At 38.9% G+C, this 144,179-nt stretch overlaps 2 protein-coding genes and 1 long non-coding RNA gene across 5 annotated transcripts in view; 1 reads left to right on the top strand and 2 right to left on the bottom strand.

Moving 5' to 3' along the window:
* agpat4.S (1-acylglycerol-3-phosphate O-acyltransferase 4 S homeolog) overlaps window positions 1-2,659 on the top strand; it is a gene marked incomplete at its 5' end in the record, with an annotated part of 29,325 nt that extends 26,666 nt beyond the window's left edge. Inside the window, 2 exon segments of the mRNA NM_001091572.1 lie at window positions 349-547; window positions 2,283-2,659. Coding sequence (NP_001085041.1) covers window positions 349-547; window positions 2,283-2,374 — 291 coding nt within the window. The 3' untranslated portion in view covers window positions 2,375-2,659.
* The window catches only part of LOC121394201, an 11,609-nt gene extending 3,373 nt beyond the window's left edge, over window positions 1-8,236 (bottom strand). The window contains exons 1-3 of one of the 2 annotated variants that reach the window (XR_005961549.1): window positions 8,017-8,236; window positions 7,158-7,271; window positions 948-1,032 (exon numbers count right to left, since the gene is read on the bottom strand). This is a non-coding gene — a long non-coding RNA (uncharacterized LOC121394201). Of the gene's footprint in view, window positions 1-511; window positions 1,033-7,157; window positions 7,272-8,016 lie in introns of those variants that run through there. The other variant, XR_005961548.1, reaches the window with a different exon arrangement.
* Window positions 8,237-45,922: 37,686 nt separating this feature from the next.
* Window positions 45,923-111,733, bottom strand: scaf8.S (SR-related CTD associated factor 8 S homeolog). 2 transcript variants are annotated; one of them, XM_041564489.1, is made up of 20 exons: window positions 111,571-111,733; window positions 100,801-100,845; window positions 77,370-77,453; window positions 77,239-77,283; window positions 73,662-73,823; window positions 72,538-72,691; window positions 70,004-70,134; window positions 69,710-69,886; window positions 67,580-67,653; window positions 66,952-67,069; window positions 61,401-61,532; window positions 59,825-59,934; window positions 59,182-59,375; window positions 58,971-59,071; window positions 57,866-57,979; window positions 57,330-57,486; window positions 56,959-57,161; window positions 53,025-53,160; window positions 51,559-51,627; window positions 45,923-48,161 (listed from the first exon to the last, which is right to left on the bottom strand). In XM_041564489.1, exons 1-20 carry the CDS (start codon window positions 111,598-111,600, stop codon window positions 46,537-46,539), a joined length of 3,861 nt encoding a protein of 1,286 aa, XP_041420423.1. In that variant the 5' UTR covers window positions 111,601-111,733; the 3' UTR covers window positions 45,923-46,536. The 2 variants fall into 2 exon arrangements, with proteins under 2 accessions (XP_041420423.1, XP_041420424.1); XM_041564490.1 differs by lacking the exon at window positions 100,801-100,845 and having other exon boundaries at window positions 111,571-111,732.
* Between the last annotated feature and the right edge of the window lie 32,446 nt (window positions 111,734-144,179).

The following is a 144,179-nucleotide window of genomic DNA, read 5'->3' as shown; positions in this document are numbered from 1 at the left end:
TATGGCTTGACAGTGCTAGGAAACTATCATATTGGAGAACACAAAAAGATTGCTAAATGTGTAAATGTACACTTAAGTATGTTCAAAAATTAAAGGGAAAATAAAACTACTTTTTGAGGAGCTCATTGAGTTGGGCTTATGTAGAAAAGCTGCATAGACACACACACACACACAACTCAGTGGGCTCATGTGGAAAAAGGGGGTATTTCTTCCCTAATATTTCTAGCCCTAATATGGCTACTACACTATAATATTTACTGTATGCACTTTTTAGCTTTAATTCAGTCACCTGCTAGACAAACTGTAGAAGTTTTAAGAAAAAGTTATTTTCTTTTTTTTTAATCTTAGGATGCTTTTCAGGAGGAGTACTACAAGACCGGCATCTACCCAGGGACTGCAATTGTGTCACCAAGGAGACCATGGTCCCTTATAAACTGGATATTTTGGGCCTCTATACTTTCATACCCCTTATTTAAAGTGCTTGCAAACATGATTAACAGTGGATCTTACTTTACCATTTTAATCTTTGCGTTATTAATGGTTATCGGTAGGTGCATACATTTTATATACTTCAATTAACTTGAATGCGGTCTTATTAAAGTACCTGTGAGACTTGTGCAAAGTAGTTTAAATAAGGCAGAAATCTGTATGTTTCCCTAAATAAAATCGCAAAAATAACCCTTTCCACTTGGCAGTCTCAAGTCGCCTGCACTGGCTTTCTAGTTACTTGTCTTTGTGGGTTTGGCATGTGCTTCCCTCTCTACACTGGGCTCAGAGCCTGGCACTTAGGAAAAGCACTTTCTATTTATCATTTTTTCTTTAATGTTCACTAAGGGCTGATCAATAAAACCCTTATGGGAGAAGGAAAATCCTATTTACTTGGGGGGTGCCAAAAGTTAGGTACCCCCAAGTGATCATTTTTATTTATTGACCTGATATTTACTTACCTGACACCCCGGGCCGGTGCTCCTATCAGCAGAAATCTGGCTCGGCCCAGGATTCTTCCAGCGAGTTTACACTCTGCACTCCTGACTGATGGGTGACAAAATTGGATTAGATCAAGAAACCAGAATGGGACAAGAAAACCGTGATTTCAATAGCAATTACATTTGCAAATAAATGAATATAAATAAATTAATAGAATAAAATCTCTAATGAATCTTCATTAGAAAGTTGCTTTGCATTAGACTTCCTTTATTCATGCAAAAAAAAAAAAAAATAGGCAAAGGCCCCCTTTAAAAGGGTTGTTCACCTTTTGAGTTTATTTTTAGTCTGACGCAGAGAATGATATTCTGAGACAATTTGCAATTGTTTTTTTCATTTTTATTTGTTTGTTTTTTTGGTTTATTTTGTTTTTTTATGCAGCAGCTCTCTAGTTTGCAGTTTCATCAATCTGGTTGCTAGTGCCCAGTGAACCCTAACAACCATGCACTGATTTTAATAAGAGACTAGAAATAAATAGGAGAGGACCTGAATAGCGATACATTTGTAGCTTTGCAGAGCATAGGTTTGTTTTTTAGATGCCCAACTGAATGCTGGAAAGAGTCAAAAGAAAAAGGCAAATAATTTAAAACTGATATATATATAATAAAGACCAGTTAAAACCATTTAAAAAAGTTGGCCATTCTATAACGTACTAAAAGTTAACTTAAAGGTGAAGCACCGCTTTCAGTTACTGCTCTGAATTGCCGGTTAATATCCTGCTGTGGCGGCTCAATTGCACTCCAGACAGCAGCTTTTAGGGATATGCGGGAGGCCTGTTTATTTGCATTCTTATTATAGTATTGTATTATTATTTCTCCAAAACCATTAAAGGATCCTAATATAAAAAAAGCTTTAATGAGAAATGCTGAACAATCCACAAAATACATGAAAACATTGAAAAATGTGTTTTGTTTTTTGGACAATTACTAGTGAACAAAAGAATCCGAAAACTTCCAAATGGCTAAAAAAATGGCCAAATAGGATCAATGCAGCTCACGTTGACTTCTACAGAGCCTTGACTGCTTTTACTTGCCAAAGTTTTTTTTGTGGTTACACTTTATAAACCTTTGATTTTTTGGGTTTTGGAGAAATAAAAAAATAAAAAAAAAAACCTCATTTTTTAGAGGAAATTAGATTCAGGAAATACCTGTAGGTTTCAGTAATAGAAATGTACAGAAATAAGCAGGAGACCCTTGTCCTGTCCTTCATAGATACACAACATCTGAAGCTCACACTGTAGCCGTATGAAATCCAGTCGTCCTCTTTGCTAATAGTCCTTTCTATGAATTACTTGCCAGTGTCTGTAGGTGTTCGGAGAATGATCGGAGTCACTGAAATCGACCGAGGCTCGGCTTATGGCAACCGTGAAAACAAACAGAAGCAGAAATAGCGGCACAGAGACTTGTTACACCACAAAGGGAAAATCTTCTCAACACTGGCTTAACTCCTCCAGATTGGAAGTGCGTTGTAGGTGCATATCACAGTGACTCACAGTTTTATATTCTTTCTTCTTGTGGAACCGGAGCAAGAATTTTAGCCAATTTATTTTTTTTGTTTTTTTAAAAACTATGACTGTTCCCGTTTAGTGAATGTTGAAGTCACCGGAAAACATTTCCACTGCCTATATCTGTGTTACTTGCCTTGGTACAAAATAAACCATTCCTCAACCTCCTAACCTGTTTCCTGGGCTCTTCTGTATTCATAAGCTCCATGTTCATTTCCATTACAAACATCCAGTTGAAAGGCTGTTGATGGTCAAAGTAACAAAAACAATTGCTAACACTTCACATTACATGTATGGGATCCCTTATCCGCAAACCCGCTATCAAGAAAACTCTTGATAGCAGGGCCGGAACTAGGGGTAGGCAGAGTAGGCGGCTGCCTAGGGCGCCATCATTGAGGGGCGCACTTTAAAGAGGATTTTTTTTTTGTTTTTCTGTTCGTTTTTTTTCAAGCGCTTATTTAATTATATAATCATGGCACTCGAGTCGGTCCGCCGGGCGGAACAGAATTCACCCAGTGGAGGAACTACCGAGGCCCTCACTCCCTCGGGCCCACCGCAAGTTCAGGCGTGCGCAAATCCGCACGAGGGCCCTGCAATGTCTCCGCCTAGTGCCTGTAGATACAGCAGAGGAGCCGGGGATGGACGCTGTCAGTACCGCAGCGAGCGGTGCAGAAGGTAAGTGTTGGCAGCTTTTCCCTGCTGGGGAACACCCTGATGCCTTCGCTACTCATCTGACAGCTTCACCCTGGGGCCTTGGCTTCCACCCCGCTCTGCTCCTAGATCTGCCCTCAGGACAGGAGCGCAGGAAGGAGGGCAGCAGCCTGGGATAATAATGATTTGCCCTTCTGCTCTTTCTGTGCCAGCACAAACTTTCTTTTCCTCCTCCAGGGCAGCATCGTGCCAGCTCCTAGAGAGATTCCAGGCCTTGGTACAGCCAACTCAGGCAGAATTCTCCAGTACTCAGAGGCCACCTCTCAATTCCAGGGGGTGCTCATTTACAGTAAGATGCCGGCTCTCAGTACTGCTAGGGTGCCACCTCTCAATGCCAGGGGGTGTTCACGTTCAGTCAGATGGCAGCTGTCAGTACAGCTCGGAGTCAACTGTTAGTGTTAGCTTGGGTACCAACCTCTCAGTGCCAGGCAGGTTCTAGGTTTTAGAGAAGTGAAAACTCAGCAAACAATGGAGGTGCCCGCTCTGGGCACAGGGGAGTGCCATTTCTCACTACATCCACCATTGCTTTTGCGATTGCCAACACCCAGTACTAACAGTTGCCCTTGGGGTGCCAAGTCCACCATGCCAAATCTCAGTGGGGTATGCAGTCGTGCAGGTGTTTGTGCCAGGTAAGGTGGGTAGGGCAGTATGATTTGATTTATTTTTGGCTGCTGCTGCTGGCACAGGTAAAGATTGAGGCAAGGGGCAATGTGATGGCTGCTGGGCTTGTGTGCCAGGTACAGGGGGCAGTATGATGGATGGCTGCTGGCACAGGTACAGGGGAGCAGTTTGATTGGCTGCATATACATATTTCGGTGGGAAATGGTAATGCTCTACGGGGGGGGCGCTAATTGAAGCCCTTGCCTAGGGTGCAAAACTACCTTGGCCCGGCCCTGCTTGATAGTATGAGAAGGCTGTCTCCCGTAGAGTACATGGATCCATATTGGTGGCAAAACAATCCTATTCGGATTATTCAATGTTAGAACAATTTGTCAGAGGGCATTGTATCAGTTGTATCATTCCGCCTTAGAGCATCCAATATATTGGCAGAATCCTTTTTAAACAACACATTTTAATAAACCTGCCTGGGAAGGAAGTTCTTTGCCAATACTGAAGCTTCATATGAAAGTAAATGAAAATGCTCGTCACAAGTGGTACATTTTAACATTAAAGCTCACTGTAACATTCCAAGATATATACAGGCCCATCATCCAGGGTATTACGGGGGGTAGTGCTGGAAGAGAAGCTGCACTAGATAAGTACAACACAATCGTTCCTTTTTAATAACAGTAGTGGCCAATAGTGATGGGCGAATCTGACCTGTTTTGCTTCACCAAAAATTTGCCGAAATGCAGTGAAATCTATGGACATCAAAATAATTTTGACACTTGACTAATTGCTTGGCTATTGCGAAACTATGGGCGTCATTTTTGCAGCAAAATTTGTTGGAAAATGTCTTTCATCGCCAGTGGCCGAGCACAGAGCAGCTGCCTGGTAATTATGTTTTTGCCTTACCTATTCTTTACTTTTTCCAAATTTGCTACACTATTTGCGGACTGTGAAGTTAGGGATTCTGTTAAGGATTCTGCTTCTAATTGGACCAGTGTTGTTAGTGGAGTACCGCAGGGCTCTGTACTAGGTCCCTTGCTTTTCAACTTGTTTATTAATGACCTGGAGGTGGGCATTGAAAGTACTGTTTTTATTTTTGCAGATGATACTAAATTGTGCAGAACTATAGGTTCCATGCAGGATGCTGCCACTTTGCAGAGTGATTTGTCTAAATTAGAAAACTGGGCAGCAAATAAGAAAATGAGGTTCAATGTTGATAAATGCAAGGTTATGCACTTTGGCAAAAATAATATAAATGCAAGTTATACACTAATGGCAGTGTGTTGGGAGTTTCCTTAAATGAGAAGGATCTTGGGTTTTTTTGTGGCTAACAAGTTGTCTAATTCTGGGCAGTGTCATTCTGTGGCTACTAAAGCAAATAAAGTTCTGTCTTGCATAAAAAAGGGCATTAACTCAAGGGATGAAAACATAATTATGCCTCTTTATAGGTCCCTGGTGAGGCCTCATCTGGAGTATGCAGTTCAGTTTTGGACTCCGGTCCTTAAGAGGGATATAAATGAGCTGGAGAGAGTGCAGAGACGTGCAACTAAATTGGTTAGAGGGATGGAAGACTTAAATTATCAGGGTAGACTGTTAAGGTTGGGGTTGTTTTCTCTGGAAAAAAGGCACTTGCGAGGGGACATGATTACACTTTACAAGTACATTAGAGGACATTATAGACAAATAGCAGGGGACTTTTTTACCCATAAAGTGGATCACCGTACCAGAGACCATCCCTTGAGACTAGAAGAAAATAACTTTTATTTGAAGCAACGTAGGGGGTTCTTTACAGTGCGGACAGCAAGGTTGTGGAATCCACTTCCCCTCACTTTTTACACACTCCATGTAGTGCCCCCTGCTTCTGCCAATCGGAATTCGGAGCTTTCTGGATAACGTGTTTCAGTATAACAGATCCCATACATGTATTTATAAAGCACCAACACATTCTGCAGCAGTGGTAAAATGTGTATACAATCAATATACAGATTACATACAAAAGGAAAAACCAACTGACAACCGATACAAGCAGAAAAGAGGGCCTTGTCTAAAAGAGCTTACACATATACTCTTGTACAATCTCATCTGAGAAAAACATTTAGAGGATAAACTGATTAATTAAAGGAACAGTAACACCAAAAGATGAAAGTCTTGAAAGTAGTGAAAATATATTCATTTGTACTACATTGGTAAAACTGACATGTTTGCTAGAGAAACTCTACAATAGTAGCTGTGTTGTGTATCTATGGGGACGGCCATTCAAAGCTGAAAAAGGAGAAAAGGCACAGGATTCACAGCAGATAACAGAAAAGTTCTGAAGCATCACATTGTATATTGTGCTTGAATGGCTGCCCCCATGTCTACACAGCAGCTTGTTTATATACACTATAGTTCTATTTCTGCAGCAAACCTATCAGTTTTACCGATGCAGGGCAACACTACATTATATTGTCATTCCTTTAAAACACTCATTTTTGATACTGTTCCTATTAGAATTCTTTTCATTACATCAAAAGCTATCATCATAATAACAGCTATAGAAAATACTGTGACATAATCACTGCAGACATGTAAATTAAATACTTTGACTTTTTAATGTTACTGGCCTATTAAAACCTTGTAATGTAACTTCTAGGGGCATATTTATCAAGGGTCGAATTTCGAATTGAAAAAACTTCAAAATTCGAATTCAAAAAGACCAACTGAAATTAAGTTGAAGTTTTTATTTTGGTCGAATAGGTCCATATTAGGCCAAATTCGAATCGTACGAATCAAAGAAATAGCGCATTTGATCAATTTGATTCAAAGTTTTTCCCAAAAAAAACATTTGATTTTTCAAAGTCCACCAATTGACTCCAAATAAGTTCTAGGAGTTCCCCCATAGGCTAAAACAGCAATTCGGCAGGTTTTAGATAGTGAATGGTCTAAGTCAAATTTTTAAAGAGACAGTACATGATAAATTTCGATATTTGAATTTTTAAATTTGAATTGAATTTGGATTTTCCATAGTTGAAGTACACAAAAAATAGCTTGAAATTCGAATTTTTTTCATTCGTAAATTGACCTCGACCTTTGATAAATCTGCCCCCTAAGGTATCTACTATAGATGGAATGACAGAGGATCATAGATGATATGAGGTGTCTTAGAGGCTACAATTTAGGTAAACCTATTGGGCATCAAACTGGTCAGTGGACTCCTGGCCTTCATATTTAGGGTGTTCAAACTTGGTACCTAATGCTATGTGGGAGATAAGATGCTTCAAAGTGGAAGCTTTAAGGTGATTTTCTGAAATGTCATCAAAATCGTCAACATTTTGCGGTTTGATACTTTGGAGTAGAAAGACGTATTTACCAATTTTGGATTCAGGGGAGATGTGTACTGTGATGACTTTAGCCCAACCTGGAATTTTTTCTGTTGGCAGACATGTCCATGACATCCAATCAACGATTAGCTTCATTCAGCCTGCTGCAAGAAAATGTGTCAGTTAATAATGCTGAATTCTGCACTGAAATCAGTTTTAAAAAAAGCAAATTTTTTTTTATATTTGATTTAGAAATTTGGCACGTGCTTAGATATTATATCTATTTCCCAGGTGCCCTCAATCATGTGACTTATGCTCTGGTAAACTTCAGTCTTTACTCTTTACTGCTACACTGCAAATTAGAGTGATATCAACCTCTTCCTCCCCCCCCAGCAGCCCATCAGCAGCCTAACAACAGAACAATGGGGACATAGGTTACTCATGATGCACTGTGTAATTATGTTGCCATAAATATGTACATGTAGTGATGCAAAGCACCACTAAAAATTATGCTCCACATAATTATGCAGTAACCTATTCTAGTGAGAATTGCCGGTGCTATATTGAAAATGCAGCATATTTTAGCCATGTGTTGTAGCTACCATTGAATTTGCACTGCATTTAATACTCAGTGGAGTATTAATGGCAGTTTTCAACCAATGGCAAAAAATGCACTGCCCTGCGTGGTTTGTTTTAACATAATGCATGTGTTTGCCATTTGGCTAATCCAATGAATTTTAATCTAAATGCATCTTCAAGGGAGATTTTAAAACCATGGCGTTAAAATCCAAAACGCGACAGGCATAATATGTATGAATTCTAACAAAGAGAAACAATAAAAACAAATTTGTTGTGGGTTTACTTTTTCCAGGCAGGTAAATATTACAGCTGAAAAATATAGCATCATACCTTTACCACAATGAAACTGGACACAAATTACTAAAGTTCACAAATCAGTACAATTGGTTTCAGCCAGTCATCAGGGAATGTATGTTCAGCAGCACATATCCCAGCAGCCTCACTTCTTCTCTTTCAACTTCCAAACATTTCAGGATGCTCAATAGCAGCTGCAATAGAACAATGAATCCAATTATAAATACTACAAAAATCATATACTGCCTTGTTTCGCTATACAGACAAATACAGTCATATCATATGAAAAAGTTTGGGAACTCCTCTTAATTCTTAGTTCAGCCAATGATAAACAAAACTCAAAAGTGGCAACCTTTTAATACATAACATGCCTTACGGATTTCAGCAGTGACATAAAGTTTATTGGATTAACAGAAAATATGCATCATAACAAAATTAGACAGGTGCATATATTTGGGCACCTCAACAGAGCAATTACATCAATACTTAGTTGAGTCTCCTTTTGCAAATGTAACAGCCTCTAGACGCCTCCTATAGCCTTTGATGAGTGTCTGGATTCTGGATGGAAGTATTTTTGACCATTTGTCCATAAAAAATCTCTCCAGTTCAGTTAAATTTTATGGCTGCCGAGCATGGACAACCTGCTTCAAATCATCCCATAGATTTTTGACGATATTCAAATCGGGGGACTGTGACGGCCATTCCAGAATATTGTACTTTTCCCTCTGTATAAATGCCTTTGTAGATTTCCAAGTGTGTTTAGGGTCATTGTCTTGTTGGAACATCCAACCCCTACTTCAACTTTGTGACTGATGCTTGAACATTATCCTGAAGAATTTGTTGATATTGGGTTGAATTCATCCGACCCTCAACTTTAACAAGGGCTCCAGTTCCTGAACTAGCCCCACAGCCCCACAGCATGATGGAACCTCCACCAAATCTGACAGTAGGTAGCAGGTGTTTTTCTTGGAATGCGATGTTCTTCTTCCACCATTTACGCGCTTTTTGTTATGACCAAATAACTAAATTTTCATCAAAAGTCTCATCAGTCCAAAGCACTTTGTTCCAAAATGACTATGGCTTCTCTGAATGATCTTTTGCGTACAAAAAGCGCCTCTGTTTGTGGTGCAGAAGTGCAGAAAGGGCTTCTTTCTCATCAACCTGCCATACAGATGTTCTTTGTGCAAACTAAACTGAATTGTAGAACGATGTACAGATACACCATCTGCAGCAAGATGTTCTTGCAGTGCTTTGGAGGTGATCTTTGGGTTGACTGTAACCATTCTCACAATCATCCGCATATGCCGCTCCTGTATTTTTCTTGGCCTGCCAGACCTGGGTTTTACAGCAACTGTGCCTGTGGCCTTCCATTTCCTGATTACATTCCTTACAGTTGAAACTGACAGTTTAAACCTCTGAGATAGCTTTTTGTAGCCTTCCCCTAAACCATGATACTGAACAATCTTTGTTTTCAAATCTTTTGAGAGTTGCTTTGTGGATCCGATTTGCACAGCCAGCTCTTCACATTTGATTTAATTTCATACAACTGAATACTGCTTCACTAAAAATCTTTGCTCAGAAAACACCCCAGTACTCAGATGTTCCTGGGAAATGAAAGACATATCACTGTTATCTTTTTTGTTGAAAGTGGAGTAAATTATTATGCAGGCTGAGAGGGGTTCCCAAACTTTTTCATATGACTGTATAACCATTAAAATGTTCAAAATGACACTGGGTTTATCCCTGCACAAACTCATCCTGTTCAAAATATTTGATGTGATTTTCACATTAAACAATAGAAATCAATACGACAGCAAAAACTCATCATCTCCATAATGCCCTAAAAGAAACACTTGGCTGCCGGTAAACTCAGATAAAGAGAAACAAACTCTTCTGTGGAATACAATGGAACATTTACAATGCTGTATACTTTCTCACACCTACCAATTTTTAAATTGGTTGTCTCTGTAGCTTTACATATACTTTTAGCACAATGTAGATTTTTTTTGGCTACTTTTTGAATCATTTAGCATTTTGTTCAGCAATTCTCCAGTTTGCAATTTGTCAGCTTTACCCTAGCAACTACGTAGTGGTTTCAATGGAAGATAAAACAGGAGAGGGGCTGAATAAGTAATAAAAATGATCATTTTTTGGCTGCTGGGGTCAGTGATCCCAGAGTCAATGACACTGCCCCCTCCCCAATTTGAAAGCTGGAAAAATGCAGAATTAAAAGGCAAATATTTAAATTACTATAAAAAAGGATTCCCATTGGAAGAGGAGCTGAGTAGTACATTCTATAATACACTAAAACTAGCCCTTCAACTGCACGTTTTCAAAAGAAACCAATATATAAGATATCAACTATTTATGGAGTATATGTGACAGAAGGGAGCTATAGGCGAAAGCAACACTTAAAGGAGAAAGAAAGCTACCAAAGCAGTTTATTGCCCATAGATCAGCCCCAATAGTGCAAGCTATAACACTGTATTTATTCTGCAGAATGCTTTTCCATACCTAAGTAAAATGCTCTAGAATCTCTCTGTTTGTTTAGGATAGCAGCTGCCATATTTAGCTTGCTGTGACATCATTTCCTGCCTGAGTCTGTCCTGCTCACTCATAGCTTTGAGCTCAGATTTGAGCAGGGAGGGAGAAAGGAACAAACTGAGCATGCTCAAGCCCTAGCCCTGTAGGTTTAAGCTGAAAACAGGAAGTCTGATACAGAAGCCCATGTGTAGACAATAGAAGGAAAGAAATGTAGTATTTCTTTTGACGGAGGACTCAGAGCAGCATTACTTTGAGGGTTCAGTGTCGGACTGGGACACCAGGGGCCCACCCAAAAACCTTAGACCAGGACCCACCATAAAACCATAGACCAGGGGCCACTCTCAGTACTTCTTCATCTCCTCAATCAACCTCTATTCGCCTAGTCTGTTTTCTTTACATACTATAATCAATTATTCCATCTATTTAGCCTCTTTGTTCTCATATAAATAGGGAATGGCCATGAAATAGTCCAAAAGTTTAGTAGCATGAGGGCCCACTGGGAGTTTTCCTGGTATCCCAGTGGGCCAGTCCGACATTGTGAGGGTTTACTGGTGTATTTATATAGACCTTTCTGATAAAGCCTCTATGAGGGTGCTACCATATTTGTGCAGCAATAGTCCGTTAGCATTAGAAACTCTAACTGACAGGTTAAGAAGGGACAGTCAGGTTAGCAAAACAGTCAGGTTTAAGAATTCAAGTGACAATTACTTACAAAACAGAACTATCAGTGAAAAACGATCAACATGACCCATAGGTAACTTTTCATGTAGATTAATATTTTGAAAAGAAAATTCTAAGTGTCAGTATCACTTTAAATAAAACTTGAGACAAATAATATTATCATTGAAATTCAAATTCACTCAAAATGTACTTCCCAACCTTAATGGCCAGAAAGATACTTAAACACCCCCCCCATATAAGGGGGGGGGCAACTTTCTACATCAATTGAGTTTATTTCTACCCAGTCAGATGAAAGGTACAGTAAAAGAGGGAACAAAACAGACAGCCAAGGGGGTAAACCTTCGCACTGTGTATCTGACAAATCACTTGGGGCCCCCAGCAACAGCCAATCCACCACCAGCAACCCTAATTACTACCCTAATTACTACTACCTGCACTTGGACATTAAGTCCTCAAACCTCTAGCTGTCTCATGTGGCCACATAACCAATTATGCCCAGCTGTAGACATGCCATTCAGTACCAGCACGTGATACCTCGCCTCAGGCAGCAGCAGTTTACAAGTTACCAGGAGTGCCAAAAAGTCACTCCTGTTGATTTTAAGAGCCAAATTTCTGGTTAGTAAATAGGAAATTCTGCTCTTCTAGTGCTGAAAGTGCAATGGCACTCTGTGCACTAGCTAAGTGGGCCCCCCAGGACCTGGTCTGGTGCAGGAAAGGTACGTTTTGGGAAGCGAGGAGGGACAGCATTGCAGAAGCGGTCTCAGGCAACTCAGGAGATAGAATCACCCATAACGTGATACATACCTGTAGTTCCAACTATCCCCAAACACCACATAATAAATTTCCAATTCCAGTTATATATACATGGCTAGCAAAAAGCGTCACATGTTATTACAGTTAGGGCACTTATTGTCTAATACAAAGCAGAAAGTTACAGAATTTGTTTCGGTAAAATACAACACACGACAAACAGAATGCTGGACTCATCCGAATAGCCGCCTTTCACAGTGATCACAGCAGAGCAAATGCTAGGCATTCTAATGAGCCAATACTCAAAGTATTTGTATTAAAGTTCTCGCCAATGTTGCTACTGACAAATGATCTTCATGTAGGGTTGCCACTTTTGGCCTGTCTAACTCCAGGCAGGAGGCGGATAGTGACGTAACGGGGGTAGGCCAGTGATGTGACGAGGGCGGGGTCATGACATCAGGGGCATGGGCTGTGACGTAGTGATCAACAATTGGCCAGTCGTCATGTGAATCCTAGTAAATCCTGTCCGGTTTTCCTAACTTGGAAAACCGGGCAGGCAGTTTTGCCCAGACAGCCTGATTTTTGAAGGGCTGTACGGGTCAAAACACCTGTCCGGTTTTCCAAAACCGGACAGGTGGCAACCCTATGTGCACGCGTGTTGGCTGTTTAGCCCTGACCTTTCTATCCTATTCCTCCCAAATCAGCTCAGTGGAATTAAGGTCAGGTGATTGTGCAGCTCTTGTCATGGCTTTCACCTTTCTATCTTCTTCAGATAGTTCTGGCAGAGTCTGGAAATATGCTTAGGATCATTATCCCTTCGACCCAATAAGTCTCACACCAGAGGGTATGGCATAGCCTGAGCAATACTGTGGAAGCTCCTTTGATTCAACATTCCAGTCACACTATGCAGATCTCTAACAGCCAGATACACAGCCCTAAACAATAACACTTCCTCCTCCATGCTTTACGTTTAAATTAACTTTTAATAACTTATAGAATGGCCTTTTGTAACAAACTTTTCCAACTGGTCTTCCTTTTTTATAGTTTTTAATTATTTGCCAACTTTTTCTGTTTCTTTTCAGCTTTCAAATAGGGGGTCAGCGTGCAACTGCTTATAAAAGTTACAAAAACACTACACTCTCGCTGGCAGTCTATTTTTGGCACTGGAAACAATTGTTATGAAATACCCACTACTCAAGCAGTCAATCCCATTCTGACGAACATGCAAATTTATCTTTATCTTAAATAAATGTGTTTTGTCAAAAGGTAAATTGACAAGTGTTTATTCCTCTGGAGACCTAGGATTCAATATTCTACCAGCATAATTCTTGGGACATAATCAACAGCATAAGTATCCAATAACCTACTTGATGGAACTGCAGTTGCCCTTCATCTCTATAACAGGTCTCTTGTGTCTCTAGCTAGTCCTGAACCTACTGGACCTTGACATGGAAAGCCTTCTGCTTATATTCCCCCAGTTAGCTACCATATCTGAAACCATTTTAAAGAGTCCAAGCTCAGGACCTCACCGTCTCCCATTATTTTCTAGGCCACAGGATGAATCCTTGTCAGTCCCATCCTATGGGTTGCTGCCAATATGGCTTTACTTAGCTATAATGTAAATGAAAAAAAAATTCAACCCTCTTTTACCCTCACTAATCTGCTTGGTAACAACATCCTCTGTGTCATTATCACTAGCCGACATACCCAGAAATGTAAACTTCCATCATCCATCATTAAGTACATATATATGTGTGTGTGTGTGTGTGTATATATATATATATATATATATATATATATGTGTATATATATATATATATATATATATATATATATATATATATATATATATATATATATATATATATATATATATATATATATATATATAGTCCAATGATGAGGGTGCACACCAGGATTTGGTAAATTAAAACTTCATGTTTATTAAATAACTTTAAAACAGGAACCGGCCAACGTTTCGGTCTCTCTCTAAGACCTTTATCAAGACCCTGTTCACATAAAACATCAGAGTTTAAATACCTAAAAACATGACCCACCCATTAGTGCACGCCCATACAGTCATGTGACAAAGGAAACACCTGCACCAAAAGAGCAGAAAGATAAAAGCATTGTATCAAGTCTGTACAAAAACATTGTGTCAAATAACAAATTAGGCATACGCAGAAAACTGATACATATTGGGATGTATGGTTTGTAACATTGTAGCTAAACTGTTTAACGTTGCTCAAGAAAACATAAGTAAGAGCAATACTCATTCAAGCCCATAGGGGCTATGGTGTTAAGTTTACGTATCCAAAAGGCCTCCCGTTGCAACAATATCTTGGACCTGTCCCCCCCCACGTTTCAAGGGCGGGATATGATCAATAGCTATATATTTGAAGGTGGGAAGTCTATGGTTCATTTCTAAGAAGTGCTTGGCCACAGGTTTATTAGTTGCACCATCCCTAAATGCTGTGCTGATGGCGGATCGGTGTCCGTCCATCCGCAGTCTTAGTGTCTGATCTGTTTTTCCCACATATGCAAGGCCACAGGGGCAGGTAATCAGATATACCACATGTGTCGTGGTGCAAGTGATTTGATGTCTGATCAATAGACGTTTGCCGGTTTGTGGGTGTAGAAACGAAGTGCCCGGGGACATAAACCTACATGAGGTACAGCATGGACAGCGAAAACAACCTAATTTCAGTTCACTTAGCCAACCACTAGGTTTCTTTGAGTAACATTCAATTGGATCGCTCTTGACAAGCAGATCTCTAAGGTTAGTGCCCCTTTTATAGCACATCATTGGCGGACCAGAAATCACCTTGTGCAGATCAGAATCTGCCTCTATGATTTTCCAATGGTCCCTCACTAACCTGTTAGTTGTACTGGTGTTTGCATTAAAGGTAGTAGTAAAGACAAGTTTTGGTTTTGTTTTTCTGGCCTCGCCAGTATCGCTTATTTTGTTCTGAGCTATCGATAAAGCCTCATTCAATACCTTTTCCGGATAGCCGCGGTCCTTGAACCGGGCCCACATCTCTCCCAACTGTTTTTGAGTTTGTTGATCAGAAGAATTATTGCGAAACACCCGGCAAAACTGTGAAATCGGAAGGGATCGCTTCATATTAGGTGGATGACAGCTCCCAAAGTGGAGCAGTACATTTTTGTCGGTTGGTTTTCTATATAGAGTGTAAGTAAGGGCTTGGTCATTCATAGATAATTCAATGTCCAGGAAATGTATTTTCTGAGAACTGATCTCATAAGTAAATCTGACTGGACTATCCAATGAGTTTAAGACATTTACCATACCCGTAAACTCCTCTGGGGTACCCCTCCAAAGAATGATCATATCATCGATATAGCGATGAAAAAACAACATTTTGTCATCAAACCGAGGAACAATCACTTTCTGTTCATATAAATGCATGTACAGATTGGCGTATGAGGGTGCCATGGCTGCCCCCATTGCCGTACCTGCCACCTGTAAGTAGAAGCTACTCTCAAAGCGAAAATAGTTCAACGTTAAAGCCAACTCCAGTAGTTCTAAAACAAAGGCATATATATATATATATATATATATATATATATATATATATATATATATATATATATATATATACACTATACTTTTTAAGTACATAATGTGTAAGTGTTTTTAGACAGTACAAATACATACAAATAAAGGCAGTGGATTCTATGGAAACATCTATAAATATATTATATCATTATATTTATACACAAGACCCATGAATATCCTGTAAATTACAAATGGTGCTTAGTGATGTCATCAGTTATTATTAGTGGTTAGTGATGTCATTTCTGTCATGTGATTCACTGAAATTTAACGTATAATGATGAATAATATACCCCCTGTAGAAAAATAAGAGGAAATTAGAAGTCACCTTGGAGTTCTATGACTTGTATAAAAACATTCAGCCATCAGTCTCATGCTTTTATATGGTCAAGGAACTCTTAGGTGGCTTATATCTTCTAGCAGGGCCACCAGATTCTGTCAGACTGGATAGGTTGGAGCGGGTTACACACAAATGGGGCTAGATGAGAAGCAGAAGTCATGCTAATGAAGAAACTATTTTTATTAAAGATAAATAGGAAGACACCAAGATCAAGATCAAAAGTAAAAAATGCTCAAGTCCTTATACCAGGCTAGAGGTCAGGGGCAGGCAGCAACAACGACAAGTCTGTATAACAGGCCGAGGTCGGGGTAGGCTGATTTAGGCTTGGCGAACTGGAGCGGAGGAACAAAGAACAGAATGTAGGAATAAGGCAAGGACACGAGCAGGAACCAGGCAGGGAAATCACAGGACGGCAGTATAAAGGCTAGATCCCGCTTTAAGGCTTCAATGGTCAAGCAACATGGGTTGTACAAAGAGGGCTTATATAGGAGACTAATTGTAGATGGCCTACACATGTGCTTAATGATGGAGCCGGAGGAGGTAGAATAGCAGAGATATAACCTTGGATATATGTTCCTTGGGAAGACAGACCAAAACCAACCCCCACTTGTGTGGCCCCCCACTTGTGTGCCTGCTGTGTCTGCTTACCATGTGTAAACTTTAAAGGTATCACTACAGAGATTAACAGACATTGTTTACACCTCAAATTCAGACTGTAATCCACCCTGCATTGTTCACACCCCTAAAGCCCTTTAGTGTTCACACCTGAGAACCAGACTGAAACTGCCCACATTGTTCACCTGTTTACACTCATACAAACTGCTGAAGGTGCACCAGCACTCTGTCACTGTATGTAGCACAGTATGAACTGTCCATTTTATAGTCCTGATAGGTGTCCCTGTCTCCTGCTCTGTTCTGCCTTCCCTATGCTCCCTGTGTGTGTCATACTCTGCTTGCCCAGTGCTGCTTGTGTGTGTAATTCTCTGCTTGCCCAGTGCTGCTTGTGTGTGCCATTCTCTGTTGCCCTACGCTACCTGTGGGATGTAAGCCTGGTAGGAGTTTGTTCTGGGGGTTTGTTAGTATTTGGAAATTATTAGGGGCCCATAAAGTGTTTAAGCACGTGTTGGGGGTTGTTGTATTATCTACAGGGGAGGAGACATATGGATTTAAAGGAGAAGGAAAGGCTAAATAAGCTTGAACTGTGAACTGAAGAGCTACTGAATAAAAAGCCAAATAACTCAAAAACCACAAATAATAAATTAAAACCAACTGCAAATTGTCTCAGAAGATCACTCTCTGCATCATACTAAAGGTTAATCAAAAAGTTAACAACCCCTTTAACGGATGCATTTTGAAATAAACACATTTTCCCATGACAGTATCCGTTTAATTTCTTACACTGCGTTTAGCTGCAATTCATGGGCTGAATCCAGCCAAAGAAAGTATCTGCAAGGGGGTTGTCTGTTAATGGGCTTAAACAGATTTCCTTGTCTGGTTTCCTTCTACACTCTCAAAAGACAGGTTAAAAGGCTACTAATTAGTGTGTGTGTGCCAATAGACACAGACATTGTTCTACTGGGTCAGTAAATAATGGATAAGTACTACACAATATGTTGGTGGTAAAAGAATATTATGGAGGGCAAGAGCATCATGTTTGCATTAAAGGAACAGTAAGACCAAAAAAGTAAATGAAATATAATGTACCGATGCCCCGCATTTGCTTTAGACAGGCATCCCCGACTTTTTTTAACCTGTGAGGTCACATTCAAATGTAAAAAAAAGTTGTAGAGCAACAAAAACATGCAAAAAGTTTGTTTGGATGCCAATTATGGGCTGTGATTGGCCATTTGGTAGCCCCTATGTGGACTGGTAGCCTATAGGAGGCTCTGTTTGGCAACACACCAGTTGTTTTATGCAACCAAACTTGCCCCGAAACTAAACACAAACATAAACACCTGCTTTAAGGCCACTGGGAGCAGATAGATAAATTATAACAGTGTTTCTTAAGCAAACACATCAGTGCAGGGCAACAGTACATTACATTTTAATTACTATAAACCACTATAATTTTTTTGTTGGTGTTAGGCTATGGGCACACAGGCTGTTGTCATTGGCTGATTAATTGGCTGATTGTCTGTCAAGTATCACTGCCCCTGCTCCATTGATTTGATACACACACAGGCTGAGATCAGCCAAGTTATGCAGGCTGAAAACAGCCACTGACAACAGCAAAAGCAGTGTGTGCGTCACCTTCAATTTGTTAATCTCTAAAACAAAACCAATTACTGGTGAATGACAATTCAGAAAACAATGGCTTCATTTCATATAGCCAATGTAACACTACACGAATAGGAGACAGGAGAAATAGAATTGATGTTTTATTCAAACAGAATTAAGTTCACCAGTGCAATATATTCTTCTTTGTGGCTTCATCGAGAACAGTAACCGGAGAGACTGTGCAGGTATTTACGCTGTAGTGAGATTGGCGGCATGACCGAAGGATTGGTTTCATTGTAACTTTAGTTGTATTTAACATATAATCCCGTTATAATTGTATGCTTTATTGGCCTGATTGCCTAGTATAGACAGCACTACGTACTCCAGAGGCATTAGAGTTTGCATGTGACCGATGCCTGTGACAAACATAGGATTCTTTCACCTTTGGCCTTGAATAAATATTAGCATTAGCTCAGAGTTTGTCTACAGTATATATTGATGGGGGTTGTAGGAAAAATATACATATTGTACAATGACAATCTAGGGGTCCTAGGTTTGATTCCAGTCAGAGCACTACCTGCAAGGCTTTTGTATGTTCTCTCTGTGGTCTGTTTGGATTTGCTCGGGTTACTCTGCTTGACTTCCACAATCCAAACACATTTAGGCAGTTGAAATGGCTCCTGATAAAACTGTCTATAATGTGTGTGAATATAATAGGGACCTCAGATTGTATGCTCCAATTATCTCTGAAAGGGTTTAAGCACACGGGCAGATTCGGGGAGATTTAGTGGCCTGGCGACTAATCACCTCTTCTGCGGGTCGACAATCTTCCCGAACTGCCTTCCCCCTGCCTGCCGCCTGCTATAATGACAAAATGCCAGCGCCAATGCACTTGCAGCGCTTCGATTTCCGAAGTCGCCAGAAGTTTCCTTGTGAGGCAACTACGGGGGTCTTCGGAAATCGAAGCGTTGCGAGTGCATTGGCGCTGGTGTTTTGTCATTATAGTAGGTGGCAGGCAGTTCTGGGAGATTGTCGCCCCGCACAAGAGGCGATTAGTCGTCAGGCGACAATCTCCCCAAATCTGCCCGTGTGCTTTAGCCCTAAAGCATGCTCAGTATGTCAGTGCTATAAAGAACAGTAACAAAATAGGCCTCTTTATCAGAAGTGTCTCCCCGCATCTCTATGAAAGGTAATTCTTTACATGGACCTGAAGCCTTTAATGATGGTATCTTTGAGTCTTTAAAGGGGCTGTTCACCTTTAAGTTAACTAGTTGTATGATTTAGAGAGTAATATGAGACAATCTGCAATAGTCTTTGATCTTTTATTATTTATGTTCTTTGATGTATTGAGCTTTTTATTCAACAGCTCCCCTGTTTACAATTTTAGCGATCTGGTCCAAATTAATTTAGCAACCATGCATTCATTTATATAAGAAATTGGGATATAAATAGGAGAGGGCCTGAGAATAAAGACGAGTAAAAAGTAACAATAACAATACATTTGTAGCCTTACAGAGCATTTGTTTTTTAGATGGGGTCAATGACCCCCATTTGAAAGCTGGAAAGAATCGTAAGACAGCGGCAAATATTTTAAAAACTATAAGAAATAAATAATGAAGACCAATCAAAAAGTTTCTTAGAATTGGCCATTCTTTAACATACTAGAAGGTACAGTAATTTATTGGTGAACCACCCTTTTAATGGTATCACTCAAATGAGAAGCAGGATGAAAGGCCCCTGACATGAATGTGCTTTCATTATTAGAATATTGTAATTAAATATGCTTTTTTTTGGATAAACTCCGAAGCCCAAATGGTCAATACTCCTTTAGTTTGTAGCAGTGAGATGTGGATACTTTTATTTTGTGGCAAACTTGTTTTTCTGTTCCTTGTGTATAGGAACTACAAGCATAAGAGAGAACCCTTCATGAAGAACATCTTGTAAATATTAGTTAGACTTACATTTTGCCAGAGCCTGCCAGCTCCCACAGTTTCTTCTTTATGACAAGTTATCAGCTACCTTAGTGCTATTCCAATTAACCTAGCTTCCCAACAGAGAAGCATGTGAACTTAAACACTAATAGAATAAATACAAATAGTATAAATACTATTTGAAGGCATGTTAAGGGGTCAAATTCAAAATTTTGTCCAAGTGAATGGCATTATGAGCAGCAATCAGCATGGCTTTATGAAGGATAGGTCATGATTGCTTTTTATGACGAGGTAAGTAAGATGCTGGACAGTGGGTGGGGGCAGTAGATGTGATCTATTTGGTTTTTGCCAAAGCATTTGATACCGTGCCCCACAAACGACTGCTTTCTAAACTAAAGTCTGTTGGGCTTAATGAAGTAGTTTGCACATAGATAGGAAACTGGCTACAGGATCGGGTACAGAGGGTGGTTGTTAATGGGACATTCTCTACTTGGAGTAAGGTTCTTAGTGTGGTCCCTCAGGGCTCAGTGCCGGGTCCACTTTTATTTAACTTGTTCATTAATGACTTAGGGGAGGGTATTGTAAGTAATATATCAGTTTTTGCAGATGACACAAAACTATCCAGCCCAATTAATTCCATCCAGGATGTGGCATCCTTGCAACATGATCTTGACAAACTGGCAATCTGGGCAGCTAAGTGGCAAATGAGATTCAATGTTGATAAATGTAAAGTCATGCACCTGGGATGTAAAAATATCCAAGCCACTTATACCCTTAATGGGACTGCACTAGGCAAATCCATTATGGAAAAGGACCTTTGAGTCCTTGTAGATGATAAACTTGGCTGTAGCAAGCAATGCCAGTCAGCAACATCAAGGGCAAATAAGGTCTTGAGCTGTATTAAAAGGGGCATAGATTCAAGGGAGGAGGGGGTCATTCTTCCACTTTATAGAGCACTGGTAAGGCCCCATCTAGAATATGTTGTACAGTTTTGGTCTCCATTGCTCAAACAGGACATTATTGAATTAGAGCGGGTACAGAGAAGGGCAACTAAGCTGGTAAAAGGTATGGAAAATCTTAGCTATGAGGAAAGACTGGCCAAATTGGGGATGTTCACGCTGGAGAAGAGGCGCTTAAGGGGTGATATGATAACTATGTATAATTATATAAGGGGATCATATAATAATCTCTCTAATGTTTTATTTACCAGTAGGTCTTTCCAGCTGACCCATTCCAATTAGAAGAAAGGAGGTTCCTCCTAAATATTGGGAAGGGTTTTTTTACCGTGAGAGCTGTGAAGATTTGGAATTCTCTCCCTGAATCAGTTGTACAGGCTGATACATTAGATAGCTTTAAGAAGGGTTTGGATGGCTTTTTGGCAAGAATACAGGGTTATGGAAGATAGCTCATAATAAAAGTTGATCCAGGGACTAGTCCGATTTTTAGAGTCAGGAAGGAATTTTCCCCCTCTGAGGCAAATTGGAGAGGCTTCAGATGGGTTTTTTGCCTTCCTCTGGATCAACCAGCAATTAGGCTGGTTAAAATAGTTGAAAGGTTGAATTTGATGGACGTGTGTCTTTTTTCAACCTAACTTACTATTGCAAAGAGGGACAACTCTTTCTGGTGAATCCATATTGAATTTTCTGTCCTGCATGTCTAAATAAGATAACTTGCTCCTTTGCTCCTCCATTGTAAGTCCCTTGTAACTTGTAAATTGTGATTTAGGCCTGGTATTTTTAGTTTACCATCTCTCACCTAAAGGCCAGCTCACAGCAAATATTTAATCCTTGAAAAAGGAGAACAAAACTGCTAAAGACAGAATGCGAGGATAGCTGGAATCAGAATCAAAGGCATGAGAGAATGGAAGAGCAGGGAAATGGAGAAGGTGAGTTGAGTTGTCTAATGTACAAGTACTTCAAATGGTTACAAGCCTATCAGTACTTAGCAATGAAACTTTGTGTACAAGGTTTGTTGTTATCATATAGTATTTCAGAGTAGATCCAAGATTTATAGTGCTCCACAGTTGCCACATTTATATCATACTGATGCTTTGCTTTCCATGCCAGCTACATGGCAACCTGTCACCAAGACCCCCGAAATGAATGGCATATTTCTACAGGTTTTCTTGTGACATCTAAAAGCAGGCCACAATATTTTGTAAGTTGAAAAATTGTCTGCCTCTTGCCCAGTTCTGTGTATGCTGGCATGTCTGCATAAAAATGTAAATTGCAATAAAAAGTACATGCACCTTACCATAGACAGAATGGTTTGGCTGCCATACTCCAGGAACTTGGTTGCTTTCAGTTGAGACCGATATGCAACACACTTACCGGAGCACCGAGGATTGTATGGGGCAGCTAATTCTGATTAATTATATTGCATACCTCTACCCATTCCAAATTAACCTTTTTGTTGACAATGCCTTGGGATCTTGCTGGCTCAAAAGGCAACCAGGAACTACAGAATCGATAACACTGGTAAAGATTAAAAGAGGGTACCTATAAAAATGTAGTACTACTTTCCTTTAGAGTTTTACTTTCCCTTTAATGAGAAAACTAATAAAGTACAGCTAAGAACAGGTTCTAATTTCAGCACAGTGTACAGTAGCTTATGCATTATCCAATACTGTCCATTGGGTGCAACAACACAGACAACAAAACCAATGGCTGCTAATCCCTTTAGTAAGCACTTTTACAAGGGGCAGCAAGTTGTAGTTATGGCACTGTTAGTCTCTCTATTTAAATGAGAATGTTGGGAGCTTTGATATTGCGTTTAGATTTCAGGTTCCTTGTAGTGACTTTTATACCTAAAGTCATGTACCTTTTGGGGAGAAAGTAGGTACACCCTTGCTTCTAATACCTGGTATTGATCCTTTGGCAGAAACAACCTAAAAAGGTGTTTGATTTACAGTAAGTGTCTACCAGTCTCTAGCATCGACTAGGAGGTATTGTTCCCACTCCTCCATGCAGAATGTTTTCATTTGTATAATGTTTTAAAGGTTTCTTGCATGCACAGTCCTTTTCCAATCCCCCCAAAACAGGGTTTCAATTGGCCTGTAGAAGACTTTATTTTTCAGCCATTCCTTATTGAATTTATTGGAATGTTCAGGTTCATATTCCAAGGTCTACTTTTGGTTGTCAGTCTTCTGACAGATGGTCTCACATTATCCTTATAAACCCTCTAATTGAAAAATCCAATGCGGATTCTATAATGGTAAGATGCTCTGCTCCGACGTAGACATCATGTACAGCCTCTTTGTAATGGCAGGCTCATGCACTTATAGTACTGGTGAGGCTACCTGTAGGTCTCATGATGAAAATTCTTGGGTTCTTAGAGAATTACCAGTGGTGCCTGAAAGTTTGTGAACCCTCTAAAATGTTCTATATTTGTATATGAATGTGACCTAAAATATCATTTGATTTTCAAACAAGTCCTAAAAGTAGAGGAAGAAAACCTACAGTTAGGTCCATAAATATTTGGACAGAGACAACTTTTTTTCTAATTTTGGTTCTGTAAATTGCCACAATGAACTTTAATTGAAACAACTCAGATGCAGTTGAACTGCAGACTTTCAGCTTTAATTCAGTGGGTTGAACAAAAAGATTGCATAAAAATGTGAGGAACTAAAGCCTTTTTTTAACACAATCACTTCATTTCAGGGGCTCAAAAGTAATTGGACAAAATAAAAAACTGAAAATAAAATGTTCATTTTTAATTCTTGAAAACCCTTTGCTGGAAATGACAGCCTGAAGTCTTGGAACTCATGGACATCACCAGATTCTGGGTTTCCTCCTTTTTAATGCTCTGCCAGGCGTTTACTGCAGTGGCTTTCAGTTGCTGTTTGCTTGTAGGCCTTTCTGTCCGAAGTTTAGTCTTGAACAAGTGAAATGCTGCTCAATTGGGTTAAGATCAGATGATTGACTTGGCTATTCATGAATATTCCACTTCTTTGCTTTAATAAACTTCTGGGTTGGTTTGGCTGTATGTTTTCGTTTATTGTCCCTCTATATTATGAAATGCCTCCCAATCAATTTGACTGCATTTAGCTGGATTTCTGGATCTATGAACACCTCTGAATTCATTCGGCTGCTTCTGTCCTGTGTCACATCATCGATAAACACTGGTGTCCCAGTGTCACTGGCAGCCATGCACGCCCCAAGCCATCACAGTGCCTCCACCATGTTTTACATATGATGTGGTATGCTTTGGATGATGAGCTGTTCCACGCCTTCACCATACTTTTTTCTTGCCATCATTCTGGTAGAGGTTGATCTTGGTTTCATCTGTCCAAAGAATGTTTTTCCAGAACTGTGCTGGCTTTTTTAGATGTTTTTTTAGCAAAGTCCAATCTAGCCTTTCTATTCTTGACGTTTATGAGTGGCTTGCACCTTGCAGTGCACACTCTGTATTTACTTTCATGCAGTCTTCTCTTTATGGTAGACTTGGATACCGATACCCCTAACTCCTGGAGAGTCTTGTTCACTTGTCTGGCTGTTGTGAAGGGGGTTCTCTTCACTATGGAAATGATTGTGCGATCATCCACCACTGTTGTCTTCCGGGACGTCCAGTTCTTTTTGCATTGCTGAGTTCAGCAGTGCTTTCTTTTTCTTTCTTTCTTTCTTTCTTTCTCTTTCTTTCTTTCTTTCTTTCTCAGGATGTACCAAACTCCTAATATTGTAGCAATTCCTCGAATGGGTTTTTTCTGTTTTTGCAGCTTAAGGATGGCTTGTTTCATCTGCATGGAGAGCTCCTTTGACCACATGTTTTCTGTTCACAGCAAAATCTTCCACAAACAAGCACCCCCCTCAAATCAACTCCAGGGCTTTTATCTGCTTCATTGATAATGACATAACAAAGAAACTGCCCACATCTGCCCATGAAATAGCATTTGAGTCAATTTTCCAATTGCTTTTGAGCCCCTGAAATGAAGTGATTGTGTTAAAAAAAGGCTTTAGTTCCTCACCATTTTGATGCAATCTTTTGGTTCAACCCACTGAATTAAAGCTGAAAGTCTGCAGTTCAACTGCATCTGAGTTGTTTCATTCAAAATTCATTGTGGTAATGTACAGAACCAAAATTAGAAAAAGTTGTCTCTGTCCAAATATTTATGGACCTAACTATAGTTAAACAAATGCAACACAAAGTGTATCTGTATTAACAATCACTGCAACTAAAAGTGGTAACTGTTGATAAGTTCTGCACATTTTATCCCATTCCTCCATACAGAACAGCTTCAGCTCTTGGATGTTGGTGACTATCATCACATGAACCGCCCTCTTTAGGTCTTTTCACAACATTTCAGTTGGATTATAGTCAGGACTTTGACTTGGCAATTCCAGAACATTCACTTTATTCTCCCTTAACCATTTTCTGTGTGCTTAGAATCATTATCTTGCTGCATGACCACTGTCTCTTCAAATTTAGTTCACGGAAAGATGTCTTGATATTCTTTAGAATTCCCACCACCATGTTTCACAGAAGGAATACAGTGTTTTTCTTTCTCCAAATGTAATGCTCCTCGTTTAAGCCAAAAAGTCTTATTTTGGCTTCATCCATTCCCAAAGTATTCTTCCAGTATCCTTCTGGTTTGTCCACATGATTTTGTCAGGTTTGTCCAGTGTGAGACGTGCCTTTGGTTGCTTAGAAGTTACCCTGGGTTCCTTTGTAACCTCTCTGACTATTAGACGCCTTGCAGTTGGAGTTACAGGTATGTCTGATAGTCGACCATGTCTGGGTAGGGTAACATTTTTCTCCATTTGTATACAGTCTATCTGTTGGTGCAGTCCAAACTTTTAGAAATAGTCTAAATAATTGTAACCTTTTCCAGTTTAATGGACACCAACAACTCTTTTTCTGAGGTCCTCAGACACCTCCTTTGTTCTACTGTATGTGTGATCAGGCTTTGTTGGATCCCCATACTTTAAATTAAACAGGGTATCTTACCCACACCTGATTGTCATACCATTGACTGAAAACATCAGACTCTGACTTCATCTACAAATTATATGATAATCCAAAGAATTCACTTACTTTTGGCACATGCAGAAATGATATTGGATTATTATTTTTCAATAAATACGCCCAAATATATAAAAAAAAATTCAAGGTTTTCTTCATCTACTTTTAGGATGTCTTTAAAAATCAGATGATGTTTTAGGTCATGTTCATAAAAAATAGAAAATTTCACAAACTCTTGAGCACCACTGTATTTCAGCATTTTTTATTTTATGCTTTTTTTTTTATCTTGGGCTAAACTTGCTGAGACAGTCTAGTATGAGCAAGCTAGATTTGATTGAATGTTCTCCATTTGTTGATGATTCTTCAGACAATGGAATGATGTCCATTTGTTTTGTTCTAATCTCTTCCCAGTTTCCTAGGCATCTATAACCTTTTTCTAAAGGCCTCTCTTTCAACCTAAGCATGATCATCCCACACGCTTTAACTGAGAACTTCCTATCAATGTCTGAGGTTCTACCAAGTTCCACTTTAGTAAAGCTCTAATTGTTTGAACATAGCTCTTATTTTAGATATTTGAGCCAGTGATGAAACTACTTACTTTTTCCACATATACAATTTGCATTTATGTTTATGTAGTCCAAAATGAACTACAAATTCTAAATGGTGCATGATATTTTATATATCAATTTTATCTATCAGTTTTATTGAAATGATGATTACATTTCTGTATGGCGAAAGTCAAAAATCAGCATGAGGGTACTTTCTTTTTCATTAGAATTGTAGCCTTCTTATAATTAGGTTGTCTACACAGGTTTCATATTATCTAAGTATAAAATATATACTACTGTGGATATTTGCATACTGTTTTTTTTCCTACTTGGACGAGTCTGAATATATGTGTATTTTGACTCATCAAGCATATTCTTCCTATGAATTTAAAAACTCCAAACTCCAACCCAAATTAGAGAAGAACTCATTTTGTATCTGAATGTACCTGGCTCAACCATAACAATTTAAAAATCAGTGAGAAGGGCAAAAATTTGCAACAAAGAAGTGAGAGTAAGGGGCCCTACCTGTCCTAATATAAGTGTTTACACTTTTATATTAGGCAAACAACAATTATTCTAGGCAAAGATTTGCCACTGATGCGTTTGTTGGGTTTTATAGAGCATAAGCTGGAAAATATATATTTTCACTAATGTGATTTATAGGAAGGGAGGGATTATTGCAGCTCAATGAGCAGATAAAACATGCTCATGTTCCCTTACTGCTGATTGGTGAGCAATTTGACAGAATTTATTAGGCACAATCATGTTCTGAATCAAGAAGCAGGGGCCCAGGTAAATAACAGTCTTTTCAAATAATCATTAATAATATGAAAGGCAATGAAGAAAGAAGGAGACCATAAGAAACCATAAACAATTTATTAGTGATATGACATAAATTAATACATATTAAGGTTTCTTGGACCAAAGAGAGGAAAAAACGAATAGATAAAAGGATTGTCTATTCAGATAAACCTGTTAAAGATGGAAGGAATGTCTTCTACTTCACAACTAAACAATAAACTAAATATATTATTATATTAAAAAGACTAAACAATACTGTTAATATAACAATTTAACAAGTATGATAAAATAACAGGTGAATGCTCCTTGAACCCATGGCATTTCTATCTTGGACCAAATGTGACTCTTTGCACTCTCCATATTGGAGTGTGATTTGAAAAAATGTTCTGCATTCAGTGCCAGCAGCACTTGCCATCATTGTATATACATAGGTGGAGATAGGGAGGCATAGGCAACCGTTGCTCCTTGTCTTGACCATCACTCAGATGGACAAGCTAGGTGGCACTGTTAGGCCCAAGGTGTTAGGAAAGCATGCATATACCACTGTCATAAGTACAGGCCTTCCATGTGTCTTTGCAAAGTGCAGAGTCCCAGATACAAATACAAAAACCTGGAAGAGGATCGCTCTGTGATGCTCACTGGAACAACCCCGGGCCGGTGCAGTTTTCTGCTGATAGGAGCACTGGCCCGGGGTTTCAGGTAAGTAACCTGCCTAACATTTGGCATCCCCAAGTGTGAAATGACTTTCCTTCTCCTTATACTGGCCTCTTCAAATGATTTAGTACCTGTAATATCTCCAATTCAACTTTTATTTCCTATGCTAAGCTCAAAAACAAAAAACAATGGCTCCCTTTGTTTATGTACTTCCAACTCCATCATCTGTACACTCTCACCCATCCTGTCTATCCTGAATATAGATGATACCCTTGCTTTGGATTACTCCCAAAAACTGGTATCCAGTATTGAAACTTGTTGGTGCCACTCCTGCTTCAATTTGCATGGCACAAAACCATTGGCAAGCAGATATTCTGCCTTACCCAGAATGATTAGGATAAGGCAACAAATAACATGTAGGGCTGTTACTTTGCAACACAGGACATGCTAATGCACTATAACAACTTGCACCATCTGTATGTCACCCCCCTGAAACGTAAGAACCACGCCAACCAATAACTGTTCTAGGTATGGGTCCCTCGGCCAACTTTTACCACATGATATAGTCTTGTCCTTAATATCTCTGATCCCAGGTGATGGACTTACTAACCTCCACACTTCAACTCCAACAGACAGTCTCCCCCACCACACCTCCTGGGTATAATTGATGACATTGTTACCACCAACTATGCAAGAGTAAGGTCTGCACACTGCTATTCTACGCTACAAAAAATAAGATCATGCATTGGATGGGTCCATCTCTGCCCACCTGGCATTCTTGGATTATGCTAGTGAATGGACACATACATTAAGTAAACTTACCCACAAAATCAGAGCAACATGAACTAATTTCCACAAAATTTGGAACCCCTGCCCACAACCCTTGATTCAACTAGGGTTGCCACCTTTTCTGGAAAAAAATACCGGAATCCCTATATATTTTGTTTTTCCCCCAATTCATAACATTGGGGTCAACTATCATTATTACCGGCCAGGCCAGTAAAATATCGGCCAGGTGGCAAACCTAGATTCAACAAATGTGAATGGTAACACTGATTCTATGGACTGTGGTGTATGAATTGCAACAAACTGCTTCACATGTATGTTAATGTGGTTTGTACATTGCTTAACTAATGCTGTTTGTATGTATGTTATAAAACCAAATAAACTTTACTTTATTTAAAATAAAAAAAATAGGCTGAAAGGCATGAGAAGGGTTCCCTTAGTCTCATATGATAATCATTTTTACCATGGTATTGTAAATAGGTATTTTAGAAAGACCCATGATGGACAATATTGTGACTAGTGATTTGGAGACAAATTTTTGTCAACCCACACTCACCCAGTTCTTTTAGTTTCATATGATAATCAGTTCTACCAGAGTATCATTATTAGATGTTTTAGGAATACCTATGATGAACAATATTGTGACTAGTGACCCTAACCTGCCCATCCCAACCTAATGTGACGAGTCACCTGTTTTTATAGAACTGTGCTGACCCACAAATCTCTGGTGTAACAATGGGGGCAAGATGGAGCAGGGGCAAACCTATAGATATATGCTGCTAGGCATTGTAAAGCAGTGGGCTGGGTGGGTTGAAGGAAAAGTTAGGCCCAAACTCACTGGCAATCTGCAAATTGTGTGTGGATTTTGACCCACACATAACAAATTGTAACCCTGAAGTGCTACTGATAAACAAGTGTAATGAACAATTATATTAATTAATATAGTTAATATAAGACATTTGTAACTAACCTAATATATTGTTAACCCATGGTTCCAGAGTTGTGGCTGCCCTGGATAATGAAAGTTCTATAATTTGGTCCTTAGGGACATTCAGGCTTTGGATAAAAATCCATAGGGTTACAGCCTATACAAAGTCCCTGAAGCCATGATAAGAACTTACCACAATATATTAGTGTCCTTTAGGTTCTACAAGGTACGAGACAGGGGTGCCCCCTCTCACCACTGCCATTGCAATGAAACTACTAGTATCAATCATAAGTCAATTTCAAAAATTTACAGAAATTAAACTAAAACCCCTTACAAAAAAAAACCTCATAGTTTCTAACACACACTTCTCTACCTGAGTCCTCCTGACATGGATTTACAAGCAGTCCTGGCCGTAACAACTACATGTACCCTATTTTTTAGGTCTGAAAATCAACTGGGAGAAGTCATGCCTGTCTTCCATAGACTCCCTTCTATCCCTAGCAGAGGGTCTGTAGTGGACTGAAATGTTCAAACATTGGGTATTAACGTACACTAAGACATCACTTGAGTCATAAAATGTAATCTTTATCTGTGAATATCTATCCTTGATAAGTAAATCAAAATCTGATTCTCCATTCACATATCAGACTTAAGGTGGCCATAGGTGCACAGATCATATCGTACAAAGCAAATTTTCGTACGATATTCGGTGCGTGTATGGTGGGAAAAGAGCCGACCGATATTGGCAGAAGACTTGGATATCGGTTGGCTCGTCGATCGGGCTGGACGGAAAATTTTGATCGGGTGCCTTTGTAGGCACCCAAACATTGGCCATTGTTAGTGCTGAATCGTTAGATAAAGGTAGAATTCTATTGTTTGTATCTGACGATTTAGCTCTACACGTGTGTCTTGGAAAAGATCTTTCCAAGAAAGTTTGTTGTTTCAATAAAGATCGTAATTGTTACATCTATAACCACCTTTAGGGCATATAAAACGGTTTTCCAACAATTTCATATTAAAATACCCTCTTGAGTGTTCCTTAAACTGAGAGCCCCTCTTCCAATTATACCAGAATTCAACAACCCCTCAGTATCAGTCTAAATAACTGACTGACAGATGTGGGTGGCCTAGCTGTCCCCAACATCTTACATCTGTACTATCTTGCCAACAGACTAACCATGCCATGGTGATGGGACTCTCTGTCCCTAGACAACCCCTCCACAAACCTTTAAGCACAGGCTATAGACTCATATGAAGAATTTACTACAAAGGGGACACAAACAAAGGGTACAAAACACGTAAGAGATATGTTTAGTGTTTAGAGATCTGTGGCTATAGTAAGGCTAACACAGAACGGTATGCTTTTAGGGTTTAAAGGAGAAGGAAAGGTTAAAACTAAGTAAGCCTTATCAGAAAGGTCTCTATAAATACACCAGTAAACCCCCAAAGTAATGTTGCTCTGAGTCCCCTGTCAAAAGAAACACAGCATTTCTTTCCTTCTATTGTGTACTCATGGGCTTCTGTATCTGACTTCCTGTTTTCAGCTTAAACCTCATTGCCCTGGGCAAGAGCATGCTCAGTTTGCTCCTCTCCCCCCCCTCCCTTTTCTACTGTAATCTGAGCCCAGAGCAGGGAGAGACTCAGGCAGGAAGTGATGTCACACCACATTGATACTGCAGCTCCTATTCTAAACAAACAGAGAGTTTCTAGAGCTGTTTACTCAGTTATGGTAAAGCATTCTGCAGAATAAATATAGCATTCTAGCTTGCACTATTGCAGCTAATCTATTGGCAATAAAATGCCTCCGTAGCTTTCCTTCTCCTTTAAACTGCTATCTATAGCTTAACCTTGTATAATAAAAAAATAGAAGGTTAACTGAAAGAATATAAATTGAGCCTACAGAAGAAGCTACAATAACAAATATATCTGGGCAGCTCGGTAACTTGTTAGGTCAGGGCCAGAACTAGGGGTATGCAGATGAGGCACATGACTAAGCCGCAATGGTCATGGTTTTGGGGGGGCCCAGCAGGCACCCCCTGCTACTGTATTAGGTCTGGGATTCTTGTTGTACATTAAAGAGATTCAATGTCTGACCCAGGATGGTAGCAGTCCAATGTGTACCCTAACAGAATTTTTCAGTTGAATACTGAATTCAGATCCTTTTTTAGTGAGAAAATAAGAACCATAACAGTTCAGAATATCTGAATAAAGTCTGTGAGAATAGTAATCACTCTAAGCACATATAAGAAGTTTGTTTTTAGTAATATAAGTATGCTGTGGTCTGCAACAAAATGGATTTCCAAAAGGTTCCTATCACAAGTGTACGAGTCTTCGGTGAATAGGAACTGAATGGAAAGTAAGCAAAAATAAATTGTAATCCCACATGCAATGAACAATGTGTTCTTTATTCTGTGTAGATAAGCATGATCTGTTTGTGTTTAGTACTGCTGGGCTGGGGTAGACTTTTGGTTTGTTAGATTTTTGTGCTATAACACTTTATAAACACTGATATATTCACATGGCTTTTTAAAGGAAAGTGTCGTCCCTTTCAATTCTGCACGTAACGTAATAGGTCACAGAAGATTGGTATAAAGTATCTTTTTAATTGGCGAATCTTATATTTAACTATATAAATATAATTTATAAGCAGAATCAACAATCATTCTGACACAAAGGCAAATAACCCTTGCTTTTTTTGGAAAATTTTTGAATGCCCATCTTAAAGTCATTAAAGGGATACTGTCATGGGAAAACCTGTTTTGTTTTTTTTTAAATGCATCAGTTAATAGTGCTGCTCTAGCAGAATTCTGCACTGAAGTCCATTTTTCAAAAGAGCAAACAGATTTTGTTATATTCAATTTTGAAATCTGACATGGGGCTAGACATATTGTAAATTTCCCAGCTGCCTCCAGTCATGTGACTTGTGCTCTGATAAACTTTAATCACTCTTTATTGATGTACTGCAAGTTGGAGTGATATCACCCCCTCCCTTTCCACCCCACTCCCCCAGCAGACTAACAACAGAACAATGGGAAGGTAATGAGATAGAAGTTCCCTAACACAAGATAACGGATCCCTGGAAGATCTCTAAGAACAGCACTAAATAGTAAAAGCCCTACTGAGACTGATTCAGTTACAGTTCAGTTCAGTTCAGTTGCCGCTAAACAGAAAATTGCTCCAACTGCGCATGCTCCGATACGGCACTTCTTGAATATTACCGAAGAGAAGAAGATGGCTGCCATGAACTCAATGCCCTGAATTTGCACCAAGGGGTAAGTAAAGAGTTAGGGGCATTTAGCAAAGGTACCCCCTAGGCTGGGGGGAACAGGGAAGGGGGACTATGTAGGGTAGGGGAGTAGGGGATTTTAGTAGCAAGGGTTTACTTCTCCTTTAAGGTGGCGATACACACACACTAATATCTTATGAAACACATTTTTGTATGATATTAAGTGTGTGTATGGAGGGAGACAAGCCGACCGATATCGCCAGAAGACTTGGATATCAGTTGGCTCCTTGATCAGCACAGGCAGAAAATTTTTATCGGCTCCTTTGAAGGCACCTGAACATCGGCCACTGTTAGTGCTGAATCGTCAGATACAGGTAGAATTCTATTGTTTCTACCTGTTTATCTAAATTAACAATCTTTCTTTGAAAACTATAACTTGCACTCATATTTACATGAATTTCTAGTATTATGGAAAGATCTATTTTGCGGAAAACCCTAGTGGATAACAGGTCCCATACTTTTACCGGTTGACAGAGTATACAGCATATATTGGTATAAAGAAGACCACTGTACATAGGTATTCTAAGCTATGCTGATTTAATTATTTTACTCATCAATTGGCAGTTCCATGAACAAAGAGTGGGCAGAACTAAAACTGATGAATACATTTATTTGCATGTAAAAGCATTACAGGCATCAGACAGAACTGCACACCAATCATGCACGTTGTATTTTTTCTCAGCAGTTGCATATCTTGAATTTTGTTAGGAGTGTCTGTGACACGCACATGCTCAGTTGGCTTTAAGCAGCTGTTGAGAAGTGAAGCTTAGGGGTCATCGCAAATGAAGAAAAAGAAGACGGAGAGCTACTGGGGCATCTTTGGAGACACAGATCTTCACTACTAAAGGGCTGTGGTCCCCTTGGGCTGGTATAGAAACCCAAAAACATAACATAAAACATGTCTGCCCTACTTCTTAGGTTGCACTTTAGCCCTATTTTAACCATTTTCCCTTTATGAAAGGAAAGATAAGGAGCATCACAGAATCTTGTGCTTTTTAAATTTTAAGGTTAGCATTTTGAAGTCAATTCAATAGTCTGCAATCTCTCAAGAATACTTTATTGTCACACTTTTAGCATACCTCCCAACATTTTAGCAATAGAAAGACTGACAAAAAGATTTGCCGCGCAGATCGTGGCTACGTTTTTTTGATCATGCCCATTTTTGTGGCCACACCCCCTAATTACCATGTTAATATTAAAAAATGTGCCAAGTTATGAAAGTTTGAACACATTTCTGTGGTTATGTGTTGTTACAGTTTCGCTAATGAAGGCGATTTAACCTTTAAGCTGCAAGTCACAGTTTCCCCAAGAGACCAGCTTATCTTAAAATGTAACAATTGTCTCTTTGCTTATCTTAAATTGTTACAAAGGTTTCTTAAGTGCACTTGCCATGTATTCTGGACTCTAAAAAATCCAATTAATTTTTAGAAACTTTGTATCTATTTCTGGCTGCTCAGTGCAGGAGATCAAAAAGAAATACGGGACATTTCAGTAACAATCCAGGACTGAGGGTTGAGTTGTCAAAATCGTGACTGTTTCGCGAAAAACAGGACAGTTGGGAGGTATGCTTTCAGCAATCTGACTTTAGAGACCTTTCTTTTATTTGGCAAACCCCCCTGCTCTGCGAAAACAAGCACATGTTCCTTATCCAGCCCTGCCTATGGCACATGTAATATCTCTGTGCCAAAATACTCAAAACCACTCCATGCTGCATGTCACCACTTGTGATGTTTTTTGGCACAGAATTTGTTTGCGGTAGCAGTTCCCCTAGTAACATGATAAAAGACAAATCATGGAATTTTTCAGGGCCATTCTTGCAATGAGGCAAGGTAAGAAACTTGCCAAAGGCAGCAGTGAGCGGCTAGTCACAAGGGGTAGCAAAAAGCTGCTACTGGTGGCTTTAAGAGCCGAATTCTTGTTTTTTAAAAGAGAGCACAACCGCACTCAATACACTCGTTATGTGTCCCCCCTTGACCCTCTTGAACGCTAAAGTTTTAAGTGCAGAGTGGGGGGGCAGCTTTGGGTCTGCTGGATTCAATACAGAATCGGGGCTGGTTTAGGTACATTCCTACCCCCTGGTCTTGCATTACATAAGTGCTCATAATAAGCTATCTAAAAAAAAATGTTTTTATCTAAATTTTTAGTACCTGAAAAATTAAGTAGATGATTTTTTTCCCATAATGCTAATTTTATAAGGACTTTCTCTTTGATTTAATTAAGATCAATATTTATGGGAGGGCTCAATATTCGTCCACATTAAAAAATTATGGATTTGGTGTGTAGGAGGACAGCGGGCCAGGAGTGTCCATCCAAGAGATTTTTATATTGATGAAAGTATCAGGAATTACTGGTCATTAGCTCAGCGTATACAGGTTTACATGTTTTTTTGATATTGTTGCCAATGTGGATATTGATAGTTTCAGGTATTGATTGGCTCTGATGTTGATTGCCTCCTTCTGAATTCTAACAAAATGGTCTTTTTTTCTTTGGGTTGTCATGAATGGCAACAGATGCTTCTACCCAATATGACCAGAAACTACTACTTTAATAATATGTATTCATGTATTCAATGCATTATAATAATAATTAATGCATTATTAAAGTACCAACACATTTTGCAGTGCTGTTGTACTTCTTATTGTGTATATGGCTTTTATATTTTTACTGTATTTTGTTTCTGTACTTGTAGAATACATAATTGGTGTCTTACAGTCTATTAGTTTGATATGTCTTAGAGTTTAATATGGATAAAAGCTGCTCAGTCCCTTAATCTTTTACTTTATACAGGGTGCTAATCAAATCAATTTTATGAATTCTATCCTTTGACATCAAACTTGAAAATCACTCACCCTGTAGAAACTGTGACCTGGGTGTAAAAAACCCAGGTCCCACTTTCACATGCCTATGACTATGTATCTCCATGTTACGAAATGCGTGAGGATTCAATGTCTTTAAAGGACAAGGAAAGTCTAAAACAAAATAAGGCTAGAAATGCTTTTTTTTGTATACGAAACAAAAGCATGAACTTACTGCACCACAAAGCCTAATCAAACAAATGATTTATGCTTTCAAAGTTGGCCACAGGGGGCTGTCATCTTGTAACTTTGTTAAACATCTTTGCCTGACCCTGCACATGCTCAGTGTGGTCTGGGCTGCTTAGGGATCATCATAAACAAAGCTGCTTGAATTCTGCATGGCTAGTAAGTAAGGCGGGGGCTCCCCCTGCTCTTCATAAGTATGACTGTTTCCCTGCTCAGCAGTTAGGGACCATCTGACAATTCCTATCCACAGCAGTAAATGAAGGGAGAATTTCACTGCATACAGTCAGGTTTCTTATAAAAACGGTACACATTTTTTAATTAAAGTATATTGCAGATAGGTTTCTTTTTCATTAAAGAAAGTAAAAATGGGAAGTTGTTTTTTACTTCATGAGTGGAGTCCGGAGTTTAACACTATCTGATGCCCTGTCCTACATGTTTGGAATACAATCATGACTTGGTGACTCTCTACTGTACCGCATGTATGGGGATATTTCTGTTATACGTTATTTCTGCCTTTTCCCTGCCTGATGAAACACTCAGATGGAGTTGAAATACACTGGGATATGAAAATGTTAGTACCATTAGTATTATTAATATAAAAATATTAACATGTTAAACAGTAAAAATAGGCTGCTTCCCTTTCAAGTTAAAGCTCCTGTATCTGTTTCCTCCACACTTCTGGTTTCAGATCTGGTTTCAGGCAGGGTGGGTTGGGGGGAGCCTGTTCCCAAATTCACAAAAATACAAGGCTTCGGATTAGGGAGAATGTTGCTGGTTCAACAATATTCTGGTTTGTAGAGTGTCCCATATAATAGGATCCCAGGTTACCATTGCACACTGCCACTTCCATCATTCACTCACGTGGAAACTGCAACTATTAGGACTTGAGTGAATGTTCTGTATCTGTTACACAAAGGCCTATCTACTTCCTTCAGCTAACTACGTGTAAGTCTCAGTCAAGATGTATAAGTGATTAGAAGTGAAAGTGTAAGCCCAACGCTTCTTTGATCTTGCTACAAGGCATATTGCCAGTAGATGGTATAAATCAAAGAGTGACCCAAAAACATAAATTCTACTGAGATGGCAGTTAGGTACTTGACAAATGACACCAATGAATGTAGGATCTATGGCAGTCAAGCAGCTAAAGCAATAGACCACTGCGTATGTATAATGTTATGCTATATAGAGCACTAATATCCCATGGATAGAATTATATTTATTTCCCTTACTTGTTTGATTTTCTAAATACAAATGTAATATGAAATAAATAGCTATCCAGAATATAGCATTTTTATTTGAATGGGTGCCAGTAGCTCTGTCCTAGTTTTGCTCTAAATGGATTCACTTTTAAGTACAGGTATGGGACCTGTTATCCAGAATGCTTGTGACCTGGGGTTTTCAGGATAACGGATCTTTCCGTAATTTGGATCTTCATACCTTATGTCTGCTAGAAAATCATGTGAACATTAAATAAACCCAATAGGCTGGTTCTGCTTCCAATAAGGATTGATTATATCTTAGTTGGGATCAAGTACAAGGTACTGTTATTATTGCAAAGAAGAAAAAAAATAATTTTTAAAAATGTGGATTCAGATAAAATGGAGTCTATGGGAGATGGCCTTTCCGTTATGCGGAGCTTTCTGGATAACGGGTTTCCTGATAACGGATATACCTGTATTTCTTGGCTATGACAGATACATTTTTTTTGTTTGCGAAATGAAATCGATCTCGGAAAGTGTGGTCACTGGTGAAGTACAGGTACATTATGTACATCAGTAAGTATAAAGGCCCCTAATATATTTTTAGCATATTCAGATCTATACTTGGAAAAGGGTGACTTAATACTTAGCACTAACGTCTCTTTGAATTCATATTATTGTATCATTAACTAAAATGAACTGCAAATTCATGATGTAGCATTACTTTTTCTAATCCTCCTTTCTCTTATATTCCCCACTCCATATTTCAACTGTTACGCCCTCCATTTTCTTCTCAAAAAATGAAATTATTTATGACCTTTCCATTCTCTACAGGTGATTATTGGCTGCCTGTAAAGATATTCAGTGGTCGGTCATACCAGGAGCCATGTGGGTATCGAACAGAAACGGTTCGCAATTCTGGCAATGTCTACGGTGACTTTGCCTGCAAGTATGCCAGAGCGCTGAATATCTTCACAGGCAGAAAAGGATCAACCTTACACAGCAGATGGAGGAATTTTGAAAGAGATAAGAGAAAGGAGGCTAAAATTAAGAACACTTGAGGGCCAGACATGGCTCATCCTTTTAAAAAACAAAATAAAAGGCGCACACCCAATCAAAAAAGTATGAGGTGCTATTCCAGAGGGAACTCCCCATTAGTCCCCAAGGCTTATGATTATTCCAATAAAAAGGAGGAATGCATAGTCAATTAGCCCATTACTTTTGATGTAATAAAACCGATATATTTTATCATTTGCATGTGCAATCCTCCTTTTCATTGGATGGCTCATCCTTCAGCGTTCAACACTATCATTCCTCAGCATCTGATAGAAAAGCTGAGCCTGCTTGGACTGAACACCTCCTTCTGCAGTGGGGTTCTGGACTTCCTGACCGAGGATTGGAAACATCATCTCCAGAACCACCACACTGAGCGCCGGAGCCCCTCAAGGCTGTGTGCTTAGTCCTCTACCGTTCACTCTGCTGACGCATGACTGTGCAGCCACGCACCGCAAAAATCTCATCATAAAGTTCGCTGATGACAAAACCGTGGTGGGTCTCATCAGCAATAATGATAAGTCACCATACAGAGAGGAGGTGCAGCGGTTAACAGACTGGTGCAGAACCAACAACCTGTCTCTCAATGTAGACAAAACAAAGGAGATGGTTGTTGACTTTAGGAAGACTAAGAGTGACCACCTGCCACTGTACATCGACGGCTCTGATGTGGAGATCGTCAAAAGCACCAAATTCCTTGGTGTCCACCTGGCGGAGAATCTCACCTGGTCCCACAACACCAGCTACTAAGCCAGAAAGCTCAACAGCGCCTCTACTTCCTGTGCAAGCTGAGTAAATCCCATCTCCCAACATCCATACTCAAAAACTTCTACAGAGGGACTATCGAGTGCATCATGAGCAGCTGTATCTGGGCTGGGAATTGTACTGTCATGGAGCACAAGACCCTACAGAGGATAGTGAAGACAGCAGAGAAGATCATAGGTGTCTCTCTTCCTTCCATCACGGACATTTACACCACTCGCTGCATCCTTAAAGCCACCAGCTTTGTGGCTGATCCAACACACCCCTCACACTGACTGTTAACACTCCTGCCATCTGGAAAAAGGTACCGAAGCATTAGGGCCCTCACTACCAGACTGTGTAACAGTTTCTTCCCCCAAGCCATAAGGCTACTGAATACTCAGGGACCAGACAGATCTCTCTCACACACACACTCCATCTGACCTTACTATATACCACAATGTTACACAGCCACTGTATGCCATTGTATGGATGAATAGCCATTGGATACAGTTGTTCCCTACAAGCACATCTGCACTTTGTCATGTTCTTTATCATGTTCTTGCTACTGTCAAGTCACAATGATACACCCATCATGTCTGATGTTTAGCATTATTTACTTAACATATTACACCTGCTGAGTGTGCACTGTATTGTCCTGTCCCTGCACTGTGCTGACCTGTCTTGCAGGAGTTGCATATTTTTGCACTTCCACTTTTTGTCTGTAGTCCGGTACATCTATGTTGTGTGTAGCACCATGGTCCTAGAGCAGGGATCCCCAACCTTTTGAACCCATGAGCAACATTCAGAAGTAAAAGGAGTTGGGGAGCAACACAAGCATGAAAAATGTTCTTGGGGTGCCAAATAAGTGCTGTGATTGGCCATTTAGTAGCCCCTATGTGGATTGTGAACCTAGATTGAGGCTCTGTTTGGCAGTGCACGTGGTTTTTATGCAACCAAAACTTGGCTCCAAGCCTGGAATTCAAAAATAAGCTCCTACTTTAAGGCCACTGGGAGCAACATCCAAGGGATTGGAGAGCAACATGTTGCTCACGAGCTACTGGTTGGGGATCACTGTCCTAGAGGAACGTTGTTTCATCTCTCTGTGTACTCACTGTGGGCAGTAGATGAGATTGCAGTCACTTTTAATCATTCCTATACCAACAGTTCACTTGGGGAGAGACTGCAATAATACACAGCGCCCTCTGTTGGTTATATCAAAGAATAACAGTGCGCCCTCTGTTGGTTATATCAAAGAATAACAGTGACTGCAATATCACACAGCGCCATCTGTTGGTTATATGAAAGGATAACAGTGACTGCAATATCACACAGCACCCTCTGTTGGTTATATGAAAGAATAACAGTGCGCCCTCTGTTGGTTATATGAAAGAATAACAGTGACTGCAATATCACACAGCGCCATCTGTTGGTTATATGAAAGAATAACAGTGCGCCCTCTGTTGGTTATATGAAAGAATAACAGTGACTGCAATATCACACAGCGCCATCTGTTGGTTATATGAAAGAATAACAGTGCGCCCTCTTTTGGATATATGAAAGAATAACAGTGACTGCAATATCACACAGCGCCATCTGTTGGTTATATGAAAGAATAACAGTGCGCCCTCTGTTGGTTATATGAAAGAATAACAGTGACTGCAATATCACACAGCGCCCTCTGTTGGTTATATGAAAGAATAACAGTGACTGCAATATCACACAGTGCCCTCTGTTGGTTATATGAAAGAATAACAGTGACTGCAATATCACACAACGCCCTCTGTTGGTTATATGAAGGATTAACAGTGACGGCAATATCACACAGCGCCCTCTGTTGGTTATATGAAAGAATAACAGTGATGGCAATATCACACAGCACCCTCTGTTGGTTATACGAAAGATTAACAGTGATGGCAATATCACACAGCACCCTCTGCACATGGTAGTGAGACATTGGGACAATGCACACAGTAATCCGTTTGGCAATTCTCTGTCACCATCAACTTTGCAAAGAAGTCCGGTTGATCGCTGGGGGGGGGCGCTTTGGCGGAATATGCGCTGCTGGGAGACAGGGCTGTAGTTGTGTCAAGGCTTATACTAGAGTCAATAAGTTTTCCTAGGTAAAATTAGGTACCTTGGCTTATACTCTGGTCGGCTTATACTCGAGTATATACGGTATATTATTTACAATATTATCTATGCCTTAGTTGGTATTAAACCAATTACATATAAATAGCTCAAGCTCAATTATTTTAAAAAGGAAAACAGGTCCTCCCTTTTATAAATGAATTTCTAAATACTTCATTTGTTATAGATATTTATGATTCATGCATATGAGGAAACGGTTATAGTTTAATGAAACCTTCTACCTGCCTGCTAGGCAAATTGCTCGCCTGAGTGGGGGAACAAACTGTTTCCTAAAATATGTGACTATAGTTATAACTGAAGGGGGTGTATGCATCTTTTTAACATAATTAATTGAGTTTATAGTAAAAAGGTCATGTTAAAAATGGTTTTTCTTTAAATAAAAGTTGGCCCAAGAACAAACACTGCAATGCACCACTCATAACGCATAGTTAAATACAATAATGAGCAGGTATCACTCTCAGTACATTAAAGGGGAACTCCACAACCCATTATTTTCCATTGCACATACTGCTTCCAATATTAAATTAACAAGTAACTGTAAAACCATTACAAATATATATTAGAAATTTGCAGTTGTATAGTACTAGATAAAAGACCATTGCAAAATCTGAATCTGCTATACTATCACTTCCCAGTAAACTCAGCACGTGTAATCTGATATTAAAAAAGAAATGGAATACTAAATCTAAGTAATTTTTTAAATGGGAACTATCGCAAAAATGAAAATGTATTATAAGTTTCATTATACTGAAATAAGAAATTTGTAAATACAATCAATTAAGTATTCTGAATAATCAAGTTTATGTTCCCCTATCCCTCTATCAGCATATGTTTCTCTTCATTCTCTCTTCATGCAACAGTTGGGTGTCATATATTCATTGACAATTAGAACCAATATATCTTATGGGGGGTTCCTTTCCTAGCAGATGAATTAGAGCTCACTCAAATAACTCATTCCAGTACAAATGAAATCTAACAAAATAATTGCACAAATCCTGCATGTAGAGAGACATGATGTCTGGTGATATTATTAGAGTGAGCTCTAATACATCTTCTAGGCAAAAGGAGCCTCCCTATAAGATATTTTGGATTTAACTGTCAATGAATATCTGACACCCAGATGCTGAGAGAGGAACAGTGAACATAAACGTGATTATTTCAGAAATGCTACAGGATTTCTAATCAATTGCACTTAGAAAGTTTCTTATTTCAGTATGCTGAAGCGTATATTAAAATTTAAGTTTTGTGATACTTCCCCTTTAAATATGTTCTCAACTGCAGACGTCAACTTTACAAGAATTACTGCCATCCTTTAGTTCTTTGGCACAATATCATTTAAACAACAAACTAAGAAAATGAAAAGCTTAAAGGACCAGTAACGTCAAAAATTTTTAGAATTTTTTTTTAGAATACAACGAAAAAAAAACACCAACACAAATTAAAATTTAAAATAGCAAAGCCTTTATTAAGAAATAACTTACAGAAACTCCACTTCCTGTCCTCTTCATAAACGGCGAAAGGGCGACCATCCATCTGCAGCGCTCGATTTCTCCTCCTGGCTATACACTGACAGCGTGTCCTCTGCCCGATCGCCTTCTCCAGCTCTTCTTCATCCAACAGCAGTATGAAGGCGATGTCTCCTGCTCCTCCGCTCCAGGAATGCAGCCCTGACTGCCGACCCCGTGCCCACTCCATCACTGTCAAGGCAGCTGAAACAAAGCAGCCGCAAAAGAATGCGTCCAACACTGAGCCGGCAGGAGGAGTAAATAAAAGTAAATCATACAACCCCGGCAGGTCCGCATTGAGTGTATTAGGAGGCTGCGTCTGCACCGCTCCAGGGCGAAAGGCTGTCCCCCCCCAAATCCTGCCGGTTCACCTTCACATTCAGCCTTCAGCAGCCCAACAGCAGTTTGACAGAAGGAGCAGCAGCAGCTGCAGACGGGGAGCAGCACGGCTCACCAAAAGAAGCTCGTCCTCCTGGGGTTGCCGGCTCAGTGTTGGACGCATTCTTTTGCGGCTGCTTTGTTTCAGCTGCCTTGACAGTGACGGAGTGGGCACGGGGTCGGCAGTCAGGGCTGCATTCCTGGAGCGGAGGAGCAGGAGACATTGCCTTCATACTGCTGCTGGATGAAGAAGAGCTGGAGAAGGCGATCGGGCAGAGGACACGCTGTCAGTGTATAGCCAGGAGGAGAAATCGAGCGCTGCAGATGGATGGTCGCCCTTTCGCCGTTTATGAAGAGGACAGGAAGTGGAGTTTCTGTAAGTTATTTCTTAATAAAGGCTTTGCTATTTTAAATTTTAATTTGTGTTGGTGTTTTTTTTTTCGTTGTATTCTAACTAAACCTCAGAACAACAACAACAATAATGTTTAATTAAATAACTCATATGTAAATCCTTACTTCATCTAAATAATCCATTTAAAAAAAATATATATACTTTTTTAGTAGTATGCACCATTGGGTAATCCTAAAAAGAAAACTATCATTTTAAGTACTATGGGCTGACCCCTGGGATCATATGATTCACAGTGCACACAAATAAACCAAAGGCACATATACTGTACATGCTAGGTTACATCAACCAATTAATGGACAAAATGCTGTCTTTTACTCCTATACTACTACTTCTTATTATAGTTAGAGCCACATTATTATTGGTAAAGTGACCTCTGAGGCAGCACACAGACCATCAAGAAATTGTGGCTCAAGATAAAAGATATAAAATGTCAATATTTACGGACATATATTTTAGTTTGATAAGATTCTTTAATAGGCTACTTAATATGATATAAACTATCCGATGGTTATGCATTCCTTCTGGGGGTATAGGTTTCATTTAAAAAGGTGGTTGACCTTCAAGTTAACTTTTAGCATGTTATAGAATGGCCAATTTTAAGCAACTTTTAAATTCATTATTTTTTTTTTTTATAGTTTTTGAATTATTTGCCTTCTTTTTCTTCTGACTGTTTCCAGCTTTCAAATAAGGGTCACTGAGCACCATCTAAAAAAACATATGCTCTGTAAGGCTATAAAAAAGTATTGTTAAATATTGCTACTTTTTATTACTCCTCTTTCTATTCAGACCTCTACTATTAATATTACAGTCTCTTATACAAAAAGCAGCCTATGATTAAAAAAAAAAAAAAAAGACTATGATTAAGGGATCCACTCCCGAAACGCATTAAAAAATAAACCTTTGTCCAGAAGTGCCGCCCATTTTTTGAGTTTGTTATATGGTCACAGTGGGTACACTGAGGACTGAGCACCTGGCCAGGAGAACAGCGGTGAGCTGGAGCAATCTTCTTTTGTTTTTTTTCATTGACAGTCTCTTCAATCTGTGCATGGTTACTAGGGTAATTTGGACCCTAGCAACCAAATGGCTGAAACTGGAAACTGAAGAGCTGCTGAATAAAAAGCTAAATAAAGCAAAAACCACAAATAATAAAAACCAATTGCAAATTGTCTCATAATAGCCCACTCTACATCATACTGAAAGTTAATTTAGAGTTGAACAACCCCTTTATGGGCACACAGGCTGAAGGCTCCAACTGCTCTCTGCTTGCGTGTTTTTGCTCCCTGCTCCATTTGATTTGAATCTGATTAGCCTGCATATGCACATAGTAGCAGAGTGGAGAGGAGGTCATCCCGGAGATTCCTCCTTTTTCTTATTTGGGCTGACCTCTGCTGCGTATGTGTTTGCATGCAGGCTGGTCAGATTCAAATCAATGGAGCAGGGGCAGGGAGTAGATCCGCTTCTCTCAGCCTGCAGAAATACACAGACTGAGAGCAGCTGGAGCCTTCAGCCTTTGTGCCCATAGCCTAAGGCTCAAATCTACCTGCCATCGGTTTCAGGTTTTTCACTTGTAGGTAAATGCAACATGGGGGGGGGGAAAGAAATGTTGAGATGTATGGCACACATGGCCGATCCATTCTATGTGTGTAGCGACTGTCATTTCACACGCCAGCGCTTTCTAGCCAAAATCTGCCTCATGTTCACAGTGACATGCAGACTGTATTTGCACCCCACTCACACAATGACAGGCAGGTTATTAGCCTAAAATATTCACAAGAATATTTAAATGACGGCAAGTCCCATATTTGCTTCTACCTAAACAGGGTAACATCTACAATACCAAAAGAGCATGCTCCTATTTTGAAGTATTAAATATTGTTTTGAGAAAATGTAAATAGCACATTTGTTTTAAAGGACAAGGAAACCCGAGTTACCCGGAGCCATTCAATTCTGTGAGGGTTGTCTACCATAGTGACACCACTGAGTGAATAAGAGTTTCCTTACTCTTTAAGCAGCTTCTTAACAAAACAATATGCATGTGGTTAGACCTTTGTGTAATTTATAAAAAGACATTTTTAAATGACAAATCATGCCCCAAAAAGGAACAGCTGATGAAAGGTTCCAAAGGCATATGCTTGTTCACATCCACTTTGTCTATAAGACCCAAAAAGCTTTTCAGCCCGACTCTGGAAGTGATGCCCAGAAGACAATATTATACCAGTCTAGAGCAGTGCAGCCAACACCAGAGTATGGACTGACTATTACCAGAATGATAAGTCGCTAAAAGGAAGAATAGAAGATCACAGACTTTAACTGGCAAAGCCCTGTTGGCCTAATAAAAGTAACATATTAATAAACTACATATTTTTTAGCCTAATACTATGTGAGGCTTTAATTGCCCTTTAAATACACAAGTTCAATAAACAAATATATTGCAAGTTCAAATAATACACTACCTGGACCACTGTTATCAAACAAATGTTTTATTAGGATCTAAAAACATAATGCACCCAACATTGAAACATACTTTCCATATTACTTTTTTACTCACTGCAGTACAAGAAACAAATCACAAACACAGAAACAATTTTTATATGAATTGTAAAGTAATTTTACAAAAAAATAAAATAAAATAAATAAAATAAACATTTGTGTGTCTTGGTACTGCGATCTGCAAAGATTGCCAGAGCAATTTTTAAGCAAAGTATCAATCATAAATTTGTCTACATTTTAAAATTGAAGAGCAGCCTGAAATGCTTAGTTATAATATTCAACCCAATGGCAGAAAAAAAAAATTCTTCCATAGGAAGTCTCATTGCTTGACAGGTTATTAAAGACCTATTTACGGTTAAAAGCAAGTGGGGCAATAACTGTGATTTCTATTTTGCAAATTAAAAAACTACCTATCATTTTTCGATTATGATCAGTCTATACAAGCCAGCTAGATAAGTGAAAGGTTATAGTAACTTCCGATTAATTTAAGTATGGCTGACAAGCAAACTAATAAGGTCCAATCAGCCATTAATCTATGACAGAGCTGCAACAACTTTACAAAAGGTATCTTTACCTACTGAGTGATGATTATGTCCCTTCAGTATCTGTGCTTTCAACCACAATTTGACTTTCTGTTTCAGTTTCCTTGATGTCATTCTCTTCACCCTCTTTAACTGAAGTTTCTTTCTGTTCACAGGGTTCAAGATCATCAGATTTGCTTACAGTTTCTTTTTGATTGCTATTCTCTGTATTTTCTCCATTAACTTGAGGCTTGCTAGTGTTTTGAGTAGAAGTCGCTTCTGGGAAATACTCAAAAATGTGTGTCTGAGGCTGTGGAGGAACCCTGTTGTCTGACTGTCTCTCTCTTTCAAAAGGGTCACCATTAACTTCTCTACGGAAATCAAAATCTCGTTCATCCCTATCAACCTGTCTTTCCCATGAGTGGCGACGGTCATCAAAATCTCTATGTGTAGCTTGTTCAAACCCTCTATTCCAATTTGGAGTATTTCGATGCTCCTGCCTAAAGTTTCCATGATGATGCCTTTCATCATGAAAGCCTTTTAGTCCTTGAAAACCAGTGAAAGAATGGTGGGGTCTTTCATCAAAATCTTCCTGATGTCCCCATGGTTTTTCTAATGGGAAATGTAATTGCTTACCAGCAATATCCACAAATGTTCTTCCGTGATTCTCTCTTATATCTGGAGGCGGTCTTCGAAAATGATCTCTACCATCCATTGGTGGCCTCCCATAATGGTTTCTGCCATCTAAAATAGGCTGTCTAAAAGGATTTTCCATAGAAGGCCTGCCAAAACGATCATGTGTCTCTATATATGGCATTCCAAAGTGATCCCTACTCCCTAAAGGTGGTCGAGCAAAAATATCTCTATCACTTGGATAACTTTGAAATGGTGATAATATGTCTATTGTTGGGCCTCTAAATTGTTTGTCATTTAGTGGTTGCCTGACTTGGCCATCATGCGCATCCAGAATATTTGTTCCCTTATGGTCATATCCTTGTTGGACCGGCTGTCTTAAACCTTCAAAGGCATCTGCTTCAGACTTCCTTTCATCTTTATGTAACTCCTCACTGGATAAATGAGCTACACTAGTCTCCTCCATAGACTTTTCTTGACTTTCAGAGGAGTCTACAACGGCCATGTCCTGTGGCTCATGGTCATCATCTGCATTTCTAGCTTGAACACTTTCATCTGTAATCCTTACACTTTGCATTTCTTTGTTACCTGCACTTGGCATTGCCTCACTTCCATGTTTTTCTGTAGATGGTTTACTTGAATTTTGACGGTTTTCAACTGGAGGAAACCGATAATCTTGATCCCCCTCCTGAATACTACTGCTTGACACAGTCTGCCTCTTTTCTTTAACATTAACGGTATCAGAATCTAATCTGCTTTGGACTCCAAGAGATCTGTCAGGAAGAGAAACCATTTCCCCTAGAGGGAAAGGCAATGGATGAATGTCAATCAGTCCTGGAGGGAGCATACTTCTTGGTGGTGGTGGAAGTGGAGGTATTCCTGGATGTAACAAAGTGAATCTTGCTGATGCTGTCTGTGAAAGTAACCCTTGACAAACATCCAATAGAGGCATACCCGTCATTCTAGTAGGGATGTTTACATGAGGCAAGCTTGCTGTAATAGGTGATGGTGGTTGCAAACCTAATATCCCAATGTTGCTGGTCACTGTACTTTGAGTGGCTGAAAGTAAAACAAGAATAAATAATATTTCAACTTTATTAACGAGTTCATATTAAACACATACATAATAGGCTTTCACCAAAAAGCAAAGTTACTAATTGAGTCTCTCACTTTTTTTTTTTAACCTAGTCATCTGTTGGTCTGCACAGGGTAGACTTGATAGTATTGCCAAGGATAAAATATGCAATTGTTGTACAGATTCGCACCCCCTAAACTTCAGAAAACAAGTTACCCCCACACACCTCCACGCACAGAGACACACAGTAAAAATTTATTACAGCAATAACCCAACAAGACATGTATCAATGATCATTTGTGATGATACCAGTAAGGACATAGTATTGTAAAAAGTAAAACCATTGCAATAGGATGAGATATACAAAGGCAAAGGCTTTATTGGAGAATGTGTGGGTAGGGTGAAGTGGCAGTGGTTTTTAAAATGTCCAAGCAAGAAAAGAAAAGTTATGGAGAGCACTAGAATAGGGATAGGCTCAGAGTAGGGTTGCCAACTTTTAAAAAAAAATTACCGGCCATGGTGGGGGGCGGAAAAGAGCGGGGTGTGACGCAAAAAGGGGCGGACCCGATGAGGGGCGCCGCAAAAAGGGTGGAGCCATGGTGAGTAGGGTCACAAACGGGGCGGGGCCACCGCCCAAAGCCGACGAAAATGTACGTTTTCATCGGCGGGCAGGGGATTTTGTAAATGGTATTACAAATTACCGGCAGCTACATTGCCGGTAAATTTGTAATACCGGCCCAGCAGGTGTTTTACCGGCTAGGCTGGTAAAATACCGGCCGGGTGGCAACCCTAGCTCAGAGGGATACTGTCATGGGAAAACAGTTAATAGTGCTGCTCCACCAGAATTCTGCACTGAAATCCATTTTTCAAAAGAGCAAACACATTTTTTTATATTCAATTTTGAAATCTGACATGGAGCTAGACATTTTGTAAGTTTCCCAGCTGCCCCATGTCATGTGACTTGTGCTCTGATAAACTTCAGTCACTCTTTACTACTGTACTGCAAGTTGGAGTGATATCACCCCCCCCCCCCAGCAGCCTAACAACAGAATAATGGGAAGGTAACTAGATAGCAGCTCCCTAACACAAGATAACAGCTGCCTGGTAGATATAAGAACAACACTCAATAGTAAAAGCCAAGTCCCACTTATTGTATTCTGCGTGTGCTCAAAATATTTTTTGTGTATTATTTAATTCTAGAGCTAAACAGGGAAACTGAAGCTACTCAATGGTCCCCGCAAAGTAGGTAATTTGATAACCATCTTAAGGTCCCTGTAGACACAACGATTATTCTTTGATGAACGACCAATTTCAGTGCACTCCAACCAATCCGTCAAATTATCGCGAGGTTAGTGGGAATCAAATGGTCGTGCATCCAACAATTTTTCATCCAACATCGGTCAGAAAATTGATTGGCCAGGTTAGAAAATTTGCATCGATCACAGTGAAATCTATCTATTGTCCAATTGTTTGCGGGCCAAGCAGGCAGCTACTCTCAGTTTCCTGGCTTCAACTAGACAACATTGTTTGAAATGGTCTTTTTAGTTGATGGACAAATTGTACATTTAAACGATCGTTTCAAGATATGCTTGGTCTAACGATAAGGTAAAGATCTTTTAAAAATCTATGGCCAGCTTTAGAGTCTACATTTGTGTAGAAACTAGGGATACACTAAATGCTATATCAAAGGGCAACTTTTATTGACGATCATATACCAAGCTATTCTTTACAATCCTCTCCTTAGCATTCTTGTCTCTCTTCATGCAGCCTTTGTGTCAGTGTTATTGATTTTAGTTAGTTTAAATACACTGATGGTCATTTATTAACACTAGGCACATTTAAACATGGGTAGTAATGACAACCATTCATATCTTTTACTGTTTTAACTTCAGCTGGCTGAAAACTGTTAATCAGTGACTGGTTGCTACAGGTTACTGCCCAGGTGCAAATTTGCCCAGTGTTGATAAATGTGCTAAACGAAAGGAACGCCTAAACTAAAGCAGATCCTGAATTAGTGGTATAATTAGTAACACTGCATGTGTATTTACATATATTAAGCACTTTTGTTAGCTTTCTACTTTTTTTTCTTTTGCATGTGGCTCTTTGGCCACTTCAAAGTTTTCAGAATATGCCAGGTTTTATACCATGATATAAAGAAAAGCAAAGCTTTGTAGCTCAGTTAAATCAACTTCCAATCTTATCTTTGCGACTTAAGAATTGCTTTTTTGTCTTCAATATTCGGTGTGAGCGTTCGGTGGACCCCAAGGGGGTGCAGTCGCACCCCTGCAATTTCACCCCTGGATCCAGGCCTTCAACGTTGTCACAGGAGTTTCACACCTGTGATTTTGTCTGTTACATGAACATGCTCAGTGTGTTTTCTGCAGCTGTTAAGAAGCTTATCTTAGGGGAGATTTGTCATATAAGCTAATGCTCCAGGACTGATTATCAAATTCTGATGCAGTGCAGTGAATCAGCAGAAATGAATATGGGGGACTACTAGGGCATCATCACAGGCACAGATCTTTCCTGCTAAAGGGCTGTGGTTACCTCGGGCTGATGCAGAAACCCAAAACACAATGTTCAATATATTTGCCCTACTTCTTTAGTTAAAGGGATACTGTCATGTATTTTCAAAATGCATCAGTTAACAGCGCTGCTCCACTGAAATCCATTTTTCAAAAGAGCAAATTGATTTTTTTAAATTTAATTTTAAAATCTGACATGGGGCTAGGCATATTGTCAGTTTTCCAGGTACCCCCAGTCATGTGACTTGTGCTGTGATAAACTTCAGTCACTCTTTACTGCTGCACTGCAAGTTGGAGTGATATCACCCCCTCCTTTCCCCCACTCCTAGCAGCCCATCAGCATAACTAAGGGAAGGTAACCAGATAACAGCTCCCTGGTAGATATAAAAACAGCACTCAATAGTAAAAATCCATGAAGAAACAATAGCTGCCTGAAAGCAGCTCCATAGTGCAGCACTGGCTCTTTCTGAAAGCACATGACCAGGCAAAATTATCTGAGATGGCAGCCTACACACCAATATTACAACTAAAAAAATACAATTGTTGGTTTAGGAATGAAATTTTACATGGCAGGGTGAATTATTTGCAGTGTAATTTAGAAATAAAAAATTACACCATAAAAATCATGAGAATCCCTCTACTGTAAGAAATTTACATTCTACAAAGAAAGACTTGGGAAAAGTAGATATCTCATATACAAATTACTACAATACATTTCACATTTTACCAACACACTTTAGTAAACTGAACAGTGCAATCTCTAAATCTAAACAGTTGCAAGTAGGCCTTGGTGTAAAAACAATTTTTATCAAGCTTTCATCCATTCCTTACCAACAAAACAATGTGTATCTCATACCTGCTGGAAGTGCCGAGCTAAGAGCTGGAGGAGGAATAGCAGGGGGAGGAAGAGGTGGTGGAATAAAACCTGCAAGATGGTAAAATAAATTGTTAAATGGTGCACAGACAAAAAGTGAGTGAAACCAAGTTTTTACAGTATAAAAACACTTGTGCTCAGAATTAGATTATTTAAGTAACTTTCTTTAGGCTACTGGTAGATATTTGCAGGTTAAAAAAAAAAAATCACAAATTTTTAAAACTCACATTTTTGAGATTTATTAAGCATAAAGAATGCAAGTTGGGAATTCAAAAATTATTTAAAAGTTCACGTAGAAGTCAACAGGTGTTGTATTTCCAAATTTTAAGCTATTTTACGATTCTGGTTTTCGAGACATTAAAAATGTGGCCGATTTGTTGACAATAAAATGCAGAATGGCATTTCCCTGCATTTTGTGAAATGTTTTTATATGATAAAGATTTTTGAGTTTTATATTACAAAAAATGCAAATTTTGATAAATCTGCATTAGAAAGCATTAAAAATACGTTTTGTCCTTAACCCACTACAACTATGGTATTGTGAGAGACTTCTTGTTCCAATGTGCAGCAAATTGTATTTTCTTATACCATTCAATATTAATAGTTTAAGGACTTCAGTTTCTGTTACCTGATCAGAAAATTCTATCAATCTAAATTTAATTTATAAGCATTTTAGACAACTCACCAGATGGTCAATTTTAGTTAAGCACGGGACACTTAAGCTTAGTAAACTCAGTATGTCCTTCACTTACTACATTGATTAAAGTGAATTTAGGTGAAATCATTAAGGGTAACTATAAAGAAGACAATCTCTATACTAATGCCCAAATTGAATGTACCTGTTTGGATTTTAGAGGGATCTGCACCTTTTTTTTTCAACTTCTGCATCTACTAGCCAGAAGGTAGGATATGGTTTGTTTAACCTGACTTAGAATGCAGAAATGTATTTTTAGGCAAGCAAAGTAGAAAACAATTAAAACTGCACTATAAGAATTTCAGGGGGGTACAAACAATAAGTTTAACTTTTTTTATGGCCAAAACTGTCAAATTCGATTTGAGTTTTTTTTTTAAATTCTAATTCGATTTTTGAAATTTATCATACGCTGGCCCTTTAAGAACTCGAATTCGACACCTTAAACCTAATGAATTGCTGTCTTAGCCTATGGAAGACGTCCTGGATCAATTTGAAGTTGTTTTAAACCTTCCTGATAACTCAAATCGAGTTTTTAAAAATTCAAATCAAATTCGATTCTAATTTGCGGGTTGATCCTATTTATTTATTTTTTTTAATAATTTGCAATTGGTAGAATTCTGAGTTCATGGGAGTTTTAAATAACTCCCATGAACTCGAAATTCGACCCTTAATAAATTTGCCCCTACATGTTTAACTAAACTGGCAAACTTTTTAAAAATAACAATTAAAATATACCACTTAACACATAAATTACCTGGTGGTGGCTGCGAAGGATTAAAAGAAGCCCTCATGAAAGGAGGTGGTGGAATTGCAGAATAGCCTGGTGGAGGCACAGCCATTGAGACAGGAAATGCTGGCGGAACTAGGCTTACAGCTGGAGCAACTGGGATCTGTTTTAAAAAAAAAAAAGAAAAATTACTAAAGCAATATAAGCTACAAGAAAGTCCTGCACATACTGAATGCATATGTTTGAACATTTAAACTACATGACTGTAAAAATGGCAGCACAAACATCTGCAGCCCCGTGAATCACAATAATATCCATCACAAGTATTCCATATTTAACGTGATGGTGATGCCGCTTGCACTGCATGGTATACCTTTATTTGAAACTGAAACCATTTATTATGTGACAAAATGTTTTATGACATCACTCCTGTTTTCTGTAAGGAAGTCTTCTTGAATCTTATTTTTCATTTCTACAAACATGTATAAGAGGGTTGTAAGGCTGATGGTTGTAAGGCTGGAATGCTTTGATCTATTTACACAGGCTGGTCTTGTTTCTAACAAAATGAATTTTTTTAATTTAAATAACCAAACTAAAATCATTAGAGCCTTTGGTCCCAAAAACTGCTGGCTAACTTCTGTTTTAAAAACTATGAATTCCAGCATGTATTTGTTAATTGATGGTTGTAACAAGTTTAAAAGTAGCAATACACCAGCTGACCCAAACCACTGATAACCCCACAGGCCTAATGCATTGATACCATATGTGGGATCACCTTTGCATTGCTCCCTTTGTTTGGACCAATCACCTAAACAACCAGAGCAGCAGGAAGTGAAGAGAGAGACCATGACTCCTCCTGACTTATCTACTAAAATGGGATTTGGATGGACCTTTTCTACACTCATCATATGGCATTTTGACATAAGCTTATTTAGTTGAGCAGAGTTATGACCTCAAACCAAAATAACACCTGTTGCATAAATTTGAAAGCTGATTGCAAGGCAGGCATGATCTTCAACATTAGTTCCCAACATCACAAATGTTCTTGTGGTTGAACGGCAGCAAATCCCACCAACAATTTTCCAGAATCTAACGGCAAGACTTCTCAGCACAGTAGAGGCTGCTTGCAGTAAAGAAGGACCAAGTTCATTAATAGCCTTGGTTTGGGAAAGAGATGTTGGATAGGATGCCTTTGGCCACATATGTATGAGGGGGGGGCTAAGGTAAAATAACCAGAACATTTGCATGGACACTACTAAAAAATCCAACTAGAAAGGGTGCACTGGTTGCATCTAATGTAGATGAAATTAATTTGAAATTAAAGTAGTCTAGCTACTTGTATTTATTAGAAGTATTCCTAATTTTTCAAGTGAGCTGGTAACCTAAGACATGGAAGGTAAGGGCTGGTTTAAAAGGGAACTGCACCAGGCAGGTTTTTAAAGCAATAACATACTTCTTTAAAAACCTGGAATGTGGATCACTTTAACATGCACTAAAACAAAGGACCTGACAATCTGGATTTTTTTTAAAAAAAACTAACTTAATATACATGGCAATTTCCCATATTTGATATACTTAGAACTAGTGCCTCAAGAAGTTGTGATAAGTGGGAAGGACATATTGAATGACACTGCAAACTGTCCTGATTCAAAGCTTCATTGTCTATAGGTACAGAAGCTAATTACCTAGCTATGCACAAGATGGAGAATATGTGTTCTTATTTCTAAGGGTTTTGGTGCCTTGTATCTTTGATTTCAAAATATAGTTCTTCGTCCAAGCAAATGTGCAATTCCATTGCTATTGCTGGGACTGCAACCTAGCGCACTGCTATGGAGAGGTTTTTCTTTATCTGAAAGTAAACAGAGCAGGGAAATGTGTAGCCTTGTAATGCATTATGGATATACTGTAACGTTTACTTTTGCATGGCAGCAATCTGTAGTGTTATGTGAAGTATTATAGTCCTGGAATACACTTTTAGTTTACTGCTAGAGAATCTGAGATTTCATTTTCTGCTTCTCCTAACTACTTATATTACCTTTCGGTAAAGAACAGAAGACCTATCTTGCTTTATGGCAAGGGATCATATATACTTATTATCAAAACCACCTTTCATCTAAATAGTTAATTAATATTTACTGCAGTGCTGCTTGGAATGTCTGGGATGCATTTACTAACAATCAAACTCAGATTTTTATCACAAATCTCAAAAAAAATGTGTGGTTTTCCTATTCTTCTAAAAAGTTGTCAAGGTCAGTGGGAGCTGCGCTGATCCTACTGGACCTCTTTAAATCAATTTAAACTTTTAGAGGTTTTCTGATTTTTTTTTCTTTGGAAGAAATTGTCAGAAAAACATCATTCAGCATTTTTTTTTTTCATTTGTACTTTTTATATTAGGATCTTTTAAAAAATTCAATGACAATCGTGGTTTTAGAGTTTGTGAGTTTAGTCGTGTTTTCAAAAACCTCTAAAACCTGACCATTACTGAATAAGACTCCATGTCTCTTATTTAACAAGTAGAGTGAATCATTGTTAATCAAATGTATTGCTCTTAAATAGCTCTTAGGGGATCCTCCCACTATTGAGATTTTTTCGCAGAATCGCACATAACATGCTGGCTCATTTGCTGTATTTTCAAAGGGGGGTACACTTGATGAGTTTGATCTGGTATGGAAACGCTGGTTGGATAAGTTAAGAAGCTACTATACTGTATGTAACTTTACAGTGTCTATTTATTTTTCTCCTGTAATTCTACTAAGGACTGTATTTGTATTAAAAACATATTTACAAGTAACAGGACTCCCTCTTGATCACCCACCTATTATTTTCTTCTGTTCTGTATTTCTATTTTATTTTTTCTCTGTTTTTGTTTTTATGTTAAAAACCAATACTAAACAATGAGAGTGGGAAGAGAGAAAGAGGTTTAGCTATGGCAAATTAAACAGACATATTGTGCTTATATTCTGTGTAAAATTATGAAATGTGAACCCCTAATGTGTGAGAAAATTAAAAATTAAACACCAAAACAGAAAAAACCCAAAACCTTACATACAGAACATGTTTTTATATTAAAAGGGAGTAAGTGTGTGATGACAGTATCCTTTCAAAAAGTTCTCAAAACTGGAGCAAGTAGCTACAGATTTGTCATAGCTGGCATGTCAAATGGCTATTTTATTTAAGTATAATTTTTATCTCAGCAGGGCAGTTAAACAATGGCTATGTGTATTTTCATAAAGCGTTCCTTCAGTATTCATATAACTTCTTCTCTTCCAATCACAATATGCAGTTGAAGTCAATTTGGACCAGGCTTCAACAGTGCATGCTTGGCATTGCTGATTAAAAAAGAGGAGAATCTGAAGCAGTGGAGAATAGTGCCTGGAAGCCTACTGCACTATTCTGCTTTTTAATATCAAATAATGAGGGGGTTTAGGTCCCCAATAGTGCGGCTCAATAGGAGGGAGGGCTTTGGATGGAGACAAGATGGATTTAGCTCATCTTTAAAGGGGTTGTTCACCTTTGAGTTAACTTTTAGTATAATGCAGAGAGTGATATTCTCAAACAATTTGAAATTGGGTTCCATTTTCTTTGTGTTTTTTGAGTTGTTTAGATTTTTATTCAGCAGTTCTCTAGTATGCAGTGTCAGCACTAGGGTTCAAAATACCTGGGTAACAATGCATTCATTTGAATAAGAGACGTAATATGAATAGGAGAGGACTGAATAGCAAGATGAGTAATAAAGAGTATTAATAACAGTAAAATTGTAGCCTTACAGAGCATTTGTTTTCAGATGGAGTCAGTGACCCCCCCATTTCAAAGCTGGAAAGAGACAGAAGAACGGCAAATAAAAAAAAATAATGAAGGCAAACTGAAAAGTTGCTTAGAATTGGCCATTCTACAATAAACTAAAAGGTGAACCCCCCCTTTAGGAAAATCACATAAAAACAATAATTCCCATAAATCATACCTGAAGCACTGCAACAGGCTGAGTATATGCCTCAGGCTGTGAGATTACAGCAGAATTCTTCTGAACGACTGAAGACTGGGCTGTTGTGGTGGCAACTGGAGTGGGAGCAGAAGTGACAATGGTAGTGGGAGCTACTGTGGCAAGATCAGGTGTGGGCTCTTTAGCACCTGCTGCTGCTTCAGAACTTTTCTGTGCTTTCCACTCTAAAACGCAAAAAATAAGGAATCATTGTAAGTAACTTATTTTCAAATACAGACCAAGACATTATTACAGCAGAATATAATACAATGTGCATTTTACAGGTGTTCTATTTAAAGTGATGGAATGGCAACTGAAAAATGATGACACAGAGTTCTGTAAGTTTTCTTTACCATTATTCACACTCTCCTGATCAATCATTCCACCTTCAGCAAATCCTTCTAAGTCATCCACCTTGACTTTTTCCCATGGTATATATGTTACTCCAAGATCAACATCCCAAAATTGCTTATATTCTGTTTTCACACCTTTGTTCAAAGCCCAAGCAATCTAGAAACATTAAAATACAAAAAGAACAATAGAACTGAGAATGGAACATATTTCAGTAGAAAAAAAAACATTGTTAACGCTTTTGTTTTTAAAGATACTGATGTGTTAGAGAGAAAAGAATTAGGGAATACTGGATTCATAATTGTGAAAGAGTGCATAGTCTTCCTGACAACTGCAAAATTCAGTTTTCGAATTACTAACTGTAAGGTTTTTAAATAATAGAGGGAGGCGACCACTGCCCAGATCGTGGCCACACACATTGATATGTATATTAATGATAGTTTTCTTTGTGCCTCACCACCATACTGCATTGCGCAAAACTGGTCCCCAGATAAAAAATACCATGGCTGTACTATGGAGAAAGAAACATATAACATACCTTAATGATTTTGGATCCAATTTTACAAGAGCTAGAGCTAAGCTTCTGAAGAGCCCGGTAGGAATCTTGTCTATGAACCATGCAGACATATGCACAGCCCCTTGGTGGAATCATCTGTCAGGATAAAATGATAAGGGTTGTTTCACTTATTGAGGAAACACAGATATTGGAAGACCTACAATAATTCTTTGTAAAGGCTGTTTGCTCTTTCCATGGAAGGCCTATTTGCAGCGCTGCAACACATATGCAAGTTGGTTTGTTATTGCGAATTATCTCACATTGAGAATAGTGTTTCGAACAGCCGTTCACCTTCGAAACACTTTTTTCAACTCTGTTGTTTTTATATTGTTCCCCAGAAATAAAGACTTTTTTCAATTACTTTCCATTATTTATTTTTTACGTTTTTTTCCAAAATCTAAGTTTAAGGCCAGACGAGGAGATTCGGGGAGATTTTGTCGCCACGTCTTTTGCGCGACTATCTCCCCGAACGGCGATGCGTTTTCAATAGTCGCCCCTGCAACTTTGGGTGACTATTGAAAATGCATCGCCGCGTATGCATTAGCGCAGGCGATTTTGCGCTGTAGCCTATGGGCGACAAAATCTCCCCGAATCTCCTCGTCTGGCCTTAACCTAAAGGTGAATGTTCGTGTCTCTGGTGTTTCAGTCTGACAGCTCAGTAATTCAGGTGCAGCCTCTAAACTGTTACAATTTTGCAACATTTAGTTGAAACATTTCTTAGCAGCATCTCTGGAGTATTAGCAACTATTGTATCGATTCTAACAGCTGCCTGTAATGAAACAAAGAGATTCTGCTCAGCAGGGACACAGATAAGAAATGTATCAACTAAATGTATCCATTTAGAAGAGTTTACAGGGTCGGCGACCCCCCCTCCCAGAGCTGCTTCAGAAGGAGAGAAATGACACTTTACACTTCAATATTAGAAAAACCGTCACACATAGAAAATAGAAAGTCATTGGAAAAAGTCGTTATTTCTGGTGATCTATCTGAAACCAACTAGTTGTTTGAAGGTGAACCACCCCTTTAATGAGTTAAATGAGTTCAATCAGTTAGTAAATAATTGATACACCTGTAAGAGAGTCCTTACATTTATTGATTCAATCTGTCCAAATTCTTCAAATACATTTGTCAAATCCTGCTGTGTGGCTTTTTTGTCAACTTGACCAACCCAGAGTGTAGTGCTACAGACTGTTAAAAGAAAAAAAAAAAGTCTGCAAAGTTTGCAGCCAAACTAGAAAAATAATGTACATACACAGATATATTTAAATATGCATACAACATTAATTAAGCATACATACCACTAAGAGTTTTGGATCTGATAGGAGGGAGGCCTTTTTTCTGTCGTTCTTTCTCTCGTTCTCTTGCCCTCCTTTCACTTGAATATGAGCGGGATGTTTTGCGTTTTCTCTCCCTAGATCGCGACCGTGAGCGTTTTCTATGCTTGCGCTTCCTGGATCCAGACCTAGATCGTGATCGTCTTTTCCTTGGTGACCTTTGTAAAACAAATGTACTAATGTGAATTCACAGTTATACACGTCTTACATTTCTGTGTTACTTTGTAATTAAGGTGAAAATTATACATATATGCCATTTGGTATTAAAAAATATATGCTGTTATTCCCCTAATAGGAGTTAGTTGGCATGTTGGCTCATGTTTAAAAAAAGATTTAAATAGGAAATACAAGCTAGTTTTTATTCCAGTATGTTGATTCAACAATTGATCCAATAGCCATGCTGAAGTCAATAAGAAGTTCCCTCTGTGTGGCAAAATTAAAACTATTTATTAGAATTCCCACAATATAAAGTAATGGATTTCTTCAAACACCTATTTAAGAATGTTGTTGCATTTGATATTCATATTTTTTAGTATTAAAGCAAAAAACGAATTATTTGACTGCAACTGATACTGTATAATGAACAAAGCAATCTAGAATAGAAAACCTTGAGCGAGACTTTGAACGTGTCCTAGGTCTTTCTTGTTTCATTATCTTCTTTTCTTCTTTTTCAAATATCTCTTCATTTTCATCCAGTGTTTCCTCAATTTCCATATCCTGTGAAAAGCAAAACAGCACAAGGCATACTTATTAAAGGGGAACACCGGCTTCCAAACCAAAATTGGATAAAGAGGCCCACATAACACAGAAACCCCTAATATACCCATCACAGTTATCGGTTTCTTTAAAAAGTATGAATAAATGCCATTTCTATGATGAAATCCAGCAATTTAACAGTTCTTCTCTTTCTGCATCATTTTGTAACAACTTCTCCACAGCTTACAGACAGCATGCAGGAACTTCATAATCCACAATGCATAGCACTGTGATGTTCTGTTCATTATTGAAACCACATGTGCAGGGAATTGTGGGGTTTGAGGATGCAGGCTAAGGACAGCTGGCTGTTGATACAAAGTAACAGTAGTCAGTCAGCTCAACAAAGTAGTCAAGACAGATCAACAGGAGAGCAGGGGCTAGGCTTAAGGAACTGTTCCAAACCATTCAAAATCATGAAAAGGCTGCTTATTTTTTAATTGATGTATATTGCAAAGTTGCTTGAAATTATTTTTACTTTTCAAAAAGCTTAAGTTATATTTTTGTGGAGTTCCCCTTGCATTTAGATGCCTTGCATTTGAGTATGTGATAAAGAGTGAGGCAAAGAAAATATTACCATGTGCTTATGATATACACGTATAAACTACAAAACAAACAAAAAAAGCACAAGGTGTCCAAAGGAATTTGTATTGAATATGTTTCTTAAAATTATTTGGTACATATTGCAGTCAATTCTAATTTGTCCCTGTACAGGAAACATGTGGGGAGATTAGTAACTGCTTCTTTTAGTTGGCAACTATGTTTCCATAAGAAACAATTAAACCCATTCTACCAGCAGCTGTTACTAATTTCCCTGTGTGACCCAACCTACTTACATTACCAAACTTTAGACTGTTGAAAACCAACACTTTTTTTTTTAAAAAAAAAATTTTGACAAAAAAGAAAACTTGCAAGGTTTTAGGTGGTGAGCTTTTTGGTTTTGCCAGAAGCCCATTGTGGAAACCATGTGATCTCAGGAATAAACTAGTTTGGGGCCTACCCACAGATAGTCCAAGGTATGTAAATTTACCCATTAGTATTTTTATGAATAATCTACTCCCTGTAGAAAAATATGCAGTTCCATGGCCAGTATAAAAACAATTTGCTTAACCTAGTGAATTTTTATGTTTATATATGTATAAGTTCTTGGTGACTTCTATGGGGCATATTTATTAACATTGGAGACCGGTGATGTTGCCCATAGCAACCAATTAGCAACAAAATCTAAACAATCAGCTACAAGTAAAAAAACAAAAATCTGATGCTGCTGCTGCTATGGGCAAAATAATTTATTATGTTTGTCTCCAATGTTATTAAATGCTCCCCTAAAATCTTAATATTTTACATTTGAGGTACAATATTTCCTAAATTAAGTTTGCGTTTGACCTCTGCTAATTCTATGCAAGCAAACATAAACATTTTTCTTTTACTTCTTGTTGCATGTTCATGGAGCTATGCATTTGTGATTCAGACTCCAAAAATGGCTGTTGGCTGTCATCCTGGGAAGGTGTTGCAGAGTTTTCTGATTCAGACATAAAGTCCTGATTTTCCTGAGCTGTTACCTGAAATAGAAATACAGTGTAAATAAGGTGTCCGCACTCAGACCTTCATGAATCAGAGGTGCATGATCAATATTTGTAACATAAAGTGATGAAGGATTAGCACACTGACGAAACGTCAGATATGATGCTGTGTCAATAATAAAAACACTTAGTTCAATAGCAAAAGAGCATGCTGATCCTTCATCACTTATCACACATATATATTTTGTGATCGCAAAAAACTTAAGATACTGATAATGATTCTATTACCTGAAATGTATAAGCGCTGTGTTATTTAACCCTTTCCCTGCCAGCCGTTTTGTCCAAGATGCAAACATATACTGCCAAGCAGTTTTTATACATTTTATACTCTTTTACTTTAAGGGCCTTTCCTGGGGCAGTCTTTTAGTTTACCCAGGAAAACAATACATTGGTTTTTTTTCAGGACAACCTGAACTTTCAAAATATGCAAGAATTTTGGTGTAATTCTACTTCTGTAAAAAAAATATAGGCTTCTAAGTGTCTAATAAAATGAAAAAAAATCATGTTTCACAAAGAACAATCACATATATCAGAAACATTATTTATTTTATGTACGAGAACACAGCCGATTTGGAAAGGTCTATGTTTCCTGAACACGGCAATACCAAATATATATAGTTTTATGGAGATTTCTCACTTGTATAGATCAAAATCTCTAAGCAGTACACTACCAAATTTCCAAAGCACCGCTCCCCAAACGGCATACTTCTGATTTCAAGGTCAAACATTCCACTAACAATAGGGTTCACCCCAGAAAACTACCCATTATTAGAAAGAACAGATTCTGGTTAATCAAAAATGGGTAAATATATCTTTGTACTCAAAACTACCAAGTTGCAATTGTTTCCTAAAGTTATGTTTTATTGAAATTGGTGAATTTTTTGAAAAATTACCTTAAAGCTTCCACTCTACAGCATCATATCACCCACACATCATTAGGTATCAATGTAAAACACCCCAAACCATTCCTAAATTTGGTGATTATGGTGATATTTCCAAAAATCACCTGAAAATTTCCACCCTGCAGCATTGTATGTCCCACATACTTTTAGGTATCAAAAGAAATCACCCCAAATAGGAAAGCCTGGGGTCCACTGAACAGTTTGATGCCCAATATGTATAGATTTACCTTAACATGTGGTATATAGGGGCCCTAAAATTTAGACACCCCATTTGAGCTATCAGTTCTGGAATTCCAGATACTGCAAAATTAACACATTTACATAGATTGGGGGGGGAAGTTAGAAAAAAGTACGTTCACCCCAGAAAACCATATATTTTCAGAAAGTACACATTCCTACAAATCCAAATTGGGTATGCATATCTTTCTACTCCAAAGCACAAAGCTGCAAAACTTTCCTAAGTTTGGCAATTTTAGGGACATTTTCAAAAATCACCTCAAAACGTCCACCCTGCCGCATCGTATGTCCCACATACTATTGAGTATCAAGATAAACCACCCCAAATATGAAAGCCTGGGGTCCTCAGAACAGTTTGATGCCAAATATGTATAGCTTTACCTAAGCACGTGGCATATAGGGGCCCCAAAATGAAGACCCCCCCTACATGGTCTGTCATTTCAGGTACTGCAAAATCAACACATACATCGTTTTGGGGGGGGGGGGGCAAGGGTAGCAAAAAGTAAGTTCACCCCAAAAAACATATACTTTCAGAAAGTACGCATTCCCACGAATCCAAATTGGGTATGCATGTCTTTGTACTCCAAAGTACCAAGTCGCAAACCTTTCCTAAATTTGGTGATTTTGGTGACATTTCCAAAAACCCCCCTTAAAATTTCCAACCTGCAGCATCGTATTACCCACATACTTTTAGGTATCAAGAGAAATCACCCCAAATATGAAAGCCTGGGGTCCTTTGAACAGTTTGATGCCCAACATGTATAGGTGTACCCAAGCACTTGGCATATAGGAAGAACCCCATATGGTCTGTCATTTCAGGTACTGCAAAATCAACACATATACATAGTTGGGGGGGCGCAAAGGTAGAAAAAAAGTAAGTTCACCCCAGAAAACCATATATTTTCGGAAAGTACACATTACCGCAAAATCCAAATTGAGTATGTATGTCTTTGCAGCAAAGTATGCCCCACATACTTTTAGGTAACAAGAGAAATCACCCCAAATATGAAAGCCTAGGGTCCTCTGAACAGTTTGATGTCCAGTTTGATGTCCAATATGTATAGATGTACCAAAGCACGTGGCATATATGGGCCCCAAAAGGAAGACCCCCATATGGTCTGTCATTACAGGTACTGCAAAATCAACACATTTACATAGTTTGGGGGGGGGGGCAAAGGTAGAAAAAAGATTACCCCAGAAAACCATATATTTTTGGAAAGTACACCTCCCCACAAATCCAAATTGGGTATGCATGTCTTTGTACTCCAAAGCACCAAGCCGCAAACCATTCCTAAATTTGGTGATTTTGGTGACATTTCCAAAAATCACCTAAAATTTCCCACCCTGCAGCATCGTATTCCCACATACTTTTAGGTATCAAGAGATCACCCCAAATATGAAAGTCTAGGGTCCTCTGAACAGTTTGATGTCCAATATGTATAGGTGTACCCAAGCACGTGGCATATAGGGGCCCCAAAATGAAGACCCCCCCCTCCCTATATGGTCTGTCATTTCAGGTGCTGCAAAATCAACACATTTACATCGTTTGGGGGGGGGGACAAAGGTAGAAAAAAGTAAGTTCACCCCCCAAAACCATATATTTTTGGAAAGTACACATTCTGACGAATCCAACAAAGATAAAGACGTCTTTATACACCAAACTACCAAACTGCAAAGCTTTTCTAAACGTAGAGGTTTTTACAACATTTCTGAAAATCGCCTAAAATGTTGCAGTTTGCCGCATTTATCGCACACAATGTTTTACATACAAATAAAAATCACTCTAAATATGGACATCAGAATCTAATGAATGGTTTGATGCCCAATATGCATAGATTTACCAGAGTATGTGGTATGTACAGACTCCAAATGAAAAACGTGCATATGAATTTTCACACTAGCCAACTAAGCTGCAGAAAAGAGAGCCCCAACTGTGCGTTATGTGACATAATGCACCCAAACTGTAAAAAGATCCCCAGGAAACCATATATTTTTGAAAGCACATATTCTGGCGGATCAAACTAAGTAAAATCTATCTTTCTATACCAAAGCACCAAACAGCAAAACTATACTAAACATCCATAAGGAACAATAATGCAGGGATAAAATTGCAATAAAACCACAAAAATAGCGTAAATCAATGCAATAACAAAATAATTGTTAAAACAGCGTAATTAGAGGCCAAAATCGATTATCCAATAGTCACGCTGCCAAGATAACAAGTTTTTAGGCAAAAAAGAAAAGAAAAACAGTACAATGAATACGTAAAAAAAAAAAAAACACACCTGTTTGTGAGTTTTTGTGTATGTTTGTGCACTAATAAAAGTTGTCTGAGTGTGCAAATACATGTAAATAAGTGTAAATAACTGTACAAAAGGGACCATGTGTGCTAAAATAAAAAATTCCAATCTTTACTAAAATGTGTGTGTAAGTGTATAAATGTACTGTAAATATGTGTAAGTGCAGGTAAATGTGTAAAAAAAAACATGCACTTACCGTTTTTGGAGCAGGAGGATCGCTGTCATCGCTGGAGTCCTGGCAGCGTGTCTGCAGAGTTGTTGCGCAGCAGGAAGTGCGTGGGCGGCTCTGCAGGCAGGAAGCAGGTCAGTGTAGTAGCAGACACTCCATGTGATGCGTCTGCTACTTTGAAGTCGGATCTGCGAATCGCAGATCTGACTTGACAGCCCCCCCCCAGCCTCGTTGCCTAGGGGGCTGTCTTCCCTCCCTACTCTCTGGGGAGGCGGCAAAAGCCGCAGACGCAGAGAGAAAGTTCAGCTGCTAAAGAACGTACCATGTACATTCTTGAGTGATCACCAAAACCGATTAGGACCGCTCCGAACTCACCACCCTTTAGCTGCTCCTCTAGGTATCCCAGGTGCTCAGTCCGCAGCTTCCCCACTGCCAATGTATGCTAAACGAACAGGAGGACGGCACTCCGGGTAAAGGCAGGTTTTTATTGCAAGAATCTGCAGAGATACATGGCCTTACACGTTTCGGGAGTACACTCCCTTAATCATAGGCTTACAAAGTGAATTGTACATGTGCATTATATACAATTAATCGATGGCGACCCCTATTGGTCATAGTCATTATTACTGCTAAAACAATGTTTATTTGTTCCAATAAAATTAGAAATTCGCTGTTAAAAATCAGACATAAAAACATCTAGGGAGGGGGTATGTACCTTGGATTCTCTGTATAATAATTACTTAAGTATTGACTTCAATACTATATATATATATATATATATATATATATATATATATATATATATATATATATTGTAATTCTTTATTTATTCTTAGTGTACGTATCAAACCACAAATCTATGTGTGTACGCTCAAGATTGGGATGAATTATCCTGTACCTATTCTTATATCTAATCCTTGTATGTTAAAATTATGTGGCGTATATTTGACATTTATCAATATAGGTATACAATATCATGTCTTGTATTAAGGCCCTTGGGTGTTCTCGTTTCAAGTTTCAGGATCCAAAATGCCTCTCTTAAATGTATAGAATATAGTGGGTCACCTCCTCTAAAAGGTGTCTTGACCTGTTCAATAACTTTGACTGCCAGCTCTTGGGAGCCCTTTGAAGAACACAAGGCAAAGTGTTTGCCCACAGGGGACCCCTCATCTTTTTTATCAATTGCCCTAATGTGCTCTCTGACTCTCTCTTTGAGGCAACATGTTGTGTGTCCCACATATTGTTTTCCACAACATTTGCATTCCAGTAAGTAAATTACTCTTTTTGTATTGCAGTTGCAGAAGCCATAGTTTTGGAATGTTCTACCCGTGGCATGGACTTAAAATCAGGCCCTGTGGAAAAAAACGTGCACGTCTTGCACGGTATCGTCCCACATCTGTAAGTTCTTTTGACCGAAAGCCAGGTGCCACTAGGAATACTTGTGCCTTTAGTCACTAGGCTGGGTGCTAGAATCCTTCCTAACGTAGGGGCCTTTTTTGAGACGCATCTGATGTCTGTTGACTTCAATGTCTCAGACAGCCAAACGTCATTATAAAGGACTGGAAGGTGTTTCCTGATAATACCACAAATCCTACTATATTCTTCACTATACTCCGTACTCCCACGTTTCTATTCATTCCTATGGGATTTTCAAAATATATATATTCTAATATATATATTAGAGTGGTGAGCTCTAATTTTACACTTTCATAAATCTGCCCCGTAGTCTGAGCATTATATTGTTGCTATACTAATATGGATGATCCACTACAAAAGTGGTCATATATTACCTTTGTAGAATGTTGCTGCTCCAATAATTGCTGTCGAAGATGCTCAAGATTTTGCTGCTGCAAATGTTCCGCAAGTTGATGGAAAATTGAGTTATTCACAGATTCAGGAATCAGAGGGCTAATTTTGGAATAAAGCAAATAATAAAGTAATACGTTTCTTATTTTTACCACTGGACAGAAAAGAAAATTAATTGCACTTGCTTTTGACTATAAAAATTATTTTTGACACATTTTCATTTTGGGATCTTTACAAACCACATGGTTTGTTAATCCTAAAGCATATTGGGCATTAAACTGTTTAATGATTTTTCTTTATACCTAAAGATATGTAGGAGATAAGGTGCTGTAAATCCAAGATTTTAAGTGATTTTTAGATAGAAGCATTAGTAAAGATCTTTCTAAACATATATTTCTTGTTTTAGTAAACTTACTGTTACATAAAATGTAGGCAGTGTGTTTTCTTTGATGTAGCCAAAGTGCAAGCAATGAGAATTTGCAATATTTAAATTGTGTGGCATTAAACTGTTGAGGATCCCTGGCATTAATATTTATGGTGTTTCATCTTTGCACATAAGGCCATAACTTAAGGTATTTCTTTTATGGTTTTGAATAGAAATGTATATCTTACATTTGTTGGGTCTCCTTTTTTGTATCTTCTGGCTGGTTAGAGTCATCTCCAAAATCAAACCTATCCATTAACTTCTGTGAGGAAAATAAGTAGAATGTTTGTTTTAGCAACTAATTATAACAATATATTGTTGCCTACCTTGCTAATCTGTTTATGTTCCTATGTGATTTTACACAGTCTAGACTTAAAGAAAAACTATACCCCCAAAAGCAACAGATAGTTTATATCAAATTAAGTGGCATATTAAAGAATCTTACCAAACTGGAATATATATTTAAGTAAATATTGCCCTTTTACATCTCTTGTCTTGAACCCCTGTTTCGTGGTGGTCGGTGTGCTGCCTCAATAGTAGTAATTAGGAGTGCTCTACCCTCTTGGATACCTGTGCAGGTTTCAGGTGCTAGACTGGAAGACCCTTGCCTGCTTTTTGGGTCAACTGCTACATCCAGAGAAAGAAATCCAGTAGGACTCTGGAAATTATGCAAAATCTTCAGTGATTTTATTTAGCCCATATACAAAGAAAGAAAGAAAGATCACCTGACCAGAACTACAGCTCTAACTGTAACAGGAAGAAGTGTTGAAGCAAAAGACACAACTCTGTCTGTTAATTGGCTCATGTGACCTAAGAAGTATAGTTTGTTTGATTTGTTTGTGTGCACAGTGAATCGTACGATCTCAGAGGGCGGCCATTATTTTTTAAAACGGCAGTTTTCTATTTATGATTACCCATTGGCACATAATGCTACAAAAGTAAATTATTATGTAAACGGTTTGTTTACATGAAGCAGGGTTTCACATACGAGATGTTTTATGCAATATCTTTTTATAAAGACCTACATTGTTTGGGGGGTATAGTTTTCCTTTAATGATTACCATCATAATTTATTTATATAGCAGCAGGTTAAGCATCCATTAACATACCTTATAACAAACAGGGGACTTACAATAATTTGACTAAGAAAGTTTACAGAATAAAAATAGGACCAGAGATACAGTAGCTTACAAACTAAGCCTCGAGTATCTTGTGAACCTAACAAGAGCATCCAGCTATTTTTTTTTTTTTTTTTAACTTTTTATTTATTTCTTCCACAATCCAGTCAGACAATACAGCAGTCAGGCCACAAGAAAAAAAAAAACAGAGTTTCACAGTTCAGAGAATATCTCAGGGATTCCTGGCAAGTAGTGGTAGTTGGATTGTGAAAGTACCATATAACAAAAGGTAAATACAATAGGAAAAAAGAAAAAGGAAATAAAATAAAAAAGAAAAGAGTGATAGAGGAAAGCAGGGGGGGAAGGGTTTAGGACTCTCGCCAATTGGCATCATACAGCATTCAGATATATGAAAAACACATCACTGCAAGTTGTACCGGGAGCATCCAGCAATTTTCAGTAAAAATGCTAATACTGTAGGTATCATTGACCTCTTAAACAAATTTTAAATAAGCAGGAGAATCATTGGCGGCTGCCCCAACAAAGGCCGTATGGCCTAAAACGTTGCGGTGATGCCCACAAAAGCATAAATAAAGGCTTTTTAAATGATTCAAGAGTCGATGGTGCTGTTCAATTTCGCATTATACTGGCTGCCCCAACAAAGACAGGAAATAATATGTAGTGTAACATATATACAGTATAGCAGCACACTGCAACCTTTAAATGATTCCATTATTTTTTGCCTCAGACAACATCACCTAATACAGAATATTATTTTTTTCTGAGGTTGGCTTAAAGGAGAACTAAACCCTCCTTTAGCCAAAAGTCCCCACTGGCCCCCACCCTGCCTCCCCCTGCACAGTGACCGCACATGCAGAGTCAGCGCAGCTCACGGGCGCCATCTTCCAGCAATGTTTAGGTAGGCTAGATCATTTATCTGAGCTGCCACATTATGAGATATAAAATATATATATATTTGACATCCAAGATAGCCACATGTGAAATACTACTTGTCACAAATCAGACCCAATAAACTTAATTACATTAAGTTGTTTGGTGGTTATATGTACCCTGTAATGCTCTGTATACACAGGCATTTATACGTGGGATTGATGAAAGGCAATCTGTGCTACACTGCACAGCAAGCATGTGTTATGTAATAAAAGCATTGCGAGGAGATTCATACTGCATTACTTTTACCTTGCTGAGAGAAACACTTTGTTCTAGTTGGTTGAGAGGATTAGAAGATGAAGCCGCTGCTGTAAGTTGAGCTGTAAGTGCCTGCAGTTGAACCACAAGACCAGCATCCAAGGCTTGTAGAAGAGAAGGTTGCGGCTTTTGCTGTTGGATGTGCAAAGACTGTACAAGCTGTTGAAGCTTCAAAGGAAAAAGAAAAACTATTTAAAAAACAATTGCATTCATATGTATACATATGTGTGTGTGTGTGTATACATATTGATAACAATTTTGGGGAAAAAAACCACACTGTTTTACCTGTTGCCCTTGAGGGCTTTGCAGAATTTGTGCTACGGCAGCAAGAGTATCTGTGTTGTTTATCTGTGCAATCCACGGATCAGGAATTCCCTGAACAATATTTGCTGGTGTAACTGGGGTTACTGGCGTTCCTAATGACATATAAATTTGAAAAATATTTTTTTTTTTTTTGTAGAATTCCATAGTGCAATATTATAAATTAAAAATAATACAATAAAGGAAATAATAAATTCATGGATGAGACAAGTACATGCCAGACGATAGTGCAGTTCATTTACTAATCATGGGTAAATTTGCTTGTGACAACCAATTTTTGATTTTGTTATTGTTGATGCAGCAACAATGCCACCTTTTACTGCTCAGTAGGGATGGATGAATTTGACCCGTTTCGTTAAAAATTCACTGCCGGCGAAATGTTGCCGACGTCCATTAAAGTCTATGGGCGTCAAAAAAATGTTGTCGCGCGGCGAAATTTTTTTGACGCGCGTCTTTTTTATTTTGACACACAACGCCATACAAATCTATGGGCGTCATTTTTCCGGCGAAACAATGAGAAAAAATTCGTCCATCCCTACTGCTCAGGTATAGATTTGTCCTTTGTTATTAGTAAATGAGTCCGAGTCAGTCCAAATTGTGTTTGGGATTAAGTTTATTGGAATTAGGATCTGTCACTGTTGCACTAAAAAACAACACATTGTTCTTGTCTTTATTTTACAGTTTGGCACCGAGGTGCTTTAGTCCACATGTTTTTCTGATACCGAAAACCTGTGGATTTGTTTCTCTTTCACAAGTTCTACAGTTTTGGTTTGTTTATATACTGTGCGGTTATCAATAGGACACTTCTATACCATTGTTTTATAAGCCCTTTTGCATCCGTGTAAAATTAAAAAATTATTTTCCTTATGCTTTTTACCCCAAGTGATTGAGTTAGTAGTTTTGTCGTGTCTAACTGTGCTCTAACAATGATTTTATCATGATCTACTTCAAGAACCAATAACACCAAAAAATCTAGAAGAAATTACAGTATAGCGTACTGTAGAGCTGCACTAGAAAAACTGGTGTATTTGCTTCAGAAACACCACTATACTATAGTTTATATAAACAAGCTGCTGTGTAGCTATGGGGGCAGTCATTCAGCACAACATTACATGAGGCAACTTCGGGCGACTATAGAAAACGCATTGCCGCGAGTGAATTAGCGCAGGCGACTTTTCATTGTAGCCTATGGGAAAACACGCTGACCCAGTTCGGAGAGATTGTCGCTCAGAAGAAGAGGCGATTAGTCAACAGTCGACAAAATCTACCCGAATCTCTTGTGGCCTTACCCTAAGAATTTGCTTTTTGTTTACTGATCACGGTGCTGCCATTAAAATAAATATGCTATGAGTAACAGATTGAACTATAAAGTGGCTTTGAACTTGGAATTTACTATAGTAGTAACTATTATAAATAGTCATTAGCTTGTGTCTAAAACTCGTAGGATAGTATTTTGCTTTATGATTGTATCCCAGATGCTTAAATTGTTTGTTCACCTTCTAACACTTTTTTCAGTTCAGTTGGTTTTAGATAGTTCTCCAGATATAGGAGCAAATTCCCTAACCTGTGAAAATTTGCCAGCAACGGCTTTGCACACACCGCTACATTTCAGTTTCAGTTTTATTTTTCACCTTCTTATCACTCTGAAGTAGCTCTGAGAGGGGGTTTCCATTACTGATACACAATCCCTGGGTTTCATTAAAGGCAGCTGTTAATGATGATATAGTTGCTTATAATCCACAGATGCTGCTGACTATTGTATCAATTAATGCAGGAGATTGTAACAGTTCAGAATGACTCTGCTGCAAGACTGAAACGCCAGAGATAAGAACATTGAACTTAAAGACACTGTCTTTTCTGCCTGTAGTTTCAGTGGCTGTCGATTTCTCTCTGTAATTCTGTATGTCTTTCTCTGTTTAGTCTCGTTCGGTTTCTGCAGCTTTTAGTTGTTCAAAACTACCACACAACACTAAGAAGCAGTTTAGAAGTAAAAATAAAACCAAAAAAAAGTTGTTAATTTTCCATGCATAAATGGGCGCAATGCTTGCTTGCTATGTCTCCCTAGATCTGATTGGTAACAGAGTGTTGTACGCTCACCAAAATGTCCATCATTACCCCTCTTTGAGGCTGTACCAGTGTAGGTAGAATAAGTGGCTAGAGAAAGCAGGGAGTGGGAGTAGCATTGATCACTCAAAAGCTTACTATCCATAACATACCATTTATTTACCATTTATTTTAATGTGCCAGACAGGATATTTTTAGAAAAAGAAACTGAATTAAATAGTGATAATGACCTAGGTTAGGGCCAAACATGAAAAGGAACATATATTGCAGTATTCTGTCTGTAAGGCTGTTATATCCCATGGTGGCCCTTCGCGAAAACAAAGTTAAACATGTGACTTGTGCCACATATACAGAGAAACCAACATAAGCAAACATGCAATGCAAAAACATTAAAACAGGTGTTAAAAACTGTGTTAGGTATTCAGTGAAAATACCTGGAGTGTTGCTCATTGCAGCAGTAGTACTAGGTAAGACTGGAGTAACAACTGGAGGAGGGATCCCAGCAGCCATATCGAGAAGTGGCTGAATAATTTCACTTTTAAACACATTATTCTTCTGCCAGAGATTCAGAACTCTTACAATTTTGCTCTGAATAAGACAAAGTAAGGAAATACATGTTAGCAAAGCCTAGTAAAGATAGAAAAAGATAACAATAGCTAACAAAAGATCTACTTTACAACTATACAGACACAGGACATGTGCTAAATATACTTTAGCCCTATTGTTATATATTTTATATATTGTTATATATTTAAAAAAATCTGTTTCACAAATTCCAAACATGGAGTAACAAATTTTTCAGCACAAGTCCTATTTATTAACTCATGTTGGACAAGAAGGTTTACTGTCCATTACAGCCAGAAGCAACAGTCGTTGCTGATGAACCAACAGGGTCAAAGCTGACCCATCAATGCATCTGGGATCTCAGTGGGTAGCAAGTACGTTTTAATTCTTGAGTCCAGATTATTTAAACTTTCAGCTTGTCAATAGTAGCAATGATCCAGGACTTCAAACTTGTCACAGGGGGGTCACCATCTTGGAAAGTGTCTGTGAGACTCACATGGTCAGTGGGCTCTGAGCAGCTGTTGAGAAGCTAATCATAGGGGTTGTCACAAATTATCAAGCAGAAAATGAGGTTGGACTGTAATATAAGCTGATGCTACATGGCTAATTATAAAATTCTGATGCTAGTTGCACTGGTTTCTTTGCTGCCATGTAGTAATTACTGTATTAATTACTAATTAGCCTTATATTGTGACATTTCTATTCTATGTGTACTGTATATTGTGAGTGGGTCCCTAAGATCAGTAAGTGACAGCAGCACAGAGCATATGCAGTGAATGAGCAGAAAAGAAGATGGGGAGCTACTGGGACATCTTTGGAGAGACAGATCTTTACTGCTAAAGGGCTGCGGTTGCCTTGAGCTGGTACAGAAGCCCAAAACATTATGTACAACATTTCTACCTACTTCTTTAGCTAAGCTTTAGTTCCCCTTTAATATATATTAAAATCTACGGTTGATATAAATCTAAATAGATACAGTTTAAAACATACATACCTTCTCATCAGCAGGACAACGGTACAGATTATGAAAAGTATTAATTATGTTATTGCTAAAACGAGGCGCAAAAAGATCTTTATCTTGACCAAACTGATGTCTGGATTGCCGAACTATTGAATCAATGACATACAGCCCAGGGACCTTATATTCCGGCTTGCACTGAATTGGCAGAGAGAAAGAAAAAGATAGCACAAAACTGTTGAGCAAAATATTAAATATATCCACGTTTGCTTCTGTTATGTGTGTATGGCCTAATAATTAAATTATTTACTAAGCAGCCTTATATTACTGTATGACATTTATATTCTATATACACAGAATTTGAATTGGTCCCTAATCACAGGTAACAGACAGCAGCACAGCATGTTCAGTGAATCAGCAGAAAAGAAGATGGGAAGCTGCAGAGACATCTTTGGAAGCACAGATCTTTCCGGCTAAAGGGCTTTGGTTGCCTTGGGCTTGTACACAACCCCAAAACATAATGTACTATATTTTTGCCCTAATTCTTTACAGGGAATCTAAACCTTAAAAAATGTTTTTCCCTAATTACAGTAAATGCAATTACATGCAACTTTCCAATATACATTTATTAAATAATTTCAATGTTCTTTGTAAATGTAATTGCTTTTAAAAACAGTATTTGCTTATACCTTCTCCACTCCTAGCTCAGACTTTTTAAGCAATGTTGCAAAATCAGCTCTCCTCCAGCTAATTGTTAATGGCTACAGCTGTTGCATTGTTTCAAAAGTCAGAGCCTCACGGGCATAAAACAGGGACAGGCAAATACTGCTTTCAATAGCAATTTTATTTACAATCAACATTAAACATTTTTAATGAATGCATATTAGAACATAGCTAAGAAGTATTATTTCTTTCAATAAACAAATGTTTATTTTCAAACTGACATCCCTTTTGCCAGTCCAAATGTGTCATCCCAAAATCCCATTTATAATATATATCTATGTCTTGCAATATAGAAGACACTAGTTTTTAAAAGTAAGAAATCACCCAATGTGTTTGTTATGTCATATCATCCCCTGTGGTCAGAGTTTGGTTGCTACAAACTAAATCATGCAACAGGAAAATAATTTGCAGAATACTTCTAGGTTATTAAAAAAACTTATTTGTGGAAGAAACCGGAAGCCAGAGTATGGACGGGCTCAGCCACCAGTGGTCAAACCTATTGAGGTCTTGTGGGAAAATTTTCACTGTAAGGATAGAGAAAGATGCCATAAAAGGCAGTTGTTCCTCTGGCAAAAGCAACAGAATGGATGGGATGAAATTGTCCCTGAATTCTGATAGCTAAAACCAAAAGTCTGTAAATTTACAATTGCTACAAATGGAGGGTTCTTGATTAATGTAAAATGTGATTAATCCAAAAGTTATATTAAACAAAAACATATAATCATATTGTTAATGTATTGTCCATAAATTCTGATGTCTTAATAATGATGCTTCATAAGGCTAATCCACAGGCCAATTTCAGCCCCCAACTGCTAGCCGACTACTGCTGTGTTTGTGTCTGGAAGCTTTGCGTCATCTCTGGCGCTAACACACTCATTGAAGAAACATGAGACTTCACGTAAGCCGAGTATGTTTGCACCAGAGCCGATACAATGCTACCAGACGCAAACACAGAAGAGGAGTCTTCTAGCTGTCAGGGGCTGAAATAAGCCTGCAGATTTCAGCAGGCTGATTTTGTCCCAACCTGGCCCTAGCCTAAATGTGTTAAAAAGTGTTAATAATATTGGTAATAATAGTAATGCCACATTGGTGAATAGAATAATCAATTTCTAGATGATTCCAAGCTATTACAACTAGTATAATAATGATAAACTAGGCAGTAACCAGGAAAAAGCAGCGCAAAGGGGGGGGGGGTTTTGCGCCGACTAGGTTTCCTTCCCCTTTAAAGGGAAGTCGGTTCTTTTTTCACTAGAAGCTGGCCAGGAGGAAGGTGCAATCCAGGGACTGCGTTGAGTCCCCATAATCAAATATCTTGGGGAGTTTATTTCTAAAAACGTACAAAATCATACTCCGGAGAACATCGATCCAGTAATACAGGGCTTCAAAGTAGCTGCTGAGCACTGCGCTAACCTACCATTGACTGTGTGGGGTTGTTAATCTGTTTAAAATGATATATCTCCCAAAATTCTTGTACCTTCTACAGAATGCCCCAGTATGGGTTCCCCCCACAGCTGTTTAAACACATTGACTCCATCCTCCTCCCCTTCATTTGGGCAAACAAACCTCCCAGAGCGAGTAAATTAATGCTCAGGACCCCACTAGACAAAGGTGGTTTGCCAATTCCACACCTGCAAATGTACTACTACGCAAGTCAACTGGATTTTGTACATAACTGGTTTAACCCTGACAACCCCCCTCACGACAATGGTGGGCTCATCAGAGGCAGTGCGCCTTATAGAAAAGCAAAAGACACCCCTGATTTACCTCCCATGCTAAGCTGCCCACAAAAAGCATGGGCTCTTGCTACTAAAGTGCTAACAAAAGCTGCCTCTTCACCCTCTTTCCACACTCCCCTGTGGAGGAACTCTAATTTTCAGCACATGCTATCACTCCCAGACTTCAATTACTGGCCCAAACTAGGGGTAAAACACCTATCTGAGCTCCTAACCAATAATATCCATCAACTGGCAACTAAACTAAACCATCCAAATAGAGCTTGGTATCGCTACCTCCAACTCCAACATGCTTTCACTATCCAATTCAGTTCCCTAACCGTCACCGTTAAAGTGATACCACAAGAGGACAGGTCCCCAAAAACTGGTATCAAATCTGTATAAGATTCTGATATCCTCTCTTGACACTCCATTTCAGAAGGCCAGAACGAAAGGGAATGATGTTGTCCCTATACTACATAATGAAATGTGGGAGGAGGCAATACAATGTTTTAATCTCCACAAAAGATAGGATTATACAGTTCTGAATCATGCACGGTATATACATCACCCCACTTAGACTCAAAGCTATGGGCAGGGACTCTACTGCTAACTGCCCCAAATGTCAGTACCCAGATGCTGATTTTTTTCATTTGGGGTGGACATGTCCTTTAGTGCATAGATTCTGGGTGATAGCATACATCACTTCCTGGAGCCCTAGAGGTGTGCCTTTAGGGTTGGTGGACAATCTTGTACCCCTGAATATTGTAAATCCAGATGTCTACTAAAAACCCTCCTCTTCTATGCCAAAGAGCAGATTGCCCTTAAATGGAGCCCCCCATGGTGAAAAAGTGGGTTAAGCTGGTCAATAATAGACTTCCAATGATAAAACTGTATAATGTGTGCTTATAATTACGCTATTACATGTTACTCCTGTCTCGAGATGCTGTGTTCCTGAGAGACCAATTACAGACTGTCATGGTAATGCCTAATTTTGTTTAGTTGTTTTGTTTTAATGCATAAATAAAAACCTTTATATATATATATATATATATATATATATATATATATATATATATATATATATATATATATATATATATATATATATATATATATATATATATATATATATATATATATATATATATAATAATGATGAACTAATGGATGCTTACCTTCTGGATGAATTTCTCAACGCTCTGAACAACATGCTTGTAAAACTAAAAAGATTGACAAATTAAATTACTAAATACATATTTGCAGCATAAAATTAGGAAGGATATTATTTAATAAAGTAAAAATTTACCTTAATAGCTTTGATTGCAGACTTGGTTATCTGGGTCATTTTGGCTTTAGAAATAGGTGGTTTGTAGTCATTCAGTGAAAATAGCTGTAGACAAAATAAAATGAAATTTTTACAAAAGCATAATTACTTGAAATGGCAAGAAACTAATTTTATGGTTGTCTTCATTCAAAATCATGAAAAGTGTTTAGCTGACATTCTTAGTATAGGACAATGTTCTCTCACTGCATTAACCTATTCACAAGCATGAAAATGGTTTTTGGTGTTTAAAGACTATGACCATCGAAATCCCAATGTTTGCATCTTCCTTAGAATCAAATGGCTGACAGATGACAAATCACACTGGAAGCACATCAGCCATTTCTGCCTTCTTGGTGGCCTATTTGTTAAAATTTGCATGAGCAAATTGCAGTGAAAAAAATGACTGGAAACGCCAAACTCAAATTTTAAGGGTAGGACTACACGGTCGACTTTGATGCGTTTCCGTCGGATCCGATGCTAGGCGACAAAATGCACGCATCAAGTCGGATGCGACAGGAATGAGGTAAGTAATATAAAGTCGGATGGTGTCGCAACAGTGATCCGACGGGACACGACTATCGATTGCAAATGCTGCAAGCTGCGTCTGCATCCGACAGTCATGTCGCGTCGGATCACCGTTGCGACACCATTCAACTTTATATTACTTACCTTGTTCCTGACGCCCAGTTTTTGTCGCCCAGCGTTGGATCTGACGGAAACGCATCGAAGTCGGCCGTGTAGTCCTACCCTTAGAGTTATCAAATCTAAAAAATCTTGACATATAAATAAAAAATGTAGCAACTAAAACCTGGCAAACGTCTCTATAAGTCAATGGGAGGTATATTTTCACTATTTAAGCTATTTTGCTGGAGTTTTCTTTAAACATATATATTTTTAAAAATAAATAAAACAATCGATCTACATTGCCATCATGTTTAAATGCAATTGGTTTCTGTGATCACATTTTGAAAAAACTCATTTTTTGCTTCAGTATTCCAATTGTTGTGGATAAATATTTTTAGTAGAAAATGAAAAATGCCTATAACAATAAAATGTGTAGACAACTAAAATCCTAAATATAATATTGGTAATGATGTTTCAAATGTAAAAGCCCTGGTGTTGAACATGATATCCATGTGAGGCACAGAGAAATGATGCTAAGGACCTCTAATCTAGCCATGATGTAATTGGCAAGTCTATCCAATTCCTATCCACTGAAATGTGATCATTAAATAATACAACATGGCATTTTTTGCTGTAGATCTTCAAAGTGATAAAATAATTAAAAAATGCCATCACTATATTTTACATTATAGTTTGTGAATCAACAGGGTTTTGGCACAAGTAAGCAATTATGGTTCAAGTAGCAAGCACTTTATTGGCAAGGAAGTTGTTGTACACTGTAGCTTGAAAAAGGACTTAAAATGTTCTGAAAGCTTGCTTTAATTATCTCAATTGGCCAATAAAGTTATCACATTTATACCACTTCTGTTATTTATTATTTTAAAAGGGTTGCCCTGTAACTTTCAGCAGAACCAGAAGCCCCAGCAGAGACCATGGAAAACAGCCCCAGATTATTATTCCTCCTCCACCAAACTGTACCACTAGAATTAAGCAAACAGGTAGACGTGTTCTCCTTACAACGGCGAAACTCAGACTTTCTGTCACTGTCCAGACAGAGTTTCCACTGTTTGAGAGACATAGCAATGTACATTGTGATGTGAAATTTGTTGGCCTCTACTGACCCATAAAAACCAATGCTCCCTACAAATAATTGTTTTACTAATACAGTTTATAAATTAGCCTCCCATGTGTTTTGGCATGGTATGACCAAAAACAGAATACTCTCATCTAGGGCAACAACTTCTTATATAAAAATCATTGGGCTCTATTCCCTGCCTAATTCAGTCTTAATCCCGCTCTGGGGTGCTACATGGCTTCTTTTACTCCAGCAGACTCCAGAAGAATTGTCTAGTGTTTTACCATTCCCTCTATTAAGTCTGAGGGAAGATACATTGTACAGCTTATAATTTCAACACCTCCCATCTTGTTTTACAGATATTTAAAAGGGAACTCTCGCAAAAATGAAAATTTAATATAAGCTTCAGCAGAAACTTTCTAAATACAATCAATTGAAAATTCTGTACCATTTCTGAAATAATCAAGTTTATATTCACTATTCTTCTCTAGGCATCTGTTTCTCCTCATTCTGTCTTCATTTAGGAGTTGGGTGTCAGATACAAAATATCTTACAGGGGGCTCCTTTTGCCTAGAAGATGTATTAGAGCTCACTATTAAAATCACCAGAAAACCTGCCTCTCTACATGCAGGATTTGTGCAAAAGGCAGTTATTTTGTTAGATTTTGTCTGTACTGGAATCAGTAATTTGAATGAGCTCTAATACATCTGCTAGGAAAGGGAGCCCCCTATAAGATATATTGAGCCATTCATCTGACACCAAACTGCTGCATGAAGAGAGAATAAAGAGAAACAGATGCTGAGAGAGGAATAGTGAATATTAACTTGATTATTTCAGAAACAACGCAGAATTTTTAATTGACTGTATTTAGAAAATTTCTTACTTCAGTATGAGGAAGTTTATATTAAATTTGTATTTTCGCTATAGTTCCCCTTTAAGAGAAAGCAAGTGTGTCAAATTTAGATGAATAACCATAGGTTCACAACAGGCTTTTAAAAAGAGGTAAATCTTTATAATTTTAATAAATACTATGCACTGATTGCAGTTTAACAGTTTTGTCCAGCTGCATTGAACTTGTTAGCTAACATTAGATGCTGACAAATAATTGATTTAGCTGTTACTGTTAGGTATAGCTCATAAAAAGACAAGCCAAATCTTCCAATTATAAAACATTTGCATATTTGTCTGAAATGCTTCAGTTTTGACAACAATTTGCACAAAACACAGTCAGCTGCAAAAAAGTAACTCAGCAGTTTCTACTGATTTTACTTTTGTAGGTCAAATAGATGTAGACACAACATTACCTAAAGAATGAGAAAATATAAATTGGGAAACAAGGAGAGAATGGGTAATGATAAGAAAATATGAAAGACAGTAGGGGAAAGGGGTTAACTTATTCAGTGGTCCTCTGAGCACTTTGCAATTTATGTATGAATGTAAATTGCAAAAGTGCTCAGGGAAGAAGTATGAGAAAGTTTACATCAACTGATTTTTTGGGTCTATATCAACCTTAAGTGGCAAGGGGAATGGTGAAAAATAGAATGTACAAGGGTGAAGCTGACAGCATTCTAAAATAAAAAAAAGGGGGGTGCAAAACAGTGCCGACTGCTGTATTTCCACAAACAACTTTAAGGCCACATAGCCAGCTAATTCCAAATACATGTGCGAGACCTAGTAATAATGAATGCAGTAGAAAAAAATGTTATGAAGTAAAAACTATTTATTTAGGACATAATAGCCTAACACGTTTCGTACCAAATGGCTAATTACTCATAGTCTGGAGCAAATACACACGCCACTACACTACGTCAACATAGCCAGCTAACCCTTTAAAGTATTTGACTGATTGACCCCTTTGTTGAATGGACAGCTACCACATGATCATCAACACATATGGATGGCCAAATGTTATTGCCCCAGGTAGTCTGAATTGCCCACCATCTGGATCTTTCTCAAACCATGGTCACAAAGCACCATAAATGTCTGTAGTATAGGGAAATAATATAGTAACAGCATTTCTTGGCATAGTTTACCACAGAAAAATCACCAAAACAGAATTTGGCACATACAGATAGCTGAAATGCAGACAACAGTGCTTTGACATAGTAACAAAGATCTTTTTTTTTCCAAGCATGCCCCCCTCCCCCAGTATAGGTGTGAATTTATCACATATGGCTGCAGTTAGTGCAAGCACAGCGAGGACACATGTTGAACACTGCCATCTGCAGAAATGATTTGGTTTTTTTAGAGCTCCTCAGAGTCGAATAATGTTTATTATCAGCAAATGGGACATTGATGGAAAGATGATTCAAGTACATGATTTAGACAAAGAGAGCCCTCTGACCTTCTTTTTTTTAACCTATAATACTGTATTCTCCTGAAAATAATGTTTTTTTATTAAAAGCTGCTGGAAAACCAGAAATGCTTTTAAAAGCAGAGAGGGCAAATGCTGATAAATACCTATATCTGAAGACCACATACAGTACTTGATTACAATATACTGTATGCAAATTCCCATTCAACTGTATTACAATTATTTAATAATCCATCTCTGCTAAAATGTTTTATGCAAAACTTGACATTGCTTAGAAGGTAGCTATAACAATGTTTGTCACTCTATAAAAAATGCTCATTTTTATAGATTGTGTGTTAAAAAGTGCAACATAACTAATAGTACTTCAAGCTATCTATAATGTTAGCTATATAAAGGTATGGGACCTGTTATCCAGAATATTTGGGACCTGGGATTTTCCGGAGAATGTATCTTTCCATAATTTGGATCTTCATACCTTATGTCTACTAGAAAATCATGTAAACATTAAATTAATTATATCTTAGTTTGGATCATGTTTTATTATACGTATATATATATATATTTTTTTTTTGTGTGCATTATTTGGATAACAGCCATTCTGTAATCCTGAGCTTTCTGGATAACAGGTTTCTGAATAACTGATCCTACACCTGTACTTTTGCATTAAACAAGTGCCAGTTAATATTAAAAAAGAACTAAATAAATAATGTAAAAGTAAAGTAAAAATGCATAACGGGATTCCTTAGATTCCATTGTTTTTATATTTATTTTTTTAAGTGTTTTTGACAAAAAAAGGCTTTAAGGCTACGAAATTGGTTAGCTGAAATACAATGGCTGATTTCAGCCCTACAATGGGCAGTAGCCTCCTCACTTTTCCACATTCAGAAGACCTCAAAATGCAGAGAAACCCACTGAGTCTGTCAGTGTCGGACTGGCCCACCGGGATACCAGGAAAACTCCCGGTGGGCCCAGGTATCAGTGGACCCTCATGCTGCTAAACACTTGGCCTATTTCATGGCTGTTCCCTATTTCTATGAGAACAAAGAGGTTAAATAGATAGAATAATAGATTATAGTATGTAAAGAAAAGAGACTAGGAGAATAGAGGTTGAGTGATGAGACTAAGAAAATTGCACTGAGGGTGAGGCCCTGGTCTAAAGTTTTTTGGTGGGCCATTGTCTAAGGTTTTTTGGTGGGCCCTTGGTGTCCCAGTCCAATACTGCTGTTTGTGCAAGCTGATTCAATGCAAAAAAGAGAAAAGGCTACTGCCACGGTAAGGGTCGGACTAGGGGGCTTGGGGCCCACTGGGGCTACTGCCCCCCCCCGCCGCTCTGGTGTGATGTGTTTGTGCACATGCGGCGGTGCTCGGTATGTGCGTATGCGCGTTAGTGCATGCGGCGCCATGTCAGTGCAAACGCTTGAAATTTTGATTTTACACCGTCCCCTGACAAAGTGGGGTCACGCCACTGAGAAGCGGATCGGGGCCCACAAGTCCCAAACTGGCCACGGTAGGGCTGAAATCAGGCAGTTTAGTTCAGTTAACTGATTTTGGCCCCCGTGTGGCCCTAGCCTAAAACGTTTTTTTATCCCAGTTTTACTCAAGGAATAGCAATTCTATGTAATAGATTTGAAAAGCAAATGAACTTAAAATGTAGCACAGTGTGGGGAAAAGGCACCTTAAAGGAACAGTAACAATAAAAAAAAGTATGTATTTTAAAGTAATTACAATGTGATGTACTGTTGCCCTTCACTGCTTAAATTGATCTGTTTGTTCTAGAAGCGCTACTAGTGTGTAGCAATGGAGGCAATTGATATGGGTCTAAATGGCACAGGTTATTTTTTATTTTTAAAATACACTGCTTACATTGCAAATAATTTACTGTACCGTTTAAAATTATATTCTTCAACGAACAAATGTATGTTTTTTAAGTTGTAATATTAGTGTGGTGGCAGCATTGTGCCTGATTCTGAGCTATGAGAAGGAGCCAGTGCTGCACAATAGAACTGCTCTGAGGCAGCTATTGTTCCTCCCCCTCTCATTGTACTTCAGTACGACCCTAGTCGTGTAATATCAAAACAGAATTTCTCCTGCTTGAGTGCTCTTCTCATGTCTACCACTATGTTAGCAATTCAAACGATTTCTGATTTCATTTTGATTTGTACAATGTTCAAATCTTCTTCAGCCTTCTGGAAACCTGTTTTTTGGAAGGGTACTGGGTTTTGGGGATGTCATAACTCATTGCCTCTCATTGTATTTAATGTATTTGGGCCTAACGTTCCCGCCGCTTCTCAATGTGTTTATTGTATATGGGACTAAAGTTCCCACTACTATTCATTTTATTTATGCATTTTGGGAGCCAACACCCCCCCATTGCATAAAGTATTTATGGTCTGGATCTGGAATTACTGTTAATAGAAGACCATTATTTACAAGTGCATACTATGGGGCCGATTCACTAACTTCGAGTGAAGGATTCGAAGTTAAAAAACTTCGAATTTCTAAGTTTTTTTTGGGCTACTTCAACCTTCGACTACGACTTTGAATCGAAAGATTCGAAGTAAAAATCGTACGACTATTCGACCATTCGATAGTCGAAGTACTGTCTCTTTAAAAAAAACTTCGACCCCCTAGTTCGCCATCTAAAAGCTACCGAAGTCAATGTTAGCCTATGGGGAAGGTCCCCATAGGCTTGGCTAACTTTTTTTGATCAAAGGATATTCCTTTGATCAAAAACTATCTGCGCTAAATCCTTCGACTTCGATATTCGAAGTCGAAGGATTTTAATTCCTAGTCGAATATCGAGGGTTAATTAACCCTCGATATTCAACCCTTAGTGAATCGGCCCGTGTGTGTGTGTGTGTGTGTGTGTGTGTGTGTGTGTGTGTGTGTGTGTGTGTGTGTGTGTGTGTGTGTGTGTGTGTGTGTGTGTGTGTGTGTGTGTGTGTGTGTGTGTGTGTGTGTGTGTGTGTGTGTGTGTGTGTGTGTGTGTGTGTGTGTGTGTAGTAACATGGTAAGTTAGCTTGAAAAAAGACACACGTCCATCAAGTTCAACCTTTTAGCTCTATTTTAAACTAGCTAACTGCTAGTTGATCCAGAGGAAGGCAAAAGAACCCATATATATATATATATATATATATATATATATATATATATATATATTTTCAAGCCCAGATAGGCTCTTTCTCAAGCCATGTGTACAATGGTTAGAACATAATTCGATATAGTCTATCCTAGGAAGTGACATATCTAGCATTCATTTACACATTTTACAGGGTTCAGGCCATGTCTATCATATGTATTAAACGAGATATATATATATATATATATATATATATATATATATATATATATATATATATATATATATATATATATAGCAGAGTATATGCATATAATTGCAATCGTAACTGCTCTGCTGTGTGCCCCTTTTCTTTGAAATACTTGGAGAGTGGCAATCCCATATTCCCCAATTTGATCGTTGATATATGTTGTGAGATCCGGGATTTTATTTTTTGAACAGTCTCTCCAACATAAATTATACCACAAGGGCATACAATCGCATATACCACAAATTGTGTTAAACAAGTGTGGTATCCGTATATTTGAATGGTTTCTCCTGTACCGGGATGTGAAAAGTTTTTCCTTTCATCACATATTTACATTACTTACAATTTAAACAGGGATGCATACCATTATTTTTTGTTCCCAAAAATGTGTCTTTTTGTATGGTATTTTTACACACTAAGGTTCTAGTTAATTTAGAACCAATAGTTTTGCCTCTTTTGTATGATATCGGTGGTGGCAAGGCAAACTCCCTTACCAAAGGATATGCTCCATGTAATATGTACCAAAGTCTCTTTAGAATTCCATTCATATGTTTACTTAATGCATCATATTGGGTGACAAAAGTAACTCTAGGGTCTTTAGATTTTTTAACCTTTTGTTGGACCATAGCCTTCTCTGCTCTATCTAATGTCCTAGCTGTATCCCCTCTGTCTAAATGTAGTTTTCATTTGTTTGATCTGGGTATCTCTGATTACTGGATCACTCACTAACCTATGTACTCGAGTCAACTCACTAATAGATATTGAGTTCTTTGTATGTACTGGGTGATTACTTTGAAAATGTAATATCTGATTGTGATCTGTAGGCTTGGAATAAAGTCTAGTTTGTAAGCCTCTCTCTCTATACCATTACATCCAAAAATGAAATTTCTTGCGAATCAAATGCCTGTGAAAATTTTATAGAAGGGTGGAACCCATTGAGATGTTCGTGGAACCGCAATAGTGAGCTCACATCACCCCGCCATACTACTAAAATATCATTGATATATAGCCACCAGGCCACCCAGTGGTTCACGGTATGGGTCATCTCGACATCTCCAAGGACCCTGTCCAAGAAAATTGCCATAGGGCAAAATATCGAGCCAATGCCCGACACAATCGCCATCTCAGCGGAAGGACAGGGTCCTTATGGATCTTGGGATGTGTATACAAAGTTGGTGTTCATGGAAATGTTACAGTGAGATACGTTTTTAATTCTGCAGAAAATCTTGTTGGACAGGGTCCTTGGACCTTTGGTTACAAACACTCTCTCTTATGTGCGAGATAGTGGACACTTTTTAGAAAGACTGGATAGTCTTAATATATATGATAAAGTTAACATCATACTGGCTACATTTGATGTGTCCAGTTTATATACCTCAATACCCCATGAGGAGGGTTTGAGAGCATGTAAATGGATGTTATGTGGAAGTGGACAATATCAGGATATGCAAATTTAATTCTTTTTGGCAGCCCTTGAGATAACATTAAAAATTTATTATTTTGTATTTCAGGATATTTTTATTTACAGTTATGTGGAACCGCAATGGGATCAAACGTCGCCCCGTCATACGCCAGTACCTTGGCTTGAAGAACTGTTCATATATCGAGATGATCTGTACCGTGAACCACTGTGTGGTCGAGATATATCGACGATATTTTTGTAGTATGGCGGGGTGACGTGAGCTCCCTATTGCAGTTCCACAAACATCTCAATGGGTTCCACCCTTCTATCAAATTCTCACAGGCATTTGATTCGCAAGAAATTTCATTTTTGGATGTAATGGTATATAGAGAGAGAGAGGCTTACAAACTAGACTTTATTCCAAGCCTACAGATCGGATATTACATTTTCAAAGTAATCACCCAGTACATACAAAGAACTCAATACCTATTAGTGAGTTGACTCGAGTACATAGGTTAGTGAGTGATCCAGTAATCAGAGATACCCAGATCAAACAAATGAAAACTAAATTTAGACAGGGGATACCCAGCTAGGATGTTAGATAGAGCAGCGAAGGCTATGGTCCAACAAAAGGTTAAAAAATCTAAAGACCCTAGAGTTACTTTTATCACCCAATATGATGCATTAAGTAAATATATGAATGGAATTCTACAGAGACATTGGTACATATTACGTGGAGCATATCCTATGGTAAGGAAGTTTGCCTTGCCACCACTGATATCATACAAAAGAGGCAAAACTATTGGTTCTAAATTAACTAGAACCTTAGTGCGTAAAAATACCATACAAAAAGACACATTTTTGGGAACAAAAAATAATGGTATGTATCCCTGTTTAAATTGTAAGCAATGTAAATATGTGATGAAAGGAAAAACTTTTCACATCCCGGTACAGGACAAACCATTCAAATATACAGATACCACACTTGTTTAACACAATTTGTGGTATATGCGATTGTATGTCCTTGTGATATGATTTATGTTGGATAGACCGTTCAGATAAATAAAATCCCGGATCTCACAACATAAATCAACGATCAAATTGGGGAATATGGGATTGCCACTCTCCAAGCATTTCAAAGAAAAGGGGCACACAGCAGAGCAGTTATGATTCAAGGTGTTAGAAATGGTACCTCCATTAGAGAGAGGGGGTGAATGTGAATTGAGATTAAAGCAGAGGGAGGTATGGTGGATTAATAAATTGAACTCCTCGCATCCACATGGTTTAAATAAAGATTATAATTTGTATCTGTTTCTATAAATTATACGATTGCAATTATATGCATATACTCTGCTATATATATATATCTCGTTTATTACATATGATAGACATAGCTTGAACCCTGCAAAATGTGTAAATGAATGCTAGATATGTCACTTCCTAGGATGGACTATATTGGATTATGTTCTAACCATTGTACTCACGGCTTGAGAAAGAGCTTATCTGGGCTCGAAACGTTGCTATTATGTGCACATTATGGTAATGTAATTTTATTCTTTAATACAGTTTTTTGATACAATATCGAGTTCTGTCCAGGACTGCTTTTTCTATATATTTGGGAGGACTGACCAGAGACCTCAAGGGACGTGCACCGTGAAATAAGAGACAAAGCGTGAGTGCTGTTATTATTACCTCTTTGTGTGTGTGTGAGATGTATGTATGTATGTATGTATGTATGTATGTATGTATTTATGTGTGTGTATATATATATATATATATATATATATATATATATATATATATATATATATATATATATTATATATATATACTTTACAAGCTAATTGATACTAATGGTACATCGGACAGCTTTTCCACTGCTCTGTTAATAGGCTGCGGGGGGTGGATGATATCACTCCAACTTGTCTACCTTATGCCAAATTTAAAAATTAAATATGTAAAGTCTGATCTACCTAGTAAAGTTGGGTCAGAATCCAAAGCATGACATCACAGTCTATAGATTGGGCCATTCCATGTAGCCTTAGTGGAGTTCAAATTCAAAGTCACTTTGATGGTTAATTAGGAGGTGGGTATGAACTTGCCCAAGATACAGCAATACAGTTAAGTGTAAAGCCTGACTGATCATTATAGAATATTACAAAATTACTCATATAGAAATAAGTCTCCTATCTGTTTTTTTCCGGTTCATCTGTTGATTCATTCATTCATCAAAAAAAAAACTCAGTAACCAAGGTCCAGATTCCTGATTTTTTTTACCATGAAGTCTAATACAGGTATGCAAATTAGCATAGTGAAATGATTTGTTCTATTACTAAACAATTCGCAAAGTAAAAAATAACCCCACTAAATTATAAATCATTCCTCATCCTTTGGCCACTGAGAAGGATAATATAAGGCTAATATGGAGTGGGATTTGTTAACTCTCTCTATGAACTGTCCTGTTAAGAACTGGAGGCATTCTATAAACACTTGTCAAATTATGTGCAGGGTGCAGAGACAACTGTCCCAGGTCCCTGGATCCACATATTGCAGGATTGGGGTCCTAACATCTCTACCTTATACCCTCATTTCCCTTTCTATAGTGGCAAGTGAAAAGTGAAAAGAAATGATGTCCTTGAGCATTCACCTCATGCATGGCAGTGATTCTTCATTTACCCGGATCTGCTTTATCCCTGCAATGATTACATAGTACAGGTATGGGATACCTTAACTGGAAAAACATTACCCAGAAAGCTTGAATTATAGGAAGGCTATCTCGCATAGACTCTATTTTAAAGGACAAGTCAACTCCAAAATAAAAATTTGCCTAATAAAAGAAAACATAATTCTAAGCAACTTTCAAATTAAACTGTATTAAATATTTGAAAGTCATTTGTAAAAACATTTGCTATTGATATTTCCTTAACTTCTGCTTGTTACTTTTTAAACAGTGTTGCAAAAGTCTTAATTCCCCTTACATTGTATCAGGGCAGAGAATAGAAAGGGACATATAACCAATAGCAATACATATACAAATAACTTAAAGGGGTGGTTCACCTTGCTTCTAAACAGCAAATGCTCTGTAAGGCTACAAATGTATTGTTATTGTTACTTTTTATTACTGATCCTTCTATTCAGGCTTCTCCTATTCATATTCCAGTCCCTTGTATATATCAATGCATGGTTGCTAGGGTAATTTGGACCCTAGCTACCACCTTGGTTAATATGCAAATTGAAGAGCTGCTGAATAATAAGCTAAATAACTCAAAAACCTTCAATAATAAAAAATGAAAACCAATTGCAAATTGTCTCGGCATATCACTTTACATCATACTAAAAGTTATCTCAAAGGCGAACAACCCCTTTAATAACCATAGAAAATTTGTAATGAATGCATATTGCAAAAGTTGATTGGAATTATGTTTTCTTTAATAAGGCAAATTTTTATTTTGGGGTTGACTTGCCCTTTAAGCAAACAATTGCTTAAAAATTTTGAAAAAAGATTTCCTTTTTGTCTGTAATAATAAAACATTACCTTATACTTGATACTTACTTGGCTGCATAAACCCATATTGTGGCAAAACAACCTTATTGGGTTTATTTAATGTTGAAATGCTTTTTAGCAGACTATGGGGCAGATTTTTCGCAATGTGAGATTGGAGTTTGCCACAGAAAAACTCACCCAAATTCTATTCATTCCTATGGGATTTCTAAAAGTGTATTTATCAATGGAGTTCACCATTTGACAAATACATTTCTAAAAATCCCATAAGAATTCATAGAAAGAGAGTTTTTCTGTGGCAAGCTACAATCTCACATTTTGAGAATCTGCTCCTTAATGTATGGTGCCTCAAATAACATAAAGGTACCTTATTCGGAGACCCCCTGGTCGCAAGCATTCAGAATAATAGATATTATACCTTTACCTTGTACTTGAGGTTAACTAAGCTAGCAATATCAGCAGAATCCTGCACCAGCCCAGGGTTATTCTAGTGAGCACCCCGGAGAGATTGTCTTTCAGCTTCTTCTGTCTTCTCGCGGCTATGCATGCGCATTAGCGCGAAAAGCTGAACTTTAATGAAAAAGCCGGCTATTTCATTCTACTGCACAAGTCTGCCCCCGGAAATTTAGAGAAGAAAAGAGAAGATGACTATCGCTCCATGGTGGTCGCTGGCAGAACCCAAGACCGGTGCAGGTTTTTCCTGATAAGAGCACTGGCCACGGGGTGTCAGGTAAGTAAATAAAATCACTTGGGGGTGCCTAACTTTTGGCACTAAGCGGATCTAAGAACAATTGTACTGAAGTCCAAGCAGGGCACTTTGATGCAGGTACTTGAATGGGATATTTGACACAACTCACAACGCTGCACTAGTGTTTGTTATTGAGTAAATTGATCTTGTTCTCTTAGTAATGCTTACATTTATAAATTTAAATGGACACTGCACTTTATTATTTGTATTTTTCTAAAGGAAATATTTTAATTGAATTCAATCATTTTTCTTTGGATTTTTAATGGATTCTTAGTAAGTGTTATTGCTCAGTTTGCTATTTGTGCCTTGCCTAAGGTCTCAAAGGCAGGCTCACTACACTATTCCAATTACCTCTTGTAAAACTCCTATTGTAATGCAAGGGTTCCTTTGAAGGGTGGTTCAAATGTAAGTTAATCTTTAGTATGTTGTAGAATGGCTAATTTTAAGCACCTTTTCAACAAACCTTCATTTTTTAAATTTGATAGTTTTTGATTTATTTGCCTTTTTCTTCTGACCAGCTTCTTCCAGCTTTCAAATAAGACCCTCCTCTTTTCATATTTCAGCCTCTTGTTCAAATCACTGCATGGTTGCTAGAGGAATTTGGACACTAACTACCAGATTGCGGAAATGGTAAACTGAAGAGCGGATGAATAAAAAGCACAATTCAATATGGTCTCAGAATATCACTTTCTATGTCATACTAAAAGTTTATTCCATGGTGAACAACTCCTTTAATAATACTTGTGGGAACCCCATAAGCATTAATGCAGACCTGTCACCCAGACATAAAAAGTTGTATACTAAAAGTCCATTTCAAATTAAACATGAAATCCAAATTCTTTTTTTTATTAAAGCATTCATAGCTTTTCTAAACTCATTTCAAAATCTCAGCTGTCAATCAAATATTGCCTGCCCCTCCCCTATGCCTTAGGCTTAAAGGCAGGGCAGGCAATTACTTTCACTTTCCATTCAGCACTTACTAGATGTCACTGCACTCCCCATAGTCCCCCTTTCTCTTTACCATTTGATTGTGTAACCAGTGCATGGGGATGGACATCAGGTCCCCCATTTTGGTGCACAAACAATATTCTGAGATGATGCAAGGCTTGCCTTAATAACAGTGTCCACAAAATGGCTCCTGTTTGCTTGCTATAATTATGAATTTCCAGACTGAAGGAAACAAGATTCAAATAATTTATATAGTTTAAGTAAAGGTTATTTTGCTTGACTAACGTGATAAAATAGGATTTGGAATATTTTTTTCAGGTGTCAGGTCCCCTTTAAATGCACATAGCTTCTGCAGCTAGCCCTGGTATAATAGTGCCTGTTTTTGCACATCTGTGCATTGCTTCATAGAACGACTACTTGTGCCTAGGGAATAAAGAGCAAGTAAACACCTGCGTCCCACAGTTTACATGGACAATTTACTAAAGGGGTCTCTCAGAATAGGGAACAAATATTTAACTGTGTCAGCACCTGCTGGTGAAAAATTGTGCATTGAGGGCAAAAGCATGGGATATGAGCCTTTACTTAAAGCAAAATATTATCTAAAATATTGAGAATCCTAATAAATAATATAGTTTAGATGTGGTCACTAGACAGCACATGTGACTGTAACAGACCACATTAGTCAATCTGAAAGTAGTGTTTGTTTCTTGGTTGTTCTATGCCTTTTATGGTTTGAGTGCAAATAGACAGGAGACCTGTGTTACTGGTAATCATAGCTGTAACAATTACGGTGTTTCAATACACACTTTTAGAGCTGAATTGTCGGATATACAGGTAGAAACAATAGAATTCCACATGTAACTGACAATTCAGCACTTCCAGCTGGCGATATTCGGGTGCCTTCAAAGTAGCCCAATCAAAATTTCCCGCCTGGGCTGATTGACGAGTCAACCGATATCCAAGCCTTCTGCCGATATCAGTTAGTTCGTCTGCCACAATACACGCACTGAATATCATAAGAAAATATGTGCGTTTATGGCCACCTTTAAGAGCAGGGAGATAACTGAGTAGAAGCCACATTTACTGGCACTCCATGGGAGTCATTTATAAAATTTTTGCAGCACATATTTATTTGCAAATGGTTGGCAAAGGTTTATTCCTGAGCGCTAAAATATTGCACTGTGCCCATCTTTCTGTTTTTTTTGCGAATTTGGACTGTACACAATTGAGACGGGTGTATGGATTATATACGGATGCTAGGTTTCATTTGGAGGGGTTGAACTTGCCGGACGTAGGTCTTATTTCAACCAATCTATGTGTCTGCTGCCACCGTGTGAGGTTGTTTTGCTCGAAACTTGTGTCGATAGTAATTTAAATTTGCAATTTGAGAGACTGTTTTGTGAATATTTTCTCTATCACCAAACAGAGCGTAACTCAAATGCATAGTGTGCGAATAAATATTCACAATTTGCAGTTTCTATCATACTTAAAAGGCTCTTATGGAAATTTGCAGTGGAAAAAATAAAAAAACAATTCTGTTTGCACATTAAGGGCCAGATATTTTTTTCTGGGTAAAACACTGCATGTGTGTGTATTTTATCAGGGTCTGATGACAAAAAGCCATAACATTCCATTTGTTAAAGAAATATATAATATGTATGCATGTTCAGGGTCTGAGGACAATAAGCTGTTGCATTCCATTAGTGGGAAACTTGTTTGAGGAAACTGTGCTGCATTAATACAGGGAAGGGGTAGGAAAATGCCTACTCTTTGAAAAACCTGAAAATAACATAAATAACCAAGATGCACGATCCTCAAATGAATTCAGCTAGCAATGACTACTAAACCATGGCAAACAAAATCAAAGTCTCTTATTTCCAGATTTGACGCATATATTATATTTTGGTATATATATATATATATATATATATATATATATATATATATATATATATATATATATATATATATATATAGTTTTATAGTTACTTTGTCAAATGGGTTCTTTCACTGATTGAGTCCATACAGTGACTATAACAGTTACTATAACATGCAAATTTCAGGAGAATGCTCAGATTGTAGCACTGACTTGAGTATTCTACCCAGAATGCCTAGTTTTAGTAAACTTTAGTAAACTAGTATCACAGGATTTCCCTATCTTGTCCCCTGCTGGTGATGTCATTATGCAAATGAAGGGCACACGCTAACTGAACAGCAAACACAGAAGTTTGGCCGATTTGATTTCAGAGCTGCAGTTGGCTGTGAAGATATAGGTAGGAGGAGCCAGTGAAATCAAAGACACCTGCCTCAGCTAGAACTGCAGGGGAGATTTTGCAGAAGGTATAGTGAGCTGATGATTTACATTATACAAACAATTCTAACGGTTTTAAAAATCGGATTTCTTAAACTTTCACAGAGTTTTTACTTAGTAAATGAATTTAGTTATGATTGTTGCCCTTTAATATAAATTTTTAGTATGAAGTAAAAAAGCATTATTCATAGGCAATTTGCAAATAGTGGGGTTTCAACTGTTTATTTATCTATCATCTATTTATTTTTTTTTAACCGGGCTTGGAATTTCAACTGCATGTGGTTATTGGGGCCTACCAAATCAGCAGTAGCACATGTCAAAATTGAAATATTGAAATATTTCTTCTTCCAATGTGGCACAGGGAAGCCAAAAGGTTGGACACTCCTGCTTTAGAGCATCTGGATTAAATATAGGTAGGCTCGTCTTACAGTTACATTTCATGAACAGGGTTGCCTTGTCCTTTAAGGTTATAAAATGTGTAGGCTACTATATCCTTAAAGGATTAAATGTACTTATAAAATTAAGAAAATATTGCTTGTAGTCTAAAGAGGATGCCTCCTAAAAGGAGATATACATGAAGCTCAGGTAGCACATATCAATATTAATCTCCAGCACAAAATATATAGAATGTAACTCAGAGTGAGAAGACATAAATAATAAATTCTGCTTCCTTAAACATTTAAGGAGTCATTTACTAAGATCTTGGCAGAAGTGCAAGAAAACAGAGAAGCACAAGTGAGTGCTCATTGGTGTCTAACTGTGGTCTGCACCACATGCCAGATAAAAATAAAAAATCTGGTGCTAGCCGCAGAGCACAGGGTCAGTGGGTACAAGTTAGCATTGTCCCTACTATCTGTGTCTGCTGCTTCTCCCAAACTAGTGTTTCACAATGACATGTAAGTTAGGAGACAGTTAAGCTGGTCATAGATGTTGAGATTTTTAAAAGATCTGATCCCCATCGTGAGACTATGATTTTCTCGGAACGATCATATGATCGTACGAATTGACCATCAACTAAAAAGACCATTTTGCCAGGAAAACAAAGGGGAGCTTTCTGCTTGCCCTGCAAACATAGCACTGGGGCCGACAAAGATTTTTTGACCTGGTCGGTCAATTTCCTGACAGATGTCGGCCGAAAAATCGTAAGATGTACAATCGTTCGAATCCCACTAACCCATGATAATTTCGAAGGATTGGTCGGACTTCTCAAAAATTGGTCGTTCGGCAAGAAGAATAGTCGCGTCTATGGGGAGCTTTAGAGGGCAGGAGGGATTGACAAATGTGCCTCCCCCTGCTTGATTATCATGAAAAGGTCTCTGAGCTTTAAAATGGAGAGCACAGACCTGTTTTTTTGCAATTTGCACTTTGCCTTCCACTTAGTAAATGAAACTAAATCCATACCTCCCAACTGTCCCATTTTTCACAGGACAGTCTCGATTTTAACAGCTCAACCCGCAGTCCTGGATTGTTACTGAAATGTCCCAACTTTCTCTTTGATCTCCTGCACTGAACAGCCAGAAGAAGATACAAAGTTTCTAACTTAATTGGCTTTTTGCAGAGAGCCCAGAATAGATACTTAGATACTTTTGTAACAATTTAAGATAAGCAGGTCTCTTGGAAGAACTGAGACTAGCAGCTTAAATGGGAATTCACATTCTTCAGCTAAACTGTAACGACACATAAAAACCACAGAAATGTGTTCAAACTTTAATAACCGGGCAAATTTTGTAAAATGGACATTGTAATTAGGGGGTGTTGTCACGGAGCAAATATTTTTTTCCCTGTTTCTATTTCCAAAATGTTGGGAGATATGTAACTCTCATAAGAACTTTAAAAAAAACAGTTCACAATTAGCTGCAAAGTCTACAAAGGCTAATACCCTGCTCAGGGGGCTCTTTTGAAACAAATTATATAACATATAATCATTATATTAGTAGTGTGAAAACTACACTACCTCTTGAAATGTAGAGGAAAAAATTATTCTTGCAAATTCCTAAGGTACAATTTTGTATTAATTTAGAATGTGGTGTTTAGTTCAGCGTAATTCAGAGATACTGTATTAAAATATCTCTTATTTTTAATGCAATTTTGTTTATTCTGACTATATCTATAATCTATCAAACCTTCAGTCTTTGGTACATGAGAAGTTGATCAACTGATGTGTTATAATTACCTAATCAAGCTGGCCATAAATCTGCTTATTTGGCAAGATCAACAAATCAGCATATCTTTGCACAATTTGGTCACCTAGATGACCTCTAGGCCTACAAATGAAACAGATTGTGGTCCCGTGCAGACCAGCTGGAAAAATACTATTTGTGGCGCCATGCTTTCCTTAAGGTGGCCATAGACTTAACAATTACGATATTTCTTGGAAAAGATCTGTCCAAGAAAGATTGTTCGTTTTAATACACACGTGTAGAGCTGAAACGTCAGATATACAGGTAGAAACAATAGAATTCCACCTGTATCTGATGATTCAGCACTAACAATGGACAAAGGCATCCAATCAAAATTTTCTGTCCAGCCCGATCAACGAGCCAACATACACGCACCGAATATTGTACGAAAATTCCACATATCATATAAGGTTGTTACTGGATGTCACTTGTGTGCTCTCCCAGCCAGCAGTATCTGGTTGTCGTCATCACATACCTATTACAATACTATGTAAAAGTTTAAGGAAAACTACCCCCCAAACAATGTAGGTCTATATAAAAAGATATTGCATAAAACAGCTCATATGTAAAACCCTGCTTTATGTAAAATAAACCATTTTCATAATAATATACGTTTTTAGCAGTATGTGTAAAACAGCTCATATGTAAATAAACCATTTTCATAATAATATACATTTTTAGCAGTATGTGCCATTTGGTAATCATAAATAGAAAATTGCCATTTTAAAAAATGATGGCCACCCCCTGGGATTGTACGATTCACTGTGCACACAAATATACCAAATTATACTTGTTAGGTCAAATGAGCCAATTAACAGACAGAGTTCTGTCTTTTGCTTCCACACTTCTTCATGTTACAGTTAGAGCTGTAGTATTTCTGGTCAGGTGATCAAGAGATGTAAAAGGGCAAGATTAACTTAAATATATAGACCAGTTTGGTAAGATTCTTTAATATGCCACTTAATATGATGTAAACTATCTGTTGCTTAAGTGTTCATTTTGGGGGTATATTTTTCCTTAAAACATTAAGCCCCAGGCAAAGAGTTACACTGATCTATGCATAAGCTGCTACCTCTGAGCCAGGAATTTAAGTTGGGCTGGCGAGGGGAAACAACTTGGACTAGGAGAGATTTACACTGTACTATAATATCACATGGGGTGATTTAACCACAATATAGGTGGAGAAGCACCGCCAGTAACAGAGCACAACACAGTTAAGAGGCATGAGAGAGATTACTAACCCAGGAATGTTATTCCAGGAAAACAATGGCAGTAAGCACATAAATCATTAGAAGTGCATAGATATCTATACTGGATCTTTACAATTTTCTACACAGCTGCTAAATTCATATAATATACAGATGTTGGAAGCTGAGAACTGTAGATCAACAAGACAAAGCCTAAGAATAATGTATAATTAAAGGAAAACTATACCCCTCAAATAAAGTAGGTCTCTATAAAAAGATATTGCATAAAACAGCTCATATGTAAAACCATGCCTCAGGTAAATGAACCATTTTCATAATAACATACTTTTTTAGTAGTATGTGTTATTGGGCAATCATAAATAGAAAACTGCCATTTTAAAAAATAAGGGCCGCCCCCTGGGATCAAACGATTCACGGTGCAAACAAACATACTAAACAAACTGTACTTGTTAGGTCACATGAGCCAATTAACAGACAGAGTTCTATCTATTGCTTTTAAACACTTCTTCCTGTTACAGTTAGAGTTATAGTATTTCTGGTCAGGTGATCTCTGGGGCAGCACACAGACCATCACGAAATGGTGGTTCAAGGTGAGAGATGTAAAAGGGCAATATTTACTTAAATACATATATACCAGTTTGGTAAGATGTGCTACTTAATTTGATATAAAGTATCTGTTGCTCAAGTATTCATTTTGGGGGTATAGTTTTCCTTTAAGGGCATGTGAAGTCAAGTAGAAAATGTAAGCAGATTGCCAAGGGGCATATTTATTAACATTGGCGACAAACATCACCTGTGATGTTGCCCATAGCAACCAATCACATATTTGCTTTTGTTTTCTAACTTGTAGGTGACAAATCAAATCGAATTGCTGATTGGACGCTATAGGCAACATTACCAGTGATGTTTTTTTGAGCATTTTAGCAATTTAAATAAATTGTCTCGCTTTAAGCTGTTATTAGCAGTTTTATTCTAATAAACTAGTTAAGCCATTCTTTTTCTGGGCTGTTGACATCCAAGGATCAGTTGAATGCACAAAGACTTCCTTTTCTTTCATGCAATTACAGGTATTGTATCTGTTATCCGGGAACCTGTTATCCAGAAAGCTCCAAATTATGAAAAGGCAGTCTCCCATAGACTCTGTTTTAATAAAATAATTAACAATTTTTAAAACTATTTCATTTTTCTCTGTTATAATAAAACAGTACTTTGTACTCAATCTAAATTAAAAGCAATCCTTATGGGAGGCAAAACCAACCAATTGGGTTTATTTAATGTTCACGTTTTTCTAGTAGACTTAAGATATGGAGATCCAAATTATGGAAAGACCCCTTATCCGGAAAACCACTGGTCCTGAGCATTCTGGATAAAAGGTCCAATACCTGTACACTCTTTTGGAAAATAAAAGCCAAATACCATACAATAGCATTTTGCCGCAATGTGCAATTACACTTAAGTGAATAATTTGGTTGCATGCATATAACGAAGACAGCTTCAGAACTATCTACCATCACTGCAAGCTGCACAGTTTCTAGATATAGAGTATTTAAGTAATGATTTTTGTAGAAAAATGAAATGGTGCAGTGCAGTGTCCACTAAAATTTCTCCCAAGTGGTGGGCAAATTAAACTGACAATCATTTGAATTCTGGACAAGGTCCAAAAGTCAGAAGACAATTGCATCAATTGTCTTATGGAACACTTGCTCAAAGGTGTTTTCCTGTCTTCCCAATAAATATCTGGTCAAGCCCCAAATATACAACAGGGGTGGCCATAATTTTAGCCACTTTCATGGGCCAAAAAGCTAACTCAAGAGTTGGCTGTTAAAGAGTCAACAGCCAATAGCAACCAGCTTTAGGTAAAACTCACAACAACAAAACGATAAATCCTAGACGCATATAGTGAGCACAAGTTAAGCAGTTAAAAATAACCAATGGATGTCCAAATCACTGGATATATTAAAGGGGAACTCTGGATTCCAAATTAAAATTTGATAAAGAGGCCCACATAACACAGAAACCCCTAATATACCCATTACCGTTATCGGTTTCTTCAAAAAATATGAATAAATGACATTTTCTATGCTGAAAGCCAGCTGTTCAACAGTTCTCTTCTTTCTGCATCATTTGAAATCCTGGCAGGGAAGGAGGGACTAAACACTGATGTTACAAATTGTAACAACTTCTCCACAGCTTACAGACAGCATGCAGGAACTACATAACCCACAATGCATTGGACTGGGATGTTCTGTTCCTTATTGAAATCACATGTGCAGGGAATTGAGGGGTTTGGAGGATGCAGACTGAGGACAGATGGCTAGTAACAGTAGTCAGCCAGCTCAGCAAAGTAGTCAGAGAGACAGAAGGAGAGCATTAGGCTAAGCTTAGGAAACTGTTCTAAACCATTACAAATCATGAAAAGTCTGCATATTTTTTAGGGATGCACCGATTTCACTATTTGGGATTCGGCCGAATCCCCGAATCCTTGGTGAAAGATTTGGCCGAATACCGAACCGAATCCGAATTTGCATATGCAAATTAGGGGCAGGAAAGGAAAAATTTGAAAAAATCTTCTTTTGTGATGAAAAGGCAATTCTACCCGCCCCTAATTTACATATGCAAATTAGGATTCGGTTCAGCCAGGCACAAGGATTCGACCGAATCCGAATCCTGCTGAAAAAGGCTGAATCCTGGCGAATCCCGAACCAAATCCTGGATTTGGTGCATCCCTAATATTTTTTTAATTGATGTATATTGCAAAGTTGCTTGAAATTGTGTTTACTTTTAAGAAAGCTTAAGTTATGTCTTTGTGGAGTTCCCCTTTAAAAACTGTTAAATTTGCAAATAAAGTATCAGAATGGGAATGACAAGACCACAGAACAACTTGTATTAATTGCTACCACATAATGCAGAACTGATACTACACCATCTAAATGCTACAAGAAAATCTAAAGAAAGAAGGCACAAAAACACCACTGGCTTACAGTATTTAGAAGAATCATAGGCCTAAAAAGTAAGTGATCTAAGTGATCCTACTTTCTAAGTTCTGTGACCCTGGACTAGCCTCTTAACGCTGTTTGTGTAAAACATAAAGCTGCCATAATTGGAATATAGTGTTTTGAGTTCCAATGAATAAAATCAATAATAATATTTGGGCTCCATAACCATAGTTGGTGCCTGCTAAGTTTTAGCGATTCCTCCATGATTTGTAGCCCAACAACTTGCAAACCAAGGCAGCAGATAACCCAAAATCATTGCCTGGTTTCTTATTAGTATTCAGTCAGTTTTGCTGTCAGAAAAACAGGAACATATTGCATTTTTTTCAGTGGTTGCAGTCATTGCACATTCTTTCTTTAAATTGAAAACAGCATAAACCTCAACTCATGGTTGACCACTTAGTAAAATGATTCTTGTGTTTTCATAAGAGGAAAAAAAGAATAAACATATTCGTAGCACAACATTAAACACAATAACGCCAAATATATCTGACACTACAGCTTCCAAAACAGAATAAATATCGCCAAAAATGCAATACAATTAACAAACACTAATATACATGCTTATTTCCGAATACCTGCAAATTGAAACTGCTGAAACCAATTTAGCACCAAACACTTACACTAGCACCAAAGGCCTACAGCACGCTAAAATGATATAATGAAAAGACCTTCTCAAATGTAACTGGTTAATAATATCACATTACTGTTTTATGAAATCTTCACAAAACATGACATGCAGTAATCATTAAAGTCACAGGTTTCTTATTAAATATTCAAACCTGACTAGTACGATAAAGGGGCACTTCTATACCCTGATGTCGACCCTAGAAAAAATGACACATTTGATTAGACATTGAAACGGTTTACTTAAACAAGCACATTTCTTTCCTGATTTAGTAACATTGTTGAAAGACTTGCCAATCTAACTTGGAAGCTCTCAATTTAGTACATATGGGACATACATTTATTATCTCATATATTCTTACACACTTGTTCAGTTACTTAAAGGAACAGTAACAACAACAAAAAAAACATTTTAAAGTAAAAATATAATGTAGTGTTGCAATGCATTGGTAAAAGGATACGCTCTGTAGTGTACAATCGGTTTCTTCAGAACTTATCTGTTATCTATTGTGTACACTTTGCTTGAATGGCTTCCCCCATGGCTACACAGCAACTGGTTTATATAAACTATAGTTGTGTTTCTAAAGCCTACAAAGCAGTTTTACTAGTGCAGGGCAACAGTATATTATATCGTCATTCCTTTAAACCACTTTAATTTTTTGGTGTTACTGTTCCTTTAACAATATTTTTTTCATTGAAAATGACTGACAACCCCTACTGTGTAATCAATATAAAGGTACAAAATCTGGGGAAAGGTTACAGTCTCAGTAATTTTATTTGAAATATTTAAATTCTGGCTGTATATGGAAAAGACCTAAGCTTTGGCTAATGAAACATCCACTCACATGCAAGTGTGTAAAACCTCTTTTACAAACTAGCTCACTCAAATGATATATAAATTCTACAGTCAAAGTTTGTTCTCAGTGATATTGTACATCAAAAATTAAAAACTCATTTATTTTTGTGACTGTTTTCTGTAAAAAAACAAAAAACAAAAACAATCTTAGGATCTTAGGGTAAAGGCACATGGGAAGACGTGTTGCCAGCAATTTTTTTGAAGCGGTTGCGCTTGTCACCAGCAAATTTAATTACCAGCAATGGAGAGGCATTTTAGGGAGATTTGTTGCCTGCAGTCGCGTCAAAAAAATAGCGGCCCACTACCTTTGAGTAAGAACACTAAATTAGCCCCTAAATCAGTAGAAGTATTGACCAGATTGTGGTCCATTCATCCTTGCAGATTTGCTCAAGGTTGTCCAGGTTAATTTGCTTTTCAAATAGATCCTCAAAGATCAAAATCATGGCTTTGATATACTGATAATTTGATGATAAAAGTCCTGCAGCAAAAAAACATCTTACATTGCTGTAGGTATGGGGATTTGCAACACATATACTGGATGGAAGATCCAAAAACATGTATCGTGATTGGACATCTTTGTGTAACAGTAGGCACAATGGATGGTTGAAAATACAGGGACGTAGTAGTACTACTACTACTACTACTATTACTACTGCTACTACCTGTGTGTCCAATCTAAGAATCATCTGTCAAGAGAACTACACAAGGCCAAAGTAACACTGAAGTGCCTCAAGAACAAAGTGGTAAATGTTCCATATATAAATCAAAATCAGAATCTGTGGTGCTATTTAAAAATTGAGGTACACAAACATCATGTGACTAACTTGGAGCAAATCTGCTTATTTAAAAAAGGTGCAAATGGTGACTAAATATCCTTATTTTCACTAATAAAAATACTGCCGTGTGGAAGCAAAAATAAATCTCATCCCACCATGAATTTTTCTATCCCAATTCAGAAGGGTCCCACCATTCACTATAAATGCTCTTATCTTATTTCTGGAGGCACCAGCACTGAGCTCTATTTCACAGCATCCTGTGTTCAGCAGGACCATTAACTCTTAAAGGGATTGTTCACATACCAAAACCTCTCAGTTCAGTTGGTTTCAGAGTTCACGAGAAATAAGGTTTTTTTTCAAACACTTTCCATTTTGACTGTTTTTCTAATATTGAAGTTTAAAGTTTCATTTTTCACCTTTTTATGTCTTTCTGAAGCAGCTCTGGGGGGGTCAAACTCTTTAACTGTTCTAAATTGATACATTAGTTGTTACATTTCTTATCTTTGGCCTTGCTGAGCAGAAGCTCTGAGTTTCATTAAAGGCAGCTGAATATTAGTTGCTAATATTCCACAGATGCTGCTGAGAAATGTATTAACTAATGTAGCAAATTGTTCAGAATCTGCACCTGGATAGCAGCTACCACATTGAAACACCATACACAGGAACATTAAACTTTAAAGGAGAACTAAGCCCTTAAAATTGAATATGGCTAAACATGCCATATTTTATATAATGAACTTATTGCACCAAAATAAAGTTTCAGTTTTTCAATAGCTGCAATAATCCAGGGTTTCAAACCTGTGACAGTGGGTCACCATCTTGGAAAGTGTCTGCGACATTCACATGCTCAGTGGGCTCTGAGCAGATCTTCAAGAAGCTGAGCTTAGGGGTTGTTGCAAATTATCAAGCAGAAAATGAGGTTGGTCTGTAATATAAGATGATGCTACAGGGCTGATTATTAAATTCTGATGCTAGTTGCATCGGTTGCTGTCCTGCCATGTAGTAGCTATCTGTATTAATTACTAATCAGCCTTATATTGTGACATTTATATTTTATGTGTACTGTATAGTGTGAGCTGATTATTAAATTCTGATGCTAGTTGCATCGGTTGCTGTCCTGCCATGTAGTAGCTATCTGTATTAATTACTAATCAGCCTTATATTATGACATTTATATTTTCTGTGTACTGTATAGTGTAAGTGGGTAACTGACATCAGCACAGAACATGTGCAGTGAATCAGCAGAAAAGAAGATGGGGAGCTACTGGGACATCTTTGAAGCTTGGTAAAAAGATGAAAGAATTTTGCTCCGAAGCTGCTAAAAATTAGTCGGAAAATACTCCAACTAAAACGTTTCTAAATCACTTAAAAGTCAATAAAAGATGATGCCTTTAACAATTAGAACATGTTTCTTTGCCTTCATGATTCTTGATAGTTTCGGGCTGGTTTTCGTTCAGTTATCTGATAACTGAGTTGTCGAACCGACAAATCGATCAAGTCTATTTTTCCGGACAATTCGGAAAACTTGCACGATTCAAATTGGCACACAATTTTGTTGCAACGTTTTCTTGCACTAACTTTTGTTATAAGATTTATTGGTAAATTAAGGGTATTAGGGTTAGCTAGTTTGGTTGATTTTTTTCTTTTATTACAGTGAGAAAAAAATCTAATTTTATTGAATACCCCCCTAAACTTGAAATTTGGAAAACCAGTAAAAAATTTATAGCAATTGAAAAAAATATTTATTTCTGGTGAACAATCTGAAAACAACTTGAACGAAAAAAAGATATGGAGCGTGAACAACCCCTTTAAAGAAATATAATGTATTATTTTACATTCACTGGTAGATGAGGGTGGCATGGATAGTGCTGTGGCTTGTTATTTTTATGTACAAATGTGTTTGCCATCTTGGGTTCATGCAGGAATTTACTCTCCCTCTTGAGGATAACTTGGCTTTTATTGGAGACCATACACTAGAACAACTTAACAGACACTACACGATGTGGTCATAAACAGATAACGCTAAATAAAAATTGCTCTGTTGATTCAGTCCTAGAGAGAGTTACAGAAACATCACACCGGGTGAGATATGTGAGGGGTAATTAGCGCTGGGCAGGGGGTGTCTAAAAAAGAAAATTGCTGTGGTTTATTGCGAGAAACACATCAGTATCATTTGTATTCAAATATAGCGTGGGCACAAGACCTGAATGAAATCTGATGACAGAATGAAGTAATTCACTGTTTTGTTCCCGGTCCTTGGGATCACAATAAACAGGGTCTTTGTACAATTGAACTTGGAAGACTTTTGTCTTGTTTTAACTTCAGCTATCATATTCCTATGTTGTCATTTAGCTTATAATAGTCAAACATAGGCTGCATGTCAGCCTGCAGAAGTAGAAAGTAGCAGCTTAATGTCAGCAGTAAACAGTGTGTAATTAGTCTCGAAGGGATTGTTGACCTAAAAGTTAACTTTTAGTATCCTATTCTTAGCAACTTTGGAACTGGTCTTCATTTTCAAAAACAGTTTTTGAATGATTTGTCAACTGTAAATGCTCTTAGAATATTATCAGTGACAAGCCCACTGGGTTGCCTCCCCACGCCCCTCGGTGCACGTCGGTGCCTGCAAAGAGACGTGCGCTTTTACTTTGAACTGCAAAACTCCCTTGACACTTCTCAGTAAGATAACATGTGCGGGACATGGGGTAAGTGGCAGGAAAGGTACATTCTTGGCGCCCCCAAGGAATAATGCCCGCCCCAGCAGCATGACTACTATTGGGGTATTGTCCATGGGTCCCAGTAGCTAATTTACAAATGTAGAGCTGTACAGCATTGTTGAAAGCCACCTTTTTTCCCACATAACATCTGGAGTCAGGTTCTCTAGCAGCCTAGTTCATTAAATTATATTTTAAAAATTATATTTTAAAACAAAAAAAAGTGCTATTATATTATCTCTATGCACTTTTAAAAAGTGCAATTATGATGATGCCTGCAATCCTACAACTATGAAGACAAAATACAAAGAAAGTGTAAATGTCAACTCCCAGCTGTGACCTCATCAACACTAAGAAGTCCATACATCCAAAAGTGAGAAGTACCAAACATAAAAATCCCCATGAGTTTGCTATGCTCTTTGATACTGAAATTCTAAAAAGATGCTCTAGGCTATTCTTGTTTCCAGCTTTATACTGTATATTAAACTTTGCCGCCAGCTTGCTTATTAGTGGTGGACTGCAAACGAGCCGGAGCGAGGGTTCTTCTCTTGTATGCTGGGATGAGCACTGGGTTCCCTCCAAGATATTTGGGGGGACTGCCAGATGAATCAAGGTACTTCACTGGTGATCTTTTTCACATTTAGACCTTTTATATGGGAGACATGTCTTTAAAATCCTACATTAGTTGGATGCTCAGGGGTTAACTAAAAGACCCTAAAGGGCATGTTTATAAAGGTGTGTAAAAAAACTACTCTACAGTACACAAAACATTGCCACTTTCTCCATGTCTCTCATGCGCCCTTCTCATTTTAGGTTATAAGTACAAATGAGCAACTCCTGTATGAGTCAGTATTTCTGTAATTTATAGGTTTGATGTATACATCCTTCTGGTGTACAACTACAGAATACATCAGTGATTTATAAATAAATGTACATAATAATATAATATCACACTCATTTATTATGCTGTGTAATGTGCTTATGCAAATATGCCCCAAAGTTTAAGAGAGGCACAGAAAGGTGTTAAAGGAGATCTAAAGCTAAACAACAAATACAGTCGGAAATTCTCTACCATAGGTTTATGCATCTAAAGATGTTCACACTAGCTCTCCTTCTTTCTGGTGATGATTTCCAGAATTGCAGCCCATCCTATGAACGAATATTCACATTACATGATGGCATGGAAACCATCAAACACTGCATCAGATTTGACTTCTAGATTGCAAGCTTTTTTGGGCAGGGTCCTTTTGTGTCTGTTTTTGGGTGCTTTGTATAACTTACCGAAACTCTGCTTGCGCTCCTCTTTAGAAAAAACGACAATCCATCATGCAGCACTCGATTTATCCTCCCTGGCTATCTCCTATAAGGAAGGCAGGGAGAAGAAATCGAGTACCGCACAATGGATTGCCTTTTCTGAAGAGGAGCGCAAGTGGAGTTTCGGTAAATTATCTCTTAATTTAGGCTGTGCGATTTTAAAGTTTAATCTTGATGTTTTTTTGTGGTATACTAATGATTTTTTTTTTTTAAAAAATTTGATTTTACTGGTCCTTTAATAGTAAGAAATTAGCACTGTTAGCATCAGCCATCATTCTGCTGCTTTTTAAGTGACTGGTATTGCCCCCTAAGCAAAGATTCTAAGCAGTGGCCCAGATTACAAAGAGCATGTACCATTACTGCAAAAAAAATATAGCCCTATGATTTCCTAGACAGGAAAGTGTAGTGGACAAATTTGAAGGCAATGGTCTTTATTGCTTCATGGCTACTGAACCTTGGTGATACAGCAATTTTAGTATATAAAGTAAAACATTTTAGTCATACTCATTTAAGGCTGTAGTTCTCCTTTAACTTGGGGAAGAATGCATATAAATCTGATATAGACCTAAGCCTCATTTTTTACCTCACTCCCTTAATCGGCCCATCTTACTAAAATAATGTTGCGGAGGTAAAACAGCCATAAAATAAACCACAAACCTTTCTAAATAATTTGTTGTTAGGAATGTGCGGTCAGAAAAACCTCAATCTGCATCAGTCCCTACCTAACCTATAAGATGTTACTATTGTAGGACCCTCACCCAACCCATACTTGTTCTTCTAGCTTTATACACAACGTCTGCTTGCACCTCTGGTTTCAAGACATGGAATCTTCAGGAGAAGTGGAGGAGTGTCCCTCCCCAGTCTGACCTGCACCCAACCATAACCTGCTGTAGTGGGCCAAATTTCAACCCCTATAACGAATCCCTTGGACCTTTTGTATAACACCTCTAACCTACTTCTATTGGGCTTCTGTTGAACATTACCTCTTGCCAAATCCATATATATATGGACCGCTATGGGGGCGGCCATGGCGCCATCATACGCCAATCTATATATGCACCAATACGAATTGAGACACATTGTGCCTATGTTTGGTGACAAACTTCTGTTTTTTCGTCGCTACATCGACGATTTGTTGATAATATGGGGCGGTACGGTTAATCAGTTCCAGGATATGGTTGAGACACTAAATTCGTTGGAAAGTCCAGTACGGTTTACCTATGATATCCATCCTCATACCATCAATTTTCTAGATGTAACACTTTCGCTTAATAATTCGAAAGTTGATTTTTCTTTATATCGCAAACCAACGGACAAAAATGTTCTTTTACATTTTTCCAGTTGCCATCCGATTGCTATGAAAAAATCTCTCCCTATTTCCCAGTTCTGTAGGGTCCTAAGGAACAATTCTGTGGCGTCAGTAAGGGAGATACAGATAACCGAGATGTGGAATAGGTTTAAAGAGAGGGGCTATTCCCATAGTGTGTTAAATGAGGCTTTGGCGATAGCGAGGAAACGCCAGGTTGAATCGGTGAGAACAAGGGGGAAACAATCTGGGGTGGTTTTCAGTACCAAATACAATCAGCAAACTAAAAATGTGGGCAACTTTATTAAAAAACAATGGAATATAATAAAATCTGATGCTGATCTGGCCAAGATTTTTCCGGACCCCCCGTTAGTCTGCTATAAAAGGGGTACTTATCTAAGGGATCTCCTTGTTAAAAGTGACCCTGTGCATTGCTATCTTAACCCTACGCGCACCTGGCTCTCCAATGCTAAGCCTGGATGCTACAGATGCCCTACGTGCACCTCCTGCAGATTTATGTCCCCCGGGCAGTCTTTTCTACATCCACATACGGGCAAACGATTTGCTATAAGACATCACATTACCTGTAACACGACACACGTGATATACCTAATCACCTGCCCTTGCGGCTTGTCGTACGTAGGGAAAACTGATTTGACATTGAGGCTTAGGATGGATGCACATCGATCCGCGATAAGCACAGCCTTTCGTGACGGAAAAACTATGAAACCAGTAGCCAAACATTTCTTTGAACAGGGACACAGATTGCCTACTTTCAAATATATAGGCATAGATCACATTCCCCCGTTAAGGCGGGGTGGTGATCGGTCTAATATTTTATTACAAAAGAAGGTATTTTGGATTAAAAAATTAAATACCCTGTCCCCACTTGGCCTTAATGAGAATTGTCCCTTAACCTGCTTTCTAAAACAAAGGTGATTCCCGCACTGCCCTGCTGCTAAGCCTATAAACTAAGTTGCTATTATGCATACATAGATCTTTTTAAAAAAAATCTTGTTATTTTTGTTGCCGTTCTAATATATGAACTGAAATTGAAACTTTGTTAGAAATGCTTCCTGATGTTATCTGTTTCTATACTCCATTAACTATTTATGCTGCAATGTTTTTAACTCTTTTCTCATGTTTCCCTCTTTTTTGCAGTTTTTAATTTGCACTAAATGGTTAACGTCACACATGCTGGTGATTGCTTTTCCTTTTCTTTGTACACATGACTCTAATCGGGGTTTGTGATTGGGTGAGTGGTTCTTCCTTTTTTCTATTTAAATGTTACATTGTAAAACATTCAGTGTCTTGATAATGGTCCTAGAGGTGGACCGAAACGTTGACCAGTTTTAATAAATTTTTTATTTTTAATTAAAATCCCAGTGTGCACTCATGCTTCCAGGAATAATTATGCTTTTTGATATATGAGTGGCACCTGGGTGCCTTGCTGATTCCAGTGGAGTGCGGACTACCAAGGATCTTATATATATATATATATATATATATATATATATATATATATATATATATATATATATATATATATATATATATATATATATATATATATATATTCATAGTAAACTGTCACAAACAGGGCCCTTTGATTAATCTGTATATGTTTATGTATTAACTACGCTATGCTTTTACCACAGATATACCACTGCATAAACAAAGGTACTTAAACTATAGTGATATTTAACACAAATAAATGAAAAATATCTCTCCTTCAATAAAAATCTGTATTTCTTATATTGGTTGAATAGGAAGTAGTTTAGCTATATACACCGCATCCAGAGAACTGTTGCCTGTACCTGCTGACTCTTTCAGCTATGGAGGACATAGCTCCAAGGTATTATAGTTTATTTTTTAAAAATGTATACAAACATTGGTACTTATACTGCAGTGTCAGTAACCTGTAGCACTTAATATCCTACGATTTGCATCTGTAAATTACTGACCCACTTAGATGGGAAGCTCTACGGGCGCGGGCCTCCTTCCTCTTGTCACTATAACCTTAGCTCTTAATATTTTAAGTATCTGTACATTGTATTTATTATTTTAATGCCCTCTGTTCGTTCTAATCATTCATTGTTCTGCTGTACAGTGCTGTGTACATAAGTAGTGCTATGAAAATACAATTACATATAATGTAATTTTCCAAGGATTTAGCATTTTATCTCCAGTTTTTACTGTAAGTTAGTGTTTAAATACATTGCCCAGTAATATTTTAAAATTATATTTTGGGTTTGAAATATTGTATAGAACATAACTCATACACAAAAAAATTATCCTACTTGAAAATAAACAGGGCATTAGTCGCCCACATGAAGTCTGCGTTACCCGCAGGGGCAGTAGATCTGAAACAGCTATGCACCCACAACAAAGGAAATATCCTGAGTAAAACACATCCATAGGGTAATCACTCATCTTTGCCTTGATAGGAAACTTTGCACAACTGCCTAAATAAGTATACCAAATTAAGATTTACCCACAGTGATTTTCACTGTTCTGGGTGCAAAAATACTTTAGGTAATTTATCACCCATGATTTTTGCATATTTCCCATGGGTGATAGCTCACCATCACCCTTAGGTATAAAACATTTTATATTAACTCTATTCTATTGCAATGCTGTGGGCAAGGCCCTTCTTCTGTATCCGTATTTGTATGTAACCTGTAACTCTAATCAAACAAATAATTTATGCTTTCAAAGTTGGCTACAGGGGGTCAACATCTTGTTACTTTGTTAAACATCTTTGCAAGACTAAAGGTGGCCATACATGGATAGATCCGCTCGTTTGGCGATGTCGCCAAACGAGCGGATTTCCCTCCGATATGCCCACCTTGAGGTGGGCAATATCGGGCTGATCCGATCGTGGGCCCTAGGGCCCCACGATCGGATCCTATCGTTCGCAAACGGGCGGTCAGATCGCGGGACCGCATCAACGAACAGATGCGGCCGCGATCCGACGGGATTTTCAACCCCATCCGATTTAGATCTGGCCGACTTTCGGCCAGATCTCGATCGGGGAAGCACGTCGGGGGCCCACATACACGGGCCAATAAGCTGCCGACTCCGTCTGTCGGCAGCTTTTATCGGCCCGTGTATGGCCACCTTAAGACTGTGCACATGCTCAGTGTGGTCTGGGCTGCTTAGGGATCATCATAAACAAAGCTGCTTGAGTTCTGCATGGCTGGGAAGTAAGGCCGGGGCTCTCCCTGCTGTTCATAAGTATGATTGTTTCCCTACTCAGCAGTTAGGGACTATCTGACAATTCCTATCCACAGCAGTAAATGAAGGGAGAATTTCAATGCATACAGTCAGGTTTCTTATAAAAACGGTACACATTTTTTAATTAAAGTATATTGGAGATAGGTTTCTTTTTCATTAAAGAAAGTAAAAATGGGATGTTATTTTTTTTGCCTTTACATGCCCTTTAAGTAGGACCTACAACTGAATTTATAAGTCTCCTGCAGTTTTTCAAGGGAGCATTTCAAATACTATAACAATTGGTCACTCTAAGCTGCCAATTTAAGATAGAAATAGATTTATTTTTCTACGTGTGTTGTGTGTGTTAGAAACCATAACAAAAATGTGCCATGTTATAATGTTACAGTAGACTCCATGGGCCTGATCAAAATAGTACAGACCTCTAGAGGACAAAAGTCTACTTATTACTACGCCTTCCCATTCTACAAACCTTTTGCAAGGAAGGATGAGCTTACACATTACCAAAATATGCAAATTTAGAGAAATATACAAATAGCTATTTTGCTCCAAGAGGCTGCGCGGTTGGCTATTAAACAGCTCAAACGCAGTGCCACAGTCAGCAGAGGAAACGCTCGGTGAGGAAATGAAGCCTCACGACGCTACAACAGAGGAGTATTTAACTCTTTAAGGCGAAAACTTGCGATCGGTTGATTAGTAAAATATGAGCAAAGTGTGCGAATACAGACCTCGCTGTTAAAGGTTTTGACGGCCTCCATGTTGTCGGCTAATGTAGAAACGCCGTGTTGTTTGGGGGAAGAGGCGGTGAGAGGAGGATGGAGGGGGTGGGAGAAGGAAGAGCACGTGATGGCGCACAGAGGAGGGGAAACAACGTTCTCTTGATGCTCTGAGAGCATAATGGGCTCCGCTTAGCTCGTCTAAACGCACTCACTTTACATTTAATCCCTAAATAAATTCCAGTAACGGGTTCGTGTGATTTTACTATTAAACGTCAAGCACTTCTACTATACGAATGATCTAATCTAGGATTGCTTTACCAAACGTTCCTTAACATTAACCCGCATTCTATACATTTTAGAAGTGTAACAAGACACACTGTGCGCCACTTCAGTAGACGCAGACTGTATTTGCAAGCTCAGTTACACAGTAGCACCAAAGCATATAAAAAAAAACAGTCGGTGCATCGCTATTGTAGATGTTTCCGCCATCTTTGTTAAGGGCAAAGCGCGGAGACCGCAGATGCTTGGAAAAGATAAAATGGCAAATGCCGTATTGATTGTTAATAGTGCGGTATAATCAATATTCAGAAAGGTTGCTCCATGAAAATCACAGTAAGGGTTCATTTATCAAAGTATGTCAAGTTTTATACTCCAAGTTTAGCTTTGTGCAACTTACTACATTCCCATGTATCATGCCACAAGTCATACTGTCGGTTATATTTCATTTTCTTTTATGAAAGGCAGTTGTCAAGTTTGTGCATTAACTCTTGTTTTTTAATGTAAACAATGTACTTTATTAAATATAGACCAGGCATTACAAATAATTTCAAAACATGGACTACCTCTGTTGCTAGGGTTGCCACCTTTTCTGGAAAAAAATACCGGCCTTCCTATATTCTTGATGTTTTTTCCTATTAATAAATTTGGCACCAAGCATAATTTTTACCGGCCAGGTGGCAACCCTAGGGTAGCCACCTTTTAATACAATAATTACCGGCTGGTAGGGTTGCCACCTTTATTAAAAAATTTTACCGGCCAGTGGGGGGCGGGCACCAAAAGGGGGCGGGCACCAAAAGGGGGCGGTCCGTGATGCTAAAAGGGATCTACGCGATGTGCCGTCAAAAGGGGTGGAGCTACACAGCGTGCCTCAAAAGGGGCGGAGCAACATCGCACAGTGCTGGAAAAAAGGTAAGTTATTTTCGAACTGGGGGCAGGCCAAGGACTTTTTTTAAAGGGTATTTCAAATTACCGGCAATTTGCAATAACGGCCCCGGCCTTGGCAGGTGTTTTACCGGCTAGGCCGGTAAAATACCGGCCGGGTGGCAACTCTACCGGCTGGTGGTGGGGGCAAATGGGCGGGCCTTGATGTAAAAGTGGGCGGGCATGACGTAAAAGTGTGTGGGTGTGCCGTAAAAGGGGCGTGTAATGCTGTAAAGGGGCGGGGCCTACACACGCGATGGGCCTGGAGAGAGCAAAAAAAAGGTAACTTTTGAGCGGGTTGGGTGGCCGAGGGCTTTTGTTAGGAGTATTACAAATTTACCGGCAGCTACATTGCCGGTAAATTTGTAATACCGGGTGGCAACCCTAACCCTATCTAGCATATCTATAGGGAGCTCCAATACAAAATACATTTTTAGCCCCAAGTATTGGTTGATACTCTACACAGACTCTTTTACAAACAACTCCATTACCGAATAAAGTCATTGCCAGCTTAAAGGAGAAGGGAACCCCCCCTAAACTTAAAAGCCCCATCCACCAGCCTCCACTGGCCTCCCCCGGCTCCCTCCCTGCATAGTCTTCTACTCAAAAAGTGTCCCTGGCAGCAGCACTGACCTATCTATGCAGAGTAGCGCAGCAGAGCTCAAGGGTGCCATCTTTGATAGCTTCGGATTTGTATGTGAAGTGCCAACACTTGAGCTCAGGGGGGTGCAGCAGATGCAAATGCACCCATGCCCACACCCCGTCACGGGTGTCTTGCCATAAAGCCATGAAAAGTGCAACCAGAGGGGGGGTCACGGGTGCATGCCCTGCACCCAGCCCAAGAACTACTAACTAGTTATGTTACTGCTTGAGCTTTTGTCGCAAATGCGCAGTTGGAGTCAGTCCGTATTAATAGAAACTTCGCTTGTGACGGATAGCTCTGTAAATAACCAAAGAGAAAGAAGAGGATCCACATAAATCAGAAGCTACCGAAGATGGTTCACATGAGCCACGCTGTCAATGTTGCTGTGAAAGTCACTTTTTCTAGTAGAAGGCCATGTGGGGAGGAAGCAGGAAGGGGGGCCAGTGGAGGGTGGCGAATGGGGGGTTTTAAATTTAGGGATGTTTCCTTTTCCTTGTATAATGTGTAATGTAATGTATAATATGCAATATCGATATAATGTAAATTCTAATTCCATTTATTATACTACATAAAGCATCAGGGCCGGATTTACATAGCAGGTGTCCCAAGGCCCACTGCCGTACGTCCCCCCTGTCCCCCCCCTTTATTCGTGTAAGTTTTCATCATTGGGACTAGAGTAATGGGGATTGACGCACAGGAAATTTAAAAAACGATTGTATCTCCAGCGGATCTCCAGTGTTTCTGAACCAATGTGGGTGTGGTTGGGCAGCATGCCGCCCCCTAAAATCCTGCCGCCCTAGGCCTGGGCCTTGGTGGCCTTTCCACAAACCCGGGCCTGTAAAGCATGATAAAGCAGTTCCCATTTCATGTATAATGCACCCAGAACATATGACAGGTTAAATACTGTGCCAGTTGACATTTATAAAGGCCCACAATATAATAAATAAATACTGTGTCCATTTCATGTACAGTAGATTGCCCCAAGAATGGCAGTATATATGCGGTGGCATATGCGGTGTCATATGAAAAAGTTTGGGAACCCCTCCTAATTTTTTGGAGTTTTGTTTATCAGTGGCTGAGCTTTCAAAGTAGCAACTTCCTTTTTTTTTTATTTCTCTCTGTTTATTTTTATTTTTACGTTTTGGGGTGATATGCCATCTTGAAAGTATTTTGTAAGTCATTTCTCGCGTTGCAATATTAGGTGAAATTTTTTGTATGGATATCAGTGTCTTAGTCCAGTCTTCTGGGGTCCAGGATAAATGAAAGTATTTTTCTCATGCTGTCATACAAGAAGTTGGTGTATTGGAGTATTTCTATTAATAATTAATATTTCTTTGATATATTCCCTAGAGTAGATAAAGCATTTTTACAAAAGTTCTCAAATAAAGATGCCTTGAGGGTGGGTTTCCTTTGTAATTGGGAAGAGTAAACACAGACAGTTGGGAATAACTCATAAATTCTTTTGAGGGAATAGCTAATTGTTCTTTAAGAACTGCCCATGATTTGAAGCCTGTGAAGGATAATAGATCATATAATTTGGTAAGTTTATTGGAAGACCACCATTGGAACTCTCTGTAGTTTATTCCTGGAAGAAAATCTGGGTTACCTATTAGTGACTGCATATAACTGTTGGTGTTCTGTGAGATAAGTTTACTTTTCATTGTTTTCCAAAGTTGCAAATGAAATTTAATTATAGGGTTGGTGATATTACATTTCTTATTGTTCTTAGTAGTTGTCCATAATAGTGTGGACATATGTAATGGGTATTCTGTGGCATTTTCAAAATCTACCCATCGGAGAATTCATGGTGCGTTATGCCATTGAATTACTTGTGCCAATCTAGCTGCTTTATAATAGTTCCTTATGTTTGGGACCTTAAGGCCTCTTTGATGTGGAGGTCGGTATAAAGTATTTCTATTTAGTCTGTAGAATTTGTGTTTCCATATAAAATGCCATATATGTCTTTGAAGTTGTGTAAGATATTGGGTTTTAACTGCTATGGGTAGTGCTCTAAATAAATACAAGATTTTAGGAAGAACTATCATACGTATAGCAGCAATGCGTCCATACCAAGAAGTATGTAGAGCATTCCATTCTGATAAGAACTTTTGTAGATTTTTGTATATAGAAGGGAAGTTGGATTTATACAGGGATTGGTAGGTTTTTGTAATTTTAACTTCAAGGAAGTCTACTGTGGTTGTGCCCCAGTAAAATGGAAAGTTTATTTCTAATAGTTTTAGTTGTGATTTGGAGATATTAAATGGTATGGCTTTAAGCCTGAAATTTTTGCAAATTTGTCAAGAAGGAATTTGCCAAATTAGGGAGATTCATCAGGGGTTTAGTGAAAGTAAGGCATTTATCATCTTATGTGCAGCCCATAATGTGCCCATGGATAATAATTCCTCATCAAGGTTATCTATCCAGTAGTTTTCTATTGCATTAGCAATTTGTTCTTGGATACCTTGATTTGTTAACACATTTTTATTTAGGGGCTGATTCACTAAATTCGAGTGAAGGATTCGAAGTAAAAAAACTTCGAATTTCGAAGTGTTTTTTGGGCTACTTCGACCATCGAATGGGCTACTTCGACCTTCGACTACGACTACGACTTCGAATCGAAGGATTCGAACTAAAAATCGTTCGACTATTCGACCATTCGATAGTCGAAGTACTGTCTCTTTAAAAAAAACTTCGACCCCCTAGTTCGGCAGATAAAAGCTACCGAAGTCAATGTTTGCCTATGGGGAAGGTCCCCATAGGCTTGCCTAAGTTTTTTTGATCGAAGGATATTCCTTCGATCGTTGGATTAAAATCCTTCGAATCGTTCGATTCGAAGGATTTAATCGTTCGATCGAAGGAATAATCCTTCGATCGTACGATCGTAGCATTTGCGCTAAATCCTTCGACTTCGATATTCGAAGTCGAAGGATTTCAATTCCTAGTCGAATATCGAGGGTTAATTAACCCTCGATATTCGACCCATAGTAAATCAGCCCCTTAGTCTCCAAGAGGGCCTGCCAGGAATAGAAATGGATAACCGTACACAAATTTTTGCTGAAGCGTGATCTGACCAAGTAATGGAATCTATTTCTGCTGAGGTTAAATAGGGCAAGAAGGACTGCAACATAAAAATGTAATCTATTCGTGAATATGAACAGTGTACTGGAGAGAAGAAGGTAAAATCAATTTGGAAGGGATTTAAATGTCTCCATTTGTTTTAGAAATTTTGGAGATGCTGCAGATGTATTTGCAATTGTTCCCTTACGATCCATTGGATTCATTACCAGATTGAAATCACCTAATGCAACGATCATCCCTTTAGCATAGTGCTGTAATAAATCAAATATTTTAGTATAAAAAGCAAGCAGTCCTGTAAATGGGGCATGTACATTAATTATAGTAATCTCTGAGCCTAGCAAAGTACCTTGTAGTAGTATATATCTGCTTTCTGGGTCTAAAATAGTCTTTTGTGGTATAAAAGCTAAGGGGCAGATGTATTAAGGGTCGAATATCGAGGGTTAATTAACCCTCGATATTCGACTGGGGAATTAAAATCCTTCGACTTCGAATATCGAAGTCGAAGGATTTTGCGCAAATAGTTTGATCGAAGGAATAATCGTTTGATCCACGATTAAATCCTTCGAAACGAACGATTCGAAGGATTTTAATCCATCCATCGAAGGATTATCCTTCGACCAAAAAAAGATAGCCAAGCCTATGGGGACCTTCCCCATAGGCTAACATTGACTTCAGTAGCTTTTAGGTGGCGAACTAGGGGGTCAAAGTTTTTTCTTAAAGAGACAGTACTTCGACTATCGAATGGTCGAATAGTCGAACGATTTTTAGTTCGAATCATTCGATTCAAAGTCTTAGTCGAAGGTCGAAGTAGCCCATTCGTTGGTCGAAGTAGCCAAAAAAACACTTCGAAATTCGAAGTATTTTTTCTTCTATTCCTTCACTCAAACTTAATGAATGGGCCCCTAAATGTGAATGAAATACAATTGCAACTCCTCTTTTTTTTTCTTCCTAAATTGTCGCATAAATTTGAGTGTATGATTTGTGAAAGTAGGAGGATGGACCTGTTTGTTGCCAATGTGTTTTTTGTAATCCCACAATGTCTGCTTTTTGGCTCAAATAATAATGAGCAGCTAATTTTCTTTTTGTGGGGGAATTCAAGCATTTTACATTATGGGAAACAATGGTTATTTCCATATTGAAAGTTTAAAGATAAATTAGCATCTGAAATATCCATATTCCTTAGATCATATTTACTGATATCGGTACCCTTAGCGGTTTTGCTATCTATAAAATATTTATAACATACTGTCTTAATGTACAAATGTTTTAAGTTTTAAGAGGTTATGTGCAAATAAAAACAATAACATTAACCATATGAGTAATTAAAGAAGTAATAAACTTAAAAAATATAACTCTAATCTTGTCTGAGGACATGTGATCCTTAGGGAAGCCATAGCCATCACTGTTTCATTTTGTCTCAGTGACCTATGGCTATCATGGGGGGGAATGGGCATCAGGTAGTATGTAGTAAAGTTCTGGTTGTCAGAAATATCGTCCGTTCTGAGAGAAGGGATGAAATAAAAAAGTCTGCATCTCGGTTGATATGTCATTGTAAATAGTTGTAATCTATCCTCATTTGTGTTACATAAAATATCACCAGGGAATATGTATTTTCCTGTGGAGTAGTTTAATAGTCTTAAACCTGTGTGCTTCAAGTGTTTTTATTTGGTTTCAGGTCATCTCTAGTAGTCGATGAGGATGTCTTTTAGGGTTTGCTCTTCACAGATTTCTTCTCCCATATAGGCGGGAGATGGGGAAGTGTTATTCTTTCATGTAGAGGAACTTTCTTTGTCCACTATGCCTAAACGGGTTAGAAGTCCTGGCCCGTCTTGGGGGTCCGTTATTGAGAATATAGTACCATTTTTTAATACAGTAAGCCTGAATAGAAAGCCCTTTCTGTATTTAAAGCCTGCTTGTTGCAGCGAGAGAGTGGTTGGTCTCAATTCCTGTCGCCTTTGCAACGCTGTTGGTGCTATGTCAGGGTATAGGCTTCCTTGCTGATCGAAGTAAATCTTCTTTGGTTTCAAAATAATGAAGTCTGCGATAACATCTTGGGGAGGTTCCCCTGTTTGTGGTTTAGGATGGAGAGCTCTGTGAACCCTGCCAATTAGGAGTAATTCAGAGCTGTAGCTGTAGCAGTTTGGAAAATAAAAGTTCAAATAATTTATGTAGATCGGTGAAAGATTCAGGCACATTTCGTATGCGTAGCAGGCCTGGACTGGCAATCTGTGGATTCTGGCAAATGCCAGAGGGGCTGCTGTATGGTTCCATAGAAAGTTACCATATAGTGGGCTTGTAGGGGGCTGTTTGGGCCTCTGTGTACTTGGAATGGCAGGGCCTATTTTGACTCCCAGTCTAGGTCTGATGCGGAGGTTATTGCATCTAGATCTATTATCTAAATCTTCAGTATGTAAGTTCAACGCAGTAACATTTCGTTGTAATCAAATCACTTGTTGATGCAATTTATCATGTGCAAGTACTAGTGCATTGTGTTTGGTTTCTAAGGTATCGGTGCGTGCCCCTAGCTCTGTTATTTCTTTTGTGAGATCAGCTACCGCAGATTTTAGCTCAATATGAAAAGCTGTAGTACGTTTAGTAAATAAATTGTCCAGACCTGTTTCTAAGTCCTTCTTTTTCAGACAGGGTATGTGTGGATCTTCGGTGATCTGTTCTGGGCTGCTTGGAGATAAACCGGCGCCATCTTGATTTTTCGTGGGGCCCGGAGTGCGGTGTTTATAGCTGGCCATATCGAAGTCTCCGGTATTTGGAAGGGATGCTTAGTCGATTCAGTATTAAATTAGTGGTATGTGTCCCCTTGGAATGTCGAGATGCTGCTTGTTAGTGAGGAGCGGTCAGAAGCTGCGTCTGTTTTGCATGGCATCTAGCTCCACCCACAACAACTTCCTTTTAATATATAATATGCTGTATGGAAGCAGTAGTATTTCAGCAGTGACATAAAGTTTATTGGATTAACAGAAAATATGCAATATGCATTATTACAAAATTAGACAGGTGCATAAATTTGAGCCCCCCTAACAGAGATATTACATAAATACTTAGGTGAGCCTCCTTTTGCAAATGTAACAGCATCTAGACGCCTCCTATAGCCTTTGATGAGTGTCTGGATTCTGGATGGCGGTATTTTTGACCATTCGTCCCTACAAAATCTCTCCAGTTCAGTTAAATTTGATGGCTGTTGACAGGTTTGGACTGAGAATCAAAATAGGCCCTGGCATTTCAGGTACACAGAGGCCCAATCAGCCCACACAGAGGCCCAAACAGCCCCCACCAGCCCACTAAATACTGACTTTCTATGGCACCTTATAGCAGCCCCTCTGGCATTTGCCAGAACCCACAGATTGCCTGGCTGCTGAGCATGGACAGCCAGCTTCAAATCATCCCATAGATTTTCGATGATATTCAAGTTGGGCAGACCCGGACAGGCAATCTGTGGGGCTGCTAGAAAGTCAGTATTAAGTGGGCTGTTTGGTCCTCTGTGTGGGTGAATTGGACCTTTGTGTGGGCTGATTGGGCCTGTGTGTACCTGAAATGCCAGGGCCCATTTTAATTCTCAGTCCAGACCTGAAGTTGCGGTTACTGTGATGGCCATGCCAGAATATTGTAAGTCTCCCTCTGCATAAATGCCTTTGTAGATTTCGAAGTGTGTTTAGGGTTATTGTCTTGTTGGAATATCCAACCCCTACGTCACTTCAACTTTTGACTGATGCTTCAACATTATGCTAAAGAATTGTTGATATTGGGTTGAATTCATCCGACCCTCGACTTTAACAAGGGCCCCAGTCCAAAGCACTTTGTTCCAAAATGACTGTGGCTTGTCTAAATTAACTTTTGCATACAACAAGCAACTCTGTTTGTGGCATGAGTGAAGAAAGGGCTTCTTTCTCATCACCCTGCCATACAGAAGTTCTTTGTGCAAATTGTGCTGAATTGTAGAACAATGTACAGATACACCATCTGCAGCAATGTGTTCCTGCAGGTCTTTGGAGGTGATCATTGGATTGAATGTAACCATTCTCACGATCCTCTGCATATACCGCTCCTGTATTTTTCTTGGCCTGCCTGACCTGGGTTTTACAGCAACTGTGCCTGCGGCCTTCCATTTTTTGATTACATTCCTTACAGTTGAAACTGACAGTTTAAACCTCTGAGATAGTTTTTTTTGTATCCATCCCCTAAACCATGATACTGAACAATCTTTGTTTTCAGATCTTTTGAGAGTTACTTTGAGAATACCATGCTGTCACTCTTCAGAGGAGAGTCAAACAGAAGCACAACTTGAAATTGGCCACCTTAAATACATTTTCTCAAGATTGGACACACCTGTCTATGAAGTTCAAGGCTTAACAAGCTAATCCAACCAATTTGGTGTTTCCCGTAATTAGTATTGAGCAGTTACATACATTCAAATTAGCAAATATTTGCACAGCCAGTTTTTCACATATGATTTAATATCATACAACTGAATAATGCTTCACTAAAAATCTTTGTTCAGAAAACACCCACCTGGGAAATGAAAGACATACCACTGTTATCTTTTTTGTTGAAAGTGGAGTAAATTATTATGCAGGCTGAGAGGGGATCCCAAACTTTTTCATATGACTGTATATAAATGCCCCAGAAAGTAGGGGAGGACATTTGGACAGGGGTATTACATATAACAGAAGATATATATACATTAGTTTCAAGCTAGTACCAGTAATAAATGTATGTTTGCAAGTGAAAATGCGCTTGGGTGGAAAAATGGGCAAGCTAGATGTATTGGGGCTAAATAAGAAATATGATGTCACTGGCTTTGTTGAAACAAGACTGAATAAGTGGTACAAATGGGCAGTAAATATAAAAGGTTGTACTTTGTTTTGAATGGAAAGGGGAAAAAGAGGAGGAGTATGTCTTTATGTTAAACATGATTTAAAACCAAATTTAAGGGAGAAAGTTAAACAGTAAATTCCAGCTGTTTCTTGGTATTATGACTGCAGTGAGAAGAGCAATTCCCAGGGCCTGGAAAACAAAATACATTTCAATTGATTTAACTAAACATAAAGTAGTCTGGATAATGTCCCAGAGAAAAGGTCTAGTATTCTGTTAGATATTTACAAAAATATTTTTTCTATGAACAACATGGTTTATATATAGATATGGGGATGTAAATTCTGCTACGCTGTTAAGAACATCAAACAAAAGTATGCCTTCCTAAGGGAATAGTTTATTGAGCAGTGTAACAATGTTAGGATTTTCTTAGTTTATACTTTGCTTGTTTTTGCATTCAGGATGTGACCAAACAGTTGTCAGAATGTTGCCCCACATTTGCTTGCTTTTGGAATTATTATCAGAATTGTATAACTGATGTTCTGGGATACAGCAATGGATGATTGAAATTGCATCTGTATAACTGTATTTATTAATAATGACATGCTTGTTGACCTATAAAATAGTAATAAATACAATTCATAAACTGTAAAGAATTAGGAATGTTAGGGGTACGCTACAAATCCGCTAACCAAGCTCAGTTCCTGTTGCAAATTGAAAGGTTACCAGTCTGGGGTATCTTTATATTTGGAATTTTAATTACAGATATATTAATTGTGGATAATTTGGGCTGTAGCAGCAATTCCAGTCAGCAGGTGCAAGGACAAACAAGGTTTGAGCTGTTTTAAAAGCAATATAGATTAATGGGAGGAGAGATTAGTTCTTCCCCTTTACAGAGCACTGGTAAGGCCCCATCTGGAATATGCAATGCAGTTACCCTCTGATATAATTTTAATTTAACGCATTCTTCTCTGCCTTCTTAAAATTCTGACTTACATAACATTAACCTAGATGTTTATCTCCTTTCTTTCTATCCTATGCATTACAAAAATCTTACCCCATTGGTAAGCCACCTTTAAATCCATTTATGATGAACAGAAGGACAGGACAAACAGGTGGATGGGAAGGAGAAGGGGACAGCTGACTAAAATCACTCCCACTACACAGTAGTGATCTTCATGCATTAGTTACTGCTTTGCCCAGGGCCAGGGCCAGAAGAGCAGCCCATAAATTCTCATAACTCATTTACTATCTTATTTTTTTACCAATCTCATCCTAGCAGCCATATTGGTCAGCCAATCAGAGCAAACCTGAGCAATTAGCTCCTTGTAGCTTGAGCAAAATGTCTAGTTCCTAGATTTTGTTCTCACCTCTCTTGCATGTTCCTGCTCCAGTCCTGCTCCTGCTTGTCTTGTCTTTATGCCTGCTCCATTTCACTCCTGCATTGGCCTATTTCTATGCTAGTTCTGTCCCACTCCTCCCTGTCCTGTTCCTGATTAGTCACAATGACCATCCCTTGCCTGAAGAACTCAGAACACTCCTATCAGCAGAGATATTCCCCAAATCCTTGACAAAATAGACAGGACTGGAGCAAAGCACTGCATAAGGATCTGGGCACTTGGAGTGTTAATTCCGCTGCTCCCATACATTAATAGATGGCTAAACAAAAAACAAACCTTAGATAAGAAATAGCCCTTAGGAAAATTGAAGGATGGGACTATGCAATTAATATCTCAGACATAATTGAGAAGCTTAGAGCACTATGTAGACTGCCTCTTTTACTCATCACTTTGAGAGATTCCTAACCTTTCTCTGGTTTACAGTTTTGCCCCATATGTGCCTTACAGGGGGTAGACACTCACCACTCCTTGAATTGTTGGAATGGCTGATTGAGGAATCAAACATTGAAGCTTTTCTGATGTGCATTAAGTCCTCCATTGCCATCAACATTATCTCATAGAATCTGCTTGCTGGTCACAGTCCCACTACAGGTTTCCCACTATCATTTAGGGGGTTATTTATTAAAGTCTGAATGTCAAAAATCTGAAATATTCATGTTTTTTTAGTAGAAGATTCATATTTTTAGTGGAAAAAAAATCTCCAAATTTTCGGGATTTATTATACCCCAAAGATGGAAAAGTCAGAATCCGAAAATCCTGCATCTAAGAACTGACAAGGATGCATATAAGTCAATGAGGCAAATTTACTAAAGGCCAAAGTGGCTAACGCTACCGAAAATTTGCCAGTGTGATGTCATTTCGTTACTATGCCGATTTACTAATGTGCGCTGGCGTAAATTCGCTAGTGAAGTGGACCTACTCTAGCGCTACTTTGTAACCTTACTCCAGGCGAAGTTGCGCTATGGTGAAGGGACGTAACTACACTTATTCACTAACTTGCACATTTTACTGAACGTTATCTCTTGTGCCAGACTTGCCTTTGCCACCTCATATGGCACCTAAACTATACAGTGGGCACATGTATAGGGCAAAATAACAACTCTATTTATTCTATGAAGCTTTCCCAGGCTTGTGTAGTATATTGTATTTGCTGCTGTACTTTAACTTGGCGCCGTATGCAAATTAGGCATCGCTAGCGTAACTTTGCTTTGCTTGACGAATTAACGCTAGCACAACTTTGCTACCTTTTGCCTCCCAGAACGCAACTTCGGATTTTAGTGAATTAGCGGCTAACTGGCGAAACTTTGCCTGGCGAAGTGCGGCAAAGCCAGCGCTGGCGCAACTTCGAATGTAAGTAAATTTGCCCCATAGAGAGAAGTCCTGAAGGTATGGTATCTTTATCTGCGATGGGTTTTGTGTAATAATCTGAAGATTTTGTGGTTTTCTGCAAAAATCAGGAAATAGCAAGTTTTTAGATGGAAAATCTGAAAAATTCATACAATTCGTTTTTTTCATGATTTTTTCGGGTTTTTTCACGCACAGGAAATTTTCAGGAAAATTTAATGTTAAATAAGGGGAAAAAACCCATGCGGATTTGGTCGGAGTAGTTTTTAGAAAATAATGAGATAAATTCAGACTTTGATAAATGGCCAAATAAATGAAAGGGAAAATGGACAATTCATACTTCATATTTATTATTTTCTATTTCTGCTAGACAATCTGACTATGTCAGATTTCAAAATTGAATATAAAAAAATCTGTTCTGCTCTTTTGAGAAATGGATTTCAGTGCAGAATTCTGCTGGAGTAGCACTATTAACTGATTCATTTTGAAAAAAATTTTCCCATGACAGTATCCCTTTAATATTTCAGGGTTCTATATTCTATATTCAGTAGGATACCATAAAGCTGGCCACATGCTTTGAAATTACTTGCAGACTTGCTGTAGCTTTTATCTGTGTTGTGCTGTGAAATACAAGTATTATCTGTGCAGTTCATTTAAACTACCCAGTCCTAAAATATATTATTTCATAACGGCAGTAGAAGCAGCAGCAGCAGCAGGTCTGCATCAGGTACAAAAAAAGTGAAGCCAGATTTTGTAGGCACTGAACCACCAATTCTGCCTTCCTGCTTGTACCATACAGAGAACTGGGAAAAGAAGGAGAGAGACTGGGAACTTGTGGAAGTGGAGGAAAAGGGGATTATCAGCATGTAAAGGAGCAGATTATGAGATTAGGGAAGGGGAGAAACTGGCACATTGGTGAATTATGGAGAAGAATGTGAGCATGGCTCATGTGGAAGGAGAGAAAGGTAAAAGGCAGTGAAAGAGAAAATGACAGACTGAGAGAGAAAAAGTGGAGATAGAGAAAAAATATAAATGCAATTATCCATTTATGTATAATGTGCTTGGGGTTCCAGTGACAACTGCTCCTTACTGTATTATGTACTTTGGGAACCAATTCTCACTGATTTTACTGTATAATGTGGTATGTTTCTTCTTAAACTTTTTGGAGGGAGGTGTTTACCTTAAGAACTTGTCCCACTAAATAAAGGCATCCTTTGCTGCCCTTATTCAACCCTTAACGGAAATGATTTAATAAACTGTTCCACAGGTTTATGGCTAATTTGTGTCATGAGGGCCTCATGCACAGACCAATAAGCCGATTCATGGCAAGTTACATTTAGGCCCAGTAACGTAACTAGCTGGTGCTCTGGGCTGCCATTGCTTGATACTGAAGTTATGTAGGTTTTTGCATGAGTTCTGTAAATTGCGTACGTTTAGGGACCCAGTTATCTTGCTTTGCAGCTAAATAACTAGTCGGTATTAGCTCATATTAACAGTTAGTAAAACAGCTTGGAGATTCATGTGAATGGATGCATTTGATCTCTGCTCCGTGCCAAGGTACAAAAAATCCTGCCAATATCTCCAGTGTTTATGCTCAAGGAAAGAATCAGAACATTGGAGTATGTATGCAATCCTCCCCCCAACAGACTTCAGTAGCAAAATCAGGCTATAACAACCTGCATTGCTAGATCTCTCAAAAACAGAATGTGCCATAATGATATCTGTTTTATAGGATTCCCTTAGTCTGCAGAGTAAAAAGAACATTTTATAGAGAACTGGCTCCATGACACCTTCAACAGGTATGCTTTCTGCGCCACATTTGCCACAGAGCAGGCTCTTAGCATTTACTCTAAAACTCCCCCACCCGGTGCACCAGCAAGACCGCTCATAGACATATTCTTGAATGCAAGGCACATAGACACCCGACTCACCCTCTCTAGAAACAAGAATTCTATGAAATTTTCATCCTCCTAAAAATTTTCTGGACTTCTCAGTTGAGATCCATTGTCATCATGCTGAATTTACAAGGGGGAAGAAGAGCCTCAAAGAGTTCATCTTGTGTGACATGTTTTATCTGGCCCAGCTTAGGATCATCGTGAGAGACCATCCCTATTTTTCTCCACTCCGCCGGAGTGGTTTAAAACCAAGTTCATTTGTTCAGACCAGACACATAATAGTACACCCTGAGGAAATGTGTTGCTGTTGTTGTTTTGGGGCTCAGCAATGCCAGACATTGGGGTGCTGCATAGAAGGGGAGGTAATGGGACCAGTTTATAATGTTTGGTCTCTGTTCTTCCCTCAGCCTGTCAACACTCGCAACCCTTCATTGTCCACCTCGCTTGCCACTTCTCTTTTGGCTCGAATCACTTATTTCTAATACCAGATGTGCTGTTAATAAAGGCTGCACCAGAACAACTGCTTCTTGCTCTGGATTTGTGTGTAAAGAACAGTGCGTTACTGTATTATGTGGAGCAAGCTGCTGAGCAAAATTGAATAAAATTTGTGGTGTGAGGGGTAGGCAAGAAGAGGCAATACGCCCTAGGCAGCTGCCTCTTCTGCCTACTCCTAGTTCTGGCCTTGGGACCCCAAACATCACATAGTTACATAGCACAGCAATAGTCTCATAAATCTGGGCCCCTTAATGGCCTGAAGGCTACAGAAGGTCTGAAGATGGGCTACAAGTTAAAAAAAATACACTGGTGGCCAGGGTCGCCCCCTACAAGTGAAAACAATAATTGGTGGCCAGCTTGCCCACAAGTTTAAAAAAAATTGGTGATCAGGGCACCCCATAGTTGACATGGGGTTTAAAATGGTGATCCAAGAATTACAGAGGGTGAGTTATGAGACATTAAATACATACCGTATAGCCTTGAGGTTTACAGTTTTCAGATAAAAAACTAATTTTCACATTTTCTAATTTGTTTGCTTATTAACTCACAGACATTCGAGATTTTGAAAATATAACTCAAATGTGTGTGGTTGAGTGCAAAAAAATATCGAATCATGGAAAAACTCACATTCAGGTTTTGATGAATCTGCCCCAAAATTTTATGGTTTCAAGGTAAGTGACCTTTAAAAGGGCTATAAGTCAAGGTCAGAATGGGGGCCCAAGGCTGCTGTCTCAGGGCCCACCGGGGCTGCTGTCTCGGGCCCCCCTCCAGCCCCCTGCATCGGTGGGGGCCCACCAGGTTTTTGCCCAGTCCGACCCTGCTGTAATTAATTGGAACCATCCATGATCCTGACTAGAACTCACTGTGTGTATGGTCAATGATAAAGAAGAGCCCCAGAGAGAAAGCCTTTTACAGATGGTAGGGCAGATATAACGTTGATGGCTAGGCTTTCCATAATATACTGTAAACTGGGTTTAGTGAATGATGAATCATAATTTTGGGGTAATCTGAATTTAGACCACAGACAGATGATTTGCGGTCTGAGCAAAGCCTGGGACTAAGGGAAAGAAAACCCTTTGGTGGTTATAAGTATGGGTGATCATGTAGATAAAATACTCAATTTGTTTGGAGAATCCAACCCTAGCCAATTTGATTTAGGACTGATACACAAGAGCTGTGTAATTCCACATTTTGTATACTGCACATTACAATTCTATATAGTTTACCATTGGATGTCTGCCCTGTTATAAAGATCTTAATGTGACTTCAGCCACAGAAGACCATTCAGGCCAATTTATAGACTTGCCATTACTTAGAAGTTCACTTGGTACATATGTACACATGGCAAAGGGGTTCTCGCTGATAGCCTGTGTGGTTTTTTTTGGGGGTTTTTTTGCACTAATTTTGAACATCTGTTTATGTGTTTTAGCATGCCAACATTTTTAAGGGGTAATTAAAGCTCTCAGACAAAGGCTTCGAAGCCAGTCATTACTGGTATATAAACATGCACTAACTAAACTGTGGTAGTTGTGAAATCATTTATTTACACAAATATATTTTTATATAGTTTTGAAATGTAGGTGAATTCGCACTGTATTTCTTCAACCTAAAAGTTATTTTTTACCCTACTACAAACAACTCAACCACTCTGTTTGTCAATTGCATTGCAAACTGCTGACATATTGCAATCAGCTTGTTAGAACAGGTTAAATATGTCAGCAACTCACAACATGAGTCTGTTTGCTGCCAAAAAATGTGATAAGTTATGACTCACAAATAAATGAAGTAATTAAAATCTATAAACAACTGTAAGACAAAATTAATACAGACTATTTGTCAAACAGATTTACCAATCTTGAAGTGACAACTGCAACAAAGATGCATAGCCTGTGAAATATCGTGTTCAAGTGATGCTTAAAAGGTTTTACTGTAGATGCTCATAAATTGTGCATGTGTTCCATTGTATTTATTGTTACATGTATTTTTGGGGGTGTTAGACAAGTAAACAGAGAATGTATTACAGGTTCCTTTATGGATGAGGTTACTTTATGTGTGCTGATGTTACACACAACTTTCCATACAGTTAATACTGGCAATGCTGACCTCACAGCATATATGGATTCATAAAGGGAAAGGAAAGCTTTAATCACTGGATCGGGTGCCAAGGTTAAGCACCTCCCAATGATTGTAATCACTTACCTAATTCCCCAGGCTGGTACTCCTGTTAGCAGAAAACTGCACTGGCCGGCATACTTCTGCACCAGCAGCACTGAGCCATCCTCTTCTTCTGATTAATCTTTCTTCATAATATAGTGCCAACACCTGGGCAGTATAGTGACAAAGCCGTCTTTTTTCTTAAAGTTTGGCTTTTCACTCTACAGCAAGGGTCCCCAACCTTTTTTTACCCTTGAGCCTCTCATGGAAATATGGTAACCTTAGAAGGATGTGGGATCTGGTAGGAGTTGCTGTGTGCAGCGGGCCCCTCAAAAGTTTTTTTTGTGGATTGGCCCAGCTCCGAGTAGTTATGTCACTATTTGGCAATATAGACCAGGCAACCAAAGTGATAAGTGCAGCAAAGGCAAAGTACTTAGTGCCACTTGCTGTGCTCCTCAGAGGCTGACTGGCAATGCTGTTTATGTGTTGTGCCAATTTGCATAGACAGGCTGCATCTTAAGTACTTTGAGGTGGATGATATTGAATTGATCCAATTATTTTGGCAACAATGATGGGATTTTTAAACCTGTTTAATTGACATCTGGCAAATTTTGGGCAGATATCAGTCAGTTAGACCTTTTGGATGGCCTCATACACAGGAAGATAAGCTGTCAAAATGGTCTGAATGTGCTGAATCAGCAGTTTAAAACTGTCCATGTTTTGCCACATTTAGACATTTCTGTGGGGAACCTGTAGTAAAGTTTCTCTACTGATCTAAAGAGGATCAAAAAGACAGATATGATTAAAATGTTTAAAGTATTTACAAATGCTGCTTGGAAATTATAGGGGTGAATAAAGCAGAACTATAAATTTTTTTGGTTACTAAGAAAGAGATATACTGTAGACAAACTTTTAGTAGAATTATTAGTAGATGTTATCAGTGAAAAGAATGGTTTCATGTGACTGCTCTTTGTGGAAGCTTTTAATTAATAGAACCAAACATAGATATGCTAATATTGGGCTACTTGAAGATTATGTGCACATGTTAATTATTCTACAGATATGTAATGGGAGCAAATGTTCTTAAAGGAAAACTATACCCCCAAAATGAACACTTAAGCAACAGATAGTTCATATCATATTAAGTGGCATATTAAAGAATCTTACCAAACTTGAATATATATTTAAGTAAATCTTGCCCTTTTACATCTCTTGCCTTGAGCCCCCATTTCGTGATGGTCTGTGTGCTGTCTCAGAGATCACCTGACCAGAAATACTTCAACTCTAACTGTAACAGGAAGAAGTGTGGAAGCAAAAGACACAACTCTGTCTGTTAATTGGCTCATGTGACCTACCATGTATGGTTTGTTTGGTTTGTTTGTGAGTACAGTGAATCCTACGAGCCCAGGGGGCGGCCCTTATTTTTTAAAATGGCAATTTTCTATTTATGATTACCCAATGGCACATACTACTAGAAAAGTATATTATTATGAAAATGGTTTATTTACATGAAGCAGGGTTTTACATATGAGCTGTTTTATGCAATATCTTTTTATAGAGACCTACATTGTTTGGGGGGTATAGTTTTCCTTTAAATAAAACTAGATCCAGTATCTCTCAGAAGCACACACAGACTGCATCTGGTGGCATAACTCCATTGTAGCAAACACATGAGTTGGGCTCAGAGGAGAGAGCGTCACCCAATACATGTAGCTAAGGGGAGGGGAAATCCATACTAATATATATGGAAGGGACCCAGGCAAGTCACTGTACTGCACGAACTACAACTGAGTGTTAAAGGGGTTGTTCACCTTCTAACACTTTTTTCAGTTCAGTTGGTTTCAGATTTTAAAAAATAAAATATGCAATTAAAAGAAGTATTTGTTTCTGGTGAACAAACTGAAAAAAAGATGAACGACCCCTTTAAAGATGAGTCAGGTCTCTGCCTTACAACTGTATATACATATAAATATTTTTTTTTTAATATTGAATCATTCATCTTCAGTGTCACAACAACAATCGATGATTGGTGTAACAATAGTGAGATTTCAACAAATTAAATGTATTAGATAGGAATGAAAAGAAACATAGTAGTATAGATCAAGTTAATCATGCAGAAAGGTCTCTTAAACTTAAATGTGTCAAGCAACAATTAAGGAAACACCACATGAGTTAAATGAGACATTTTATGTAAAAAACAGGAATGTATCAGTGCATTTTACTGGTTTAGATACAGAAGGTATTTACTTGAAAGAGTAGTGTTTCAGGTTACTTTATTGTAAATTTCTGCAAAATCCTTACTAGTCCTGCCCATCTGTTCCACTTGCTGCTGCCTCCTTTCCCAGGCTGTGCAGGGGAGCCGGGGACACTCAGCACACTGCACTGTAGGATAGGAACCAATCAGCAGCTAAGCTCATCTGCTAGGGGACTGAAGTCTATATTTGCTTGTGTCACTGCAAGGCTGTAATTGGCTGTCCCCCTCTAATGTGCTTCTGGCTAGGACATGCCCACTCCTCATTTGAAACTCGGACAGGCACAAGAATCATCCAAGGGGAGCTTCAATAAAGGGGCTATTTTTAAAGATAATATTAATTTTTAGCCCAAAGTGAAATCAGCACATAGCCCAGCATATATATATATATATATATATATATATATATATATATATATATATATATATATATATATATATATATATATATATATATATATATGTATATATATATATACAGGGCCGCCATCAGGGGGGGACAGGGGGGACAAGCGTACCGGGCCCGGGCATGAAGGGGGGCCCGGCAGCGCTGCATTTTTTTGAAGATCCGGGCCCCCCTTACGAGCGCCCGAGCCGTACGTCTTGCCTCTTCAGTGCCGAATGCGGAAGTGCCGAAAAGCCGAAGCCGATGCGACGAAAAGACCCGAAGTCACGGAAAAAGCCGAAGTCCCGAAGTCACGAAGCGCCGAAAAGACCCGAAGTCACGAAAACAGCCGAAGCCGAAGTCCTGAAGCAGCGCAAAGACCCGAAGTCACGAAAACAGCCGAAGCCGAAGTCCTGAAGCGGTGAAAAGACCCGAAGTCACGAAAGGAGGCGAAGTTGAAGTACTGAAGCCATGAGTTCAATTCTACTGAACACCAGTTTGTGTTTTTTTTTTTTTAATCCCCTGGCCACCAATGTATTATTTTAATATTCTATAGGCCCCTGCCACCAATCTTTTTTTTAAAACTTTTGTTTTTGGGGCCCCAATTTTTTTTTTAACTCGTAAGGGGCCCCTTGCCACCATTGTTTTTTTTTGGGTTTTTTTTTAAAAAAAAATTAATTTTCTTTTTGGTGGCCCCAAATTTTTTTAACTTGTAAGGGGGCCCCTGCCACCAGTTTTTTTTTTTTTTCAAAAAAAAATTATTTTTTTTTTAAATTTTTTTTGGGGCCCCAATTTGTTTTTAACTTGTAAGGGGGCCCCTGCCACCATTTTTTTTTTTTCAAAAAAATTTTTTTTTTTCCAAATTTTTTTTTTGGGGCCCCAATTTGTTTTTAACTTATAAGGGGGCCCCTGCCGCCAATGTTTTTTTTTTTTTCAAAAAAAAATTAATTTTTTTTCAAATTTTTTTTTGGGGCCCCAATTTGTTTTTAACTTATAAGGGGGCCCCTGCCGCCAATGTTTTTTTTTTTTTCCAAAAAAAAATTAATTTTTTTTCAAATTTTTTTTTGGGGCCCCAATTTGTTTTTAACTTAGAAGGGGGCCCCTGCCACCAATGTTTGTTTATTTTTTAGTTTTTTTTACATTTTTTTTTGTTGGGGCCCCAAGTTTTTTTTAACAGGGGGCCCCTGCCACCAATGTTTTTAAAAAAAAAAAAAAATTTAATTTTTTTTTTTTGGGGCCCCAATTTTTTTTATAAGGGGGCCCTGACCATCAATAGCTTTTTACAACTTGTGTGGGGGGGGGTTACTTTTTTAGCGCTGATGTCTGTGTGGTCTTTTAACTGCGATGTGGGCGGGATATGGGGCGGAGCTTGGTCGTCAGTGTGGGCGGGGCCCAGGGGGCCCCAAAAATTTTGTTGTACGGGGCCCCGTGATTTCTAATGGCGGCCCTGTATATATATATATGTATATATATATATATACATAAAACAAGGGAATGTTGTGCTCACCACTAATTTTTAAAACCATTAGGTTTTTGAGGCTGTGACCACAAAATACATATAGACAAATACAAGAGGTTCTCAACCCATTATCAATATATTTAAGACAGTGACATTTTGTGCATATTGCTACTAAAAAATGCCTTACCCTTTAAAAAAAAAAATATTGCAATATATTTAAGCTGGCCAACTACGTCAAAGTCATCCCATATCTGGCCAGTCCTATGCTCAATTTTCATCTGATTCATTAAGAATTATATTGCTTCAACATTTTACAAAGGGACTAAGTTTTACCTGCAACTTACTAGTTGCTTTCAAAGTAAAACTCCCAAACTAAATATATTGCAATATATGGACAAACAATCCCTGTCTACCCTCATAATTTAAGTCTTCCATCCCTCTAAGTAGTTTAGTTGCATGTCTCTGTATCCCTCTTAAGGACTGGAGTCCAAAACTGCACTGCATACTCCAGATGAGGCCTTACCAGGGACCTATAAAGAGACAAAATTATGTTTTCATCCCTTGAGTTAATGCCCTTTTTTATGCTTTGGTAGCCACAGAATGACACTGCCCAGAAATAGACAACTTGTTATCTTAAAAAAAAACTAAATAGTGTATAACTTGCATTTATATTATTTTTGCCAAAGTGCATAACCTTGCATTTATCAACCTCTTATCCTTTATTAACCCTTCGAAAAGCTTTCCTACCACTGACAGACTAACTGGCTTAAAGTTATGACGCTGAGAACAGGATACCTTTTTGAATAGCGGCACCACATTAGCAATTCGCCAGACCTCAAAGAATCCTGAAAAATTAAGTAAAGAGGTTTGGCAATCACAGAGCCAAGCTCGCTAAGTACCCTGGGATGAATACTATCTGGCCCCGGACCTTGGTTTATCTTAACGTTCTAATCTCTTTTGAATTTCCTCATGTGTGAACCATGCATCATTAGTTGTATTACTAGAATTGGGACTATCAAGAAGGAAACCTTAATTAACTGTTTCCTCATTTGTGCATACAGACGAAAAATATGTGTTCAGAATCTGCGCTTTTTTGTTTTGTTTTCATCACCCAGCTGACCCCCCTCTGATATTAAAGGTCCCACCCCTTCCTGCTTCATTTTATTACTATTAACATATTTAAAAAATAATTTAGGATTCTTTTCACTGCTTGCCTTTTCCATATCAATTTTAGCTTGCCTTATAGCTTTTTTGCATGATTTATTGGCCTCCTTTTACCTTTAATAAACCTGTCTTAAATAAGAAAAAGTTTGTCAGCTTTTAAATCGGCTCCTAAATGACAAGATGTTTGCATGGTTCACTAGCCAGGTGGCAGGGGCGAACCTGGGGCTGCTATAACCCCCCTCTCCTGCTCCGCACTTTAGCGTTGGAGTGGGTCAAGTAGGAGGCACATCGCTAGTGCAATGAGTGATATAGTGTTTTCTGCACTAGTGGAGCCAAATTTTCTTTTTAAAAAATAGAAATGTGTTGCTTAAAGGACATAGCAATAATTATACATTTGTAGCCTTTCTGAGCATTTTTATGGGGTCAGTGACCCCCTTTAAAGCTGGAAAGAGTCAGAAAAAAGCAAATAATTGAAAAACTATTTTAAAAAATGAGGACCAACTGAAAAGTTGCTTAAAACTAGCCATTCTAAAACCGACTAAAAGTTAACTTTAAGGTGAACCACCCCTTTAAACAGCAACACACTCCATAACTTCTTCTTCCAGGAGAACGCCTGTCTTAAAATGGAGCAGGAGCGTTTGTTTCTAAAATGATTTGACTGTGAGACCCAATAATTTCAATTTATGCCACTACCATGTGCCATTGCCATAATACACTCTTTTTGCAAATTTGCAGGTGATAGCACACCAGTAGTGATAATGGTTAAACAATATATATTACCCACTGCTTGTGGTTATTCTTAGCAAACAGTCCTACAATGTTTCCATTGTTTTAGAGTACCTTGGGTTATTGCATTTTATTCTGTTCCCACTCTTATTTGGGTTTTTTTCTAACATGCCTTCTTGCCACACACACTGATCTGTAGTAATGTATTCTATTTGGGCTTGACTTGTCTGGAGCATTTATGTTTGCACATTATGTTACACAATGGTCATCTTAGATAAAATGGAATGTAAAATGTGTAATGTTTGCTGTGTGTTCAATTTATGACACATAGTAAATACCTCCTACCAAGATATCTGGTTAATTTTTCAGTCCTGTAAATCTGCCATCACTGATTTACTTTGTAAAGGGTAATTATTGGTTATGCAATGGTATTGCAATGCAGTTAAAACCTAAATGCAGTCAATACACACTAAGATCCACACTAGTGATGTGTGGGATGGGCCGATACCTGCGGGACCTGCAGTTGGTCGAGTTCAAGAAACGCACTAAGAATTCAGGTCTAAGTTTGAGCTGCTTCCACGTCTGATGGCATCTGTCCTGCCCCAGAATACGGAAATTAGAATTTACAGTGCAGTGTGTAAGGAAATCTGTTTTACCTGGGATTGGGGGTGCTGTAAATCGGCCGCGGGGACGCCCGCCACGCCGGCCGCGGGGACGCCCGCCTCGTGGTTCCACCATCTTGCCTCCTTAGGACGCCCGCGTCTCGTTTCCTTTATTGACGCGGACGCGCGCGCGTCGATCCTGACGCGTGTGTGCGCCGATTTTGGCGCGAAAACCTTGGCGTCCAAACGGTATAAATAGGCCACTTCCACTCCCAGCAAACTGCCCGTGATAGAACTTGTTTCTGGTGCTCTGTTCTGAAGCCTTGTGCTATTTTGTCTGTTTTGAATCTGATTATCCGTGTTTGACCCAGCCTGTACCTTGACCATCCCGAATTCTGTATCCTGACCAGTGCCTGATATCCGACTACTCTTCTGCTTGTACCCTTCCTGCTTGATACCCGGTTTTGACCTTTGCCTGCCTGACGACCCTTGCTTTCTGCCTGCCACGACCCAGCCTGTCTGACGATCCTTCTGCCTTATCCTTGTCTGTTACCGTGATCCTCGGTCCCAAAGACTCTAGCTACCAGCCGTGCCCCATTGCCTGCCAGAACACTTGCTTGAACCTCTCGTAAGACCAGGTGGCACCCGATTAGGCTGAGGGCTCCTCCCGAAGCTCAAAGGTGGTCACACCACTGGTGAAGCTTAGCTCAGACCCAGGATTCGAGCACTTGTTCTGGTGTTGGGTGCCGGCCGTGACATTATCACGGGCCATGGAGGACGACGATCACACCGAAGCTGCTGCCGCTGCTCCACTTCCATCTTCTTCCGAGCTGTTGCTAACTACTCTGCTGCAACGCATGGAGGAGCAGGAGCAAAAGCAGAACTATTTGCTCCAGGGGTTTCATAACCTAACACGCCAGCTGGAACCCTCGCAGCAGCCAGCCAGTTCTGTTCCTACTCCTTCTGTGGGTTCCCTGTCCGATAGGGGTGCTGTATTCAGACCTCAGGAACCCAAGATTGCATTTCCTGCCAAGTTTGGTGGGGACAGAACCCAGTTTTTTGTTTTTCAAGAGGCCTGTAAGCTGTACCTCAGCTTTTTCCCCCACTCATTTCCCTCTGACGAGGAAAAGGTCAGGTTCGTAATGACCCTATTAGTGGGTGACCCCCAAGTCTGGGCACTTAGATTGCCAGCCACTGACCCTGCCCATTTCTCTTTAGATATTTTCTTCCGCTCTATGGCCATTATTTACGATGACCCGGATCGCGCCTCTTCGGCCGATTCCGCTATTCGCAAACTACGCCAGGGTAAACGGGAGGTGGAGATTTACTGCACAGAGTTTCGTAGGTGGGCGGTGGAGACTGGCTGGAACGATGCAGCTCTAAGGAGCCAGTTCCGCATCGGTCTAGCCAAATCTGTCAAAGACAGCCTGGTCAATTACCCCCTATCTACCAGTCTGGATGACCTAATGTCTCTGGTTATCCAGGTAGATAGGAGACAGAGGGAAAATCGGGAGGAACAGGGTACTTCTTCTTTGTATAAGCATAATTTTAGTGCTAAGTTGTCAAACCCCTCTGTGTCTCAACCTCAGGAGGAGCCTATGCAGCTGGGCATTTTTCACCTTACTCCTGAGGAAAAGGCACGGAGGCGGTCTCTTGGGTTGTGTTTGTATTGTGGGGAGAAGGGTCACTTCCTCAATCAGTGTTCCAAGAGGCCGGGAAACGCCCTAGCCTAAATGGAGAAGGGGAGCTCCATTTGGGTGCAGGTGTTTCCTCTCCCCAATCTGCCTCCAAGGTCCTATTATCTGTTAAATTAACCTGGCCTACGGGCACTGTTAAATTGTCAGCCTTCATTGATTCTGGGGCGGAGGGTAATTTCTTGGACGCAGCATTCGCTGCTAAAAATAAAATTCCTTTGGTTGCCCTCAATCCTCCTTTGAGAATTTTGGCTGTCGATAAAAGACCCTTGGGATCAGGGGTGGTTTCCCAAAAGACCACAAATCTTTCTATGTGTGCTAATAATCTACACTGTGAGGAGATAGCTCTATACCTCATTGAGGGAGCTTCCTCTCCTCTTATTCTTGGTTTACCATGGCTCCAGAGGCATAACCCTCTGATAGACTGGGTTTCTAAGGGGGTGACTCAATGGGGTACAGGATGTAGTGGGGTTTGTTTTCCCTGTGTAGTAGCCACTACTTCTCTTGAGGGGTTACCCACAGCATATTCTGTTTTTTCTGATGTTTTCTCTAAAAAAGCAGCTGAGACCTTACCTCCGCATCGGCAGTATGACTGCCCTATTGATTTAGTTCCTGGGTCAATTCCTCCACGTGGTAGAACCTACCCTCTTTCATTGCCCGAAGCCCAGGCAATGAAAGAGTATATACAAGAAAATCTTGACAGGGGCTTCATTAGGCCCTCTTGTTCCCCTGCGGGGGCAGGGTTCTTTTTTGTGGGTAAGAAAGACGGAGGTTTACGCCCCTGTATTGATTATAGGGGGCTTAATAAAATCACTGTAAAAAATCGCTACCCCTTACCATTAATCTCCGAACTATTTGACCAGGTCAAGGATGCTAAGATCTACTCCAAGCTTGATTTGAGGGGTGCCTATAACCTCATTCGGATCAGGGAGGGGGATGAGTGGAAAACGGCTTTTAATACTAGGGATGGCCACTACGAGTACCTTGTTATGCCGTTTGGTCTATGTAACGCCCCAGCAGTGTTTCAGGAGTTTGTCAATGACATCTTTCGGGACCTGCTGGGGATATACGTAGTGGTCTACCTAGATGACATCCTCATCTTCTCTGCCAATCTGTCTGATCATCGTCTTCATGTTTGTGAGGTATTGCGTAGGCTTAGAGCTAATAACCTGTATGCCAAATTGGAGAAGTGTACTTTTGAGGTTGCTTCCGTACAGTTCTTGGGATTTAATATTTCTTCCAAGGGTCTCGAAATGGATCCAGACAAGGTAAGGGCTGTCCTGGAGTGGACCCAACCTTATTCTTTACGTGCAACCCAAAGGTTCCTAGGTTTTGCCAACTATTATAGGCAATTCATTAAAGATTTTTCACTTATTGTGGCTCCTATCACAAATCTTACTAAGAAAGGTGCTGACCCCAGTATGTGGCCTCCGGAAGCTATCCAAGCTTTCGAGTTCCTCAAAAGGGAGTTTAGTTCTGCCCCAATCCTCCGCCATCCTGATACAACACTACCTTTTATAGTCGAGGTAGATGCTTCTGAGGTGGGAGCAGGGGCAATTCTCTCTCAAAGGCACCCGATAACTAATAAGTTACACCCCTGTGCATTTTTCTCTAGAAAATTTCTTCCTGCAGAGGCAAATTATGACATAGGGAATAGAGAACTGTTAGCTGTCAAGTGGGCCTTTGAAGAATGGCGGCATCTACTAGAAGGGGCTAAACACCAGGTTACGGTCTACACTGACCATAAAAATCTGTTGTATATTGAGTCAGCAAAGCGTCTAAATCCCAGACAGGCAAGGTGGGCTTTATTCTTTTCTAGATTTAACTTTACCTTGACGTTTAGGCCTGGTACAAAGAACGTCAAGGCAGATGCTCTTTCCAGAAGCTTTGACTCAATATATTCTGAAACTGATGACTGTTGTACAATTATTCCGGGTGAAGTCATTGTGGCTACTTTGGAATCTGACCTCTCTTCTTTGTTATCCCCTGTTCAGACAGACGCTCCCTCTAACACTCCTGTTGGGAGATTTTTTGTTCCTGAAGACCTTAGAGAACAGGTTCTAAGAGAGGTTCATGATTCCAAGATGGCAGGACATCCTGGTGTAAGTAAAACTATTTCATTACTTACTCGAAGTGCTTGGTGGCCGACCTGTAAACAAGATGTTAAATCTTTTGTGGATTCTTGTCCTGTCTGCCAACGCTCCAAGACTTCTAGAAATTTGTCCCAAGGGTTACTGATTCCCCTCCCTATTCCTGAAAGACCATGGACCCATCTTTCTATGGATTTTATTGTGGAGTTGCCTGTGTCCCAGGGGAAGACAGTAATTTGGGTGGTGGTGGATAGATTCAGTAAGATGGGTCATTTTATTGCTCTTCCTCACCTCCCATCTGCCAAAACTTTGTCCGAACTTTTTATTCAACATATATTTAAGTTGCATGGTTTTCCCAGTAATATTGTTTCAGACAGAGGTGTTCAATTTATCTCTAAGTTCTGGCGCGCATTTTGCTCGTTAGTGGGGATCGATCTTTCTTTTTCAACCGCCTATCACCCACAAACCAATGGGCAAACCGAAAGAGTGAACCAGTCTTTAGAGCAATTTTTAAGATGTTTTGTGTCCGAAAATCAATCTTCCTGGGCAGAACTATTACCCTGGGCAGAATTTGCCTACAATAACGCTACCCACTCCTCCACTGGGGAGTCTCCGTTTTTTATTGTTAATGGGTTACACCCAAAAGCCTTTTCCTTCTCTAATTCTGGTTCTTCTGTCCCTTCCGCTAATTCCTCTGTCGAACAATTTTCCATGATTTGGTCCCAGGTACATGATTCTTTGTCTACTGCTACTTCTGCTCAGAAAAGGGCTGCTGATAAAAGTCGTAGAGAAGCACCCCAGTATAAAGTGGGAGACTTGGTGTGGCTCTCTACCAAAAACATCAAGTTAAAGGTTCCTTCCCTTAAACTGGGTCCCCGTTTCATTGGTCCTTACCCCATCACTACTGTTATCAACCCTTCGTCTGTTCGCCTTAAGTTGCCTGTTAATTTCAAGATTTCCGATTCTTTTCATGTTTCTTTGCTTAAACCTGCCGCTAATACTCGCCTTACTTCTGTTCCCCCTCCAGTGCAAGTTGACGGTCAGCCTGAATTTGAGATCCAGGAGTTCCTTGATTCCCGAATGGTACGTAACAAACTCCAGTACCTCACTAGGTGGAAGGGATTCGGTCCTGAGGAGAACTCCTGGGTCTCAGTTGATGACATCAAGGCTGATCGTCTTAGGAAGCAGTTCCATTTAAAGTTTCCTGGGAAGCCTGGGGGTCCGGTGTCCCCCCCTAGAGAGGGGGGTAATGTAAGGAAATCTGTTTTACCTGGGATTGGGGGTGCTGTAAATCGGCCGCGGGGACGCCCGCCACGCCGGCCGCGGGGACGCCCGCCTCGTGGTTCCACCATCTTGCCTCCTTAGGACGCGCGCGCCCGCGTCTCGTTTCCTTTATTGACGCGGACACGCGCGCGTCGATCCTGACGCGTGTGTGCGCCGATTTTGGCGCGAAAACCTTGGCGTCCAAACGGTATAAATAGGCCACTTCCACTCCCAGCAAACTGCCCGTGATAGAACTTGTTTCTGGTGCTCTGTTCTGAAGCCTTGTGCTATTTTGTCTGTTTTGAATCTGATTATCCGTGTTTGACCCAGCCTGTACCTTGACCATCCCGAATTCTGTATCCTGACCAGTGCCTGATATCCGACTACTCTTCTGCTTGTACCCTTCCTGCTTGATACCCGGTTTTGACCTTTGCCTGCCTGACGACCCTTGCTTTCTGCCTGCCACGACCCAGCCTGTCTGACGATCCTTCTGCCTTATCCTTGTCTGTTACCGTGATCCTCGGTCCCAAAGACTCTAGCTACCAGCCGTGCCCCATTGCCTGCCAGAACACTTGCTTGAACCTCTCGTAAGACCAGGTGGCACCCGATTAGGCTGAGGGCTCCTCCCGAAGCTCAAAGGTGGTCACACCACTGGTGAAGCTTAGCTCAGACCCAGGATTCGAGCACTTGTTCTGGTGTTGGGTGCCGGCCGTGACACAGTGCCTCCACCAATGGCACCTCAGGGGAATTCCACCAGGAAAACAAAACACACAGTTTACAGTATACCAATACAACCTTATATAATATTGAAAATATAGAAATATGCAAATACAGTTCAAACAGTATAACCCTGCCCTGGGGAATCTGTGTGGACTATACAACTCTTGGCACAGTCTTTATTTGCCACAGTCCCACACTACACTCCTGGTGACAAATGCATATTAGCACAGTTCAGTTCAATGTCCCTTCCCTTAAAGGATAAGTAAATCTTTAAAATAAGTGAATGTAAAATTGATGAGAATGCTATTCTGAGCACTTTTGTAATGTACATTCATTATTTATTTTCTTTTTTTCCAAGATATTAAAGCATACATATACTATATGAATTAATTTTGTGACAACAGCGCCACCTGGTGGTCATTTTCCCACCATTCTGACCACCTAGTAGTCAAGGAAGTTGTCAGGAGAAAGAAAGAGGCTGCTCTGATGTTCTTCTGCTTAGGAAAAAAAATTTTTGTCAAAGCTTTCCTGGGTTCTCATCCTGGGGACTCGCAAGTTGCCAAAGTATCCGCACGCACAAGATAGAAACATGGGCTCTCTTTACAGCTGGGGCTCAAAATGCTTATTCTAAGCAAAGCACACCTCATCACTCTCTAAACTTGCCTTGGTCAGTATTCCCAAGCATTCCCATCAGCCATTCGTTCACTTCCCTGCCTGTAACTAGGTTTGATGATGTCATAGGCAGAAAAAAGGGAAGGCTTGTCTGCAGGGTTGGACTGGAGCATTAGGGGCCCACCGGGTTCCAAACTCCGAGGGAAGTTTGCATGCACGAACACCGGTGTTTTGCAAATCATAGTTTTCTTTTGGGGGTAGGGTTGCCACCCAGCCGGTATTTATCCGGCCTAGCCGATGAAATACCTGCCAAGGCCGGGGCCTGTATTACAAATTTACCGGCAATGTAGCTGCCGGTAAATTTGTAATATGATCGAAAGGAGGCCTCTGCCTGCCGCCAATCCCCTGCAACTTACTTTTTTTTTCCTCTTCTAGCGTCTGCGGGTCTCCGTCGCGTGGCCCCCCCCCTTTTGACGTCACGCCCGCCCCTTTTGACGTCACACCCCGCCCATTTGAGGCCCCGCCCCCAGCAGCCGGTAAAATTTTTGAATAAAAGGTGGCAACCCTATTTGGGGGCCAGTCGATCGGGGGAGTGGATCTGGGCCGGTGGGGACCCATAAGGACCGGACCCATCAGATTTTTTTCCCATTGTCCCACAGGCCCAGTCCGACCCTGCTTGTCTGATCTCCTACACAAGAGGTGCCCAGACTTTGTTACCCTGGGATCTACTCTTGTCATCTGGCCTCTGTCATGAAATCTAACTTGATAAAAATAGTGGGCCGTTTACATTATGCAGCAAGCAAGTGGCACAGCAAGGCCTCTTTCAGGTCATTTCCAAGTTTCATCTCACGAGACTTTTGATGTTGGAGAGCTGGTACGTATGTCAGGCAGGTTGCAGTCTCCCAGGAAGTTTACTGGGCTCTACTGGTAGACCATGATCAACATTTGGGGTACCTCTGCCCTACGCAAACAAGTAAATCTTTGCATTTATTTGCAATTATCAGAAGTGGCCAAGTCAATATATAAGCCCTGGCAAATCAACAGTTATAGCCACAAATTAATTTAGATGGCAGTCTGCAAATAATTTAATTGGATTTAAATATGAATTTGTTTCACATTGTGAGCCTGTATTATAAACTGTTAAAATTTGTTAAATTCATCGATACAATCTCCGCAGAATCAGCAAAATGCTCAAAACTACTGAAACTGAAATAGTTAACCGAATAGTTAACTAAATTATCAGGTCAACCTCTAGACATTTTGGGGGCCTGAAAAATAATTTGCTGTGGGGCCCAATAATATCTAATTACGCCACTGGGGATAATCAGCCTAACAGCCTTGTGAACAGTTAGAGGAGGAGGAATGAGCTCCACCAACCTCTTCTTTTATTCATTTTAAATGGTGTTTTTTTCTAGATGAACTGATACAATAAAGTTATTTACTGCTCAGGATACTTCATACTGATTGCTTAACTTGCATATCAAATTGGAAAAGTGCTGTGGGATAATCTTTTTTTTATACCTCTGTTTGTATTACCTGTTTACCATTTATGTAGTTCCCATTTAAAAAGAACTACTGGACCACTGTAAACTGCGCTATGCCCACTGATCAGCTCTTGTCTTACACAGGCTAAAGTGTGTGGGTCATGTACTACTTCCATATTAGTTAATTTAGGGTTAAACAACCCACCACAATAGGCTGTATTGTCTGAACAATAATATTAAATGGCTTTTTATTACACTGCTGATTCACTATTATCCAGGGGTAGGCAGAGTAGCCACGTGCCTAGGTTGCAAAAGCTGGGGGGGTGCCAGGCACGTACCTCCTCTGTCGCATACCCCACGTCCGGTCCCCTCTCTCCGACGTCTGTTCTATTTGCCTGTGTATTTGGGCCTCCGCGCATGTGAGCAGCGGTTTGTGCATGCGATTGACTAGCTGGATAGACTAGGGCCAGGTTGTCTAGGGTGCCTGGCCCGTTTCTGCTACTATAATTTTATATTGTGTTTAAATTTAAAAAAATGTTTGAATAGAAGTTTAGGAAGTAATTGATGCTTTTGTTCAATCCACAGTGTGGGACAGATTTATTATGTGGTGCAAAAAAAAAAACAGAGATAAAATTTGCGTTACACAACGCCATGTATACGCAGCATCATTTTTTGTGTTTTTTCTAAGTTCGATTTCCGTTGGAACTGCGACTGCACCAGTTCCCACACCCCCACAGGAGGTTCGCACGCTTTCAAATCCACCGTAATCTCTGCTTCCAGAGGGGGTAGGCTTGCCACCTTTTCTGGAAAAAAATACTGGCCTTCCTATATATGTATCTTTCTTCCATATTAATAACATGGGGATCAACCATCATTTTTACCAGCCAGGCTGGCACAATACCAGCCAGGTGGCAACCCAATGGGGGGGGGCTGCACCAGGGCCCTGCACCTCGTAGCTCCGTTACTAACAGGGGCGATCCACCAATGAGGCGAGTTGATCCACTCGCCGTAGGTGGCAGCGCCCCCCCCTGGTTGCCAGGGGCGGCAAAAATGCTGCTCCTGGTAACTAAGAGCCGGATTTCCGGTTTTCAACCCGGAAATTTGGCTCTGCAAGTGCAGAGAGCACAATTGC

The sequence above is a fragment of the Xenopus laevis genome, chromosome 5S, assembly GCF_017654675.1.
Source record: "Xenopus laevis strain J_2021 chromosome 5S, Xenopus_laevis_v10.1, whole genome shotgun sequence".
Taxonomy (NCBI): Eukaryota; Metazoa; Chordata; class Amphibia; order Anura; family Pipidae; genus Xenopus; species Xenopus laevis.
The sequence above is the reverse complement of the archived record's forward strand: the minus strand, read 5'-3'. Positions and strand labels throughout refer to the sequence as shown.

Bases quoted from the DNA above. Each gene is read 5' to 3' on its own strand.
- scaf8.S (XM_041564489.1), bottom strand. From the start codon at position 111,600: ATGGAGGCCGTCAAAACCTTTAACAGCGAG. The intron at 61,533-66,951 runs GTAATATATGAC...TTTCTATTTCAG, and splicing joins AGCAGCAACATTCTACAAAG to GTAACAGCTCAGGAAAATCA. The intron at 51,628-53,024 runs GTAATTTATGTG...ACCATCTTGCAG, and splicing joins TCCTTCGCAGCCACCACCAG to GTTTTATTCCACCACCTCTT.